Source organism: Brassica napus, chromosome C1, assembly GCF_020379485.1.
Source record: "Brassica napus cultivar Da-Ae chromosome C1, Da-Ae, whole genome shotgun sequence".
Classification (NCBI taxonomy): domain Eukaryota; kingdom Viridiplantae; phylum Streptophyta; class Magnoliopsida; order Brassicales; family Brassicaceae; genus Brassica; species Brassica napus.
Window position 1 is genome coordinate 50693931 of NC_063444.1, and position 122068 is coordinate 50815998.

Consider the following 122068-nt stretch of genomic DNA (forward strand, 5'->3'; position numbering starts at 1 on the left):
TTAAAACTAACCATTTGTCATATTTTAAATGTTTAAATGAAATTTTCCCTCAAATCCATTTGTTAACTAACAAACCCCTTCGAAAATATTAAAAAAGTTTTTTTTGGTAAATCTTTATTATATTGAAGCTTAATAATCTTTTAGTGTTGTTAAAAAATTTATAAACCACATGTCTTCACATTAGTAATAAATTTTTTTGTAAAACGAAAAAACAAAACCTTTAAAATAAAGCTTTTTTTTTTCATGGTATATGGGAATCGTTATAAATTTGTTTATTATTAATTTTTAAAAAAACTTTCATAATACTTTAATATTACTATACTCCCAAAAAAATCGATGGAATAATTAACCACTATAAAATAAACTATTTTTTCCCTTTTTTTTTCTTGAAAAAAACGGAGGACAAACAAACAAAGCCTCCATCTCTTTTGAACATCATCATAGGTAGTTGCAGGAATGAAACTACGCATTTAAACCATTGTGTCATATTTTATATGAAATTTTTTGCTAAAATCAAAATCCATGTGTTAACCACTTTGAAAATATCTGAGTTTTTGGTAAATACTTTATATACTTAAGCCTATAATCTTTAGTGTTGCTTTAAAATTTCTAACCACTTTTTCTACATTTATATTAAATGTATTTTAAGCTTTTTTCATGTTTATTTGGGAATCATTATAAATTTTTATCAATTAATTTAGTAAAAACTTAATAATACTCCTTAAATCGATGAAATAACCACTGTAAAATAACTATTTTCTTGAAAACCGGAGACAACAAAGGCTCCAAATCTCTTTGAACATCATCATAGGTTAGTGCAGGATGAAACTATGCATTAAAACAATATTGTCATATTTTATGAAATTTTTTCTTCTCAAAATCCATGTGTTAACCCTTTTCGAAAATATTGAGTTTTTGGTTAATACTTTATATACTGATGAAGCCTATAATCTTTAGTGTGTTTTTAAAAATTTCTAACCACATTTCTACACATTTGTATTTGTATTATGTATTTTAAGCTCTTTTTTCATAGTATATAGGAATCTTTATAAATTTTTAATCAATTAATTTAATAAAACTTCATAATACTCCACTAAATCGATGGAATAACCACCAATAAATTCAATATTTTTTTGAAAAACGGAGACAACAAAAGCTCCAAACCTCTTTGAACATTATCATAGGCTAGTGCAGGATGCAACTGCATTAAAACAATATTGTTATATTTTTTGAAATTTTCTCAAAATCCATTGTGTAACCCTTCGAAAATATTTAGTTTTCGGTAAATACTTTATATACTGAAGCCTATAATCTTTAGTGTTGTTTAAAAATTTCTAACTACATTCTACATTTGTATTTATGTATTTAAGCTCATTTTCATCGTATATGGGAATATTTATAATTTGTTTATCAATTAATTTTAGTAAAATTTCATAATTCTCCCTAAATCGATGAAACAACTACTATAAAATAACTATTTTCTTCTGAAAATCGGAGACAACAAAAGCTCCAAACCTCTTTGAACATAATCATAGTGAGTGCAGGATGCAACTATGCATTAAAAAAAATATTGTCTATTTTTGGAATTTTCTCAAAATCCATGTGTTAACCCCCTTTTGAAAATACTGAGTTTTTGGTAAATACTTTATATACTTAAGCCTATAATCTTTAGTGTTGTTTTAAAATTTCTAACCAATTTCTTACATTTTTTTTAATGTATTTTAAGCTCTTTTTCATGGTATAGGGAAATCATTATTATTTTTTCATTATTTTAGTAAAAACTTATAAACTTAATACTCCCTAAATCGATGGAATAACTACTATAAAATAACTATTTTCTTGAAAAACGGAGACACACAGGCTCCAAATCTCTTTGAACATCATCATAGGTTTAGTGCAGGATGAAACTATGCATTAAAAACCATAGTGTCATATTTTATGAAATTTTCTCAAATCCATTTGTTAACTAACCCCTTCGAAAATATTGAGTTTTTTTGGTAAATTCTTTATATATTGAAGCTTATAATCTTTAGTGTTGTTTAAAAAATTTATAACCACATTCTACATTAGTATTAATGTATTTTAAGCTTTTTTCATGGTATATGGGAATCGTTATAATTTGTTTATCAATTAGTTTAGTAAAACTTCATAATTCTCCCTAAATCGATGGAATAACCTCTATAAAGTCACTATTTTCTTGAAAAAAGGAGACAACAAAGGCTCAAATCTCATTGAACATCATCATAGGTTAGTGCAGGATGCAACTATGCATTAAAAAATATTGTCATATTGTTTTGAAATTTTCTCAAAATCCATGTGCAACCCCTTTCGAAAATATTGAGTTTTTTTTGAAAATATTTTATATACTGAAGCCTATAATCTTTAGTGTTGTTTTAAAATTTCTAACTACATTATACATTTGTATTTATGTATTTTAAGCTCTTTTTCATGGTATGTGTTAATCGTTATAATTTTTGTTTATCAATTAATTTTTATAAAACTTCATAATACTTTATAAATCGATGGAATAACCACTATAATATAACTCCTTTCTTGAAAAACAATGGCCTCCAAATCTCTTTGAACATCATCATAGATTAGTGCAAGATGAAACTATGCATTAAAATAATATTATCATATATTTTTGAAATTTTCTCAAAGTCCATGTGTTAACCCCTTCGAAAATATTGAGTTTTTGGTAAATACTTTATATACTGAAGTCTATAATCTTTAGTGTTGTTTTAAAATTTTTCTAACCACTTTCTACACTTGTATTAATGTATTTTAAGCTCTTTTTCAAGGTATATGGGAATCATTATTATTTTTTTTAATTAATTTAGTAAAACTTCATAATACTCCCCTAAATCGATGGAATAACCACTATAAAATACTATTTTCTTTTTCTTGAAAAACGGAGACAACCAAAGGCTCTAAATCTCTTTGAAGATCATCATATAGGCTAGTGCAGGATGTAACTATGCATTAAAACAATATTATCATATTTTTTTGAAATTTTCTCAAATCCATGTGTAACCCCTTCAACTTCAAAATATTTAGTTTTTGGTAAATACTTTATATACTGAACCCTATAATCTTTAGTGTGTGTTTAAAAATTTCTAACCATATTCTACATTTGTATTATGTATTTTAAGTTTAAGCTCTTTTTCATGGTATATGAGAATCGTTATAATTTTTTTAAATCATATTAATTTAGTAAAACTTAATAATACTCCCTAAAATCTATTGAATAACCACTATAAAAAATCAATATTTTTCTTGAAAAACAGAGACAAAAAAAAGGCTTCAAACCTCTTTGAACATTATAATAGGCTAGTGCAGGATGCAACTATGCATTAAAACAATATTGTCATATTTTTTGAAGTTTTCTCAAAATCAGGTGTAACCCCTTCGAAAATATTGAGTTTTTGGTAAATACTTTATATACTGAAGCCTATAATCTTTAGTGTTGTTTAAGTATTTCTAACCACATTCTACATTTGTATTAATGTATTTTAAGCTCTTTTCTCATCGTATATGGGAATCGTTAAATTTTTTTTATCACATTATATTAGTAAAACTTCATAATACTCCCTAAATCGAGGAAAATAATTACTATATAAAATAACTATTTTCTTGAAAACCGGAGACAAGAAAGGCTACAACCTCTTTGAACATCATCATAGATAAGTGCAGGATTCAACTATGCATTAAAAAATATTGTCATATTTTTTGAAATTTTCTCAAAATCCATATGTTAACCCCCCTTCGAAAATATTGAGTTTTTTGGTAAATACTTTATATACTTAAGCCTATAATATTTAGTGTTGTTTTTAAAAATTTCTAACCACTTTCTACATTTGTATTAATGTATTTTAAGCTTTTTTCATGGAATATGGGAATCATTATAATTCTTTTATCAATTAATTTAGTAAAACTTCATAATACTCTCTAAATCGACGACGAAATAACCACTATAACATAACTATTTTTTCTTGAAAAGGGAGACAACAGAGGCTCCAAATCTCTTTGAACATCATCATAAGTTAGTGCATGATGAAACTATGCATTAAAAAAATATTGTCATATTTTATGAAATTTTCTCAAAATTCATGTGTTAACCCCTTCGAAAATATTGAGTTTTTGGTTAATACTTTATATATTGAAGTCTCTAATCTTTAGTGTTGTTTTAAAATTTCTAACCACATTCTACATTTGTATTAATGTATTTTAAGCTCTTTTTCATGACAAATAGGAATCATTATAATTTTTTAATCAATTAATTTAATAAAACTTCATAATACTCCCTAAATCGATGGAATAACCACTATAAAATCAATATTTTCTTGAAAAACAGAGACAACAAAGGCTCCAAACCTCTTTGAACATTATCATATGCTAGTTCAGGATGCAACTATGCATTAAAAAATATTGTCATATTTTTAAAAAATTTCTCAAAATCCATGTGTAACCCCTTCGAAAATATTGAATTTTTAGTATTACTTTATATACTGAAGCCTATAATATTTAGTGTTGTTTAAAAATTTCTAACCAAATTCTATATTTGTATTAATGTATTTTAAGTTCTTTTCATGGTATATGGGGAATATAATAATTTTTGTTTATCATTAATTTAGTAAAACTTCATAATTCTCCCTAAATTGATAAAATAACTACTATAAAATAACTATTTTCTAGAAAACCGGAGACAACAAAGGCTCCAAACATCTTTTGAACATCATCATAGGTAAGTGCAGGATGCAACTATGCATTAAAAAAAATTGTCATATTTTTTGAATTTTCTCAAAATCCATGTGTTAACCCCTTCGAAAATATTGAGTTTTTGGTAAATACTTTATATACTTAACCCTATAATCTTAGTGTTGTTTTAAAATTTCTAACCACTTTCTACATTTGTATTAATGTATTTTAATTTCTCTTTTTTCATGGTATATGGGAATCATTATTATTTTTTTATCAATTAATTAAGTAAAACTTCATAATACTCCCTAAATCGATGGAATAACCACTATAAAATAACTATTTTCTAGAAAACGGAGACAACAAAGGCTCCAAATCTCTTTGAACATCATCATAGGTTAGTGCAGGATGAAACTATGCATTAAAACCATATTTTATAAAAATTTTCTCAAAATCCATCTGTTAACCCCTTCGAAAATATTGAGTTTTTGGTAAATACTTTATATATTTGAAGCCTATAATCTTTAAGTGTTGTTTTAAAAATTATAACCACATTCTAAATTTGTATTAATGTATTAAGCTTGTTTTTCATCATGGTATATGGAAATCGTTATAATTTTTTTATCAATTTTAGTTAGTAAAAATTCATAATACTTTCTAAATCGATAGAATAACCATTATAAAATCACTATTTTCTTGGAAAAACGAGACAACAAAGGCTCCAAATCTCATTGAACATCATCATAGGTTAGTGCAGGATGCAACTATGCATTAAAAAAATATTTTCATATAGTTTTGAAATTTTCTCAAATCCATGTGCAACCCTTCGAAAATATTGAGTTTTTGGAAAATATTTTATATACTGAAGCCTATAATCTTTAGTGTTGTTTTCAAATTTCTAACTACATTCTACATTTGTATTTATGTATTTAAGCTCTTTTCATGGTATGTGTTAATCGTTATAATATTTTTATCAATTAATTTATATAAAACTTCATATATACTTTTCTAAATTGACTGAATAACCACTATAATATAACTCTTTTATTGAAAAAAACAAAGGCTTCAAATCTCTTTGAACATCATCATAGGTTAGTGCAAGATGAAACTATGCATTAAAATAATATTATCATATTTTTGAAATTTTCTCAAAGTCCAGGTGTTAACCCCTTCGAAAATATTGAGTTTTTGGTAAATACTTTATATATTGAAGCCTATAATGTTTAGTGTTGTTTTAAAATTTCTAACCACATTCTACATTTGTACTAATGTATTTTAAGCTCTTTTTCATGGTATATGAGAATCGTTATAATTTGTTTCTCAATTAATTTAGTAAAACTTCATAATACTCCCTAAATCAATGATATAACAACTACTATAAAATAACTATTTTCTTGAAAAACAGAGACAACAAAGGCTCCAAATCTCATTGAACTTCATCATAGGTTAGTACATGATGCAAATATGCATTAAAAAATATTTTCATATTTTATAAAATTTTCTCAAAATCCATGTGTTAACCCCTTCAAAAATATTGATGTTTTGATAAATATTTTATATACTGAAGCCTATAATCTTTAGTGTTGTTTTAAAATTTCTAACCACATTCTACATTTGTATTTATCTATTTAAACTCTTTTTCATGGTATGTGTTAATCGTTATAATTTGTTTATCAATTAATTTAATAAAACTTCATAATACTCCTTATATCGATGGAATAAACACTATAAAATCACTATTTTTTTGAAAAACGTAGACAACAAATGCTCCAAATATATTTGAACATCATCATAGGTTAGTGCAAGATGAAACTATGCATTAAAACAACATTATCATATTTTTTGAAATTTTCTCAAAATCCATGTGTTAACCCCTTCGAAAATATTGAGTTTTTGGTAAATACTTTATATACTGAAGCCTATAATCTTTAGTGTTGTTTTAAAGTTTCTAACCACATTCTACATTTGTACTAATGTATTTTAAGCTCTTTTTCATGGTATATGAGAATCGTTATAATTTGTTTATCAATTAATTTAGTAAAACTTCATAATACTCACTAAATCGATGAAACAACTACTATAAAATAACTATTTTCTTGAAAAACGGAGACAACAAAGGCTCCAAATCTCATTGAACATCATCATAGGTTAGTGCGGGATGCAACTATGCATTAAAAAAAATATTATCATATTTTATGAAATTTTCTCAAAATTCATGTGCAACCCCTTCGAAAATATTGAGTTTTTGGTAAATACTTTATATAGTGAAACCTATAATCTTTAGTGTTGTTTAAAATTTCTAACTACATTCCAAATTTGTATTATGTATTTAAGCTCTTTTTATGGTATGTGTTAATCGTTATAATTTGTTTATCAATTAATTTAGTAAAACTTCATAATACTTTCTAAATCGATGGAATAACCACTATAAAATAACTATTTTCTTGAAAAAAGGAGACAACAAAGGCTCCAAATCTCTTTGTGCATCATCAAAGGTTAGTGCAGGATGCAACTATGCATTAAAATGATATTGTCATATTTTATGAAATTTTCTCAAAATCCATGTGTTAACCCCTTCGAAAATATTGAGTTTTTGGTAAATACTTTAGATATTGAAGCCTATAATCTTTAGTGTTGTTTTAAAATTTCTAACTACATTCTACATTTGTATTAATGTATTTTAAGCTATTTTTCATGGTATATGGGAATCTTTATAATTTTTTAATCAATTAATTTAATAAAACTTCATAATACTCCATAAATCGATGGAATAACCACTGCACAATCAATATTTTCTTGAAAAACGGAGACAACAAAGGCTCCAAATCTCATTGAACATCATCATAGGTTAGTGTATGATTATACTATGCATTAAAACCTTATATTCATATTTTTTGAAATTTTCTCAAAATCCGTGTGTTAACCCCTTCGAATATATTGAGTTTTGGTAAATACTTTATATACCAAAGCTTATATAATCTTTAGTGTCGTTTAAAAATTTCTAACCACATTCTACATTTGTATTAATATATTTTAAGCTCTTTTTCATGGTATATGGGAATCGTTATAATTTGCTTATCAATTAATTTAGTAAATTTTATAATACTCCATAAATCAATGAAACAACTACTATAAAATAACTATTTTCTTGAAAAACGGAGATAACAAAGGCTCCAAACCTCTTTGAACATTATCATAGGTTAGTGCAGGATGCAACTATGCATTAAAACAATATTTTCATTTTTTGAAATTTTCCCAAAGTCCATGTGTTAACCCCTTCGAAAATATTGAGTTTTTGGTAAATACTTTATATACTGAAGCCTATAATCTTTAGTGTTGTTTTAAAATTTATAACCACATTCTATATTTGTATTAATGTATTTTAAGCTCTTTTCATGGTATATGAGAATCGTTATAATTTTTTATCAATTAATTTAGTAAAACTTCATAATAGTCCCTAAATCGATGAAACAACTACTATAAAATAATTATTTTCTTGAAAATTGGAGACAACAAAGGCTCTAAATCTCTTTGAACATAATCATATGTTAGTGCAGGATGCAATTAGGCATTAAAAAAATATTGTCGTATTTTTTGAAATTTTGTCAAAATCTATTTGTTTACCCCTAAGAAAATACTGAGTTTTTGGTAAATACTTTATATACTGAACCCTATAATCTTTAGTGTTTTTTTTTAATTTCTAACTATATTCTAAATTTTTCTTAATGTATGCTAAACTCTTTTTCATGGTAAATAAGCACCGTTTAATTATTTTTATAAATTAATTTAGTAAAACTTCATAATACTCTTTTTTTTTAATGCATAGTTGCATCAAAACGCGTTATCTTGGATAAATTCTCTAAAGTTAAAATTTATTTTTTGGGAGTTTCAAACTCTCACACTGGTGGACAAGCATAAAGTAAATATTTGAATTAATAATAATAATTTAAACTTATAAAATAATAATTTTTAAAGGTAAATTTAAAATCATAAGTAATTATAGATTTATTTGATAAAAATATATATAAGTTAATGTTTACACAATTTATACAAGAAAGTTATTTTGGTTTATAGATGTTATCCAAAATGACGTTGTTTTGATAAATTAATGGGTGACTAACACCTTTGACATACAATATATATAGAAACACAATTTTAAGAGTTCATGTAATATTTTTGAATTTTTGTTTACTTCAGTATATAATATTCATTACTAAAAGTTCGGGAATGAAAAAGCACGATGCATTAAAGTTTATATAGTATATTTGGACTTTTACTTAGTTGAGTATGAAATATGCAGTACTACAAAGTTCGGAAAGAAATAGGCACGAAAGGCAAATTTCATGTTCTTTTTTTTTTTTGAACACAGGCAAATTTCATGTTCAAATAGGCCTTTTTCGTGTTTTAACTTTTAAGTTGTGGTAAGTATGGTGGTTATTCATTCAAAGTAACTAACTCAAAAGACTTTCTAAACAATGTTGGATCCTTTGTTTTTTGGTTTAGTAAATTTAACATTTACTTAGAAAGAACAATTTATAAAACTCCCCAGAATTTTAGTATTTACCCCAATTCAGATGGCATTCACGAACAGGCCCCAGATCCTATGATATTTATTAAACCACCCCAACTTCTTTTGTATATACACCAAAGTGTCCACAACTGCTATTATTTACTAAACCATTCTAACTTATTCAGTATTTAATCATGCTGTCCCATACTGCTGTTATTTGCCGAATTAACCCATATCTTATTATGTTCATAAAAGCGTCCTAGATCTTTTTGTATTTTCAAAAGTTCCCAAATCTCTTGTGTATAGTACCATAGAATACAGTAAAGTTCGGCTTGAGCTAATTTAAGATTAAAACTGAAAATTACGAAACGATCATAAGAGTCTAAATACTTATAATTTATACATTCTCACACAATTCAGAAGACTGAAGCTCGAGGAAACATCATCCCAAACGAAACCCGGTTCTATTCCGGTTTAGATAAACAAATAAACTAAAAGCTTCCCGGTTCAGGTTCGAGTGAGCAAAGCCGATATGTGAGCCGCCGAAAGCGTCTGAGCTCTCGGAGGCAGTCTGTTACCGGAAAGTCTCGGCTGCCTATCGTTTCCGGCGAAGAAAGCGTCGTGGCCAGCTAGATTTTGCTGCGATGCACCGCCGCAACCGGATAATCGTCGACAGTGAGAGCTCTCCCGTCGCTGCTTCAGCTTTGCGTTGAGAGGATTCTCGGGTTTCGCGAGATCTTCTACTGTCAGCGCTTCCGACAACGACGTGAAGGACTGTGACTTGCCTCTGTAATGTTTTGACAATCCTCTCCTGTCGTGAACATTTTCAAAAATATAAAAATTACAAATACACAACAATTTTGAACAAAATTTAAAGCTTTTCGTATTATATCCCTAAACTATAGGATTATAAGAAAATACCCTAAAATTTACAAATACACAACAATTTTGAACAAAATTAAATCTTCTCGTACTATGTCCCTTAATTTACAGAAAAACTATAGGACTATAAGAAAATACCCTAAAATTTACAAATAGACACTAAATGTTGGGGCTTAATCTAACAAGATCTAAACTCAGGGGCAAATAAACGAAAAACTCTAAACACCGGGGTAAATAAACGAAAACTCTTTGATTGTTCTTACCTTGAAGAAGAAGAACTGCGACGGTCTGATTCGTCAGGAGAGTTTGGAAAAGAAGAGGGAGAGTTAAAACCTTCATCTGTGTCCGCGTCTGCGTCTCTAACGCAGTTTTCGCGTCTGCGTTCTTCACCCAACATAAGAGACTCCATCTGTTCTTGATAATGCATTTTTTTTTCTCTTCCTTCTAATTTATCAAGACTTGAGCATAGAAACAGTGCCCTTTTTATATACAAACAATTTTATTACAATGATGACGAGCGTCTATATATAGTCAGGTCCATAATTACAATTAATTGATACTTTATTGGTAGATTTTTGTCTTTAAAATGTTTTAAAAATTGCATATTTGTATCTAACTTTGGAGAAGGTACGTAATGAATATTCGAATATAAAACATTATCTTGTGAAATCTGTTTCTCAAAGTAACATGTTCACGCCCATGAACATGGGTTCTGGTTTTGCGGTCGTTTATATAATAAAGTTTTTTCTGGTCGGAGATAAGATATTTTGGGAATGTGTTGTACCCGATCATGACACGTGAAAAGAGCTGAGAAATGGACGGAGATTGAGATGCATGTTACGTGGTGGGTGGAAACAGATGGCACAGAGAACAAGGTCATCGAGAATCTCTGTGTGACGAATCTAACGATACGTGTCGAAGTATGTTGAACAGATTCAGTGACTTTTTGAGCCATGATTGATAACATAAACTTTATTTTATGTATATGGACCGTTCCTACGGGCCCTTCGCACATGATTAGATTCTTTGGGCCCTGCAAACAAACTGTATAATGTCCTGAACAGCCTTCCAAGTTCTGAAACGATTTGGTGAAATTCATCTTAAACAAAACCCAAAGTCAACCAAACAGTGCTGAAGTCCAGCCCTTCATAAAACCAAAAGCTGCGCTTGGTTATAGATTTTGAGAAGTTTCTTTCGGTCTACAAAACTAAATCAAACCTTTACCAAATTTTATTTCATCCGTTCCATAATCAATCATGAGCCTAAAATTAAATCTATTCTGGAAAAACATAAATAAATAAGGAGAATTCGACCAAAAAAAACCTTAACTTTTTACAAATTGCCAAAAGAAACATGAACTTTTAGGCTGACCAAAAAAACACCAAACTTTCATTGACTTTAGAATTAATTAACAATGTTTTCGCTGACTTGCCAATTTAGCACGCCGTCAATAAATTTAACAGAAATATTTGACGTCGTTTATTGTTGGCGTTAAGTGAAACGACGTCGTTTTCAAATGAGATGAAACGACGTCGTTTTACATGATTTGAAATTAAAAATATGTAAATCCCTGGATTCGAACCCAGGTTGGTTGATCAAACAACAAAGTATTTTACCACTGGACTACTGGCACTTTCAATGTATTTACTAACATGTTTACTTTTATTTGGTACATATTAAATATAAAATTTTTTCTAAGATCTGTAAAATTCCAAAAAAAAATAAAAAAACAAAGAAGACTTTTATAAAATTAATTTAGAAATTAAAATTAAAAATAATATTTTATTTTTCTTTTTAAAAATAAAAACTCTTCCAAAATTTTCAAAAAACTTAAAAAGATCTTTAAAATTCCAAAAAATTGAAAAATATAGAAATTTTTTATAAAATTAATTTTAAAATTAAAATAGAAAATAAAATTTTATTTTTTCTTTTCAAAAAATAAAAAACTTCCAAAATTTTCAATTTTTTTAATACATTTGCTAAAAGTTGAAATTAATTATACACACATAAAAAGTTGATAATTGTAACTTTAATTTTTTGCATTTTATTATAATTTTTAAAAAAACTAGAACTTTTTTTTTAAATGAAAATTTTGGAAATTTTTTGATTTTTTTAAAGAAAAAAAATATATTTTAATTTTAATTCAAAATTGATTTTATGAAAATTTTGGAAGATTTTTTTTATTTTTTTTAAGAGAAGTAAAATTTTATATTTTTAAAAGAAAAAATTTATTTTATTTTCAATTTTAATTTCAAAATTAATTTTATAAAAAATTTCTTTATTTTTTTCAATTTTTGGAATTTGAAGATCGTTTTAATTTTTTAGAAAATTTTGGAAGAGTTTTTATTATTTAAAAAGAAAAATAAAATTTATTTTCAATTTTAATTTCAAAATTAATTTTATAAAAAATTTCTTATTTTTCAATTTTTTGGAATTTTAAAGATCTTTTTAAGTTTTTAGAGAATATTTTTATATTCAATCAGTACCAAATAAAAGTAAACATGTTAGTAAGTACATTGAAAGTTTCACTAGCCCAATGGTAAAAGACCTTGACAATTGAACCAACCAATCCGAGTTCGAATCCAGGGGTTTACATGATTGTTTTTTCAAATCATGTAAAACGACGTCGTTTTCAAATGAGATGAAACGACGTCGTTTCACTTAACGCCAACATTTAGTGTCTAGTTAACACTGTGTTAACTGTGAGTTCACGGCGTGCTAAATTGGCAAGTCAATCTTAAGTTTATTAATAAACTAAAAAAGTCAATAAAAGTAAATGATTTTTTTGGCTAAGCTCGTGTACAGGTTTTCTTTGGCAATTCGTGAAAAGTTCGTGTTTTTTTTGGCCGAATTCTCAATAAATAAGTCTAAACCGGTTGATCCACCCTTTGACCAAACAACAGACCATAAAATGATCTCTGAAGAACAAAAATTGATAATGTGTAAATTAATTAGCCAGCAAAGATACAGCAAGTGAAAAACCATCTAAGACTATAAATCTAAAGCTGGAACTAAATCAAAGAGACAAAGCTTTCTTCTCGAGAGAATGAAAAATATACAAAACGAACCAGTGGTATCAATGTTCTAAACTCTTCACCTGATCTGTACGAGGAAGTAACCAGAGTCTCTCTACGTAAATTCTTCTCCCTACTACTATCTTTCCCTCAAGAGTCATCACATAATCAAAAGCCTGATGAACGTGATTCACAGTCCACAAAAAAACCAAATGGTTATACTTTTGGTAGCTGTAAATCTCGTTTTGGCTCGAGTAGAGAACTCTTGTTATTGATCGCTTCTCTCGTTGAAGCCTTTCACAGTTGGTTTTGACGATGGTCTATTTATCTTCTCCAGTAATCTGCTAAATACTAGTTTGACCGGTATGCAGGCCACGGTTGGTGGTCCCGGTAACACCCGTCTGTTAGAGAGCTCGTGAGTTCGATCCCCCGACGCCTTTACCCCGTGTAGTGCTTGTTCGCTGCTGAACGAAGATAGTGCCCTTGTCTTTTGACTAGGGGTTGCGTTTGTGTTCTTCAGCAACTTCTTTCTTTCTCCAGGTGGTCGTGGAATCCCCATTAGATTGCCTCTCCTCACCGAGTCACCATCATTACTAAAGTTTCCCGAACCAAGCTTCCTAAGCAGTGGTTTTCGTCCCTGATCTGTCGGAGAATGATCCTCAGGATCGGCTTCAAGCGATGATGATAACCGATGCAGCCGTGGAACCCGTGAACTACTCCTCCTTGCAGTCTTCCAAGCAGGGGGAAGTAACAAGGGTTTGTCATGGTAACTTGTTTCATTACCAAAGTACTCATATGACTCAGAGGAACCATCTGCTAAGACTTGGACTTCAACCGGATGCCCAATGATTGCTCTGCCGTTTAACTTACTCATAAGTGAGACAAATGGGACAGGACCTTTCCGATAGCTTCCTTGTACTTCTAAATCAACATCCATCAATGGAGGATACGTTTTTCTTCTTCCAAGATGTCGATGAGAAGCATCTGAACCTTCGTGTTTCTTCAAACCAATCTGGCCTTCCCAAGGATCATCATCCCAGTCCAGCATGTCACGGCTATAGATGTTCTTACATCCAGATGCAAACATAGTCGACAGCCGATAATCATCATCATCATCCCCAAACTGTCTTTCGTTGGGATCAGTGTCATCAGTTCCATCACTAGAATCTAACCCATAGCCCATAGGCTTTTGGCCGAATCCCCTTCTCTTATACTCAGAATATCTTCTTCCATCTTCCAGATGATTACGATGCATTTCCCTCTTGCGTGCAGACCTTCTTGGAAGATTGCGCATGTTTCTTTTCCCCTTGAGCTGCCACTTGGAAACCGTACCAACTCCATTATCAGGATCTTGGGAATAAAGGTGATAAGAGTCGCCAGAAATAGATGACTCGTAACAATCTTCCTCGCCACTGGTGCTTTCATCTTCTGCTGACATATGTCTATTAAAAGTATTGTGTTGCCCTGAATGACGTCCAGCTCCTGAGAAGATAGAATCAATACTAGTTAAATAACTGTGGTCTTAGTAATCAAAAAGGTTATTTGGTTTCTAAACTTCAAAGGCTTGAACCAATGCCTGAAAGAACTAGAATCATTTATATGATAAGAAACTAGCTTTTAGTCGTTCAGAAAAGACTTTACCTGACAGCAAGTGAATGTCATCATCAGTATCCTCCTCCATATCAGAAGAATCAGTTTCGGACTCAGAAGAAACATATTCAGTATCTTGCAAAAAATCAGGATGGTCATAATAACGAGAGCCGCCACCAGGAAAGGAAGAATGCATTGCCTCCCTGTGGCTTGGCAAACCCTCATGCCGATCTAAAACATCATTAGATTCGTTTGGTGCAAACATATACTTAGTCCTTTTCGCCTCCATCGAACTCCTAGTCTTCTCCTTCCCTGCAACAATAGAGCCAAACTCGCATAACAAAAGAGCCAGAAGTGTCTAATCTCCAGCCATCTTGAAAAACTACACACTTAGGGAAGTTTGCAGAATCATCTTACCGAGGGTATAAGTAGGCCTCTCCATGCTATGATCTCCACTAGAAGAAGCTGAAGAGTTGCTTCTCGCCAGAGACTTGAAGGAAGCATCAGGACCATTGGAAGATGAAAACTTCCGCTTAGAAGAACTGGTTCTCAGCCCAAACTCCACCAAACCTCTCATTCTAGGACGCACCTCGTCCTCACAACTTGGCTGATGATCTTCCACTTTACCTTTCTCCAAATGCATAACATCATCACCAACATGGTTACAAGTCCCATTAGAAATATCATGAGCGTTATCCCTAGGCTTGCTAGTCTCAACTTTCACTTCCTTCTTCAGAATCTCCTTCTCAAGCTCAAGAGCGTGGAGAATAGCATCTTCTCTACGAGCATACTTCTCTCTCTTTCTCACCGTCAGACCTTGCGAAGTCTCCACCTTCTCAATGCAGTCATCAAAGTCCCCACACCTAAACGGCTTCACCCTCTTGGACTTCTCTAAGTTATACCAATCCCTAAAACAATGAACAAAAAAAAATCAATCCAGAGTTTTTATTTTATTTTTAATTATTATAGAGATTCAAGAAGAGACTTACACACTTGCATCCTCTCTCCCAAGAAGCTTCACAGGAGTACCAGATCGTGGAGAGGTGATAGTATTAGAGTCAAGATCATCTTGTCCCAGGATCCTCCCTGGCCACCACGAGCCGTTCCTCCTCCTCACCCACACAATCGACCCCACCTTCCAATCCACCGCACCTGATCCTGAGCTTCCCATCACTCTCTACACTCAAGATCACACTTTCTTCTAAGTCACTAAACCTCAAAAGTCTACCATTCTCCAGAGAAAAACCAAAAAAACAGTTTCTTCTACCGTCAAGTAACGATCTACCTGAAAACCAGCTCAGCCGCCGTTACTACAAGCGAATCGCGGCGGAAAGGAAGAAAGCGAATCCGGCGAGGAGGGAGCTTTGCATTCAGATTTGTAAAAGTTGCTATAACCTCACGCTTTCTTCAAGGTTAGGTTTAAAAAAAACTTTCTTCTCTGCTCTCTCCGCCGTCTGTTTATATATAAGTTAGTTAGTATCTCTCTCTCTCTCTCTTTCTCTCTGAAACCTCCCGCTCCTCTTGTGGCTCTCTCTCCTCTCCGTGACTCGGTCTCTCTCTCTCTCTTTCTCTCCTCCGGATGGTGATGGTTGCGAGCCGCGTATTTTTCTTGAATTAACACGCGCTCTCGAAACGCGTGCTTACTACGTTACCTAGTTACAGGCCCATTGACCCAAAGGCATGAGCTTTTTATTTTTAGGCCCATGTTAAGGCCCATTAAAATTTCAAAATCGACGCCTTAACGGTCACTTAGGTAGGGCTTCTCTTTCGAGTAATGTGTGTATATATACCCTTCAGACCGTTTCAGACAATCAGACAATAAACTTCTCGTTTTGCAGCTGTCATCATTTCCTCTTCAAATCAAAATCACTCTATCTCCATATTTTAGCAATGGATTTTGACAGTCTTACCAGAAGAGATCTTCAGTTCTTCTGTAAGAAGAACAAGATCCCAGCCAACATGACCAATATCGCCATGGCCGATGCTCTCAAAGCTCTTGAGATTGTAAGTATTCACTTCTTCAATATTCAATGGCAAAAGCTAGTAACTTTATTTGCATCTTGATCGTTCTTAGTTAAAATGATATTGAGATCTGTATCTTGTAACTAAGATTTGATAAATTATTTTGTTTGAAATTAAGCTCGAGTCAGATGTGTTTGATATTGACATTTTTTTATAATATTTATTTGATATTAACATCTATTTAATGTTTAACAGGTTGAAGGTATTGAGGAGTTCATGAACCAATCTGAGTCCACGCGTGACCTGTCTCCAACAAGCGTAGCCAAGAATATGCCAAGCGCTGCACGCACTGCAGCTAGAACGACTCGGAGAAAGACCAAAGATGAAACTCAACCATCGGAGCTTGTGACCCGTTCTTGCCTTGTTACTAGCAAGTCCCTAGCTGGAGAGCTGGAGCAAGAAAACAGAAACGCCAACGTGGATCCATCACTACCTCAGAGCCGTAGAAGAGTTGCTGCCACAGTTGCTATGAATCTGGAGGAGAGCAAAACTCCAGCGGCGAGAAGCACAACGAGGGCTCAGCCAGCTGCAGCATCTGAGTCGGTTCAGAGGGTGTACAGCACGAGAAGATCGGTCAAGTTGCTTGAGGAATCCATGGCTGACCTGAGTTTGAAGACTAATGTGCCTTCAAAGAAGAAGGAAGATGCTGAAAGTGAAGGTTTGCAAAATAAAAAAAAAAACATAATCCGTTTTTTTCTTATTAGCAGTGTTAACTTTTGATCAGTGTGTAATCAAGTTTAATTGTTATATATGCAGGCTCCAAGCTTCAGGTTAAATCAGAGGACAACGCTGAAGCTATCTCAGTGAGAGATCTAAATGATTCGTGGGATGATTCGAAGAATGATCCGGATCTTGATGTTTTATATGGTGATCTTGGTGATATCACTTTCGTTGATGCCACAACCTGTAAGGAACAGAAGAATGGGACAGGTATACACACACACACACACACAATCATTACCTATCAATATTGTTTTTCTTCAGTGTTTGAATTTCTTCATTATTCTCTTCTTTGCAGAGTCCAACACCGTTCCAGCTTCAGAGTCTGAAGAAATGAAGAATGGTTCTGAAACTGAATCAGAGGAGGATGATGATGATTCTGGTGGTGTTGCTGACACAAACCAAGAGGGATTTGAGTCTAATGTCTCTGCTAGTGATAATGTGGCTAAGGTAGACACTGTCCCAACAGTTCTGGTGGCTGAAGAATCAGAAGAAAGTTGCGAGGCTGATGAACTGATGGATGCTGAATCAGAGATGGCTATAGTTTCAGACAAGAAGACTCAAGAATCAGATAGTGATGAATGGTCTGATTATGAGATAAGCGAGATAGATGAGAAGAGTTTGAGAACTGGAGAAATGATAGATTCTGAATCGGAAGAGTCTTCTGTTGCAGACAACAACACGAAGAACAAGGAGAATGTTGAGGAGGAGATGGTTCTTGACAACAATGGAGAAAAAGAAGCAGGGGTCGAGACTAAGAAGAAGAAGAACATGATCGATGAAGAGAGTCTTAAAGGCGTTAGCGTGAGGCAACTAACTAAGCTGCTGAAAAAACTTGCTATCAAGAACAAGCAACAACACAAGAGCTTAGAGTAGTAGAGAACAAACTGTTTTAGCCTTTTGAAATCATTTCCTTCTCTACTCAAAAAAACTGTTGCTTCTTTTGTTTTCTTAGGTTGCTCTGTTTTTCTTTTTTGAAGAAAACCTAAACAAAATTTCAAATCAAATCTATTTTTCTTTAGTTTCCATTCGTAATTTTTCTCTTCTATTTTATTTGAATTGCAATAGAGCTCTCTGTTCAATCATCTCTTCTCAAAAGAAAAAAAAGATTATTAAAACAAGATTATCAAAAGAGCTACCAGGTGAGAAGCAAAAAGATCATTATCATATTAAAGCTTAAAGGGACAATAAGAATCCCATATACTTTTCCATCACAATATACAATGAAGTTCCAATGTCATATCATGCAAATAGAAGCCTACTTGATACTAACATTAGCTTTCAGAATCAGAATCAGAGCAATGTGGAGAGTGGAGACCAAAAGAGAGAGAAAAAAACACTTCCATTACAAAAGTCTTAAAGAGTTTTTGACTGTGTGACATGACCATATCAGAGGCCAAAAGTATATAAATGGTGAAGAGACTGAGACACCATGAGCTAGCTGGCTTTTGGAGGACAAAGTAAAGTTAAAATGAGGGACCAACCGATGAGTAACCAGCGGCTCTAACCTCTGTGAGCGTAGAGGATAACCAGTCTAAGCCTTCATAGAGACCATCTCCCTGAAGAGCACATGTGCCTTGTATATGCCATTTCCTGTTCTTGAGATCTAACAAGCCAAGCCCTTCACATACTTCTCGTGGAGACATGGCTCCTCTCTGAGGTTCACACAGAGTTAGGATGAATACTGGTAAATGATAAATAACAAAAATTTCAAATAAAGGAAAACTAAAGCTACCATGTCTTGTTTGTTTGCAAACACTAGAATGACACTGTTGAGCATGAATGGGTCTTTTATGATCTCCTGATACAAAATCAATTAGCAGAGGTTAGAGACTCTTCAGAGACTAGCTTTACCAAAACCCTTGTTCAGTTTTATCTATAAGGTACTGTACTATAACCTGAAACTCTTGCTTAGCTTTGCCAATTCTCTCTCGGTCCAAGGAGTCCACCACGTATATCTGCAAGCACACCAAGCAATTAAAAATCAGATAAGATTCCAAAACAACATATCTGTTTGGAAACTCTCATCTGAAGAATCAGAGCCAAGGAAAATGAGAATAACAAGTAAATAAGGAGAGAAGAGTGTAGACATACAAGTCCATCGGTATTGTTGAAGTAATGCCTCCACAAGGGCCTGAGCTTTTCTTGGCCACCAACATCCCAAACTGTAAACATCACATTCTTGTACTGTACTTTCTCCACATTGAAACCTGTGTTAAGAAACCTCAAACCCCTCAGTAAATGCCATGGCACAGAGACCAAAATCTAAATGCTGCTTCCTTCAAGCAAAATCAAACTCACCGATTGTGGGAACAGTGGACATAACCTCTCCTATGTGCAGCTTGTAGAGTATCGTTGTTTTGCCAGCTGCATCCAGACCCAGCATAACGACCTGAAGTAGCTCCAAACAAATACAAATCAAAGAAGAACAGTAAAGATCATAACTTTTTGTATATGCTGAAACAAGATCAAACTTGTGATTAGCTATTGTTCACTTCTATATCAATTTTGTAACAATCTCTATACATTCCAGAATCGATCAGTAAGTTACCCTCATCTCCTGATTGCCGAAGAAGGTATCGAACAGCTTGCGAAATGTTTGACCCATTGTCAACCTGAGGGAATGAATCTGAAGGAAACAGCTGGAAGAATCAAACGAAGAGGAATCTTTCTTCCGAGAGACGGAGAATAAAGCGGAGGAGCGTTTTCATTTGTTATACAAGGGATCTCTCAAGATTCCGCTTGGTTTGCTCTTTCCAATTCAATTGTCACTCTCGGTTTGCAAAACCCAAACCGAATGACAATTGAATTCATCCCGGAGGGAGACTGTTTTTTTTTTTTTTTATATAATTCAATTTATATGTTAATCATATGCTTTAATTGTTTGTAAATTGTATTAGTTGATGGTATCGATTATAGATGTTGGTATATTAGATTCATTTTTCATATACAAAACTATCAAAAAAAAATTCAAATGTGTTATGTATATAAAACATACCATTTAATATGATTGTGTATATTAGTACATTTATTCTAATAAAATACACATTTTGCATAGCTTAGGATATATTTTTAATTTTATATATATTATAGTTTATTTATGCCCTGTTAATTATAACACTTGCAACACTTTATATAAAAATATGAAATAATTAAAGACAAAATAATATTATTATGTATTTTAGACAAAACTAAATAGAATACTTGTATTAGTAAACAAAATATTTAAAAAATTAGATTTGACATATTATTATTAGAATACTAATTTTTTTTTGTTATTTGCAACATTTTATAATTGATGTACATACATCCAATATTAGTGATGAGTGAATCTCATAGTGGCCTCTAGAACGTCTCGGTTTTTATAGAGCTAGAATAAACAAGTGCTTTGGATCTCAAACTCTTTGTAACAATATGCTTACTTTTTAACTAAATAACTTTACCTTGATAGATATGAAAATCATGGTACTCTTCTCTTGCTCTGCATATACATATTCCCTCAAGCCTCGATCAACCATGTCATCCACCTTTGTTCTGGCTTAGGAAAGGAAACTGTTAGAAAATGACCAAAACTTGTACTTGCGACTAGATTCTCAAAAGTTGCATATGTATCATCTTGTCCACAATCTATACATATTCCTTTGTGATCTAAAATACTTGCTTTTCAACCGTGAGATTGGTATGTATTACGGGAGACTATTTAGTCAAAACACAACTAAATGTTAACATTACATATTTAAGGAAAACTTGTAGAGATCATTGACGTGATCGGTCTCTCGGTATGACCGTCATACATCCTCTCACATCCCTCTCTGGTAGGAGTGTCTACTATGAAGCATTTTACTAATGTTATCAACCTACAAAAACATTTTAATTATCAGTATTTCAATATCAGTGTGGGATGATGATAATGTCGGGAGTGATGTCTTCCACTGTCCATGGCATATCTTTTTGAGAAGTGGTCATCCCTATAAATCATTTTAGGGAGTGGCGGCTGCTGAACTTATGATATGTGGAGTTCCAACCATTCTCGTTTCACTTTCACCAACCGAGACCCACTTGGAGTATGTGTAGTCAACAACATCTAAAAACAAAATCAAAGTAAGTAAATCCATCAAATAACACAAAGCGACACACATTTTACTAATAGACAAGATTATCATCCTCATTTAACCCTATGATTACCTTGGGTTCCAAATATCTTGTTCCCTAAACAAAAGAATTAAAGAGAAATCGTATGATTAACAATAAAGTTCACATCAAGTCACCAAACACAAAAAAAAAAAAAAAAAAAAAAACTGAAACTCACAAGGAGTGGAAGACCATCATCGTCCAAATGCATCATGCGTCTTTTTGTGGCTTCTTAAACAGTATTCCTTTCATTTTCTGGCATCTTGATTACGAAGAAAATGCAAGTGAGATCAAAGGAGTGTATAAGGGAAAATCATTCTCAATTTTCAGAACACAGGAAAACAACACAAGATCAAACGCAGATTATTGACTTGTATGTGCGATAAGACACAGAGCGGAAAAAATCCTTTGTCAATTGAATATTTGTTCATGACTGTAGCATCTCTGTCGTTGTAGCCATCATGGCATGAAATAGCAACAATCCCGTTCTACAATGAAATATGAAACGTTTGTGAAATAACAACAAAGAATTGCAAGCAGAGGCAATTTTCTAAGGATGAAAAATTGTGTTTTCTTATAAGGAATTATTCAAATGGTTTTAGATTCGACTTGGGATGCTCTCTCGAATTCAATTATATGTAGTTTTTAAAAATAAATAAACACTCATAGAAAATATATCATATTTATTGACTAGTGATTTTTTACTTTTTTTTTTGCTCAATTGTTTTTTTACTCCTTTCTAATATTTTTAGAGATAAGATGTTTTACCTTAACATAGATAGCTCAAAATATATACATTTACCATTGTAGAATATTTAATATATATAGCCCAATCAATCATGAATACCTAATAAATTAATTGTTGTGTTTTTGTTACAAGGGATTATTCCAGTTGTTTTAGATACGGCTTAGTTTGTTCTCTTTGGAATTCAATTTTTACTCGGTTTAGAAAAATCAAATCAAATGAGAATGATAAAGAAAATATTCCATCTTTATTGATTAATGGGGTTTTACCTTTATTTTTTTGGTTCAAAAAAGAATTTTTAATTTTCTCGTTTTCTAAAATATTTATATTTAATAAATATATATATATAGTTCAACCAATCATGAATACTTAATAAATTAAATTGGTTAGATATTTTATCAATAAACTTAGTTGATTTAAAAATGTAAAACGCCTCTAAAACATTATATTTCGAGAAAGAAAGTGTATTACTTTGGGGCCATTAAACTCAATTTTATATTTTCTAACTTATGAAATATTCGATTTAGCTTAATAAAATATGAAACGTTTGATGTTAAAAAACAAGATTCATTGAATAAATTCATCCTACGAAATAGTTTATGAATCGGCCATGTCGTCTTGAATCTCGTTTGGAGCACTAAGACCAGGAATCAAAAGCATATTCTGTATATCTCTCTCAATTGAGCAGCAGCTTCTTCGACAGATAGATCTTTGTTATCCTGAAAACAAAAACAAATCCATTCAATACAGTTTAAACGAAATGTAGTGTTTATTGAAGAGAAACCAATCTTTGTAGTTATAAACTATTATTATTATACCTGAGGAGAGAATTCTTTGGATTGTACAAGGAAGTCTCATATGTTATCCTTAAATCTCGCAATGTCACTTCTCGACTCGTAAAGTCCATTCACAAATTGCGTCACCTGTTTGTTTTTATCTCAAAAGATTAAGTTGGCAATGAAAGAGTAAATCATATGGTTGATGATAGTTAAGTATCTCTGATGTAGTCATGTTTGGGAATGATGAGCTTAGAAGCTTGATGGTGTATTCAAGAACAAAGGCAGCATTGTTTGGGTATTGCTGAAGTACCATTGAAGCATCCCACAAAGTTTCTGTCAAAGATTTTCAGATCATCAGCTAAAAACTCTTGGATTATCCATATGAAATCCAATCTAGTCTCCATTGATGAAAACTTTTGTCGTAACACATCAAATCGAGTTCTTTCTCGCCATGGGTATGACGAGGGTGGTACCAAAATACATGTCTTCCATGCAAGCAGAGATGATCTTTCTAAGATTTTGGCGGAGAAGTTTAAAATGTGTGTCAAATATTATCGAGAGAGAGAGAGAGAGAAAATTGCATTTTCTTATAAGGAATTATTCAAGTTGTTTTATATTCGACTTGGTTTGCTCTCTCGAATTCAATTGTGTCTTGGTTTAAAAAAAAAATAAATGATTGAAATTTATAGAAAATATTCCATATTTATTAATTATTGATTTATTTACTTTTCTTTTTTTTTTTTGCTTAAAAAGTTTTTTCTTTATTCAAGTTGTTTTATATTCGACTTGGTTTGCTCTCTCGAATTCCATTGTGTCTTGGTTTAAAAAAAATTAACTGACTGAAATTTATAGAAAATATTCCATATTTATTAATTATTGATTTATTTACTTTTTTTTTTTTTTGCTTAAAAAGTTTTTTCTTTTTTCTTTTTAAATATTTTTAGAGATAAGATGTTTTACCTAAACATAGATAGCTTAAAATATATATACATTTACTATTGTAAAATATTCAATATATATATATATATATATCAATCATGAATACTTAATAAATTAAATTGGTTAGACATTATCAAATGTTGCGTTTTAGTTACAAGGGATTGTTACAGTTGTTTTAGATACGGCTTAGTTTGTTCTCTTGAATTTAATTTTAACTTGGTTTAGAAAATTTAAATCAATTGAGACTGATTAAAAATATTCCATTTTTATTGACTAGTGGAGTTTTTACCTTTCTTTTTTTTGTTCAAAAAGTTTTTTTTTTACTTTTCTCTTTTCTAATATTATGAGAGAAAATATGTTTCAGCTAGTGTTACAAAAAAATATGTTTCAGTCAAACTGGCATAGCTAAAGAATATATAATTTTACCTTTTAAAATATTTAATATATATTTATAGTTCAACCAAATCATGAATACTTAATAAATTAATTGGGTTAGACTTTTACAGAGGTTATGTTTATGTTGCAAGGGATTATTCCAGTATTTCGATAAGGCTTGGTTTGCTCTATTGAATTCAATTGTAACTCGCATTAGAAAAATCTAATCGACTGAAACCGATTAAGAAAATATTGTTGTAAATAATAAGGGAGGAACTGATTTATATATATATATATATGTAATTGGCGATGGAGACAAGTGAGAGATATGAGATGGGACCACTTTCTCTTTTGTTATTTTATGTGTGGGTGTGTTTTTACGAAAGAGAAAGAGAGAAAGAGTAAAAGTTGTTGTCTTTTATTTCTTTTTTTTTTTGGATGATCTCATTACAAAAGGGTTCACCCATATTTATAGTATACAAAAAACTATAAAATAATATGAAGAGATAAAGTACTTTAGCCCCAAGGTACTTTCATCCCAAGTTACTTTAACTTCAAGGAAAAGTACTTTAGCCCCAAGGTACTTTCATCCCAAGTTACTTTAACTTCAAGGAAAAGTTATATAATAAAATATTATAAGTGGATAATTATCTATATCCAATACTCCCCCTTGATTATCCACTTTGTTTTACGTAGTGCCTCGTTAAAAACCTAGTCATGGAAAAACCCATTGGGATAAAAACCATGACAAGGGAAAAAGAGTACACTGCCCGTAATCTCCCCCTGAGAATAGTGGATCTAGCTTTCTTGTCACAGGTCATGAAAATGCCGCATTCCGATACTATAGACGTGTTTTCGGAACGTTGTAGTTGGAAGGGCTTTTGTGAACAAGTCAGCTGGATTGTCGCATGACCGTACATATTTAATGTCCACTTCTTTATTTTTCTCGAGCTCCCTTATGTACGAGAAAAATCTTGGAGGGATGTGCTTTGTCCTGTCGCTTTTGATGTAGCCTTCTTTGAGTTGAGCGACACAAGCCGAGTTATCTTCAAATAATTTCGTCGGCTCTTTCACGCTGACTATTCCGCTTGATTCTTGTATGTGGTGACTCATTGATCGAAGCCACACACATTCTCGACATGCTTCGTGAAGTGCAATAGTTTCAGCATGATTCGAAGATGTCGCAACCAGAGTTTGTTTCTGAGACCGCCAAGAGATCGCAGTTCCACCAATTGTAAAAACATAGCCGGTTTGCGATCGAGCTTTATGAGGATCTGATAAGTATCCTGCATCTGCAAAACCAACCATACCAAACTCGGGTTTTCTTAAATACATTAACCCTAAATCAACTGTACCTTGAAGGTAACGGAATAAGTGCTTTATTCCGTCCCAATGTCTGCGAGTAGGAGCAGAACTATATCTCGCAAGTAGATTAGTAGCAAAAGCTATATCTGGTCTGGTACAGTTTGCAAGATATAACAGCCCACCGATAGCACTCATATAAGGTACTTCTGGACCTAATATCTTCTCGATATCTTCGTAGGGCCTAAAAGGATCACTCTCAATATTGAGAGTTCTACCAATCATTGGAGTACTCAAAGGAGTCGCTTTGTCCATACGAAAGCGTTTCAATAACCTTTTCGTATAGTTTGATTGATGCACAAATATTCCTTCTCGGAGATGCTCTATCTGGAGCCCAAGACAAAACTTTGTCTTGCCGAGATCTTTCATTTCGAACTCCTCTTTCATATGAGTTCGAGCATCATCAACCTCCTTTTGATTTCCAATTATGTTCAGGTCATCAACGTATACAGCAATGATCACAAAGCCAGATGACAATTTCTTTATAAAAACGCATGGACATATCGCATTATTAACATATCCTTTACTCAAAAGATATTCACTTAAGCGATTGTACCACATGCGTCCGGATTGCTTTAATCCGTATAGTGATCGCTGTAACTTGACCGAACAAATCTCCCTGGATTTTTCTTTCAATGCTTCAGGCATTTTCAATCCCTCAGGGAGCTTCATATATATATCGCTATCCAACGATCCATACAAATATGCAGTCACAACGTCCATGAGATGCATTTCAAGATTTTTAGACGCCGTTAGGCTCATCAAAAATCTAAATGTAATTGCATCCATTACCGGGGAATACGTTTCCTCAAAATCAATTCCCGGTCTCTGAGAAAAACCTTGGGCAACTAATCGGGCTTTATATCGTGTTACTTCATTTTTCTCATTTACTTTTCTCACGAATACCCACTTATACCCAACAGGATTTATATTCTCAGGCGTTATGACTATAGGTCCAAAGACATTTCTTTTATTCAGGGAGAATAATTCAATTTGAATGGCCTTCTTCCACTCCTCCCAATCATGTCTTTTTTGACATTCTAAAATGGACCTTGGATCGGGATCATCATTTTCATGATCGATCTCTTTGGACACAGAAAAGGAGAACATTCCATCAACATCTTTTATCTTATTTCTGATCCATATCTTTTCATCTCGGGCGTAGTTGATGGAAATCTCATACTTTTCTGTTCCCTTCTCGTCATCTGGACCATCTTTATTTATGTCTTCTTTCAGACATTTTTCAGTATCAGGTTCTTCTAGAACCTTACTTTGTTCATCCAATTTCTTTTTCTTTCGGGGATTTTTATCTTTAGAACCCGCTGGCCTCCCCCTCTTTAACTGAACCCTAGGTTCATTCATTCTGTTACCATCAGTTTGTTCTTTAGGAATATCAACTCTTGATGGAACATTTTCAGCGGGTATACATGACTTCGTCACCCTTCTTGTATCTGTGAATGCATCTGGTAACTGGTTTGCCAAATTATGCAAATGCACAATTTTCTGAACTTCCAGTTCTCTTTGATTCGTAGGGGGATCAAGGTGTAACAACGACGGTGTACACCAAGTAATCTCTTTAGGAATTTCTCTAATTCCTCCCCCTAATGCTGGAAATTCATCCTCATTAAAGCGGCAATCGGCAAACCTTGCCGTAAACATATCACCAGTTACTGGTTCCAGATATCTTATTATACTTGGTGACGTATAACCCATATATTTCCCAATCTCCTTTGTGGGCCCATTTTTGTTCTTTGTGGCGGAGCTATCGGAACATAGACCGCACACCCAAAGATACGGAGATGGGATACATCTGGCTCTTGTCCAGATGCCAATTGTAAAGGGGAGTACTTATGATATGCACTCGGTCTTAGCCGAACCAGTGCAGCCGCATGCAATATAGCATGACCCCATACAGAAATTGGGAGCTTTGTTCTCAAGACTAACGGTCTTGCAATCAACTGCAACCGTTTTATCAATGACTCAGCCATGCCATTTTGTGTATGCACATGGGGGACTGGATGCTCCACATCAATCCCCATTGACATACAATAATCATCAAAGGCTTGCGATGTAAATTCACCAGCATTATCAAGCCTTACTTTCTTAATGGCATATTCTGAGAACTGCGTTCTCAGCTTTATTATCTGGGCAATGAACTTTGCGAAAGCCGTATTTCGTGTCGTCAAAAGAGACACACTTGACCATCTAGTAGATGCGTCAATCAATACCATGAAATACTTAAATGGCCCGCATGGTGGGTGGATCGGCCCACATATATCACCATGTATTCTTTCTAAAAATATTGGTGATTCATTGCCTACTTTTGCTGGTGATGGCCGAGTTATAAGCTTTCCTTGGGAACATGCATTACATGTAAACTCGCCCGTTTGCAAAATTTTTCCGTTTTTCAACGGATGGCCATTCAAATTTTGCACTATCTTTCTCATCATGACTGAACCAGAATGTCCTAGCCTTTCATGCCATATTTTAAATGTATCAGTAAACTTCATGTTTACCACGGCATAGGACTCAGTCATGGTTATTTTTGTACAATATAGTCCAGAGGATAACATTCTTAACTCTTCAAGTATATGTTTTTTCTCGGACTTAATGCAAAGAAATTCAATGCCATCTTTACTCATAGTCTCAATATGATATCCATTTCTTCGGATATCCTTAAAACTTAACAAGTTTCTATGAGACTTGGGGGAATACAATGCATAACTTATTTCAAATATCGTTCCCCCTGGCATTGAAAATTTCGCTCTTCCAGAGCCCATAATAATCTTTGCATTACCAGATATTGTACTTACGCTTCCAGCGTAATTTCTTATTTTGAGACTGGAGAAATATTTCTTATCTTTGATTATTGTGTGCGTTGACGCACTATCTGCCAAACACAAATCTCCATCCATAGTCTCAAAGTTTGGCATTCTTTTTGAATTTAAAATATTCATAAAACATATATTATTAAACATTAAACATAACAAACATAACATATATCTTACAACAAAATATATAGATACTATAATACAGTCTACTTATATCACATCTATTTATATTACTCATCGATACTCTCTGGTTCAACCAGAAAGTCTGATACGTCGAGATGAGTATCATCGTTTAAACCATGAAAGGATGGCCCAGGTTCATCAGAGATGAAGTTAGTTTCACCTCTTCCTTTCTCTTTTCCCTTTTGGGATTCTCTATACAGATCGGCTAAATGTTTTGGTGTACGACAGGTACGTACCCAATGACCTTTCATGCCGCATCTGTAGCAAACCGTTCCCGTTTGCCTTTTATCATCCTGGCCCTTTTCATTCCTTTCATTTTCGTGGAAGTCTTTATTATTTCTTTCATCATAGGGACGGAATCTTCTTCCTCGTCCTCTTCCACGACCATGATAACGGTTTCCACCACGTCCACGACCTCGTCCTCTCCTATTATCATAACTGGATGATGCAACATTCGCTTCAGGGAATGGAGCAGATCCAGTGGGACGAGCTTGATGGTTTAAAGTCACGAGTTGATTATTCTGCTCCGCTACAAGGAGGACTTGCATCAACTCCGAGTAACGGGTATATCCACTCACTCGGTATTGTTGTTGCAGGATTACATTTTCAGGATGGAACGTGGAGAGAGTTTTCTCGATCATATCATAATCACTTATTTTCTCTCCACATAACATCATCCTCGAAGTAATTCCGAACATCGCGGAATTAAACTCACTAACACTTTTGTAATCCTGGAACCGGAGATGGATCCACTCGTGTTTAGCTTTCGGTAAGATCACATATTTCTGGTGATCGAACCTCTCTTTTAAAGATTTCCAGAGGTCACAAGGATCCTCTTTCGTAATATATTCATCCTTTAAACCATCATGGATGTGGTGTCGTAAAAATATCATGGCTTTAGCCTTTTTCTCATCCGACACCGTTTTTGAACTATCGATGGTTTCCAAAAGCCCGTTTCCTCTCAGGTGCATTTTTGCACCCACTGCCCAGGTCATATAATTATTTCCCATAATATCCAGGGCATTAATTTCGAGCTTTGTCAAATTCGACATGATAACTGTATTCATAGAATAATATATATAGTTATAGTAATTACAAGAATTTAAATGCGTAATTTAAATGCAGAAATTAAAGGCATAAAATAAAAGCATAAACTTAAATTGCAGAAATTTAAATTGCAGAAATTTAAATTGCAAGAATTTAAATAGCATAAATAAAATCGGGAGGCTCAGCCTACCACATGATTCGAGGAGTCATAGACTACCATATTGATCATTTTTCAAAGTCCGAGGAGACTTAGTCTACTATTTTTGACCTTTTTATTCACGGAGGCAAAGCCTACCACGTGTTTCTCTGATCGTGAAGGCATAGCCTACCATAACGATCAGTCGGGGAAGGCAGCGCCTATCATCCCGAACGGAGAAGGTCCAGCCTCTCACTCCGAAGCAATAATAAAATTTAAATAAAATAAGTATATTAAAAATACATAAATTTAAACATTACCTCGGCTGGTTTAAGAACTTTTTGGATTAATAAACTTCAGTTGGTCAGAGCCTCGTGCTGATAACGTGTTGTAAATAATAAGGGAGGAACTGATTTATATATATATATATATATATGTAATTGGCGATGGAGACAAGTGAGAGATATGAGATGGGACCACTTTCTCTTTTGTTATTTTATGTGTGGGTGTGTTTTTACGAAAGAGAAAGAGAGAAAGAGTAAAAGTTGTTGTCTTTTATTTCTTTTTTTTTTTTGGATGATCTCATTACAAAAGGGTTCACCCATATTTATAGTATACAAAAAACTATAAAATAATATAAAGAGATAAAGTACTTTAGCCCCAAGGTACTTTCATCCCAAGTTACTTTAACTTCAAGGAAAAATACTTTAGCCCCAAGATACTTTCATCCCAAGTTACTTTAACTTCAATGAAAAGTTATATAATAAAATATTATAAGTGGATAATTATCTATATCCAATAAATATTTCATTTTTATTGATTAATGTTTTCTTACTTTTCTTTATGAGCAATCAACCTTTTACTCTAATAGATATTCAGTCTAAGAAATATTTATATTAGCATTTCTTTTACTATGTTTATTCAAAAAAAATTTTACCTTTCTCATTTTTTAAACATTTTTTGAGATAAAATGTTTTAGCCAAGCAGCTTAAATATATATATATATATATATATATATACCATTTTAAAATATTTATATTTAATTAATAAATATATAGCTCAACCAATCATGAATACTTTAAATTAAATTGATTAGACATTTATCAATAAACTTGGTTGATTTAAAAATGTAAAACGCCTCTACAACATTACAAAAGGAAAGTGTATTAATTTGTGGCCATTAAACCCAAATTCATATTTTTTAACTTATGAATGATTCGATCTAGCTTAATAAAATACGAAATATTCGATGTAAAAGGAAAAAATAAAAAAACAAGATTCACTGAATAAATTCATCCTAAGAAATAGTTTATGAATCAGCCATGTCGTCTTGAATCTCGTTTGGAGCAATAAGACCAGGAATCAAAAGCATCTTTTGTATATCTCTCTCAATTTGAGCAGCAGCTTCTTCAGCATATAGATCTTTGTTATCCTGAAAATAAAAAACAAATACATTCAATACAGTTTCAACGAAATGTAGTGTTTATTGGTGAGAAACCAATCTTTGTAGTTAAAACTATTATTATACCTGAGCAGAGAATTCCTTGGACTGTACAAGGAAGTCTCGTATGTTATTCTTGAATCTCGCAATGTCACTTCTCGACTCGTAAAGTCCATTCACAAATTGCGTCACCTGTTTTGTTGCAATGTCAAAAAGATTAAGCAATGAAACAGCAAATCAATCGTCTGGTTAATGTTAGTTTGGTTAAGTTACCTCTGATGTAGTCATGTTTGGGAATGATGAGCTTAGAAGCTTGATGGTGTATTCAAGAACAAAGGCAGCATTGTTTGGGTATTGCTGAAGCACCGTTGAAGCATCCCACAAAGGTTCCGTCAAAGACTTGCTCTCAACCTGAAACGTTTTACAACATGAAACTCTCTCAAAATCAGCAGAAACTAGCAAACGGTAGATTTTAAGTGTGTGTGTATATGTATTTTTATTACCAGGGAAAATAGATGCTGTAGCACCAAGACATGAAACTTGAACCCAGGCTTGTGGAAGGTATCGGTCAAGACAGCAAATATCTCTTGCTCAATTTGCATGAAGTATGTCCGGTAGAATTGGTTAGAGAAGTCAGATTTCTGTCACAATTAGAGATAATAACATGTTATAGATCACGCACTTAATGGCACAAACCAATGAAGATTATAAGTGAGACGGGGAAGTTCCATAACCTGAAACTTTTTCAGCAGCTCCAGCAAGAGATTAAGCCCTGTTTCTGCGATGTTTCTTTCGGTATGCCTAAACGCCCAGATAACTGAATCCATCACTAGTTTCAGTTGCTGATAAGAGGCACAAAAAAAAGGAAAAGCTCAGGGATCACTAAACCAATTAGTATAGTAAGAGCTAAGAAAACTATATGCAAGACCATAAACACCAACCTCACTTGACAACTGTACCAAGGCAGGGAAACAGAACGTCGCAATAGCACGAAGTAACGAGAAAAACTTGAGGCGGTGCTCTGGATAATCTTCGAAATTCTTCGTGATCATCTGCATACAAAAATGAGCAAACGAATCGGCCCTCACTAGCAGTTCCTTGTATGCATAGTTACTGGATCAAGAATAAAAATAAAAGACGAGTTAAACCATATATGGACCATAGAATCTGTTACCTCCAAAGTGCACTGGAAAACAGCTTCAAAAATGCGAGGCACTTCATCTTGCATATTAACCTTGTACCTAAAAACAAACACATTTCCATGTTACATTTTGCTGTAAGACTTCTCTTATGATGAGGCATGCATCAACAGAGACAAGAGACGTACTTGTTTATTATTGTCGCAAAGAGTGATAAGACTTCTGATTCCCTTGCGTCTGGAACGTTTCTTGCATAGTCACCAAGAACTGGATCCATCATTGGTGGAACAAACTGTTTGCCAATGTGTGGCTGGTATTCCGCTTTCTCTAGAAACGTTTCTATCAACCTAAGGATTTCTCTCTTAACAGATCTGTTCCATGAAAGCATAAAAGATGTAGATAAAATTCAAGTTTGTAATATATATCTGTGATTTTTTTAATTTGGTATAGAAAGCGATATTACCTTAAAAGTTTAACAACAGATGTCCTCGAAGCATACGGGCCACCCTCAGCAATGTTGCTCGACACGAGTTCACTGTACATTCTGGTGCAGAAGAGGAAGAATAAAGTCAATGCTTACTAAATAGAGAGATAAAAAAGTACGTAAACATTTGTATAAGAAGTATAAAAATTTACCTATAAACATTCAGCATATCCAAGAAGATCAACGAGATTTGAGGTAAGAAATGTGTTCCTAGCGAAGTTGCAACTCTCGTATTTGTCTGCATACAAATATAAGTCAAAAAACGGTCCAACTAGCTCTAGAAGATGAATAAAAAGTGTATACCAATGTAATACGAGATCAGACCTGTAGGATACTTAGCACAGTACGTATCATATCTGGGTCTTTAAGGATATCTGCATTCTGACGTGCTTGTCCTATAATTTCTGTCCATTTCTACATTGTAGAGGAAAAAGAAAACGTTTAGCGACTCTGGAAAACAGAAGCTGAACAGTACGTTTTTGCTTAATAACAAACCTGATTAGGGAGATCCATCAACCTCTGGATATATTCACTCCTCTTCTGAGGATCTGTTTCCGCCTGGATCATACTACCAACCTGAAGAGAGACAGAGAGTGAGATCAAGCAAGTAATAGCTTTCCATCTCCATAAACCAGACATGATTAAAAACACGTACAGATTCATAAAAGGTGTGAATCTGATGAGGTTCAAGATCTCCAACAATAGTAACAAGTCCTGACAAAAGTTCAGATACAAATGGCTCCTTCTCTCCAACCTAAAAAAGACAAAGATGACCTCATTTTAGATGATAAAGTAAAGGATTAAAATGTGCATTAAACGAACTAGTACATACCTGAAGAATAACGAATTTGCGCTTGCATTTTTGAACAATTTTCAAGAATGTATCACACGCCATGTCCTGAAAGGAAAATGTAGGATATTAGCTTGAGCAGATTTTTGATAAACCAGACCGCATAGAAAGTAACAATAACTTCTATAAATACTGAGATGTAATAATTGTTGGTACATGGACAATGAAATCAAATTTCCCAATCGGTCATACTTCATTATGAAAGATTCAGCCAAGAAACTGTAACTTCTGCACGAATTCTAAAGTCTTCAACTTTAAAACGAGAAGAATTACCTGAACACCAGGATGTGTCTCATGCATGAATTCAAACAACTTATGAACAACTGTTTTCAGAAACTTCCAGTGAGCCCTTAAGAACCTCGAGTACTGTCCAACAACATACCTGAAACGAAAGAACAAGAAGACAAAGATCAAATACTCAAACGAATCATGCATGGAACAAGTTCAATTTTTAGGATAATATCATGCTACCAAGGAACATGTGATCCATTTATAGTAAAAATCTAACACTACGTAAGTATCAAGCAGGTTTCCATATTAGCATTTATAATGTACAAACAAACTCACATGATGTTGCTTGCAATAACAGCTTTATTGTCTTTTCCCTTGATGATTTCACATAAACTTAACAAATCACGAATAACCATCACCAGAAATCTGTTTTCCTGAAATAAAGACACGACAATGAGAGCACTAGAAACATTAGAAAGATGCTACCAAATAGCTAGAGCCAAAAATGTATTTGTTACTGCATTACAAACAAAATTCTCAATTGTTGTTAGTTGAAGATGCAAGTAGACGACAATGAGAGCTGAGAACTTACTTGGTCAACATCCATGGAACCAGAAATAGATCCAATAGCCCAGCATAAAGTGTTCAGATTGTTCCATGCCCATTCCTCCCCGCTTAACTGTTTGCTTAGCTTACTCAACATCTTTGCAGGAACAACAAAAAGTTGATATCAACACAACAGGGTCAGCCAAGCCTGTAGATAATTCACAAAATAAGGACAGCCTGACATCTCTAATAACAAGTACCTGTCTTTCGGTATCATCATGACCAAGGTGCGAGAGATAGATTAATGTCTCCCGCATTATCTGCAACAGTGTAAAATATAAAATGAGAATACCGTATGATTGAAACCTAGGGTAGAGTCTATATAATAAATACTATTTAGAACTTCTTTCCAATATAGCATCATAATTGTGATTCAAGTAGAGATATAATTTATTTAATAATTATGTATAAATCCATGCCTTCTCTGAGGATCTAGTATATATCTTATGTAACAGAAGATACCTTATATTGGACAAGAACATCATTATCCTTCATAGTTTCACGGACTATATTTCCATTTTCATCTTCAACAATTATCACTTCTTCAGGCTTAGCCATACGACTAATCATGAGCCCCCTTAGTTTTGACAATGGATCAGCATAAAGTTTTTGTCGCTCTGTGACTTCCGGTTTGATGCTACCAGCCGTACGAGGAAGGCAAGCCATCTGACAATAGGCAAATCAAGACAAAACGTAAGTAGCGCAATATACAATCCTAATCTCATCTTGTGAAAGAATCTAAAGAAGCCATACTTGCAATCCAAACAGACTTGGAGTTAGACCAGGGTGGCCGACATGATGATGCAACGTAAATAACTCCGAAACTAGTGAATTCCAATAGTCCAAACAAACCTGTTCACTCATAAGCAAGCAAAAGCTATCAACTTCCAAAGCATTGACAAATAACATGAGATAAAAATTCTTATTATAGTATTATTAATAAACATCAAAAAGTATAAAGATAATTCACATTACCTTGAATACTTCAATGTCATCAACATATGAAATGCTAATGAGATATTCCAGACCCACAAGTAGTAAAGAAATAATCTCCGGTGCAGATTCTAGGACTTTTATATGTGACTGCAAATGAAGGACAGAGAGCAATATTTACTATTTTTGAAATGCATATAAATATGAAAGAAAAAGGACTAGAAAAAAAATGCAAACCCTCATCCCTCGTTTACACACATATAAAGCCTAAAATTCAAGGAAAACCCACACATCTTACTCCACAAAGAAAGAAAATTACCTTGAAAAATGAAGTGAAGAACAGTGCCAAGTTCTGGATAAAAGCCTAGAGGTAAAGACAAATATACAGTCATCATCGCGAAATTTTACACTAAGATATGGGATGGTCGGAACCTAATGCTCGTAAAAGACTTGCCTGTTCTTCGTCACTTCCATTTGAATATGCCTCTGGGATATTGATATTTAAAGGAAGCATTGCCTGCAGACATGAAAAAAGCGTTAGCCAATGTAACATGAAAGTAAACATAATAACGTAAATACCATAAACGACCAGATAAGGTGCATAACCAACTAAAACTGAAAGTGTTGAAACAATGAACAAAACCAATAAAAAGAAGGAGCATTACCTGCAACTGTCCCATGAAAATGCCGTACATCTTGACATATTGCCCATTGTAGAAGTCCCCACAATTAAGAGCTGCAACCTGCCAGAGAAACACAAGCCATTAGACAGTGACAGTAAAATAGTGACACCCATAACACCCGGACTATAAACAGGCATACCTCTGACAGACATTGAAGGGTGAGATTCCTATATGCCGGCTCAGGGAAGAATTTAAGGAGGGTCTCCAGCTGCGAACAATGAGATCAGTAATAAGGATATCGATAATGTGAGACTTGTTAACCTCTCTTAGTCCACTTATATTCCAAATATATTACCAAGGGTGACTCGAATATATAGCCAAGCGGAATCCAAGAAAGATAGGCATGCAATGCAGAGAGCGTTGAGCGAATAAGCTCTGGTCTTTTGGAAGCTGAGAGAACATATAGGCATAACTCGTGAATGAGTAGAAACTCGCTGCACATTACAAAACAGAACAAGTCAGTAGAATATGGAACAATCATCAGTTGAAATTATGGCAAGATATTTGAAGTTTTGAGCATAGTTTGCTCTTGATTTTACTCTAATTGTAACAAAGTAAACTTCCAGAAAAGTCTAACTTGCCTGTTTAGGGACTCTTTCATCTCCTTTATCTTCTGCTGAGTCATCTCTCCTTTTGAGAAATCAAATACCTCTTCGCTCAGGAGCTAAAGAAAAAAAAAGGAATATTATTTAAAAGTCCATCATGAACTCAATGCAAAAGTAGTTAGACAATACTTACCTTCAAAATAGCCATGCAATTCTCACATAAAGTCTCGCTAGTTTTGGCAGCTTTAACTAGATCAGGAATAAAACTCCTCCACTTTGCAGGCCACTCATGTTTCACGATCTGTATTACACACCACAAATAAATAGATAGTAAACACACAACAAAGACTCAAAGCATGAAACCCTGAAGATATATACATACCTGAACCAGAATGACATTTAACTTGTTGACATAAAGCCTTTCCGCTCTGAAAGATCCTTCATCCCCTGAGAGCTACACGATAACAAAAAAAAAACATTTAAGTTCATTCTAACTAACAACCTCTCAAATATACTATACCTGCACGATGACTTCAGAGATGTAATTCTTCATTCCATCACGCTGTTCAACAGGTAAAGCATTCCACCTATATTTAATAACACCTTCCAGCACCTGAAAGATCAATCCATCAGAACTTTTTCCCCCAATAGCAAAAAAAGTTGAATAAGCCAAAACTTCACCTGAAGAGCAAAGTACTTGGTATGTGTACTCCTCGTGCTTTGCAAAATGTGAACCACTTGAAGCCAGGTGTCAGGGTTCGCTTTCAATTCACGAAGAATATTATCCGCCGCAGCTCTCTGAAAACAAATCAACACACAAACGCTAATCGAATACGCAATCAACAGTATAAGAACACACAAGACGCGATTGAATTGATTCGTTTCGTTCGTTCGTTCATCGATTAGGAGCTTATAAGCAAATTGACTTACTTCATCCTTCGATCCCGTCGCGTAGAAGGATTCAACGGTAGCGTCGAGCAAGGTGACGTCGATAGGCTGACTCAAGTCGCGTAACTTCTCGGCAGCCATGGTTGGTGGGAAGGTGAGAATCAATGGAGGTCGATTAGAAGCGATTGTGTATTATTGGACTATAGAGAGAGAGCGAGAGGTTTCGATGAGCGTAAGGGCGAGAGGGAGATTATTATATATATATTATCGAGAGAGAGAGAGGTTTATGAAGGAAGCCTGAGATTGACGCAGGGAGGGAGAAGGAAAAATAAGGAAGGAAGGACTTGTACTTACGTTGACCGTCGAAGGGTTTTGACTAGTTTAAATATAATGAAAGGTTATGTAATTAAATTAAATATAAGGAAAGGTTTATTATATAAAAATTGAATATTCATGTCAATACGCTGTTTCTGGAGGTGTAGGATATATACAAAAAGATTATTTAACTATTTTTAAATATTTTTGTCTATATATAGATGATTTATGATATCTTTTTTTTATCTTAGCATAGGGTGGAGGATCTGTTGTAATGAAATTTTGATTTGGATGTTTAAGTAAAATTTCATATGACAAAAAAAAAAAGATGGTTTATGATATAAAAAATTATGTTTTTTTTATTAATAACAATGGTATTGTTTTGTTTATATCTGTTTAATGGTGAATGCTTATGATTTTGACTGGATTTTATATTTAGAGTAAATAATAAAGAAGAAAAATTTTATTTACTCTGAAAGTTTATCATTCAGCTAGAAAGCTATTTTCCTGTTATTTCTTCTAGATACTGTGTTACAAGAAGAAAGTAAAATACACAAAAGAAATTTCTTCTAGTTCAAACAAGAGCAAATATTTACTATACTCTCTCTATCTCTCTCCCATTTTTACTTCTTTCTCATTTTCACTTTTTTTTTTTATTTTCTTCTCACTAACTCCAAATTTTCCTACCACAACCTATATGTAAGTGAAAAGATTTATACAGTTTGTTATGCACTTTCAACCAAAAAAAAAAGTTTGTTATGCACATGAAAAATGATTCATTGGTAATTAATTATGTTTCAGTTTACTATTATTTTTACCAAAGCATCAAGATTTGGCCCATCTCGAGCCCATCTAGGCGAACCATGTAAAACACAAAGCCCAACAAATCAAAACTGCGTTTTTGAAAATGTCTATTGTATCTGTCGCTTGTTGTGTGTTCGACGTCGAAATCGAATCCCAGACTAGACTCCGAGCAAGAGAGGTGAAGAGGAACAGCGATGGCACTGACGGTGGCGAAGAGTGCGTTGGAGACGATTAGAGAGAAAGGTCTGGGCGGTTTCCTCAGGATGATCCGTGAAGAAGGCTTCCTGTAAGCTCTTCTTCCTCTTTCTCAGCTTATTTCATTTTGCGATCTCCTGGATTTGATTGAATCCCGTAAACCCTAGCAATTGGGTTCTTAAGACAATCTCTCATATGTTCTAATTGGAATCGTTTCAATTTTGTTTACCTGATTACAGGAGATGCCTACCAGATGGGAACCTCTTGTAAGCATCTATCTCTTATATTTAGTTCTTTAGAGATTATTTTAAAAAATATGATTCAATTGATTGTTCAAGAATCACAATAGAGTTGAAAGGTAGTGTAGTTTAGTTTAAGTTGAATATGTTTTTCTAATAGGCTCTCTACATAATTGGTGAATTTGGCCGCATTAACATCAACCTTGCTTAAAGATCATTTCTTTTATGCATGCTTTGAATATATGGAGCTTGAATTAACGTTTTTTAGATTTTTAATACAGGGATGTTGTGCATATGAATGTTAGATTTTGCAAAATATAACATCATTGGATTCAAGTATTTGCTTAGTAGTGTCATTGGTTCTGCCATTACTGATAACTATGATTATATACTACTTTGCTTTTGCTTAACATCATGACATCCGTCTTTTGTTCGCTTGCTGATTCCGATTGTTAGTGTATCACATAATATACTTGAATATTGTGTTTTATTTCCACCTTCTTTTTGTTTGGCCTTGCTGTTGAGTCATAGTTTCTGATCAGTATAAGTTTTGGTGTCTCTTGTTTGATCATTCAAGGCAAACTAAAATACACAACATTGGAGCAACTCTTGTTGGTGTGGACAAGTTCGGTAACAAATACTACCAGAAGCTCGGTGATACTCAATACGGTACGCATTTCTTTCTAATAACTTTTTTTTTTTCTAATAACTTGATGCGTTGTTGCCTGTTTAAAACCATGCTTTTGCTAAATATAAAACCATGCTTTTGCTAAATACTGATGCCACTATAGGATTCATGATACCTGATATCTCTCTTCCAATAAACTTTATATAGTTGACTTCAGATGTCTTGTCTACTTTTGAATTGTAGCATTTGGTTTAACCATGGAACCTTTTTATCCAAATAGCTTCCGTTATTTGCTAGATCACAGCATAATCTGATGTCTCAGTAAATTCGGAGTAAGATTAGTTGAGCCTTTTAACCTAATCCACCAGAGATTTGTATAGCCTTGTTTAGAAATGCCTAAGTTGTTATCGAAGTAAAATCAAATCCAGTCTATGTGATAGTTTTGAGGATATACGTGCTCAACTTCTCCCTTAAATGATCTTTTATCTGTTGAAGACATTGTGGTGAAACTATGAATGTGTATATAAAGAGTGTTTAGCCAATTTGATTTTACATTGAGTCACTTCACTAACAGGTAGACACAGATGGGTAGAGTACGCATCCAAGGATCGTTACAACGCATCTCAAGTACCAGCGGAATGGCACGGATGGCTTCATTTCATCACTGATCACACTGGAGATGAGGTATGAATAAAGCCAATTCCAAATCCGCTATCTCGGGTAGTAAATAAGTTGCTTACTAACTTGAAAACAAACAATGTCTCTCTTTCTTTCTGTTTGAAGCTGTTGAGTCAGAAACCGAAGAGGTATGGGATTGAGCATAGAGAGAACTTCTCAGGAGAAGGTGATGCATACATTTACCATTCTAAAGGACATACCTTGAACCCGGGGCAAAAGAACTGGACTCGTTACCAACCTTGGGTCCCCACCAAGACCAAGTAAGAACGTGAGAGCTCTGGTTGATGCGCTCTGAAAATCTCTCTGAGTGATTTGTTGTCCTGTTTCTGTCTCTTGAATAGATTTGTTGTTCTGTTTCTGTCTCTTGAATAAAAGCAAACTTTTTTGGATCTAAAGCTGAACAATTGGTATTTATGTGAATTGTATAATTGTTGTTATGCTGTTTCATCTAATATTTGCTTGCTTAAGCTTTACTTCATCACCTCTAGAGAGGAGTGTAGAGGACTAAATAAAATATTATTTTGAAAAACAATTTTGTCAATTATAATTTACAACCTTGTAGATTAGTTAAAGATTTGTATATTAATCAACGTAAATTACAGAAATAAATTATGCAGACATAAGTAAATTACAATGGCCCTAGTGGTACAAACATGAGAATATGCTCCATATGATAAAAAACCCCAAATTAGAATTTATGGCTGAAAACGAAGAAAAATATCTTGCACCAAGATATTAAAACGAAGGTAGATATTTTTTTTGAAAACGGGATATTCTAATTGTCGGCTTTACAAAAAAAAAATTGAATAGCACATAAAATATGTTTTGTAAAAAAATTAATCTGGTTAAGACATAAGACAAAAAAAAAACAATTAGATTCTGACCACAGAAAACAATGTATTAAAGGAAACTAATCGGGTGAGAGTAAACAGTGATCCTCCTCCTAATTTGAAATGTCCGTTGACAGTTATTATAACACTGGCACAAATGGTCGTCTTCTCTCTTCCTCACAATTCTCACCTCTGCAAAAACAAACCTCGTTGAGCTCAAAAAGACAAAAGTCCTCTGTACAAACCCAGAGAGCGAGTTCCTCTATCTCTGTCTCCCTGCCGCAGCCATGGTGTTTGATTCCGAGAAGCAATCGATCGCTTCTCTTGGACAGGTCTCAAACTTCTCTTTCACACATCTTCGTTTGATATTCTCTCTAGTTTTCTCCGTTCACCGACAAAAAAAATTATACTAGATTTTTCTTCTTTGAGTTTTGAAAATTAGTTTGAATCTCCATGTAATAAGTGCAACTTGGCTTAACTGGGATGTAAATTTGTAAGCATGAGATTAGACCTTAGCCTTATTGATTTTGAATAAAAATGAATATTATTAAATCATGTATCTGAAACTGGTGTTCTTGTCTAGGTTGGTGATTCATCTTCAGGTGGGATTAGCTCGGTCAAAGAGCCTCTGATTAAGGAGAATCACCACAGCCCAGAAGACTACTCTGTTCTTGCAGCCATTCCTCCGTGAGTTCTTTTTTGTCCTTTTCCTTTGTTAATGTTAGGTAGTCATTAATACAGTGGTCCCTGAAAGATTGTGGTTGCTATTCACAGATTATTGCCAATGTTTCTGCTAAAAAAGCAAGTGTTTGGTTTGCACATGATCTATGTCTGAAAGCATACTAAGTAAACATTTATTGCACAGGTTTCTCTTTCCAGCTCTTGGAGCTTTGCTTTTTGGTTACGAGATTGGTGCTACTTCTTGTGCTATTATTTCTATTAAGGTAATGCCTTAACCTTGGCCTAAAATGACTGTGTACTCTTGAATTTCTACTGCATATGTATTTGAATAACTTGTCTAAGCCGTTCACAGTTCTGTTAATTACTCTGTTTTTTTTTGCCTAACTGTACAGTCTCCTACGCTAAGTGGGATCTCATGGTACACCTTGTCTCCAGTGGATGTTGGTATCATTGTGAGTTTTGACCTTTCTTGGTTCTTCCACATGTTGGCTATTGCATTAAATTTTTGTTATTGTTTCTCTCCTTATAGGAGCTGTGGTCCAAATACATTTTGCTTACAATATTATTAAACGTTTGTGCAGACTAGTGGCTCACTGTACGGTGCCTTAATTGGATCCATTGTGGCATTTAGTATTGCCGACACTATAGGTTTGCTTTCTATCTAATTTACTTATCTTGTGACATAGCAGCATCTCCATCTGAATGAAATTGAATTAATGTTTCCAAGGAAGAAGAAAGGAGCTGATCTTGGCTGCATTCTTGTATCTTGTTGGAGCCATTGTGACTTCACTAGCACCTGTCTTCTCTGTCCTGATAATTGGACGCCTTATGTATGGCGTTGGGATTGGACTGGTAATGTTTGATTCAGTCGTTTAATTTTATATATATATTGGCTCTTTGTTTGATTCAGATTAAGATGTTTTTTTCTATGAGATCCATGCAGCTTTAGAGTACACTCCTTAGGCCTTTTCGTTAACTTTGAAAGCTGATATGTTCTTATATATTGTAGACAATGCACGCAGCTCCAATGTACATTGCGGAGACTTCACCAAGTCAGATACGTGGAAGGATGATATCACTAAAGGAGTTCTCAACCGTCATTGGTATGGTTGTAAGTTCTCAAAGGCTCTTTGGATATCAAAAATTTATTGCTCAGTTTTGAAGTTACAGAATGAAACTGACACATGGTAATTTTTGAAGGGAGGTTATGGGATCGGTAGCCTCTGGGTTACTGTTATATCTGGGTGGCGTTACATGTACGCAACGATCATCCCTGTGCCAGTTATCATGGGGATTGGAATGTGTTGGCTACCAGCTTCCCCTAGGTGGCTTTTACTGCGCTCTCTCCAGGGGAAAGGGAACGTGGAGAGCCTTCAACAGGCTGCGATCAGGTCTCTTCGCCGCCTTAGAGGGTCTGTTGTTGTTGACTCAGCTGTTGAACAAGTGGACGAGATCTTGGCTGAGCTTTCCTCTGTGGGCGAGGGTAAAGAAGCTACGCTTGGTGAAATATTTCAAGGAAAGTGCTTGAAGGCTCTCACTATAGCAGGAGGTTTAGTCTTGTTACAACAGGTTGGTGGAGTCGATTCATTAAATGTCCTTAGGAGAAAGAGTGATAGCTAATATATGTTTTTTTTCAAATGGTTACAGATCACTGGGCAACCAAGTGTACTTTACTATGCACCATCAATACTACAGGTTCTCTTTTCATTCTCTATACTATATGTTCTCTTTTTATTTTTAAGTAAGATAACTTATTGATTTGTACCACTAACATTACATGTTTTAGACTGCTGGCTTCTCTGCTGCAACTGATGCAACTAGGATCTCAATTCTACTCGGTCTATTGAAGGTATTGATATGCTTTGTAGTACATTCTCTGGTTAAAACTGGTTTATTCTTGTGAACTAGTTTTTCTGCAGCAAAGGTGTTTTATATGTTTCCTTTTGAAGACTTTAACGTGGTACTTTACTGTTTGCAGTTGGTTATGACTGGAGTTGCTGTTATAGTGATTGACAAACTTGGAAGGAGGCCTTTACTTTTTGGTGGTGTTAGTGGCATGGTTTGTCCTCTGGCCTCTTCACTCTTTCCTCTCTTTTCTTTGTCGTATCTATTACATGAGACATGAAACGTAATTGTTTGTGTAACAGGTGATCTCCTTGTTCCTCCTGGGGTCCTACTACATCTTTTATAATACTGTACCAGCTGTTGCGGTTGTTGCATTGCTACTATATGTAGGCTGCTATCAGGTTAAACTTTTTCACATTTTTTTCTGATCAAAGTTCCATTTCTAGCAACGTTTAAGTTGTTGATAACTTTATATTCTTAAAAAAAATTGTGATCTCATAAGATTTGTCCTCATTCTTGCACAGCTATCCTTTGGGCCTATTGGTTGGTTGATGATTTCAGAGATATTTCCTTTAAAATTAAGAGGTAGAGGAATCAGCATAGCAGTGCTTGTGAATTTCGGCACAAACGCACTTGTCACATTCGCTTTCTCACCTTTAAAGGTAAACATTCCAGAACCAAGAAACTCCTCAGTATATATATTCTTGCAGTACAACGTAGCTGTAACTTTGGAATAACATTTTTCACTAGAGGTTCCCCATTTAGCTCCTAGCTAACCAACTCAAAGATTGTTCCTGAGGTACAATCCTTTATGCTAACTAGAGGTTTTTGTTTTATGCAGGAGCTGTTTGGAGCAGGAGTATTGTTCTTTGGATTTGGAGTGATATGTGTACTGTCTCTTTTCTTCATATACTTCATTGTGCCTGAGACAAAGGGTCTCACTCTTGAAGAGATTGAAGCCAAATGTCTCTAAAAAAAGGTCTTCCTCATCTTAGCTCCGTTTTCACTGATGATGCTTCATTTCTTGAGGCTCTGAATGGCAAACGCAGCAAACTCAAGTGGGCGTAGCCATTTTACCGCGGAATTGGTGAGTGCAGCCTCGCGCGGTAAACGTTTTGGTGCGTTGTTGACCAACTTTTAAAATTTAAATATGTTCTTAATATGTTATCTATAATGCAAAAAGCCACCCATCTATTTTTTGTTCTGTTGCACCTTGTTCTTTTTGTGTATTTTTGTTGTGATTGTCCATAGAAACAACAATATTTTTCTTTAGTAAGATATGAGATATGAAATTGAAAATAAACCAACTCTTAAATATTTCCTTTGACATTGAGAACATTTGATAGAAAATCAAACAAAAATTGGTTACCAAAGAAAACCGGCTAAACCAGAACTCTTATATAACCAAGTTCACTGAAAGATATACAATATCTGGACTTAAATAAATGTAAATGGGCCTTTATAAAATTTATGGGCCATAGTGTATAACTAAAGCCCAATTCGTTGTTGCTGGTTCCGCTTTGAAACGAATCACTCTCTCTCTCTCTCTCCCCCTTTGCAAGGAGACTTCTTCCTCTGATTTTCTTTTTTTTGGTAGAGAAGCGAGAAAAAAAGATGGCGTCGAAGCTCGTGAAAGCCCTAATCCGATCGCAGATTCTTCCATCGACGAGGAGGCACTTCAGTGCACCGGTTACCACCCAGCTCGGCGAGCCAACAGACGATCTAGTCGGAAACCACACCAAAAAATGGATGCAGGTACGTACATCTTCCTTTCTCTCCCTAACCGCCTCATTTGTGTGAATCGTTGATATCACCGATGAAGATTAGATCGCGATTTGCTCATCTCATAGAGTAATCGATTCGTTTTTGCTTCAAGGTTTCTGGATTCGTGGAACTGTGTTTACTGGATTGTAATTGGATTGTAGAGATCACAGGGTAGCTATCATTTTTCGCTAATTGTCTTTAGTGAGTTTGAGAATTCACTGAGGCATAACATCTTCGTTGAATCTGCTCAGATGATTTTTAATTTTTTTTTTGAATATTGAGAATATGTTCTTGAGGGAATTAAAAATACTATGTGCAAGTTCTTCTTTTGTGCCTTTTAATAGACCAATAAATAAATTAGCCAATAGGGCTGAGGGCAGAGAATAAGAGTAGGCACTTTAGATAGGTTTAGTATGAAGTAGGTGAATGTTCTCATGCTTCTTTGTTCATCTTCTTGGTGTACTTACTATCTTTGATGGCTTATTGTTGTGGGCATCAGCTTATAATATATGTATTTGCTATTGTGAATTGATTCTGCATCTCCCGAGGCTAATGAGTGAAAAAAATAATTGAATGATTGCATTGCATATTTGCATGGCGTAACCAATCATCACAATCGTTAGCTTAATATAGCGCCTACTGATGGATCCCGTGAGCTTGAAGATTTTACCCATGTTAGTTTACAGTTTAGCTCTGTGTTTGATAGTCAATAGCTTAGTTTGAGTTCTCTCCTTTAGCTGTGTGTCACTTCTCTTTGTTAGTTAACAGTTTTGTATTGGTTCATGCTTCTTTAGTATGAAGTAGATAAATGTTCTCATGCTTCTTTGATCATCTTCATGGTGTACTATCTTTGATGGCTTATTGTTGTGGGCATCAGCTTATAATATATGTATTTGCTATTGCAATCTGACCCCGGGTGTAATAAGTGAAAATTCAATGATTGCATTGCATGGCATAACCAATCATCACAACCATTAGCTTAATAATAGCCTACTGAATACTGATGAATCCTGTGATCTTGAATTTTTTTACCCATGTTAGTTTACAGTTTAGCTCTGTGTTTGGTAGTCAATAGTTTCGTTTGAATTATCTCCTTTAGCGGTGTGTCACTTCTCTTTGTTAGTTAACAGTTTTGTATTGGTTCTTTAGTTTGTTACTTAATCACTTCCTTGGTGGTTTTGCAATAACGTGGCTGAAGAAGTTAATCTGTAACAGGATTTAAGCAAGAAGTCACCAATGGAACTGATCAACGAGGTCCCACCTATCAAAGTCAAAGGAAGGACTGCTGCTTGTGAAGGAGGTTTGTTTCCTCTTCACATCAGTGGCCTAAAGATATTTTGATTTTGTGATTATACCAAACTGGAAGTTGATTTAATTAACATTGCAGACACCAATCCAGCACTAGGTCATCCAATTGAGTTCATTTGCCTCGACCTACACGAGCCTGCCGTCTGCAAGTACTGTGGCCTTCGCTATGTTCAAGATCATCATCACTAAGAGCAACATTCTGAAAATCAAGAAAAATCCCCAGTCTCTATTTCTTCTCCTTTTTATTGCATTGTCAAGTTTGTGTGATGCTCCGACATCTTCAGATATTCATATCTAATAAAGGATTCGATCAATCTTTGATTATGTCTGACCTCACTGTCTTTTACATGTCACCGAGAATTTGCTATATAACCAGTGTCGAGCTTGTTTCCTCTTGGAAAAAAAAATATTAGTGTCGACAAAATCTCGATTTTTATTAGTACAATAATTTAAGCTATGCTAAAAGCAAATTAACTTAAACTGTAACACAAGGGTACAACAAGACCTCTCTCCTTGACCAAAAAGGAGTAACAATAGTGTTGAAATCTCTTTTCGTTTTGCTTCTTTTAAAAAGTGTGAAGGTGAGACCAACTTGATTAACTTACACATCAAAAATCTCATTTGGCATCGGTTCCAGCCAATTTTCTTCTCTGCTGATGCTCTGCAACTTTGTAATCCACAACCTCTCTGAACAGCACAGAGTCCAACACACAGTCTTCACTACCATAAACAGCTGCCTGAACACTCGCCATCAGCTTCGCAATCTCTCTCCCTGAAAACCCTTCAGTTTTCGCAGCAGCTTCCTTTAAGAGCTCTTCGGTGACGCTCTTTATCTCGATCTTCTGCTGCTCTTTCTTGAAGAGACGGTCGAACAAACCCGGCTTTCTTGGACCAGCCTGAGCTATGTACTTTTCAAGATACAAGCTTAGAAGCTTGAACCGCTCTTCTTCTCCTGGTAAGGGGAATTCGAGAACCTCGTCCACACGGTCAGCCACGGCTGAGTCTAAGTCACCAGGTCGGTTCGTGGCGAGTGCTAAGACAATGTCTTTGGACTGATCACCCGTGCGGAAGAGAAGAGCGTTTAGTGCACTTCTTTGAGCTTCACTCATGTATGTTTTGTTCCTCCTGTTAAATTGCCATAAACACACATCAAAACAATGAACAGAGCATGTGATATGATCTGAGCAACAACACTTACTCGCACAAAAATGCATCAGCTTCATCAATGAAGAGCAATAAGCCTCTCTTAGACTTCTTCCCCCAATCAAACAGCTGGTGAATCTTTGTAACAGCCTGAGATCCAAGTGGAGCAACATCTCCACCAGTCATCAATGCATAATCCAAACCCTACATATATTATATATCCATTTAGCTATCTTATATACCAATTTTTTTCAATAAATTAAAACAAACATAAATAGAATACATACAGATTTACGAGCAAGCTCCCTGGCGGCCATTGTTTTGCCTGTTCCTGGAGGACCATAGAAAAGCATGTTTCGGAAAGGAGCTTGGTGTGATTTTGTGTTGGCGGTTGCATTAGCTAAGTGTTCGATTCTCTTCTGCAGGGAAGGATGCAGAATAACATCACCAAACCCTTTTCCATTACTGGCAGCTGACCCCTTTCCACGCAATGTGGACATTACACGAGAAACCGAACCAGACCAAGGGTACTTGCCCCTTGACGATTCTCGGATCAAGGATGGTTGTCCTAATATTCTGTCCACATAGCTCCATATAACCTTTGCTCCTTCTCTACAACAAGCAGTCGTCTAAGATCAAATTCTCAATATTGTATAACTAATGACTGACATGGCAAATATTATTTCTCAATGTACGGACAAAATATCTAGTCTTTACCTCGTTGTGTATATTCCAGCTGCAAGAGCGGTTGCACCCCCAACAGCAACAACCAGTTTATTCTGATCGGTTAGAATTGCACGCAACCCACCTAGGAAGAAAGAGTAAAGTGTTCAAACAATAACAACTTCCACATGCTAATGAATGTACAGATTATATCTATTTCAACCACTACTTCATGTACTACTATTGCATCAAGGTCTACTAACTCTTGTCTAGACAAGAGAGACATCATGTATGGAACTAAATCTCGCACCTCCGATATGGTCGAATGTGGTGTTAATGGCAGCAACCCATTTCTCCCTCTCTGCATTTGCACGATCAACAAGCATTCTCCTGTTTACATCTTCAGCGAGCCTTGCCTCATGGGCTCTTCCTTCAGCTTCAGCTATAGCTTTGACCTTGATCGTCTCGCGTTCAATCTCAGCCTTCTCCCTCTCGGTCTGTCGCCTCTGCGCCTGGATCTGCTCCTCGGTAGCTCGTCGAGCTTGCTCCTGCCTGATTGCCGAGTCTTCTTGCATTTTCACAAGCTCCTGGTTTCTTGTTCTGTGATACTCATTCTCAGCCTGTAAAAACAGCTGTTAGAATGAAGAAAAGAAGCTCCAAATGTTGTAAAAAGTGTGATTGAAATTACATGCCTGCATCCTCTTTCTTGCTAAATCGTCTTCGTAACGAGCCATCTGAGATTTAGTCTGCGCTTGGTGCTGAGCAAGTTTTTTGTGTTCATCGTATATCACCTTTTGTCTCTCCTGTAAAATTGAAATGATGCAGACAAAAGTGTTCACAGTGATCACTAAGGGCTATAATGTTGAAAATGTCAGGCACACAACTATGCTGTTCAGAAACATCTAAGCCGATGATGCAGACAACGTGTTAAGTGTTCACAGAGATCACTAAGGGCTATAATGTTAGAAGCAGGGTTTTTCAAACTTTAATATAATAAAAGTATAATCTTTATATAACATCACTAACTCATTCCCATTAGGTAGACATAGTTGTAAATTGTAACACAACACAAATACATATAAACATACTAAATATTAAAACACGGGATAATAATTATTAAAGAGAGTATATCTTACGGTTTCAGCTTGGGCTTGCATAGCTTTATACTCTTGCGCCTTGGCTGCAAACTCAGTTTGCTTTGTCTCTTCTTGCTGCTTAATACTCTCAAACACCTGAAATAAAATAAAAACAGACACACACACACACACAACAACGGTCAGAGCCTGAAAGAGACCAATGCTGAGATCCGACAAAGAGATCTTATCTGGTAATAATAACTCAATTGTTTTAGAAAGAAAAAAAAATTACATTTTTGGCGTAAGAGGAGTTGTTGATCTCCTTCAATGCCTTAGCTCCACGCTCCAGCGCCTCCGGATCGAAACCACCTGAACTCGTCCTCGGATTATCATTCCGAGCTCTCGGAGGAGGAGGAGGAGCTGAAGACTCTTCACCAGCCGTCGACGGCGGAGAAGAAGCAGCCTGCTGCTGGGGATTCGCAGGAGGGAAAGTGAAAGGGCCATCAGCAGCAGCGACTTTCGATTGCGAAAGAGAAACGGAAGCTGCGACGGCTGAAATCAAACCAATCGCACATTTCTGAGCCATGCTATTTCGGGATTTGAGAATTGGTGTAATGTAGGAAGAGATTGGCTTGGAGAAGACGATCTTGGAGAAGGTTCTCAAGGTTTTTCGTAGGGTTTCGGCGGTTAACCGATAACCCGATCCGTTTAGGTTACGACGGGTTGGTTTCTGGATACTTGACCTGGTAACCCGGCCCATTTAAAATGTATTGGGTTTATTTTGTCTTGATGGTTGCCTTTGGGCTTTTATAAAAGACCACTATCATGTATTTCAATAAGTTTTAAATTATATTATAATAAATATCAACATAATATAAATTTAGTATAAAATTTGAGGAAGCATAAGCTAAAAGTATCTCAAATGATTGACTGAATTTTTACAAATCATGTGTAATTATTATCTTTGAATTATCAAATATAATCCTTCAGTTCAAAAAATACATAATCATGTTTTAATTATTAGTTCTATTATATTAACAGGGGTATTAGGGTGGTTAAGGGGTACAAGAGATTACGGTGTATTGGATTAGTGGTATATTGGATTAGGGATATTAGGGGTTAAGGGGTATAAGAGATTAGGGTGTATTGGATTAGGGGTATATGAGATTAAAAATCAAGAAACAATCATATGATGAATTTCATTTCATTTCATATAATATTCCAGTAGCAACGTAAACGATTCCACCAACAAATCAAATATTACAAAAATTTGAAAAGACAAATTAAAAAATGTCCTTTTCCAGCAAGAAAAAAGAAAATAGACAATGAGACAAGTTCTTAGTTTTTGACTTGCTTTACGTGACAACTATACTTTATGTCCTTGAGGACCTTGACCAATCTCCTTCTTGTAAGACTCTGCATCATTTGAACATAAGAAAGACTCTTACAAAGAGATTTCAACAAATACATATTTCAAAACAAAGAGAGTTTGAGAAAACCAAACCTATTCATCACGGAAACGTGAACGATCCTCCAATTTGAGTAGAACCAGCAGGTGGGTTAACAGCAACCCAAAGCAGCGAAATAGTGATAGCAACAAGTCCCGACCAAACATAAACAATGGTCGGAGTCTTTCCTCTTCTCCCCATAAGCCCTTTAGCAAAAGGATAAAGATGAGCCAACACCCAGAAGCTGAAAAACACTCCTCCTATCAACTTACTCCACTGAGGAATCACACTATATATCGTCCTGCTAAACCCGACCGCGATAGCGATTAGATTCACCATCATGATCGTGATCGGTGGGATCATCAGAGACGTCCATTTCACTACGTAAAGATCCGCAAACTCGTCGTCCACGTCGTCTCCTCCTGATTTAGACGTCAACGTGAAAGAGATTTCGATTCCAGCCACCACTTTGAGCAGTCCTTGGATAACCGCAGCTAAATGAGCGCTTGTTCCTCCAATAAGCCAGAACTGCTCGTTTCTCCACCATTCTTCCAATGAGATTCCTGACCATTTGATCTCGAGGAGAGCGAGCAAGCAGAGAGTAATCGAAATAATCAAAAGGTAGATGAGGAAAGTGACGTTGAGTGTTTGGACTATGAACTGTCCTGAGAAGAGCGAGAGCGCGGGGAGGAAGCAGTAGACGATGAGGAAGATCGAAGTGAAAGGATAGATTCCGACGTTAAGGTAAGCGATTCTCTGGAGGATCTTCATCCTCGGGGAAGCGAGGAAGGCGTTGTTCCTCGAGAAGAAGATCTCCACCGAGCCAGTAGCCCAGCGGAGAACCTGGTGAAGCCTATCCGTCAAGTTTATAGGAGCCGTGCCGCGGAATGCATCCCTTTTCGTCACGCAGTAAACTGACTTCCAGCCACGGTTATGCATCCTATAACCGGTGACAACGTCTTCAGTGACTGACCCGTAGATCCAACCGATCCTCGACCCCCACTCGGTTTTATCTTCGTACCAGCATGAGATGACTGCTATAGCTTCCGCCACCGTCGACGCATCGAGAAGCTCGCGAGGGATGGTGAGAGCTCCAGGAGGCCGTCCGTTCTGCACGGCCGGGTGGTCGGCGAGCGGACGGCCTTGGAACTCGGCGACAGGGATCGAATCTATAAGGAACGTCGAGTTTCCGAACTTTTTAGGAACCAAAGAAAGACTCATCTCTTCATCATCATCCGAGTCACCACCACCGCCACTCATTCTCAATGATCTGTTTTCTTCAGCGACACGGCTCTTCTTTTTCTTGCGACGGAAGCAACAGCTACAGAATCCAGGACTGTGTTCTTTAGACCGCGGCGGGTCGAATCCATACAAAGCGATTCTTCTGAAGAGACAACCCGTTCCAACGTAAACCGGACCCATCAAACCGTCGAGAGCCCTCATGTTGACATCGAAGAAGACAGTGTTGTGATTAGCGTACCGATCAGATGGGTCAATACCTTCAAAACGTTGCGGGAACTGAACGTAGCAAAGGCGGTCGCCGCCACGGTCCATCATGAAACACATTCCTTCTCTCAAAGCCTGAGAGTTGTATATGTAATGATCACAGTCGAGATTTAGTATGAATGGACCGTTGGACATGATTGCGGAAGCTCGGACTAATGCATTCATGGCTCCTGCTTTCTTGTTGTGGTCATAACCTGGTCGTTTCTCACGCGAGACATAGACCAGAAGAGGAAGACGAATGTCGACATCTGTAAGATCTAAGAACCCTTCAGAGTCTCCATGTAGTGGTTCATCACTAGGAGGCTTCAACATCACCTGCATTTATCAAAAATTTGAAAAATCATTGATCTTAGAGATGACATAGAAAATGAACTGAAACAAATCAACATTCTTGTTCAATGGAACCAAACTCCGGTTCAATTCAGTTATGAGTGAACTGAATGTTCCAGACCAATGTTTTTAAAACCGTAAGCTTAACCGAATAATTATTTGGATAACGGTTCAATATGGTTTTACTGGGTCAATCTGGTTCAATAACCTTATTTAATATATTTTTAATATATATATTTTTTAAATTTTAGTAAACATGATACATAATTAAAATATAAAAATATTATATATAAAACGTTATAAATATAAATTATGTATTTTTATAGTTTCAATAGTTTTTATCTGATTCAATAACTTTGAGATCTGATCCCTCTACCGGTCACAACCAGTTATTAGATCCAATCCAGCTGCATGACCGGTTCATGGTTGAATATGGTATAACCATCGGGTCGGGTTTTAAATACAGTTGTTCCAAACCAAAGAAACATGATATAACTGAACTGGACCGAAATATTGTACCTGAATGATACCAGCATGGTCACTACGAGAATGATCAGGAGCAGAGTTAATCCAAGTTCCAGGCCAATGAGTACCATCAGCCATCCAAGTAGCTTTAGGAATCTTAACCGGCTCCACAATCTCATCCTCTCTGTTCTGTCTCTGCTCCTTCATGGCCTTAATCTCTTCCCTCGCGTGATAAGCATCAGAACGTCGCCTGATAGAGTCAGGCAAGCCGTTGATCCTAACCTTAAACTCATCATACTCACGCTTCACCCTCCTCCTATCCTTCACGAAATCAGCCTTCACCTTGTTCTTGTAAGGATCTCTCTTCAGACTAAAATAAGAATCCGGATTCCTCGGCTCGATGTTGTGTTTACGACAGAAAGGAACCCATATGTTTGCGAAACTAGCTGCTTCAGCCATGGCTTCAAACGTCAGAAGCGCTCCTCCGTCGTCTGAGACATAGCAGGCAAGCTTTTCCACAGGGTAGTCGGCAGCTAGGATGGATAAAATGGTGTTGGAAGTGACGAGAGGAGGCTCTTTCTCCGGATCTGCTGTTGATACAAACATGTCTAGTCCAGGGAGATCAGACTTCCCTGTCGGGTTGCTCGTTGTGGGAGTTTCGAATTTCTCTTTGAGAACGTTGAGATCAGTAGCTCGGTTGATGGGACACAGCTTCGGAAGCTGATCAAGAAGCCAAGAGAAGGCGAACCAAAGCTCACAAACCACAGACATCCCCCATAGCCATATTGCATCTTGGTTCTGGTGCTTAATCCTCCACATCAAGAACAGTGCAAGAACAACAATCCTTATAAATATCAAAAGCCTGCACAAGAAAAATAAAATGTATCAATAAAAGTTTGAAATGTTCAAGAAATCCTTATATGGAATTATTGATTAGGCGGAGGCTTAGACCGTTTTTTTTAACACCTTAACCGGTTTTTTTTTTTTTAAATCCTTCTACAAAAGTTTCTTTGTTTAGGTCCGATTTGCCGACTAGGCGGACGCCTAAGCACCACATTTTTAGCTAAATTATAATGATATACTGGATACATTAGAACAAACATTTTTTCACCTGTAAGGACTAATAACCGCTGCAGGAATCTGGAGCTTCCGAGTAAGCGGTCTCCACGGTCTGCTCATCAGATCCTGAGGCCCCATACCGTGACTACCATCCTTCTCACTACCTAAGTTCCCATCTTTCGTCCAAAAAGCATTACCGTAACCATAAGTCCCACTAGTCTCAAACAACCACCGGTTATGATCAAAATCCCCGGTTTGACTCCTCATCAAACCGGACTTAGTTGACTTCATCAACGACAGTCTCCTCTCCATCTTGGACCCACCACCAGAAGAAGGTGGAGGAAGCATAGGCCTTTGCTGCTGCCCCTTGTTATTGTTCTCAGCCAAGTCTGTTAGATCCGTGTTCCTGTAAGGCTCCTTACACCCGGGACAGATCCCACCTCCTGTCTTCACAGCGTCCACAAAGCAATCTCTACAAATCTTGAAATCACACTCACAAGGCAAAAGATCTTGGCCCCTCTCGTCACTCATCACCTTCACATCACAACCAGGGATAGCGCAAGAGGACCCTTTAGCCCCCGCCATCTGCGGATGATTCGTCTCGGAGTCGATCACTTTGTCCATGAGATGAGCGCGCGTCAAGCTGTTGAAACCTCCCGTGAACAAGGAGCTTGACACGTACTGCTCCTCGACCTTTTGGGAGATGGAAGGGTCCATGGGCTGGTTGTCTGGAGTCGGTGGGATGTGGACCGTGTAGTTTGTGAAATCGACGCTTCCGAGTTCGCTGTCGAGATCATCTCTCGAGTAGTTGACGTAGCGTCCGGAGGAAGTTCTCCGAGCGAATGTCACGCCGGGCGGCTGCTGGTGGTTTCTTGCGGCTTCGGCGGCGTCGGAGTTTGTTGAGAGGTTGGATCGACTGTTGGTGAAATGGTTATTAGACGCCATGATCGTCGTCTAGTGATTATATTAAATATCCACCGGACTTTTGTAGCCGGCAGATCCCTGAGAGAGATTAAAAGGACAAATCATCAAGTCATTGTCATAGATCAGATAAAGATCATCAATAGATCTAGACAAGAAGAAGATCTTATCATAAATTATATAATAAATACAACGAAAAAGACAATGATCATTGTCTTTTTACCCCCAACAAAAAAAGGAAGAGAATCTTTAAATCTGAAGCAGCTAAAGAGGGAAAAATCTATAACATCACTAAGCTTAAATTTCAAACTTTTGACATTACAATGAACCGTGGACGATGTTATGTTGTTACCTGAGAGACCGTAACAGAGGAAAGTTGAGCTTCAGATCTTCCGCAGATGTTTGGAAGAAGTAAAACGCTTTTTAATTAAAGAGATTTTTTTCTGACAGACGAAGTCACATGTGGTCGTGTTGCGCAAATTGGTTACGGAAGGAGGAGGAGAAGAAGAGGAAGGGGTCGTGAGACCAAATACATCGGCACTACTACTGATACACGTTATGATGGCAACCATTGCCTCATTTTTTTATTCGGGGAGATCTTACATAAATTAAAATATTATTTGTGTAAAATAATTGGAGAAAGGAGAAGAAGAGATGAGAATGAAAGAAGATACAAAGATCTCTCTGCTCTTTGAACTTTTTAATTGAAGTAGTATTGTTTCAAGACGGTAACAGTGACGACGACTGTCAAAACGCCGGCGGGAGAAAAAAAGCCGTTTTTTTAATAACCTTTTGGTATTCTCTTTTTGAGTTTGAGGTTTTCGGACAAGGTGGAGAGAATTAAGACATTCTATTTATTCTTTTAATTTTTAACTAGATTTTGACCCGCCCTTTAAAGGGCGGGTATATCTTTTGTTTCAATTTTTCCGTATTATTTCAAGAAATTTAGTTTTAGATACAACCGAAAAACTATAATCATAATTTAAAATAAGGTTGTGGCTCCAGAGTTTTGTACACAAACCCATTAAAGCGGCAACGGTAATCCAAAATGCTTAAAATACTGTAGATATTTGAAATATTTATTGGGGTTTTAACCAAAGATTTAAACATAAGTAATTTTATGTTAAATTTAAGTATTTGTTCATGTATTATAAAATTTATATGTCATTTGTTGTTTTTATTTTTGAATCCGGTTTGTGTTTCAAAAAATATCCATCAATTAAGAACTTGATAACCCACAAAAACTGCTAAAACCAGAGCATGCATGTTGAACTTATGGGAGAGCTTATGGGTGATTGATATATAATCTAATTTTGTTTAAATTATCATTTTTAAAATTTAAAATTTAATTTGTTATAAAATTTGTTTAAATTATATTTTTATGTGAAATAAAAAAGAAATAATTTGAAAATTAAAAATTTACTATGTTTTTAAACATGGGATTTTCTTTTATTTTTAATATTAATATATTTATAATTATATTTTAAAATAAATTAAAAACTGACATAGTCATCTACAGTGAGGGTATGACTGGTTTCCCCGCTACCACCCGCAAACGCAACTTTTGCAGTTGGTAACGGTTGTTGGCGTTTTACAACAATCACTCAAACCGCTTTAAATTGCTTTGAACCGCTCCAAACCTCATAAATTCAAAAGCTGGTTCCAGGTAGCGTTTGCGGTTGCGGACAGTTGCAGGAGGATACTTATTTTTTTTCTTTTTCTTAAAACAATATAAATACAAAAATTAAATTATTCAATAAAAAATTAAATTGGAATTATAAAAATACTAAAATATATCTATTATATTTGAATTAATATTATAAAATTTTTAAATAAAAATATTTTCTTTTATTTAAAAAAAATTATACCATAACTTTCTAAATATAGTTTGTATATCTATTATAATATTATGATTTTTGATATTTTTATAATTTTATAAAATATAAATATTGTTAATTTATTATTTAACTGCTGTTGCATTTGACAGTTAACCAGTCTTAAGTATCCCGCAAACGCACCAATTTCTAACCGCATAACCAGTTGTACAAATCTCTTAAACCCGCTAGTAACCGTAACCACCCGCATCCGCAAACTCTCGCAACCGTAACGCTGCGTTTGAACCAGTTATGCCCTCAATCTAATAACTCAATGACCGGAAAATAATTAGATTCAACATCTAGACTGTGTTTAAAACATTAATTAAACCTTAGTTCATTCCCATTAATTTGTGTGGTGAAAATAATATTTATTAAAGTATAGTATCAATATTACTGTTTCCAAATGACATAATATTTATTTATTGGACTTCATCGTCGACAATTTGTAATATTGAAAGTAGTGGATCACTCTGATCTGAGAAGTAGTTACAAAATTATTCTATTAGTAACATTCGTATATGACATAATTGGATCCAAAAATTTTGGAATGAAAGTAGAAGTTATAAATTATTTTATCAAGGTGGTTATATCATATATTTAGATAATCAATTAGATGCAGTTATATTTTAAGTTGGACTAAACATATATCAATAGGTCATGTTCCTAATTTAATAGTATTGATATAAGTAACGCGTTCGACGGGATTATGTAATTTGTGAAATTTAATAAAGTAACGCGGAAGCTGAGGGTGTTTTGGGTATTACGCAAGTGAAATGATGGTCGCATAAGAAATGTTGGGTTGGTTTTAACGTGTGTGCTTTGTTATACACACCGTCCATCAAAAACGTCAATCACGCATGTTGTAACGGGCGCAAGTAAACACCTTTAATTATTGTTCTTAAGAATACTTAAAAAAAAACAAAACCATATAATAAACGAAAATATGCTTATGGCACGCGTACACACGTATATTCCGAATGTTTTTTATTTCATTTTATAATCCGATTATGAAATCTTGAACCGAGCAAATCAAACCATTAAACGTCTTGGTCGAACCAAAATGCAGACAAACCAAGTTTTAAAACATCATCACGCAGTTTCTGTCGACATTAAACTAAGCAAGCATAAGGAAAAACTAAATAAACGTCCCTAGAGCTAGCAGTGTGCTGCAAGATCCATCCTCTCTGCACGAAACAAAATGAAGTATATTAATCACAAAAAAAAACCTCAAAACAGTTTCCACTGTGCATGAAGATGTTTGGTCTTAAAAGAAGAAATAAATGAGTAAACCGGGAAGCTAAACCGGTAAAACAGTTGATATGGGAACAAAGACGTTACCAAAGAGGTAGGAATCATCCCAAAGGAAACTTTAAGCAATAAGAAAACTTCCAAGAAGAGACTAGAGTCACTAGAAGCACAAGAGATTTGAGTAAACTTTGTTAGGCATCTACCTTGGTGATCATCTCAGAGTCTTCGTTGTGCAGTCCACTTCACTCATAAAGGAGCTGAACACTGCAATTGTACGAGTAGTCGAACTCTTCTATCATCTCCAAGACACGTTCAGTAAATCGACGGTCGTACTTAAGCGGCGTAGGAACATCTTCTTCGACATAGATATTCATCTCCTTCAAACAAGGAAAATAATCCAAGAAATGCTCTATCATGTTAATCTCTTTCATCGTCCCCGTAAACCCTCTGATCACAAACATTTTCACCGGACACGATTTAAGCGAACGTCCTTTGTGCTTCTTGTGGATGCAGTCACAAGCGTCACCGCATTGGTTTGTCACATGGTGCACCAGACCCTACAAATACAAGAAGATAATAAGGTTTATATTGTTAAGTAATTCAACACATTTTTCATGGTTTTTTTAAAAATATAATTTCACCTTAATGAGTAGAAACTCTAGCTGAGGACAGTTCCTTAGGAGAGCTGGCATTGCTTGCCATCCTCTATCCTCGTCACTTGTAATGATTAACATCTTGAGGTTGTTGAACACAGGCATTGATTCACAGCATTGAGAAAGCACCTGAAAACATGAAAGAAAAAACATAACTAGACATTTTGCAATTACTGTTTAAGCAACTAGACCAGATAGAAGAGAACAAACCTCAAGAGTATCAGGATGCAAGTGAAGCTCCTTAACATTTTGTAAGCCATTCATGAGCTTGACCGCATTACCAAACTGTAGAACAACATCACCTTCTGACAAATCCTTACGTGGCGCTCTCATTCTCCTGGTTTGATCTTCAGTCAACGAAAGCGCGATTCTAGCCACTGCTACGTTGTTCAGTTTAACTAGTGGATAGTCCTCTGCAGCATAATCAGAGTAAGCTAAGAAGAGCAGGCTTGGAGTGTCGAAAGAGATGCTCTTTGGGTTCTGAATGGTTTTCATGCCCGTGGTGTGAACCGTTAGCTTCTTGAGAGTTGGACTAAACACAGTATCAACCGGATCGATCCAGTCCATGCTTGTCATCTCTGCTTCCTCAAGCACAGGGAAGCAAGCCAGAAACTTCTCCATCTTGACATCACAATCCATGTTTATCATCTCCGAGGCAATGTGAAGAGTCTTAAGCATTGGTAAGAAAGTGGCGTCAGGTCCAGTACACCAATGAAGACCAAACTCGCTCGTTAGCTTCAGCTTCACGAGCGATTTACTCACAAACATCTCTCGAGGGAGAAGATAGTCTTCGTCCTCGAAGTTAATGGAGAGATCAAGCTCCGAGACGCCACGTCGCAGCGCGTTGCATATCCAACCGTTAACACGTTCCGGATCAACACCGTCTTCGCACTTCAAGGTGAATCTCTCGATGGGAGAGTCACCCTGGAGAGACAACACGCGGTCCACAAAGGCCATGAAGATCCACGGATGGAGAAAGTCAGAGTCGTCGACGTCGAGCACGGGGACACGTGTGAACATGTAACGCCATTTCTTGGAGAGGACAGAGGTCAGAGCGGCTTCCTTTGTGGTGAGGAAAGATAGTATGTGAGAACGGACATCGTCTGGTAGAGCGCTCAAGAGATCCATTTTTCACTGCAGTAAACTCACACAAAACGTTCCTAATTAAAAATCAATTTTACCAAACAGCTCAAAGACAACAACACCGGTTAAGAAACCAGACAGAGCAAGTTGATTCTGAAACACGACCAAAAGGTTTGAGTTTTAACTTGGACACTTACCTAGGTAGCAGAGACTGAGACCAAGACAGAGACTGAAAATGTAAGACCTTTGCAGCACTATCGACACTATAAATTAGGGCAACTTTCATCCCCTTTGAGAAGGGGAGAGAATGAGTGCGGGAAGTTAAGGGTAGTTTCGGATGTTCTGTCGGTAAAAATCAATGTTTTGACCGGACCGGACATTTACTGGGTCAATGGTCGGCCCGACCGACTAATTTAACCAGATTTTAATATTTAATCTAAGTTTAAATTAAATAATTATATATATGTAAAAATATTTTTATAAGACTTTATATCATTTTATATGAAAAGTAAAAAGGAGAACTTCAAAAATATTATAATTAAAACTATTTTATTTAAATAGATATTTAAGATAATATAATTTTAATGGAATTTTATTAAAGTTTGCAATTTTTAATTTTTTTAACTTAAATTTGAAAAACCCGGTTCGATTTTTGTTCTTTAATGTTAATTTCTGTTCTTTTCTTTTTTCTCAATATATTGGTCGAACCGGATAATATATATAAGGAAGGACAGAGATATTCCCGTTCCCAAACAGAGGACTATCTTCGCCTTTAATTGTTAAAACAGTTCAGAGAAAAAAGAAGGCTGTTAAACTGCTGTCGAACTCGAGCAATCCAAGTAGCTTTATCGATTGTTTTTTTTTTCAATTCAATTTGTATTAATTGAGTATATACTTACTATTTTCACTATAAATTTCTAGAGTTTTGGTAAGTGTTCTTCTCTAGTAATCACCTAGTATAGTTTTTTTTTCCCTCCCCACACTGATTCAACTTTGTTTTTTAGTTAAATTCAAATCTTGTTCTTGTTTTTTTTTCTCCTTGAAGGATGATGGATTTGATGTGGCTAACTGCCTTATTTCTTGGAGCTGTACTTGGATATTACATCAGCACTCTACGACGCCGTATCTTCGTCCCCTCCTCCAAATCTGTGGCCGAGTCTAGTGGGAATAAGAAGATTAAGTCCAAGGAACCCCTAGAGATTGAGGAACTCACTGTTTCCCGCAAAAGATTCAAAATGGTTTTTAGCCTTACTACTCTTAACCTATTTCTATATGTATTGACACTAAGCTGATATGAATTTGCTTCTTTGTCTTTTTGTATGTGTAGGTTTTGGTAGCGAGGAATGATCTTAAAATGGGTAAAGGAAAGATTGCAGCTCAATGCAGGTAGTTTCTTCTCTCTTTTAGTGTTTCAATCATCCTCAAGCATATCTGCAACTCTGTTAGTAATTTCTTTTAGGGGTCTGCATTGTGTGTAGTCATGCAACTTTGGGTTTATACAAGAAACTCCTTCGACGGGCGCCAAAAGCCTTGAATAGGTAAACTAATAGTCTACCTCATATCCTTTTTAGGCTTTCTCTTTTAAAAATTTATTGCTGCTGCAGATGGGAGAATTGTGCACAGCCAAAAGTTGTGGTCAAAATCGAGAGTGAGGAAGAGATGTTAGCTTTGCGAGTAAGTTTTTTTTGTTGTATTGATGAAGAAATCTTCTTGCCTCGTTACAAAATTGCAGGATTGTTTAGTTCTTTGATACTTGGCGGCTGACTGTTTAGATGATTTCAAGTTCAGTCTTAACAATGTTGTCCATGTTGACAGGAGAGAGCAAAGTCTCTTAAGCTGCCAACCCATATCACCATTGATGCAGGAAAAACACAGATCGCTCCAGGTGAGTTTTGTAGTTATTGTCATTTGAATTCAAGCTGCTCTCAAGTAGTCTGAAAGAAAAATAAGAGTCTAATGTGTACGCATTTGTATTGTTCTTCTTCCAGATTCAAGGACAGTAATGGCTATTCTTGGTAAGTTATCTATGATCTGTCAATATGTTTAAAAGATTTATAAAAGGAGAAGAGTTATATAGTAGTTAGTACAAATGCATTAGTTTAATAGTTGCAACCTCTTTTAACCACTCTGTGTTAGTTGGAATCTAAATTCAGTTTTTCCTCTAGTCATGAATTATTCACCATAAAAGTGTTTACTTGTGCAGGACCTGTGGACGTTGTTGATGATGTAACAGGTGGACTAAAGCTTATGTAACAACTCTTACATTCAGTATTCAGACAATCCAGCACAAGGGAGAGAATGTTACTGACTCCAAGTTTTCCTTCTTGCTTGATTTTACATGACCTTACTAGAAGATAGATGATCATATGATGATAAATTTTTGTTTATCCCACCAAACATTAGAAGATAAAAAGACAGTTGTTTTGTTTTTATCTATATAAGACCTTTGTCGCTTATAGGTAAAGCGATTGGTTGATTCAGACTCAAACTGCAAAGCTAATAAATAGTATTTTGCCCTAAACAATGATGTAGCTTTCTCTCCAAGCTATCAAATTTTCATCACAGAGAACATATGAAACAGTATCTTCACAAACTACTACACAAACACTTTCAAATCAAAATATGCAAGAAGAAGTTGATGAAAGATTACAAAGAAACAATCTCAAAAAAAAAAAAATCCAAATTATTAAACCTTTCTTCATCCCCAAGCATTATCAAACGCTGCAGAAGTAATCGCCTGAACGAACTCTTGGAAATCGATGCAACCGTCACCGTCTCGATCCGCTTCCCTGATCATCCCCGTCAACTCCTCCGCCGTCAACGCGTGGCCTAGCTTCGCCATCGAGTGCGCCAGCTCCGCCGCCGTTATGTAGCCGTTCCCGTCGCGGTCGAACATCTTGAAGATGGCTTTGAGCTGGTCCTCCGTGTAAGGGCACTTGACGAGATCCGGCTCGACGAGGGCGACGAACTCGGAGAACTCGATGATTCCGTTGTTGTTCCGGTCCGCTTTGTGGATGAGAGTGTCGAGCTGGTCTTGGCTCGGCTTCAGACCGAGGGATCTGAGAAGCGCGGCTAACTCTAGCTCCGTCAAACTCCCGTCGTTGTTCTGGTCGTATGATCGGAATATCTCTCGGAGCTCTGCTAGCTGCTCGTCGCCTAGCTTCTTCCCTGGTGCCGGAGAAGGCTTGTCTCCGTCGTCGCGGCTCATTTCGAACTCGGTCAAGCTTTGGTTTCGATGAACAACATTGTTTTTTTTATTCTCTCGGGGGACTTTAGATTGATATGTTTCTCTTTTTGACAAGTCAACGACAGGTATGTGATTATTGGATTGATTTGTAATTATGAGCAAAGGGAATAAATTTAAATTTATTTATTAAAAAATCAAATAATTAATGATTTCGGATGTAATAATAAGAAACAGAACCAGTCAACGCGTGTTCGGTGGAGAGAAAACGGTCGTGTTGTCGTGCTAAGCTGTATTTATCCGGAGAAGGCATTTTCCTCGACGAGCCCGCCACGTAAGGCTTAGACCATCCGCAACGGCAGTCCAAGACGAATCCTTAGCCCAAATCCTTAGCCCTAATGGAATATAATATTAATAATTGGACTAAGATTATGACGGATCAGTCCGTAAATAAGAGATAGAAGGATCAAGTCCTTGTGCACGTGGCGTCTAATGGTTGGCTCGGTGAACTATTGTGTTTGGTTTTGTTAAAAAAAAATATTTGCGATCGAAGGGGAGAAAAAAAAAATCAGAGCTTGAGACGAAAAGGCAAATCATTCGCCAAATTCTCCTTGACTGTCCCCGTCGTCTCCGCTCATCTCTGCCGCGACTCCGTCACCGGCAAATCACTGCGTTACGCTTACGTCAACTTCGATTCCGCCATCACCGGTACAAAAAACAAATTCAATCTCTGTATTGATTCGATCATCTCTAGTTTAGGTTTTCTTGCGATTGATGATGAATCGCTTTTCTTACAAGTTTTTTTTGATCGTGAAACTCAACCTTAAGAGACCAGAGAGAACATTAGCCTAGAGAGAGCTCGCTCGTGTCTGAAAGAACATCAAACCTCGTATCAAAAAAGGAAAATGGCATTGAAGCTTAACCCTTTGGCATCTCAGCCTTACAAACTCGCTTCCTCGGCTCGTCTGCCAATCTCTACTTTCAGATCTCCCAAGTTCCTCTGCCTCGCTTCCTCTTCTTCCCCTGCTCTCAGCTCCAGCACTAAGTCTGTCTCTTTCTCTCTCTATCCTCTTGTTTCATTTGCAAAGTATCTGCTTTTACCGATTGTGTTTCTGGGTTTAGTTTGTTTGTTCGGTTATGGATCTATGTTCTGTCGATGTTAGCTCAATCAAAGGATTTGCCTTAATCTGGGGTCTAGTGATTACTGATGGGGGCCATCCTCTGTTATTCTCTGTCTCATGCCAATGCTTCTTTCTTGAATCTGATTACACGATTCAGATGACAACATCGTAACATTCTAGATTCATTCACGTTTACAGTTTCTCTGAGATTGATTGCTCCAATGTATATAGAGTCTTTTGCCTTTAGTATCATAACTATTCTGCATCATAACACTTTCTATTATCTTCTTATGTTTTTATTTTATAGTTTTTTTTGTTATATAAAATTCAGTCTTTTGATGTTTATTTTACAGTTCTTTTCTGGTTTATATTTCACGATGAAGTGAATGTTCACTTGTTACTTATTCATTTGATAAGTTTTTTTTCTTTTTCTTTTGAGCATTGAGAGGAGCGTTCTTGAACATATCAGTTTTATGTTTGTTTTCTTTCTTGAAAGACATTACGTTGGATGTTATAGAGAGAAGACATGCATGCGTACTTCGTGGCCTCTCTCTAATAGTTCCGTCCAAAACTTTCACTCTTTTTATCTTGTCTCTATCTGATTTTGTCTCTCTAGCACCTTTCACTCCCTGCAAGTTTTTGTTTGTTTGTTTGCGTCACATTGCCAAGTGAACATTGAACTGCATAACATCTCGCGTCTTACATTTAAGGAGTTCTAGATGTTTATTGGTCCACTAATTATCGAATTGTTTCTCCATTCTTTTGGTAATTAGGATCGAAGAAGTTGTTTGTTGGAAGGGCTTTGAGAAAAGCTGAAAGGATGGAGATGCTGAAACAGAAGCACAAAGACAATTTTGTTGTCAAGTTTAATGTTGGTTGGTTTAATCTGTACGTGAAGAACTTGAGTGAAGCAATCAACGAAACAAGGCTGCTAGAGATATTTGGAAGTTATGGGAAGATAGTCTCAGCAAAAGTGATGCATGATAAAAATGGCAAAAGTAAAGGATTCAATTTCAATTTTAAAAAAAAATTAATATTTTTTTTTAAGGACTCCATCTTCAAAAACACCATTGGACAACCTGTTTTGATTTAAATCCTTAACTATTCAAACAAAAACCAAAAAAAAAAAAATATTACTAAAATATTCCTAAGGATTCATTGGTGAACCTCACCATTGCATATGCTCTTAGCAGGCGATGTAGAGAATACAGTTCGGAGGTTGAGTGCGCGCTACGGCAACGACGGATCTTAGATAGTGCATGATCGTCAGTTAGGGGGCTCAACCAGTTACTGGCAGAAGATAAAAATAATTAATAATGTATTTTGTTTGGGCTGATGATAGCCCATTACCAAAAACTAGTAGTATATAAGAAATTTGTTTAAATAATTTGATCGTAGCCAAAAAGATAAGAAAGATTATCTTTCTAAGGAAATTAAACTAAAATCATAAATATTATATATCTATATATGATTTTTAGCAGTTCCTATTAAATCATTTATATAATATATATATCATCCAACAAAATCAAATATCTATATACAAAGATCTATCATATCTTTTATAAAAGGAAAAAATATATTATTATTACTTGCAACAATACATAATCTGAGCATATTTACTATCGAGAATCTCATGCATTAATGTGATCTATTGATTTGAAATTGCTATAAATCAAATAACTATATACAAACATCTATTATGTCTTCTTACAAAAAAAACATCTATTATGTCTTTTAAAAATGAAACAAAATATATTACAATATTTGCAAAAAATACACAATCTAAGCATATCTACTATCACCAATCTCATGCGTTAATGATCTATTGATTTGAAATGGCTATAAATCTGAGCACTATAAGCTTCATACCCTATAAATATCCTAAACATAACGAGAAGTGGTTAGAATTATCTTCCATTGAAATTAATGGAGCGTCAAGAGAGGTTTGAGAATATACCAAAATGGGAAAAATTGGATAAAGACATGCTTGCCAACATTTTCAAGAAGCTAGACATGGTGGACGTCATCATGGGAGCATCACGAGTGTGCATCACTTGGTTCCTTGCCTCTCACAACAAAACTATATGGAACACCATCAAACTCAACGATTTTGATTCGATTGTTTTAGATAACCCCTCTAACCCACATCTGCAGGATCTGGATAATAATAATGGAGGAAAACATCTATACAGCCTTAGGGAGATCTTGACTGAAATCAACAAATTCAGCCGTGCAGCCCCGGTTGAATTTTTCTTCAATGCTAATACCAATGTACTAGAACAGGATCTAGCGATCATTTCCAACGGGTAAAACTATGTCCATTAATTATTAATTTTAAGCAAACAGTGGTAGCGTGGTAGTACGGGTAGTGCGGGTTAACTCATAAACATTTGAATACTCGAGACTCGTCTATATTGTTTCACTGGAGAATTTGTTTTTATCAGTTCGATTTTATTTTTGAAGGTTGCCAAACATCAGAAAACTTGCGTTACGAATGCAGAAGACTCAAAATCTGAATTCATTTACATCATCTTTTAGTAAATGGAAGAATCTCCAAACTTTGATCATTGCCAAATTTACAAGAGATGACGACGACCTGAAGCATGAGTTCAAAGCCATTGCAGAAAACTGTAGGAATCTTACCACCATAAAAATCACTTGTACATTGGACCAAGAATTAGCCAATATAATTGTTGGTAAGCTTCCGAACCTGAAGAGTCTGAGCTTCCGCTGCACTTATGTCTCCGTAGAAGCAGTTAAGTCGCTCATCTTCGGCCTTTATAACCTCAAGAGTCTTAACCTCTCACATTGTATATTCTTAAAACGACACAACAATGGTATGATGTTAGCAGAATTAGGACTGTCACCTGAGGATAAATCCATAATACTTAGCATTCAAAAGCTTGAAACTTTAAGTTGTGTTGTCCGGAGTGCCCAATTTGTCTAGATGTGGGGAATCATCCGCTACATCCTCAGTATTATATCAACTTTGGGTATAAGCAGTGGGGAACTGATGAGATGAAGGAGTTTGAGTTTTAGACCTACCTTTATCTAAAAATGGTGATTTTGTTTTTATCTATTTATTGTAAACTTCAGTTGTTATAAACTTTTTCATATTTGTATATCGCAATGCTTTTATTCTGTTACTTCTGTAAATGATAACTACCCTATCAATGTACTAAATATATAGTATGATTCATGCTCAAGTTGAGAAGTACATATTAGTAGAGACTTCTCTCAGAATATAGGCCAAAATCTTAAGTCGATTAATTCCCTTATTATCTATATTATTAAAACTGAAGTACACTTTAGTAATGTTTGGAAACATGAATAGTACTATAACTGAAAATTGTTTGGAAACGAAGATAGCAGTACTACATTAATTGTATTTCCATATTTCACTCATATTAATTATATTGTCTTAACAATATTTCACATCATTAATTATATTACCATAATAATAATAGTGTAGATTTTATTTAGTAGTTAATCAATATTAGTTTTGTGTCAATTATAAAATCAAAAAAGTAAAATAACTGAGTTTTGCATAAGGTTAAGCGTTTGTTTTAATTTGATTTACTATAACATTTTTTTTTCAATCAGTGGAAAATTACGTAGCCAAAAACATAATTCAAAAACATGTTTAGTGAATAAAATCATAACTTAAATCAAAATAATAAAAATGAATTACATTCATTGTCACTTAATTTTTCACTCAATATAATTGCTTACTAAATAAAAAAAACTCTTTCAGTTTCACTTAATTTAGCAAAACACATAAAAATATCATTTATATTAGTTTATAAAATCAGTTAGGCATGAACACTAAATATCCACTTAGGTACGAGTCGTTCCTTTCGGGTATCGTTTTATTTTGTTTTAAAATTACTCACTCCTTGAATATTATAAATTTATGTGTAGGTTTTGAGTTGAATCCTTTTGAGTCTGGATGAGTTTGGTTCTGATGTATATGACCCTAAAATATCTAAATAACCAATGTATTTGAAACGGGTTTGGATATTTGTACCAAAAATAACCATATTATCTGATTCGATCCGGATCTTTTGAATACAATTAGTTATATTACGACATATATAAAATATAAAACACTAATTATGAAAAACAAATATTAATGTATAAAAATATAAGTATAGTTTTATTTTAGTAATTTCATTAATTATATTACTTTAACAATATATCACATCATTAATTATATTTACCGTAAAAGTAATAATGTAGATTTTTATTTATTAGTTAATCAATATTAACTTTGTGCAATTATAAAAAAAATAAAAATGTAAGATAACCGAGTTTTGCATATGGTTAATAGTTTGGTTTAATATGTTTTACTAAAACTTTCTTTTGTCTTAGTTCCAATTGGTGAAAAATTACATAGCAAAACACATAATTCAAAGGCATAGTTTATATGAACAAGATAATAATTTAAATCAAAATAATTAAAAAGTATTACATTTATTATCACTTAATGTTTCACTTTATATAACTATTTTATTAAATAAAAAATTCTTTCTATTTTTCTTATTTTTGCCAAATATATAGAAAGAGTTTCCTTTTTAATCTATTTGCAAAATCAGTTAAGTATGGACATTCGGATACTCATTGAGGTACAAGTTGTTTCTTTCGGGATTAATTTTTTTGGATTTTTAAATTAGGCGCTACTTGGATATTATAAATTTATGTATGATGCTTGAGTTGGATCCTCTCGGGTCTGAATGATTTTGATTTTGATGTGTAGAAATATAAAAATATTTAATTTACCAATGTATCTGAAAAGAGTGTATATTTGTACCAAAAATAATCTTATTACCCGATTCAATCCAAATATTTTGAATACAATTAATTATACGACGACACATCTTAAATATATAACACTAATGATAAAATAACAAATAATTTATAAAACCGTAAAAATTAACACCCGCACGGGCGTGCGGGTCAATCTCTAGTATTACATTACACAATGACGAGAATGAGAGGAAAACAAGTTTGATACATAGATACATTAACACCACTTTCCTTTGGCCATTATATATCCTTTTTGTTGCTGCGACTCCACAAAATCTTAACTCATCTTCTACATCTGCAAGAACAAGTCGATTTTTTTTTTTGCACATTCTGAAAAGTGAGTTGATATTATAAAGATGGATTTACCTCTTGAGTAAAGATGGATTCCCATCTTGTACAACTCGGCACTCAGAAGCTTGAAAACTTTAATGTGTGTTTTTGGGACTGCACAATTTTGTCTAGATGTGTGGAAAGATTCGTCATATAGCAACTATGAGTATAAGCAGTGGGAAACTGATGAGATAGAGGAGTTTGAGTTTTAAGCCTACATTTATCTAAAAATGTTTTGAAAAGAAAAGAGTTGATTGATTTATCTATTATTGTAAACTTTCAGTTGTTATGAACTTTTTATTTTTGTATATCTCCAATTAACTAGCCCTATCAATGTACTATATAGCATGATTCATGTTCATGGTGAATGAAGGTAGTTGATTTGAGACAAAGAAAAGTACTGTACGAGTAGAAACTTATTTCTAAATACAGTAAAAACTTTATAAATTAATAATGTTAGAATTGTAATGTTTTATTAATTTATTTAGAAAAACAATATTTTTTTAAAATTTGATGTATATTTTTATAAAATAAAATAAAATAATATTTTTACGGTATATGTATCAATTAAATTTTATAAATATATATTTTTTGTTATTTTTATTCGATTATTTGGTATACAAACAATAATTACCGTAAGTGTAACTACTATATTTTTTTACTTCACTCTGTGAATTATATAATATATTATTTATATCTATATAAATTTTATAATTATTAATTATAATATATGTTTACATCTGAACTATATACTTTCATAAAAAAAAATATTATTGAATATTAATTTATAGAATTTATACTATATAACGCAAAAAATCATTAAGGCCATTATTTCTCTTTTCTCTTATTATATTACACAACGTCAAGAATGAGAGTAACACAAGTTTTGATACATAGATACATAACAACACCACTTCCTTTTGCCATTATCCCTTTGTTGCTGCAATCTCAACCCATCTTCTACATCTGCGAGAAAAAGTCAAGTTTTTTGCACAAAGATTCTGAAAAGTGTGTGTTGATATTATAAACTCATCAATGACGAAAGATTGGGCTTATTACCTCTTGAGTAAAGATTATGGCGAATTCATTTCCTGAGAGCATCTGATGTGAGAAGTCCCATCTGTTCAGTAAGATGGTTCATTTGTTGATTGTTGCTCAACACATTCCTCAGGTTGGGTTGTAACTCCAGCTGCTCCATTATCAACTCATTATCCACCGACCCTGAGACTAGTTCGTCCGAGTCCCCAATCCCTGAGCTCTCACCAAAGAACTGTTCCCACAATGAGTCTTGTACTCCAGGAAGCAACTCATTGGTTTCCAACATCATTGAGCCATCCAAAACAGCCATTATTGGATCCAGACACTCTCCATTATCCCTCTCGCCTCCAACTAGATCCGGACTTGGACTCCCAGAACCTCCTTCTGCTCCTTGCTTTGGAGCTAACAGATCAGCTTGAGGTTGAGGATAAGGCAAATTGGTCTCCAAGACTTGGTTTGTTGTATTAGATGAAACATCAGTGAATGCAACAACTCCGGATGGTCCGTTTGAGGAGCTTCCGTTGTCTGAAAGGTTAGGATTCGGAACATCTCCCAAAAGAAAGCTACCGTGATTGTTGGTATGCGTGTTACTCATATTGTGTATCTGCTGAAGCATACTGTTTGATGATTCGTTCATCGATGACTGGTACCTCACAATCTGGCGGCTAAGACCGTTAAGCCCCTGGCTACTACCACCTCTATTCTTCTGATCCTCAACAGGTAGCCTCCTCTTCTTGTTGCTCTCAGAGATGTGTTGGTTCCCCTCGTTATTACTCTGCTGTGAGAACTGGTTTAAGAAGCCTGGACTCTGAACAGCCTTTGCTAAGAACGACATCATCTGCTGCTGCCTCTGCTCCATCACGTGAACCTTCTGCCCCACGTGCTGGAGATGATGTTCTGTGACTTGCTGTTGTTGCCTTAACCGAACGAGTTCTTGCATGAGGACGTTCTTGTCACGCTGGAGTCTTTCGACTTCTTCTTCGAGTCCGAACTTGCCCACTTCGACGCAGGCGCCGACGGATGAGTGTTGGACTTGAGGCTGCTGTGGAGGCTGCACCTGAGTGGGTTTGCGACGGATAATGCTCTTTAGTAATTGTTTTTGGCCTTTTAAAAATCCCTCGTTTGCGAATTCCCAGCGGTCTGGATCAACTTTTCTGAAACCCTGAAAGAAAATAATGGAACATTGATTAACCACAAGAAGTTACTTGGATTCCATTGAGATAGGAAGGCAGCAAAGAACAAAGTATAAACATAAAGACCATCAAATACTTAAATAATATGTTCATTAAAAAAAAAAATACTTAAATAATATGAAAAAAAAAACTATCCACTGTGTCTAACTACAGTACCATGGCTCAAGGAAACCAATAGTTCTTAAGTATATTGGCATGTACCTGGAAGGTAAAAATACAAATGAATGGAAAGCTAACGTGAGACAACTGATTAGAAATTTTGTTTTGTGACTTAAGAACAGAAATGGAACTGCTGAGGCAACCAAATCTTCAGATAAAATATATGAGCACATGTCCGAATAAGCCTGCAAAGTTCGTGTGATCCTTTTGGTAAGTAAGGGAGAAAAGAAGAACAAGAAAGAAAGCTATGTAAGAGTAGTATCTTCAACTTTTTACTGGACTTAACACAATTTATTTGTAAAACGGAATGATAAATTTTTATTCCAGCCTCACAGGACACAGATGCAGCTCAGAGACTATTAGAAAACAAAACTAAATATATGTCTGCACTAAACTAGTGAAGGATATCTCCAAAACAAGGACAAACCATACATGTAGAATATGGTATCTACTCCTTAACAAAGTCACACAGTTAGTGAAACTAAATAGAAACATAGCATAACCAACTAAAGGTGAATAATTAGCATCAAAAGCTATTTAGGAACAAGAATCAGCATATTATTCTAAACAATCATAGGAGTTGACTTCTCAAACTATATTCTTCCTGTTCCGAAGAAAGCTAAGAATAACATTGCTTACACTTCCTAAAACCCAGAGATGAGAGACTACAATCACTTATTCATACACCAAAATCAAAACAAGTGAGAAAATGAAGCACAAAAACAAACTTAAAAAAAAAAAAAAACTGGTCAATAATCAGATAATTAAATTCAAAAAAAAAAAAGACAATGGATAGAAGCTTACATAAGTGTTGAGCTGTCTGACAAAGCTGGAGAAGTTGTTGTGCTTGAAGTACTTCGGTAGAAACTGCTTAGAGAACTCAGGCACGTTCCAGACAACGAAGCTGTTGCTCCCGCTGCTCCAAGACACCACCTCATCAGTCGATGGATCGTCAACCATGTCGTAAGTCTTGCTCAGAAACGGCGGAATAGAGCTCATCACCACCGTCGTTGAAGAGTTCGCCGTAGGTGCAGATTCGCTAATCGATCCCATTTCAAAAGATGATGTTATCTTTATCGAGTAAGAGAGAGAGAGAGAGGTTCTTCTTCTTGTACACTTTTAATTTATTTTTTATGTCTGCAAAAAGCTATTCCTCTGCTTCTTTTATTTATAAACTTTCTTATTCCAGAAAGCGGTGGAGTTTCTCAGTGAGTCGCGTTTTAAACCGTTGATTTGATTCTCTCCGAACCGTCCGATTTGTATTTTTTTTATTAAAGGAATTAGTTTTAGATAAGAAATACACGTGGGCCACTGAGATAAACGTACTTGGGCCTTTTTATATTCATTAAGACCACCCGCAACGGGGGATGAAGAGGAATCCTTAGCTCTTAATCCTAGGAGATTAATAATATAATAACAATATAAACACTTAGTGATCTAAGGATTGATCCCTAAATAAAGATTTTAAGGATCAAATCCTTATAGACGTGGCAGCTTGGCCTTTTCTAACACCAACTTAGCCTTTTTCATTCAGTCACTATATGTTCATACTATTAGTACGTTTAGGTCTATCTCTGATATAACTAAAGTTCTCTACTTTAAGCATTCATTAGCCTTCTCAAAGTCTCAACATTGAGGATGTCAAGAATCAGAAAATTCAAGAGTTGTGTTTTATTTCTAAGAACTCCAAATTGGAGAACACCATTGGAGATAGAATTTTGATTAGGGTCCTTAGCTATTCAAAAGAAAAAAAAAATTAGTTTAATAATGCTAAGGACTCCAATGGTGGTAACACCATTGGAGATGCTCTAACGTACCTGGTCCTTTTTTTCCTAAGAAGGTATCTGGCCCTAAGCTTTTTCTTACATGGCATTTTAGACTTCGCGTTGAATTATTGGAATCTTGTCGCGGTTATATTCGCGTTTTGCTCTGCCAGTGCTTACCGCTCTGAAAGGCCAATACTACTATTTTTACAAAAAATATTTAGATATTTTTAGATATTTAAATACTACTATAATTTAGGAAGAAGAAAAAAGTCTGTGTAATATTGTACTTGACTAACTAAACTGAATTAACAGTAAATAAAATAGAAAACAAGAAATGAGAATTATCATCTCATCAAATATTGGTACATCATTATGACTTTAATTAGTCCAATTTATTAGTATTTGAGTGAGCAAAGGACTTTTCAGTTGATGTGTATAAGAAAGATCGGTAACAAATAACCACAAAAATCGTATAATTTCCTAAGACTTGATTTATAGTATTATATAATCGTATAGTTGTCTCCTATCGAATGTTTTCATTACATAACATAGCTTCTTGTAAAAGAGGCATGTGTGTTTGTCTGCTACAAACAGGCACGTGAGCAGAGATGCTTCGCTTCAATCGAGAGAGGCCCTAGAGGCAGAGGAGGGGGCAAAGTTACCTTTTTCACTTTGCTGGAAACTCGAAACTCGTTCCCGGATTCCTTCTCGCGAAGCAAATTTACCCAATCAAAACTCAAACCCACGCAGATCTAGGTTGGCAAGATCTACCAGGATCCGATTAAGTCAACGGGCCGGATCCAGTTATCTCGTTCGGTTGTATATGCTCATCAAGTCATCATCATTACGTGTTATTAGAGTATTGGAGAGGTTCCTAGATTTTTTTACCACCCATCTTAAAATAGTTAGATTTATTGAAAAATAGCTAGTTTGCTTCATATGCGATTATACAGAAGAAAAAATCTACCCACCCTTTTGATGTAAAAAAAATAGCTTGAAGAATAAATATTGTATACTTTCTCCCAAAAAAAACCATGCAAGGCCAAAAGAAAGAAATTTTTCTCAATGTGGTGGCAATGACGTCGTCTTGTCCGTCATTACATTCCTCCTCTTCGTGCCTCTCTCTTAATTTATCTCGTGAGTCCTCTCCGCAAATCCCAAAACGGAACCTTAAATCTCTCTTTACTCTGGTATGGACAATTCACACCGGTCCAGAAAGAGAGGGCTCACGGATTAGGGATTTGTAACGAAACTTACGCCCTTACCATCAATGGTAGTATTAAAGGTTTGAGTTTCTCCTTGTTAATCGCATTATATTGGAAAATTGATCTGTTTTCAGAGATTATTATTTTACCAAAAAGATTATTATCTAAAAAAAATAATAAAACAATTTGACGTGGTAACGTAAATGCCATGCAGGTCAAAGGAAACAACAACCGTACGTAGTAGTGAGCTACCCGGAGTTGCAATGTCCCGGAGAGTGCTGAGTGCGCTTGGCCTTTCCACATTGCCAACAAAGGTCTACATGGCATGACCTATCAACCACCAAGTGGTGAAATAGGAGCGGATGCATTGGTTATTAAGCTAGCCACCGGTTTACCCGACGTCACCGCCAATCCAGCTTTAACCGAATCCTTGTTCAAATCTGAGCCACCTTATAACGTCGAAGGAAACCACAGCTCTTCAGTGTATATAGAGGACCCTGCAACCAAGTGGGGTTTTCGGATCGGGAGCTTTTCTAGGTTTTACTGGAAAAAATCGGGTTGACCCGGTTACTGGCGGAGCATTCAATTCACATGGAATCAACCACTTCTTGATTCCTTCTGTTAGATACATGGGATGATTTGGCCAAAAGAAAAACAGCATACATGGGATGTTTTAAACGGTTAAACCGGTCAATGGATAAGAGGTTAGAAAGTCTATTTTGAAAAAAAAAAGGTGGTGATAAACCATTCCGCGGAAGAGAAAATGTCAAAATCTATTTTGAACTTACATTAAATAAGGGATCATTTCAGACATAGTTATCTCATTGTTATCTTATATATTAAAACAGAAGTCACAACCTTGATTCATGTGTGATTTTTAAAAAAATGGACCTAATGGACCTATTCATAGAAATTTATACTGTATTTTAATTCAGACTAATAATAAATATAATTTTGAAAATATTTTAATCATAGTATTTTTTGATATCTTTTCATTTTAAATATAATATATTTATTTTAAAATTCTAACAAATCTGTTTAAAAAGATTTTTACAAGATCTTCATTTTTAAAATTATATTTAAATATTTTCACTAATTTCAAAATTAGTTTAAAATATTATTATACATTAATATATTCAGTTATATAAAATGAAAAATAAAAAAATCTATAATATTTTAGTTATTATATAATTATAATCAATCATATTAAATTAAAATTATTATATAGCGCTAAATATAATAAAATTGTATTAAATTTATATATTTATATATTTTATTTTCGTAATTATAAAATATTTATGTTCAAAAATAAAATCTAATATGTTGGTAAGATGGGTTAACATTATCAAACTATATAATACATGTATAAAAATTAACATGAATTTCTTTAAAGTTAATAATATAAAATCTTTGTAACTACTTTAATCATAATATATTTTTATTTTAAATATAATATATATTTATATATTATATTTAAAAAATTCTAATAAATCTGTGTAATATTTAAACAATAACTTAATGTATTTAAAGTTATCTTTTAGAAATGAAAATAAATAAATTAGATCCTATTTTATCTATTTTTATAGTCATGATCATGTTAAAATATAATTATTATACTAAAATAAATATGATAAAATTATATTCAATTGATAAATTTATAAATTTTATTTTCATAAATATAAACTATTTATTTAAAATATAATATGATGATAGAACGACTTAAAACTAACAAACTATATAATACATGTCTAAAAATTAACATATCTTACACTTTTATATATACAATAATAAATTATCTAAAATGAATAAACATAAAAATATTGGTAAAAAGAAATCCAATTTTGAAATACGGGTCAGAATTTAGCATAATTTAAATACAAAAATATATTTTCTCATGAATATATTAATTTGCTTAATAACTAGATGCAAATACAATAAGATAAATATATAATAAGAAGTGGCAAATACATAAGGTTTAAACAATTAATTAATTATAACATGTATAAAATTATTGTATTTGAAATAATTATATAAATATTTAAGTATATGATTAACATTAAAAATATATACCACTTATGTTCTAAAACAATAATTTATGTATAGAAAAGTGAAAACAAACACCCGTGCGGTTGCACGGGTCAAAATCTAGTTTTATAATTAAATCATATGAGATTTCGAGATTTCTGGCTCATTGTTAATATTATTTTATATCAGACATAGTTATCTCATTAACTGTCTTAAAAAAAGTTTCCCAGATTTCTGGCTGATAAGAGCCATCATCTCGATGAGGGGTATTAAGGGATATGTATCCCACATTGGAAAATCAATGGGACATTAAGTAATATATAAAGGGTTAGGGCCAATCCACTAATTGCCAATTGGTTTTGAGTTGCAAGCCCATAATAAACCCGAATCTAACATGGTATCAGAGCCCAGATCCTAATAAGTTAAACCCCTAATTAATATTAACCCTACCCGACCGGGTATATATGTCGTAATTGACTCGCTCGACCGAGTATAATTGTCTTAAAGTTCTGAGATTTCTGGCCGATAGGAGCCATCATCTCGAGGAGGGGTATTAAGGGATATGTATCACACATTAGAAAATCAATGGGACATTAAGTAATATATAAAAGGTTAGGGTCAATCCACTAATTGCCAATTGGTTTTGAGTTGGAAGCCCATAATAAACCCGAATCTAACATAATATATTATGATTTTAGTACAGAAATGATATAATATTTATATCTCAATAAATCTAGTTCAAATTCAATTTTAAATAACATTTTATGGACGTAAATGGTGTCTCAGCAACTATATTATTAGACATATATTCATTGTATTTGTAAGAGAATACTGAGCTCGAAGCAGAGAGCACTGCAAGCTGGAGGTTTGCTTTAGCTAAGGAATAACCAAGCCTGCGGTATTCATCAAAGTGATATATTCGTTTGAAACTTTAGGAGTTTGTGATGGTGAACATTTGTTTTACGCACATAACACAATGCAAGATGAGCAGAGGAGTTTAGTGGATGAAACTCGGACAGTGAAACATAACCGAGGCTATGTTTTCTTCTTTTGATTGTTTTAAAATGTCTGCTTTGTCAAATTATAATAAGATTAAACTATTTTTTTATTGCCTTGGTTCGAAAGGTTTCGGTTGCTCGATCTCACTTATGGTGTGTGTGGGTGTTTCAGATGTAGTCTACTTTTGTTGGTGCGGTTTCTATTTTTGTCCCCGACAATGTTTCTTACGAGTGTGATTGAATATTTCATATTTCTCGAAATCGTTATCCACAAGCAAAATCTTAGTGCCGATTTTTGGAAATAATTAATTATTAAAAAAAGAATAACGCGACCGACTAGCCAAATAGGCTAGTGTTAGTATATTACTACACGTTTCTCCGTTTATGACTCTCCTGTCACAATCTTTATCAAAGAATAACCTTGGTGTTTAATTTGAACTATGTATTGTAATGTCAACTTTTGCTTTGATTATAAAGTTTTTTACTTAAACTAAACATTTGTTCTTGCAAATATATATCCCAAAATATTCCACCCTACCCAATAAAAAGCAGAGGCAGCTATATCGGAAATGTGATACATTGGTTGATGCAAATCATATTTTCTTAACTGAACCAGACTCAAAATAAACGTGTGTAATTATATAAATTCTGCTTAATTATATAAATAAAAACCAAAATGAATTTATTTATTTTTAAACCAAAAAGAAATTAACCTTGATTGTCTCTGTTAAACGAAAAGAGCCCCTCAGTGCTAAAAAATCTATATGTAAATACTAAATACGATAGATTTCAAATTTTCAGATATGATGACTATATGCAAATTAGTTTAATTCATTGTGATTTTTGTGTTATCAATATAATTCATTTCCTTCGATTAGTTTCGCAGTATCCTCATTGAACGCGCTAATAGTATTTGTATTTGTGTGTCGCGCCTAATTACTCGAGAATTGAAATGAAATATGTTTTGTATATACGTACATTTTTGAAATTCATGATGTGGCCACGATGTGAGATGTACAATGATGTTTATATGTTACCATCTATTTATAATACTTGTACATCTCCTTTGTCTCCTCTTAAAGTCAAATAAAACTAGGTTGGTGTCACTTTCAAGGCTTTATTAGTTCACTTCTTCTTAACCATCCCCAACTAAATTTGAAACTGAGAGAAATAAAAGAAAAATTGATCTCTAATTTAAATCAACAAACATTATCTTGATTGCCATTTCAATCATGAATTAATTTATCTAATTTAGAGGTGTAAGCTCGTATACATTGTGAATTAGTACTATACATATTTCCCAAAAAAATTACAGAAAATAATACAAACGTATGATAATCAGTTTTGTACAGTATCAATGTTATGTATACATGGTCGAAAAAATAAGAAAGAAAATTTAAGACATGTCTGAAAGTTAATTAACAAACAACAATATATTATGTAAATATATATCCACAGAAATTAATATGCTAGTGTGTTTCTCTCGTTTCTATTCACGGAATGGCCAAGGCTCTGAACAAGTTTGCCTGCAAAAAAAAAACACTGTTAATAACTCCTCGACATTCAGTAATTATATCAAATATATGTGTGTGCAAATGTTTAGGTTATCTAACTTACTCTATGATTTCTTTCCAAAAAGAATCACTTGCTTCATCATCAATTATGTCACACCATGGCTGATGGTCTTGTGTGAACGTTGAGGTCGATGAAGGGTTTGAAGTTTGATCACTATGCTTTAAAATCTCCTTGTTCTTGATCATCATTTGGGTTTGCTTAGACTCATCAGAAGAGGCCGAAATCATTGGAGGAATCATATCTTGATCATTTTGATGAGGAAATAATCCAGGCAGCCTAGAAAACGAATCTAAAGGCTGGTGGTCAATGTGAGAGAGGCTTTGGGCTGGATCATAGAGATTTTCACTTATATTTGGTCTTTTCTCTAAGAAAGAAGATTGACTAAAGATGTTATTGTTGGTGTGATGAATGTTAAAGGAAGAAGAAGGGGTAGTGTTGTTGTTGTTGTTGAGGACTTGAATCATACTATGTAACAATTGGGCTTTTGCAACACTTGTTGCATCCAATTGTATGTTTTGATTTAGAGTCAAGAGGTTATTGAAATTTGCGGCGGCTAGAAGTTGCGGTAAAGCGGCTAGAACGTTTAGATGGTCGGTTCTTGGCCTGTGGGTCACCGGATCGATTCCCATCTGAAGAAGTTTCTTTCTAATATGCGTGTTCCAATAATTTTTTATTTCGTTATCTGTTCTTCCTGGAAGATGACCAGCTATGGACGACCACCTTCAAGACATGTGTAAAAAATAAATTAGTTTTTTGGTAAAATAAAAATATAAATTAGTTTAGTCATGATATAATTATTTGGTGGGTTAGTTAAGCCTTATACGTATGCATGCACCTACAAAAACCCAGTGTAGTAGGTTTACAAATGTATGATTTTATACCGCAACTAACCAAAACAGTGTACTAGCGCATATATACGTATATAAAACATACACCTTTACACTATATAGTATGGACAAATAGATTAAGATTTTTTAAAGCATTAAAATATTAAAATTAGTTAATTATTTAGCAAAACATATATTAAATTCTATTTTATTATAATTCATATATAATAAAAGAGACGTTAGAAGAATATATAGTATCCACACTACCATATTAAAGTTCTTCTTTCTTTCTTTTCATTTATTTTCATATGAACTTGCAAAACATAATAAGTTTAGCCAAAATAAAAAATACTCATAATTAAACAAACAAAAAACGTATTAACACACAAATTTCTCGAAGAAAAACGTATACAACACATTTGGTAAAATTCGTTTCGTATAGAAATCTTCTAACTTGTTTGGTATAGAAATTTTGATATATTTCTGTCATTTTTGCTCTTCATCTCATATATGATAATTAAATCAATTAAAATATGAACTTAAAAAAATCACTTGTCTTTCTTTTTGAGAAAATTAAATATAGTTACTTGTTTCCAAGAAGAGAATGAAGGTTGATGATGGTTTGGTCTTCCTCAGCAGTGAAGTTTCCTCTTTTGATGTCTGGTCTCAAGTAGTTAGTCCATCTCAATCTGCAACTCTTCCCACACCGGTTTAAACCGGCTTGCTTTGGAAGAGCTCTCCAGCTTCCATGACCGTGCTTTCGTATGTGATTTATCAGTTTGTGATCTTCTTCTGGCGTCCATGGCCCTTTCTTTAGCCCACTCTCATCGCAACACGGTGATCTTCCCATTTTACTATAGCTTGTATTATATGTAAAATGAAAAGCATTTTGACATCAATTAGATAACCAACGAGTAGACTTAATATACATTAAAATTATAATGTTGTTAACAAATAAATTTTCTTTAAAAAATATAATCTCCTTTGTAGTATATCAAGTTAGTAAACACACTTTTTATAATTAAAAAAATAGGATTTATGATTACATAGGAGACCTTCAAGTAAGTATTAGTATGTATATATATGTGTATGTAAAATACCTGTAAGAATGAAAGAAATTTGAAAAAAGGGAGAAGAATGGGGAAGGCTTGGTTAATGAGGGTAACTGCTTTGTTCTTTGATTTATATATAGAAACATGGAAGAGGCTTTCGTCTTTGTCTTGTGTCTTGTCGGAACAAAGAGATCTTACATAGCTTTCATGACATGTCCTTTTGACTTTAATGATTTAATCCTATCAAAGAACAATATAACGAAAATGCCCTTGGTAAAAGCTAGAAGAAAGAACGAGGAGGAGGAGAAGAAGATGTTTAAGTTTGTGAAGCAATGTGTGGGATAAAAGTTGCTGCAACTAATTCATGTTGACAATGTAAAGCATCCAAAAGAATAATTCAGGATAAAAGCTAAATATTCAAATAGGGAATAGACTATAACTCTCAGATAAATGTCATTGACGCATATTTTCTATTTACATTTCACTCTGATTTTTACAATCTTACTATAGTTCTCGACTTCTCGTTGTTGGTTTTGAATTTTGGTATAAAAAAGGAATTATATATGATCAGGAGTTAACTATTTTTGTTTTTTTTGTTATTCTACTATTTTCATATAAAGTTTTGCATCGCTGTTTGATCGAACTTCCGTGGAACGCAGTTCGAACCACTATCTTGAGTAGGTTTCCGCAAGCAAACATGTCCTTATTTGTCATGGAATAACTTATGTTGAGTAACACATTATATGGGACTTGTGAATCGTGTATGTTTATGCGCTATTAGTATAATTATTTAAATTTTTAAAATATAATTTGTAAAATATAATTTATAATGTTACGTTGACCCAACTATATATGATCGGGCAGACAGTTCTATATACAATAGTATGGATTACTGGTGACTAATGACACATCTGAACTATTAGGTATTTAGGTACACAACTAAATTTAACCAAGTCTCGATATGGTTGTTCATTATTGGTATAAATCTAGTTCTAAGCACACCAGGACACGCAAACTATTTTGTTTGAGATCACAAGCCCACGAGACCCTCCAAACCCTAACCTTCTCTAGCTATTAATTTTTCTTGATATTTGTACGTAAAGTTTTGTACGTGGCTTAATGGTATATAAGATTTTGCTGACATCAGAGTTCAGAAGATGTACTTAAAACATATATATAGCATCCTGAAATTTAATCAAACGTTTAGCATCCCGAAAGTAAATATTTATTTTGTTAAACGAATAAATAAACTGTACTTACAAAAAACGTGTTTTAACAGAAGAGCCCCATCATACATATATACCGCTTTTGATCATGGAGGTTAATCTAGTTTTAACATAAGAGGACCGTTACAAGTACAATCCAACTATTTTCATTTTTCACTATGTATTCGACTAAGACTTGTATATATATATATGTGCTGAAATAAATTAATAAGCTTTAAATTTGGATCCAAAAATAGTAAGCTTTGAAGTTTGAAGCTACATATACCTTTCATCACAAGAATGTATCTTTTGTAATTCACAAAGAAAGAGGTTTCCAAAATAATTAATGCTAAAATTAAGATGACCTCAATTTTTTTCTTCCTCAGAATAATAAAATGACAAAGTAAATTATCCTAATCTCTATAGTAATTTTCTCTCTAATGCGCAAACGAACACCAGAAATTATAAATACGGACGTTAGCTCTTTTATATGCTTTAAAATACGTACATGTACACGGCACATATATATATAATCCAGTATAATTTGTGTATTATTATATACGTACACACATAATTGGACCTTCAATATTTGCTAAAAGACAAAAGAGAAAAGAAATTATACGCTCACGCAAGCTAAAACCTGACTGTATTTTGCTACAATGCTCGTATTTCCCAAAGCATAACACAACATAACTTAAATAGTAGCTAGTAAACTTTTTTTGGGTGCAAATAGTAACTAATAAACGTAATTATCATAAAAAATTTAATTATCTCTTACGAGCAATGCAATGTAACGTCACGTTAAGGATTTAGAGAACGTTTTCTTTCATGCACTGTCACTAGACGAAACCAGACTGAACTTATGACGCTTACATGCTTGTTCATTGAAATGAATTCAAAGCAATAGATTCTTAAGCCACTATATGAATTCATTTAACCCACACTTATAAGTTTAAATTAAGATGATTTTGGCTCAAAAACCCAAAAGGTAATCTCTAATCTCCATAAGAACAGAAGCAGTAGCTTTAAAATTTATAGGACAATGTATACATCCATTACTTCTGTTCCTATGGAGAAGTACAAATTTTGGCGTACGTAATACTGTCTGGAGGTTACCTTTTTGTTCAGAGTAACTTAACCAGGACCAAGGACGTACCTTATTAGTTAGCGTATTCAGTATTGTTTTCTGGTCGATCTCATGATGATCTCATCATTATAATCAAATGAGATTTCTATTTTTTTATATATATTTTTTTTTTGGTTGATCAATAAGTTATAACTAACTAAAAAATAAAGTGAACAAAATTCATGTACTTAGTAACCAAATACATTCTTATGTATCTGATTTGATTACGCAACATTAAGAATAATGAGTTATGAGTCGGTCCAGTTTTATTGTTTTTTTCTTTTTTTTTTTATATTAGTGGGGATTCCAGACGGTAAGTTCAGACTAATCCCCACGAGACCTTTCATCCGAGCACACACGGTTATAGGCGGCAAAATGACCAAAGCAACTCGAACCCAGGACGGACACTCCACTGGAGTTCCATTACCACTAGACCAAGAGATTAGAACAGTTTTATTGTTAAATTACAAAAAACAGATTACTAACGATTCCCTCTAATTCTATAGGTAGATTCAAGACGAATGGAACAGATGAACAATCATATATATTTTTACCTTTTACGTATACTTTAGTTAGTAACAAAGGTTTCGTTAAACTAGATCGACTTCCCCTATTTTGAAGCAAAACTACTTTTACCCTTCTCCACTTTGTTATCCGTTTGAAAGTCAAAAGATTATGAAACATATAACTTTAAGACCACATTCAAAGTTACATCAATTTTGCTAACCTTGAGCAACTGTAAGTTTTGTTCAGTCAAAAAGGAGTCATAAACTCTTATCAAAAAGTTACTTAACGTGAGAAACTTGCATTTCAAGGTACCTACCAGGTTTCAAAAAACAAAGAAAGTTAAGCTCTTTGTAATTATAAGTTCTCAAGGTCAAAGAAACAGGGACTCGTCTAGAAGAATTCTAAACAAAGGGACAACGTTGGTTTCGGGTTACTAACTTCAGTTTTGCAATTATAATACAAACAAACAAGGCAAGTGAACACTCCCATGACTGCTTTTGATAATGCTGAGCAATGGTCTATATGCTCAACATTGTAAACAATAATACCAAAAGTTGGATATTTTTTAGCAAGAAAAAAAAAACAGAAACCTTAACATAAACATAGATTTTGTTCCAGAGTTTGTTGATGAGGCAAGAACAAAGAAAACAGTAAAGGCCAAAATAATCGAAAAAAGAAAACAATCATATTAGTCCAACTAAACAAAAACCTATTTCAAAAGCCATAAAAAAAAGAAAAGACAGAACACTTATGGAGTCAAAAACGATAAAGAGTGATGTGTGTGCCTCTGTATATGTAATAAGTCAGATTCCACAACACCACCAAAAAAAAACTGCAAGTAACCTTAGAGACGTTTTATTTCCCCTTGTGGAAAGCTTCTTTCTTCCCAGTATGATAACTTTCCCACATACTATATTCAACTTCAACTGCATCATCATCATCATCATCATCATTACCATCTGAAGAATCTTCCTTCTCTTCTCTCTTCTCCTCAAGTTTCACGTTCATTCCATCAAGGTTTTCTACTAAATCATAGTCTTGTTCGCTCTCACTGAGCTCACTATCTTTCTTGGCCAATGCTTCCTCTAACTCCTTGATCTTCTTCACGAGTAAATCATTCTCATGAACAACGCTTTGAAACTCAGTTTCTTTATCCAACATCTTCGCATTTAGCTTCAAGCTTTCACCCCTCGCTTCCCTTAGAGCTTCCTGAAGATAAATCACCTCATCTTCCACTTCTTTAAGATCATCTCTCATCTCAGATTCTTTCTTCAACGCTCCATCAGCTTCTTCCTTTGTCCTCTTAACCAAACCACCCAACCTATTAATCTCTTTCCCCATCGAACAAACCTCTTCCTCAAACTTCTTCACGTGATTCACCAAACCAGCTTCTCTCATCTTGGTCTGCTCCAAGGCACTGACGAGTACATCAATCTCAAGCCTCGCCTCGTCAAGCATCTTCTTGTAATGCTCTAGTTGCGTCTCGTAATCTCGACCACCTAGACTCAACAACTTCTCTTTAGTCCTCTCCAGCTCTGACGAGATTCTACTTTTCTCCTCATTCACAGTTTCAACCTCACTCTTCAGTTTCACTGCCTCTTCTTCCGCAGCCTCTAGCATCTGTCCTGATCTCTCGAGATCCTGGCTTTGCCTAAGCCCCATCTTCGCCATCAACTTGGCCTTATCCTTGAGATCAGTCACCTCAGACTCCACAGCGCGCAATTTTTTATTGCTTCCTTCAAGCTGTTTCGTCAGGGATGCAAGAGACGCCGAGGCGGTTCTCTTCATCGTGTTGGCTTCCTCCAGCTGTCTCTCCAATACTATGGTTTTGTTGCACCACTGGTCAGCAGACCCGTCCGCGTAAGACTTGTCCATCTTCAAAACTTCTATCTCACCATCAAGCTTCTCGATGATCTTATCTCGTTTTTTAACCTCAGCTTTAAAACCTCTCGCATTCTCAAGCTCGCTTTTCAAAATAGCAGCCCTCTTGCTAGCATCATCTGCTTGATGCATAAGCATGTTCTTGGCATCGTCAGCTTTAGCCAATTCTAAGCTAACTTTATCTAGCTCCCGGGTTACTAAAAGAAGAACGGCCGAGTCTGAAGCGTGCTGGTTCTTGACGATCTCGAGTTCTTTCTTTAGTTCTTCTTCTTTTAAATGAGCTGCCTCTACTCCTGCTTCAACGGCCTTGAATTTTTCAATCTCGAAACTCTCCTTAGCCGTTTTTTGAGCTTCTAAAGCCTCGTAGAGTTTCTCGAGTGACTCTTCCCGCACTTGTTCAAGTTCATTCTCGAGGGATGCTATCAGCTCATTAGCTTTCCTCAGATCTTCCTTAAGTTGGATCGACCGAGGTTGTGATGATTCTGATGATCCATTCACACTCCGTGTACGAGTTTTCTGCAAACAGTCATTAGACAATGAACAATGGATATCAAACAATTCTTCTTGAAAATTCAAGATATTGAGAAGATGATAGATACCATTGAGAAACTTACTTCTGGTGGGGTTGGAGCCTTACGAGACCTGTTAGCAGGAGAGCGGTCAAGTGAAAGACGGGTCGGTGAAGAAGAATTAGGTTCAGATTTTGTCATTATCAGACTCAGTTTAGGCACTCCTAAAGATCCTGGAGATGATTTGCGCAGAGCGCGCAGAGTGGTTTCGGATAGACCAGTTTTGCTTCAGAAAACAAACCAAAAGTATCATCAGGCAAGCAAGAGAAGAGACAGCTGAGAATGAACTAAACTTGCAAAAAAAAATCTCAATAAACACACTAACAGAAACCTCAACAGTACAATTAACAATGAGTCCATTAAATTAATATAGAATGCTACTATGGAACTACTGCATACCGGAAACATATAGCAATAACTATACAAGCATCACCAATTAAACCAGTGATTGTAGCTAAAATAGAATATATTCCGCTTTTGAACCAAATTAAAAAAAAAAAGTCTATAACCAAAACACACTGATTAAAAAGAAACACAATTAAAAGTGTTAAAATACTGTCTACTTTTGTATATCTGGATTGAAACAAGAACTAGTGTTCATGTCTCTCTATCACACACACACACACACTCTAGTAAAGCCTTATGTTAAAGCAGCTGAATCAATGGAGGCAACAACTAACAACTCAACATACAATCGTGATTAAAAATATAGATGAAGCAGCAGAGAGTTAGAACAATCAGACGAATATCGGAAACGCTTACTTAGTCTTAATCGTAGGATCCATTGCCACGGTCAAAGATTGGTGCTGTTGCTGCTGCTAAGGATCAGTGATCAACCTGAAAAAAATAAAATCAAACTTGCTCAAAGTTAGGTTTGAGTAGAGAGATCAAGAGATAAAGACATATAAAGGAAACAATTGATGAACCACAACAGACAGAATGATAGAAAGCTTTGCTTAGGTTTTGTCTAGCCACAGATAATGCTAAGATCATCATGCCTATATATACTCACATAAAATTTAACCAAATCCCGATTGGGACTCATATGCTCCGATAAATACGCAGAGGATAACGACCAAACAAATTAATTATATATCATTAAGTTATCGATAATCAATACTATTAAAACTAAAGTTTTAAAGTTTAAACATTACTTACATAATTCTAATTGATTTCTTACATCGGATTCATTTTTAAAATCAATTTTAACTATTTCGTTTATTGTCTTTTCCAAAAATTTGACATTATTTATTACATAAATAAAAACACAATTCATCTATTATGAATATTTTATTATATCTTTTATATTTCTTTCACTATTTCGAACTATTTTATTAATTGTATTTACCATAATAATTCGACGTCATTGATTTTATCTGTTTATCACAATAATTTTTACATGTTTAAATCAAATTATTCCGTTATTGACAAGAATTCAAACCCGTTAACAAAAAAAATTTGTTGTTTGCATAATCATTTAGAATGGACATGTACACGTTTAGATACAAATCCATTTTTCAAACAGGATTTGAGTAAGATTTTTCATTGTCTGACGAGGTTCCTAGAACCTAAAAATATCAAAATAACCTAAATATATGTTTAAAAATATCATTCAACAATTTATAAAAAGAAATTGAAAACCAATTTAACAATTTTACAAAAAAAATTAAATAGATATATTATCAATTCAACAAACATTAGAATAATTAATTAAATATTAATTTTTATATACGATAAAATAATTTATCTAAAAAAGATAATTTTATATATACGTAAAACTACAGACATAGATTTATATTTATTTTCAAAATATTGTGATGTGAAATATTTTTGGATAGCATATTATAGAATATTTTTAGATAATACATCAAATTAATGAAATTTGTTTTTAATTTATAGGTAATATATATCAATAAATCTAATTTAGTTATCTCATCCTCCGATGTATACGTAATCGATGACAACCAAACAAATTAACGTATAAATCAAATCATTAAATCATCTATAGTTACAATTTATAAAACTATAAACATTGGATTAGGGATTAAAGATAATACTCAGTTCTAACTAAGTTTTATCAAAAGAAATAAATAAAACAGTGAAGCAACAAAAAAAGATATCGTTTAATAAAAAAACAATATAGCTCAAACTTTTTTGATCAAATCTAATTATTTAAAAAAAAAATCTTATAAATATTTAAATCCGCTTTCTACCGTCTAAAATAATGCTCAAACTCTGTTGTATATTGTCAATTTGAACATATTATCACAAGTGATTAGTAACCACAAAAATTAATTAACCCACAAAATATAATTTATTATGTTTAAACTTCAGACTACACTTACCACTCGGACACAAAACATGTATATTTTTCAAATGTACGTATTTTATATATAAATGACTTTTAAGTAAATTGAAAATAATAACATTCAGATTACTATACAAATATGTTTTTCAACAAAAAAAAAAGAAACACTTGGGAAAAAAATTCAAAACCATCGCGGGAAAATGGGAATTTATTTGGCGGGAACAATACACACAATTATCCATTAATTAGTTGATATAATATAATTATTTAAAGACTTAAATACGCACAGAATTTTTCCAGAATCTTCAAGCGCTGTTTCGAATTATTTCCACCGAAGCGACGAGGCGTTCCATTAGGGCTTCGAGAGAGAGAATCTAAAACCATGTACGGAGGCGAGTTCGACGGTAACGCCGCATTCGCCGGCGGCGGTTTCATGCCTTCTCAGGCCACTACGCAAGCGCCTGAATCCTCATCTGCTTCCAGGGTCCCGCATCTCTAAATCTTCTTCGCCATAGATTAGTTTGATCAATCGTTTCCTCGCTTACGATTATTATCATGCCGTTTCGATACTCGTTTGATGCATCCGATCCTTTCGGTTTCCAGTGGTTTCTCGGGAAAATTAGCTGCGATGTATTGAGTTTTCATTTGTTTTTTGCAGAATCGAGATGCGCGTACCTTGCTTCCACTGACGTTGAAGCAATTGAACAGTGTTTCAACCAATGGTGAATCGAATTTCTCCATAGACGGCGTTGATATCAACACTGTAAGCTCTTTTTTTTTTCTTCTTCAGCACTTAGACTAATGTATTATGCTCTCTTGCTGTGTTTTTTCTGCGTATTTGGCTATTAACGGTTAAGTTTGGAGTCTATCGAGTCAAGTTATCAGTCAAGAATGTTGAACAGCTGTAGATTCTTTACTTTGGTGATCTTGAGCTTGGTGTCAAACTTGTTTCTGCTATAGGTTTTATGTCTATTGAGTTAAGTGTTAACGGTTATGAAGATTGATATCAATAGGCAATTTCATTTACATTTTCTGAGATATTATGCCGTCTTGTTGTTGTTGCTGCATATTTGGCTATTAACGGTTAAGTTTGGAGTCTACTGAGTCAAGTTCAGTCAAGTATGTTTTACATCTATAGATTATTTACTTTGGTGATCTTGAGCTTGCTGGTGTGTTTATGCTATAGATTTGATGTCTACTGAGTTAAGTATTTTCGAGCCTTGTGTTGTCTTTGTTTAGGTTGCAATTGTTGGACGAGTTTCTAGGATTGAGAACAGAATCACCCAGGTCGATTTTGTTGTAGATGATGGTACTGGCTGCGTTGAGTGCATCAGATGGTATGTACTTCATATATTTTTCTTGTTTGAATAAAACTTCAACTTGAAAATGCTCTCATAAGGCCTCTAAGATGTCTTGCTAATTCACAGTGAACAATGATCTGCAGGTGTCATGAACGTCAAGAAACTGAAGAAATGGAAGCAGTCAGGTATATTTCTGCAGAACATTTGTAGATTCTTTGATTTGGTATAGTTTTTGATTCTGATAGTCTACATTTTCTGCAGGCTGGGAATGTATGTTCGCCTACATGGTCACCTGAAAAGTTTCCAGGGGAAGCGATCTATGAATGTTTTCTCAGTCAGGTATCTTTGTTTCCTTGACATAATCGAGCAGTCTATGATACTTTGGTTTAACAAACCATATCACATTGGCTTTCTAGCTTTGAGATTTATATTTATATCTATATGATATTTCTTTGTGGTTTAAAATGTTACATGCTCTATATTTCTTTGTCTTTAAGTAAATGAACTTCCTGAATCTGAATTTTGAGTCTAATTATATGCTTCCAGGCCTATCACTGACTTCAACGAGATTGTACACCACTTTACCGAGTGTATGTATGTTCACATGTACAACACCAAGCCACGGGTATTAGCCTATCCCTTACCATTGTTTAAAGCTTTGTTCCAGAGCCTAAAACTTGTTATATACTAACCTCAACTACTTCAGGGTGGTTCTATTACTCAGGCTACTGAAACTCCTAGGCCTCAGCCATATTCATCAATGCCAACGCCTGCAAGGCCATTCCAAACCGGTCCATCTAATCAGGTATAATATAGACAGATCCAATCTTGAAGTCAAAAATTTATATGCTCTAGTGGCTCTCTTTAATCATCGAAGAATATTTTTTCAGTTCTCGAACCAGTTCAATGATCCAATGCATGGCGTAAGGCAGACAGTCTTAAATTACCTGAATCGACCTATGCACCTGTAAGTTCATCTAATCTTCCCAAGAGTAATCATCCATTCAACTTTCAATACTCATGATTGGACTTTGGTTAATAAATGAGAGCATATCAACCACTAAAGTCCTATGAGCCATCCGTAGTTAAGTGTTTTAAGTAAAACTCATTTAACATACCACAGTTATATAAGCCTTGTTGCCGATGTTTGAAACCGAGTTGTTGCAGAAGATGAATGTTTTTGTACTAGTGTTAATTATATTACTATTTGAAACTCAACTTCTTTCGTTTGATTTTATCTTTCCCTCGATCACTCTTCTATAAGCATGACTTGAGTTTGATATTTGGTTATATATATTTTGAATACACCAGGAGATCTGAAGCTGGAGTCCACTGCGACGTGATTGCACGGGAGTTGAGGATTCCGCTGCAACAAGTCAAGTATATCTCTCCATTCTTTCTCACTGACAAAGTTGCAACATAAATAATGTAATCTTTCTTGACATCAACTGCTTGGTCTCTGTAAATATGTAATGGCAGGGACGCATTGGAACAGCTCTCGAACGATGGCTGCGTTTACTCTACCAGCGATGAGACTTGCTTCAAATCAACCGCAAACGCATGATCAAAATGGAGTTATCTACGTGCGGAAAAAGCCTTTTTGTATAGGCCCTATGGTACGACAACCTTTGTGGCTTTAGACATCTATCTAATAGCTTTTGGATTTATTAAAACCAACTCAAAAGGTTCAATCAAAATACTCTCGCCATACGATACTTCTTTTGTCTACTTGCTATAAACCTGTCTGTCTTTAGGAGGTGTCGTAGCTGGGTCGGACCGGATTTTAAGTCCTAATTCGATCCGAATTTTGGGCTGGGCCGTTTATTTTCAGTAGCTATTACTCATTCACTGGTTACTAACAATTAGAAAAACTTATTTATATCTGGCACATCTCTTAATAGAGACATTTTGATTAGAAAAAACAAATATAATTAAACAGCATTTGAGGTTGATAATATTCTACTTTGCATCATGAACTAGTCTCGGTATTGGTATACTGTTCAAGTAACTGGAGTTGGTGAAGAGTTTGAAAAGGATCTAAATTGACTAAAATCTTTGTATTTAGTCAAACAAAATTGTTCAGTTTTTCTTCTTTTTGCAATTTCGTATTGTCAAACAAAATTGTTCAGTTTTTCCTTCTTTTTTTTGCAATATAGTGACGTGACCAAGGTTAGTTGTTTCTTGATGTATCTGAAATCTTTGGAATATGTTATGTTTTAGTCCATATGAAAAGGCAAATGGTAGTTTAGTATTAAAAGGTCTTAAATTCAAATAATTGGGCTCTTCATATATTATTAACATTGCCATTGTCGTCTTGTCACGAGTCACGCAGAGACTTTACACACCTACGTACGTTAGTTGTTTAATTTAAAATAAATATTTATTTTCTCATTTGCAAGTTGGTTTCTTGCCTAGTGAGTGACATCAAAATTTACATCGCGTAGTAGTTTAAATTCCAATCTATAATTCTATAGACGTTAAAAAAACTGTTATCAGAGAAATTGATTACATAATGTTGAGTTTTGTGACGGAGAACAATTTATCTCTGATAAGTGATTACAAACAGAGATTCGATTCGGGTACAAAACGATCACAAGTAGCAAGAGCGACCAAAAGCTTATTAAGACAGAAGACTTATATTGTTTTACATCCGAACAGAAATCACAGAACCTAATCCAAGGACAACCGTAGTACGGATACGAAGGACCGATGGGACCCTTACAACATGTAATAGTAACTAGTGTTTTTTTTCTTTTTCCATTTTTTTCCCGAGAGAGAGAGGGAAAATTAAAATCAGTCACATGGAGAAGAAACGAAAATACGGATATGATCCAAGAAGCTAAGATGCTGCGGCCTATCGTTCCTCTTCACATACCCACGCGCTTCCTTCTCCGTGTACGCGCCGAACGATCTCCTCCTATTCCTCTCCCAGAGCTCCTCCTCGTAGCTCTTGTGCGCGTAATACGCCTCCACCAAGCACGACGATAACGCACGCTCTGTTTCAAGATCTCCTCCTTCTTCCTTCGCGGCGAGACGGATCGGTTGTCTGACGTAATGGCCCCGGCTGATCCCTTCGAGCTCGTCGAGACGCGAGAGGCCGCGGGGAGAGACCGAGTAAAGCTCTCCCGTGACGCGTTGACCCGATCCAGGCTTGTTGAGGAGGAAAGGGACTCGGTATGGTCCGCAGACGAGGGGGTACTTCTCTAAGGTTTGGTAGACTCCTTTGAAAGAAGCGTCGCCGGATCGGATCAGATCTTGCATCAGGACGTGGTTCGAGAATCCTCTCTTCAGAGTTCCGTACGAGAACACGAGGGTGGTGGTGGTCTCCGTCGGCGCCTTTGTTTCGTGGCCCATTGGTTGAGAAAAAATAGAATCAGAATCGTATTAACAGAGAGAGAGAAGTTATTGGAATCTCTGATTTTTAGGGCGTGAAATTTGGCTAAGCCGATGACGCGTTTATATAGTAGTGGAGTTTTCCTGCTGAGGCTGATTGTATTTATTTATTCCTCCAATTTTGTTTTTTAATATACATATATTTTCCTTCAATTATAAAACTGATGGTTAAACTTACAAGTAAGCATATGATTTCTATTTTCTGTGGTTGAAATTATAATAATAGTGTAATCCCAAATAAGTATGTTTTTACTACATTAAAAATGCCTAATCATAGTTATAATTTTGGTTTATAAATATCAATAATTCATAGATATTAATTTAAATACATTTTCTATAAATATATACATGCTAAAATGGCTAATTAGAGCGTTTCATCATTTATCTTGTTTTATAAATATCCAATAAGGAAGAAAAAAAGTATGTAAAGAAGGGGCCCTTTGACACCAAATTCTTACTCAAATATTTTGGTTATGATGGAACTTGAATAAAGAGTTGTGTTTAGCTGGTTACCATATGTGAATGGATGATAAAGTAATCAGAGGAGACCCACTCGGCTCACTAATGGACCAGTACAGCACCCGTCGTATCATATACATCATACAACATATCATATGTCAGAGACAAAGAAAAATCTTTTTTTTTTAAATGTAATATTTTTGCTTTAACCATTTCACTTCTTGGGATATAAAACCAAAAATATAGCAATAATTGGCGTGAGAGGTTGGTGTGTTTGGGATTACGTGTGGATGCAGAACGTAGCATCACCATACATTACAGCCAAGTTGCCAATCTTTATTTCACCTTTATTATTTGTAAAGTTTTTAAGAGGTTCCATATTTTAATAGTATCATTTAAAAAAAAATTATTAGTGTATAGGGTGGACAATAATAGCTCAATCAGAAAGATGTACAAATACTTTTTTTTTTTTTTTTTTGGTAAAAATATACAAACACATTTGTCTGGGTTATCTTGATTTTAGAAATCCATAGATGATTATTTGAATGTTGGATATAAAACTTGTATACTCAGATAATGAAAGAAGAAAAGGCACGTAAATACTTCGTTTGATTGACAAAGCAAAGACGAAGAGATGAAAATGATTAAACAGTGGAGTAATGGACAACACACTTAACACAACAAAAGCTTTTGATCAAAAAAGAAAACACAACAAAAGCTAAGGTAATTTGGACTTTTGTTCCGTGGCTGCAGTACGATTGCACCGTACCTCTTTTTACCTGAAACCTGAGATATTTTGTTTTTAACTTTATATTATTTTATACAGAGGAAAAAAAAAGCATCAAAAGTGCCTTTCCTAGCTACTTTTTAAACAGAACGCAGCCTGTTCCATTAAACCTGACAGCATCTGATTCATCTACCATTTAATCAAGAAAGAATATAATAATACGATATTTCTTAATAATATGGTTAGACGTTTGCAATTTTCTTTTGAGCGATTAACAATTTTTAAATGTAAAACTGTATTTTCCATGTTTAACTAAAGAATTATTTTGTGAAAGATAAAGGTTTATTGCATGTAATAAAACCACAGTGGAAAAAACAAGAAAGAAAAGAAAAACAACACTGTGAGTGGTGAACAGCGAAGCACATTCAACGGTGGACACAAAGCATGACTCACTGAAAACTTTAGTGCACATTCAATGGACGAAATGACAATGAACACTAAAAGTTGCTTTAGAAACCTTTTAACCTTTTGTTTATTGATTAGATAATTTCACTCTGCTATTCTTTTTCTGAAACCATTCATTATACTATACTCTTTTCATTTTATGATGATAAAATGATGTTTCATAATACATATTTTAATCTTAATTTCCATTAGTTTAGTTTATTCATTAGAGTAAGGGGGTGACTGGTTTTCTCGCTACCACCCGCAAACGCAGCTTTTGCGGTTGGTAGCGGTTGTCGGCGGTTTGCAACAATCACTCAAATCGCTCTAAACCGCTTTAAACCGCTCCGAATCTCATAAATTCAAAAGCTAACTCCAGCTAGCGTTTGCGGTTGCGGGCGGTTGCGGAAGTGTAAAATTTTTTTTTTAAAACAATATATATACAAAAGTAAAAATATTTAATAAAAAATTTAAAATTGAAATTATGAAAATATTAAAATATATCTATTATATTTTAATTAATATTATAAAATTTTATAATAAAAACAATTTCAATAAAATTTTAAAAATTAAAATTATAACTTTCTAAATATAAATTTTATATTTATTATAATTTTATGATTTTTGATATTTTTATAATTATATTAAATATAAATATTATTAATTCATTATTTGACTGTTACCGCATTTGGTAGTTAACCAGTCATAGGTCACCCGCAAACGCACCAATTTTTAACCGCAGTACCAGTCGTACAAATATCTTAAAACTGCTAGAAACCGCAACCGTCCACATCCACAAACTCCCGCAACCGCAACCGCTGCATTTGAACCAGTCAGACCCTTATCCAAAAGCTTATTAATTGGTTCACTTTTAAACGTTTACAAATGGTTCACAGTGTTAGCGTTTGACGTTTGCTGACGGCTGTAAAAATGTTTACTAGGTTCATTTGAATCCCAACTGACTCAGCAAAAAAACCAATCATCTCGAACCCAATCCGTAGTCAAACAAGAACAGACAACTATTATATTTGAGATTCAACACAAGAAGCAGATCCAAGTTGTTTGAATACATTTATCACTTAAAAACATGTTTTGGATACATTGTGTCTAGTCCCTTTGTATTTGTCCCCGGGATTGTCCAATCCCAAAAACAGCCATGGATGAACAGAAGAACTGCAGTAGCAACGCCGTGGTACTTAGCATTACTTCATGGATACATTTAGTAAAATCTTTATTATCTCTCTCTCTCTATATATATATATATATTAAGAATTAGTTGATTATAAATAATTAGTAGTTTGTGTTTTAAAAAAATCAGTTAATAATTCATATGTATTTTTCTTTACCATACAATAGTTTGACTGTTTCTGTAAACAATTAAGTAAGGAAAAAAATAAATACTAATATAATCACCACAAAACAAGTCAAACAAATCTACCCATTTTTATGGATCGCCATGCAAGGCGAGCAACACTTCGATCTATAAATTAATCAATCTTAAAAGGAGCTTTCAACCATCAAACCAGTAAGTTTAAATTCAAAAGAATTAATCATAAACGTTATCATAAACAATATGTTGTCATCACAGTTCGCTATCTTTTGCATCATCTTGATTGCTTTATCTCCTCTTCAAGAATGTATGCATTTATAATAGTTTTCATTTGTTCATCATCTATCTTTTTCACCATTGTAATTCCATCATCATATCCTCGATAGTTGTTTTTCCTCCAAATGATATTGTTGTTACTTTTTTGTTTATATAGTTGTCGATGCAGCTAAAGGAACATGCAGCCAAAAAGTATGCCCAAAACTCAAAACCAAAGATAAGACTTGCTTTTGTTGTTCCTCCACTGGGGGTTGCTCCGGGACCAGACAAAATTGTGAAGGTTGGTGTAAATAAATTATCTCGAGAAGCTGCATCAAGGATTTAAGAAAACCTGAATAATCATTTTATTTAATTCTTCCTAATATCTACTTTTGTTTTATGTGAATAAAGCATGCTCATCTAGAGCCCATCAAATACAATGCATGCCTATTGTATTTGTGTCCAGAGACTTTCATATTCTATTATATGCAATGCGCATCATTTAAACTTATTTTGTCCCCTTTTGTTTTAATTTGCTATTAATTTCTTAAATATTTCTTTGGGTTAATATCTAGCAATAAGTTTTTTAAAATTCATAGTTTTTATGGTAAATGATATGTTTTTTAATCTATTTTCTTCTACACCGTATCACTAGCAATGTGAGCAAGAGAAAGAAGCTACCAAAAAGAAAATTTAGAGATTTTTATACCTTCCTCACTTTTCTTAATTACATTGATTTTTTTTCTTCTATCCAATCACATCGAAAACGGTAGTCCAACTGGAATTGAAGTTTCAAAAAAAAAAATATAGATAAAAATGGTAAATCTTATACCTTCTTTACTTTTCTTAATTACATTGATCTTTTTTCTACCCAATCACATCTAAAATCTTAGTCCAACTGGAATTAAAATTTTAAAAGGCAAAATATAGATGAAATGGTAAATCTCATAACCTCCTTATTTTTCTTAATAAATTTAATCTAACCTTTATGACAACTTAGGAAAAACACTTTTATGACAAGTGTTATTTCCAATTTTTTAATGATAAACCTTTGCCACAAAGTATGTAGTTTTCATATTTTTGTTCACCCTATAAAAACATAGAACGCTAATATATTTATTCCAATGTGGGAAATAAGATGATTGCCCTCAGTCTCAATTTTAGGACATGATAGTCTTAAACACAACTACTATTGATTTTTTGAATAGCTATAGACTCAAGTGTTAATAAGTACTAGGTTAAGACCGGCGCCTTGCGTGGGATAAATATTATATAAATTAGTTTTATGTATTATATGTTCTTTTACATATTATTAAATAATACATATATATCGATAATTAAAAACTCAGTAAATATTACGTATATGATTAAAATGATGCAAACACATAAATAAAATTTATTAATCCAAACAAACATTTTTTCTATTTTATATGATATAAAATAATTGATTGATAAAAACAATTTAACGATTCTCATTTATAATGAAAAAGAGTTTAGCATACAATAATACAAATGTAGAATATGGTTAGAAATTTTAAAACAACACTAAAGATTATAGGCTTCACTATATAAAGTATTTACGAAAAACTCAATATTTTTGTACGGGTTAATACATAGACTTTGAGAAAATTTTAAAAAATACAACAATATTGTTTTAATGTATAATTTCATCATGCACTAACATATAATAATGTTCAAAGGGGTTTGGAGCCTTTGTTTTCTCCATTTTTCAAGAAAAAATGATTTTATAGTGGTTATTCCTTCGATTTAGGTAGTATTATGAAGTCTTAATAAATTAATTGACAAAAAAAATTTATCAATTCCCATATACAATGAAAAAGAGCTTAAAATACATTAATAAAAATGTAGAATGTGGTTAAAATTTTTAAAACAACACTAAAGAGTATAGGCTTCAGTATATAAAACATTTACCAAAAACTCAATATTTTCGTATGAGATTTTGAGTAAATTTCAAAAAATATGACAATACTGTTTTAATGCACAGTTTCATCCTGCACTAATATATGTTGATGTTCAAAGAGATTTGAAGCCCTTGTTGTCTCTATTTTTTTTAAAAAAAGCGATTTTATAATGGTTATTCCTCTAATATAGGGAGTATATGAAGTTCTACTAAATTAATTTCTAAAAACAATTGAACGATGATCATTCATAATGAAAAAGAGTTTAGCATACATTAATACAAATGTATAAAATGATTAGAAATTTTAAAACAACACTAAAGATTATAGGCTTCACTATATAAAGTATTTACCAAAAACTCAATATTTTTGTAGGAGTTAATACATAGATTTTGAGAAAATTTCAAAAAATACAACAATATTGTTTTAATACATAGTTTCAACATGCACTAACATATAATAATGTTCAAAGAGGTTTGGAGCCTTTGTTGTCTCCATTTTTCAAGAAAAAAGTGATTTTATAGTGGTTATTTCTTTGATTTAGGGACTTTTATGAAGTTTTACTAAATTAATTGATAAAAAATATATCGATTCTCATATACAATGAAAAAAGCTTAAAATACATTAATATAAATGTAGAATATGATTAGAAATTTTAAAACAACACTAAAGATTATAGGCTTCAGTATATAAAACATTTACCAAAAACTCAATATTTTCGTAGGGGTAACACATGGATTTTGAGAAAATTTCAAAAAATATGACAATATTGTTTTAATGCATAGTTGCATCCTGCACTAATATATGTTGATGGTCAAAGAGGTTTGGAGCCTTTGTTGTCTCTATTTTTCAAAGCAAAATAGCAATTTTATAATTGTTATTCCTCTAATTTAGGAAGTATATGAAGTTCTACTAAATTAATTTCTAAAAACAATTGAATGATGATCATTTATAATGTAAAAGAGTTTAGCATACATTAACACAAATGTAGAATATGGTTAGAAATTTTAAAACAACACTAAAGATTATAGGCTTCACTATATAAAGTATTTAACAAAAACTCAATATTTTTGTAGGGGTTAATACATAGATTTTGAGAAAATTTCAAAAAATACGACAATATTGTTTTAATGCATAGTTTCATCATGCATTAACATATAATAATGTTCAAAGGGGTTTGGAGCCTTTGTTGTCTCCATTTTTCAAGAAAAAAGGATTTTATAGTGGTTATTTCTTTGATTTAGGGAGTATTATGAAGTTTTACTAGATTGATTGATAAAAAATATATCGATTCTCATATACAATGAAAAAGAGCTTAAAATACATTAATAAAAATGTAGAATGTGGTTACAAATTTTAAAACAACACTAAAGATTATAGTCTTCAGTATATAAAACATTTACCAAAAACTCAATATTTTCGTAGGGGTTAGTTAAAACATGGATTTTGAGAAAATTTCAAAAAATATGACAATATTTTTAATGCATAGTTGCATCCTCCACTAATATATGTTGATGTTCAAATAGGTTTGGAGACTTTGTTGTCTCTATTTTTCAAAAAATAGCAATTTTATAATGGTTATTCCTCTAATTTAGGGAGTATATGAAGTTCTACTAAATTAATTTCTAAAAACAATTGAACGATGATCATTTATAATGAAAAAGAGATTAGCATACATTAATACAAATGTAGAATATGGTTAGAAATTTTAAAACAACACTAAAGATTATAGGCTTCACTATATAAAGTATTACTAAAAAACATAATATTTTTGTAGGGGTTAATACATAGATTTTGAGAAAATTTCAAAAAATACAACAATATTGTTTTAATGCATAGTTTCATCATGCACTAACATATAATAATGTTCAAAAGGGGAGCCTTTGTTGTCTCCATTTTTCAAGAAAAAAGTGATTTTATAGTGGTTATTCCTTCGATTTAGGGAGTATTATGAAGTTTTACTAAATTACTTGATAAAATATATATTGATTCCCATATACAATGAAAAAGAGCTTAAAATACATTAATAAAAATGTAGAATATGGTTAGAAATTTTAAAACAACACTTAAGATTATTGGCTTCAGTATATAAAACATTTACCAAAAACTCTATATTTTCGTAGGGGACACATGAAATTTGAGAAAATTTCAAAAAATATGACAATATTGTGTTAATGGATAGTTGCATCCTGCACTAATATATGATGATGTTCAAAGAGGTTTGAAGCCTTTGTTGTCTCTTTTTTTCAAAAATATAGCGACTTTATAATGGCTATTCCTCTAATTTAGGGACTATATGAAGTTCTACTAAATTAATTTCTAAAAACAATTGAACGATGATCATTTATAATGAAAAAAAGTTTTGCATACATTAATACAAAAGTAGAAAATGATTAGAAATTTTAAAACAACACTAAAGATTATAGGTTTCACTATATAAAGTTTTTACTAAAAACTCAATATTTTTGTAGGGGTTAATACATAGATTTTGAGAAAATTTCAAACAATACAACAATATTTTTTATGTATAGTTTCATCATGCACTAATATATTATATTGTTCAAAAGGGTTTGGAGCCTTTGTTGTCTCCATTTTTCAAGAAAAACGTGATTTTATAGTGGTTATTCCTTCGATTTAGGAAGTATTATGAAGTTTTACTAAATTAATTGATAAAAAATATATCGATTCCCATATACAATGAAAAAGAGCTTAAAATACAATAATAAAAAAGTAGAATGTGGTTAGAAATTTTAAAACAACACTAAAGATTATAGGCTTCAGTATATAAAACATTTAACAAAAACTCAATATTTTCGTAGGGGTTAACACGTGGATTTTGAGAAACATTTCAAAAAATATGACAATATTGTTTTAATGCATAGTTGCATCCTGCACTAATATATGTTGATGGGCAAAGAGGTTTGGAACCTTTGTTGTCTCTATTTTCCAAAACAAAATAGCAATTTTATAATGGTTATTTCTCTAATTTAGGGAGTATATGAAGTTCTACTAAATTAATTTCTAAAAACAATTGAACGATGATCATTTATAATTAAAAAGAGTTTAGAATACATTAACACAAATGTAGAATATGGTTAAATATTTTTAAAACAACACTAAAGATTATAGGCTTCACTATATAAAGTATTTAACAAAAACTCAATATTTTTGTAGGGGTTAATACATAGATTTTGAGAAAATTTCAAAAAATATAACAATATTGTTTTAATGCATAGTGTCATCATGCACTAACATATAATAATGTTCAAAGGGGTTTGGAGCCTTTGTTGTCTCCATTTTTCAAGAAAAAAAATGATTTTATAGTGGTTATTTCTTTGATTTAGGGAGTATTATGAAGTTTTACTAAATTAATTGATAAAAAATATATCGATTCTCATATACAATGAAAAAGAGCTTAAAATACATTAATAAAAATGTAGAATGTGGTTACAAATTTTAAAACAACATTAAAGATTATAGTCTTCAGTATATAAAACATTTACCATAACTAAGTATTTTCGTAGGGGTTAGTAAACACATGGATTTTGAGAAAATTTCAAAAAATATGACAATATTGTTTTAATGCATAGTTGCATCCTCCACTAATATATGTTGATGTTCAAAGAGATTTGAAGCCTTTGTTGTCTCAATTTTTCAAAAAAATAGCAATTTTATAATGGTTATTCCTCTAATTTAGGGAGTATATGAAGTTCTACTAAATTAATTTCTAAAAATAATTGAACGATGATCATTTATAATGAAAATGAGTTTAGCATACATTAATACAAATGTAGAAAATGATTAGAAATTTTAAAACAACACTAAAGATTATAGGTTTCACTATATAAAGTATTTACCTAAAACTCAATATTTTTGTAGGGGTTAGCCCATAGATTTTGAGAAAATTTCAAAAAATATGACAATATTGTTTTAATGCCTAGTTTCATCATGCACTAACATATGATGATGTTCAAAGAGGTTTGGAGCCTTTGTCGTCTCCGTTTATCAAGAAAATAATAATTTTATAGTGGTTATTCCATCGATTTAGGGAGTATTATGAAGTTTTACTAAATTAATTGATAAAAACAATTAAATGATGCTCATTTACCATGAAAAGGAGTTTAGCATACATTAATACAAATGTAGAATATGGTAGAAATTTTAAAACAACACTAAAGATTATAGGCTTCAGTATATAAAGTATTTACCAAAAACTCAATATATTTGTAGGGGTTAGCCCATAGATTTTGAAAAATTTCAAAAAATATGACAATATTGTTTTAATGCCTAGTTGCATCCTGCACTAACATATGATGATGTTCAAAGAGGTTGGAGCCTTTGTCGTCTCCGTTTATCAAGAAAATAATAATTTTATAGTGGTTATTCCATCGATTTAGGGAGTATTATGAAGTTTTACTAAATTAATTGATAAAAACAATTGAACGATGCTCATTTACCATGAAAAAGAGTTTAAATACATTAATACAAATGTAGAATATGGTAGAAATTTTAAAACAACACTAAAGATTATAGGCTTCAGTATATAAAGTATTTACCAAAAACTCAATATTTTTGTAGGGGTTAGCCCATAGATTTTGAGAAAATTTCAAAAAATATGACAATATTGTTTTAATGCCTAGTTTCATCCTGCACTAACATATGATGATGTTCAAAGAGGTTTGGAGCCTTTGTCGTCTCCGTTTATCAAGAAAATAATAATTTTATAGTGGTTATTCCATCGATTTAGGGAGTATTATGAAGTTTTACTAAATTAATTGATAAAAAAAATTGAACGATGCTCATTTACCATGAAAAAGAGTTTAGCATACATTAATACAAATGTAGAATATGGTAAAAATTTTAAAACAACACTAAAGATTATAGGCTTCAGTATATAAAGTATTTACCAAAAACTCAATATTTTGTAGGGGTTAGCCCATAGATTTTGAGAAAATTTCAAAAAATATGACAATATTGTTTTAATGCCTAGTTGCATCCTGCACTAACATATGATGATGTTCAAAGAGGTTTGGAGCCTTTGTCGTCTCCGTTTATCAAGAAAATAATAATTTTATAGTGGTTATTCCATCGATTTAGGGAGTATTATGAAGTTTTACTAAATTAATTGATAAAAACAATTAAACGATGCTCATTTACCATGAAAAGAGTTTAGCATACATTAATACAAATGTAGAATATGGTAGAAATTTTAAAACAACACTAAAGATTATAGGCTTCAGTATATAAAGTATTTACCAAAAACTCAATATTTTTGTAGGGGTTAGCCCATAGATTTTGAGAAAATTTCAAAAAATATGACAATATTGTTTTAATGCCTAGTTGCATCCTGCACTAACATATGATGATGTTCAAAGAGGTTTGGAGCCTTTGTCGTCTCCGTTTATCAAGAAAATAATAATTTTATAGTGGTTATTCCATCGATTTAGGGAGTATTATGAAGTTTTACTAAATTAATTGATAAAAAAAATTGAACGATGCTCATTTACCATGAAAAAGAGTTTAGCATACATTAATACAAATGTAGAATATGGTAGAAATTTTAAAACAACACTAAAGATTATAGGCTTCAGTATATAAAGTATTTACCAAAAACTCAATATTTTTGTAGGGGTTAGCCCATAGATTTTGAGAAAATTTCAAAAAATATGACAATATTGTTTTAATGCCTAGTTGCATCCTGCACTAACATATGATGATGTTCAAAGAGGTTGGAGCCTTTGTCGTCTCCGTTTATCAAGAAAATAATAATTTTATAGTGGTTATTCCATCGATTTAGGGAGTATTATGAAGTTTTACTAAATTAATTGATAAAAACAATTAAACGATGCTCATTTACCATGAAAAAGAGTTTAGCATACATTAATACAAATGTAGAATATGGTAGAAATTTTAAAACAACACTAAAGATTATAGGCTTCAGTATATAAAGTATTTACCAAAAACTCAATATTTTTGTAGGGGTTAGCCCATAGATTTTGAGAAAATTTCAAAAAATATGACAATATTGTTTTAATGCCTAGTTGCATCCTGCACTAACATATGATGATGTTCAAAGAGGTTTGGAGCCTTTGTTGTCTCCGTTTATCAAGAAAATAATATTTTATAGTGGTTATTCCATCGATTTAGGGAGTTTATGAAGTTTTACTAAATTAATTGATAAAAACAATTGAACGATGCTCATTTACCATGAAAAAGAGTTTAGCATACATTAATACAAATGTAGAATATGGTAGAAATTTTAAAACAACACTAAAGATTATAGGCTTCAGTATATAAAGTATTTACCAAAAACTCAATATTTTTGTAGGGGTTAGCCCATAGATTTGAGAAAATTTCAAAAAATATGACAATATTGTTTTAATGCCTAGTTGCATCCTGCACTAACATATGATGATGTTCAAAGAGGTTTGGAGCCTTTGTCGTCTCCGTTTATCAAGAAAATAATAATTTTATAGTGGTTATTCCATCGATTTAGGGAGTATTATGAAGTTTTACTAAATTAATTGATAAAAACAATTAAACGATGCTCATTTACCATGAAAAAGAGTTTAGCATACATTAATACAAATGTAGAATATGGTAGAAATTTTAAAACAACACTAAAGATTATAGGCTTCAGTATATAAAGTATTTACCAAAAACTCAATATTTTTGTAGGGGTTAGCCCATAGATTTTGAGAAAATTTCAAAAAATATGACAATATTGTTTTAATGCCTAGTTGCATCCTGCACTAACATATGATGATGTTCAAAGAGGTTTGGAGCCTTTGTCGTCTCCGTTTATCAAGAAAATAATAATTTTATAGTGGTTATTCCATCGATTTAGGGAGTATTATGAAGTTTTACTAAATTAATTGATAAAAACAATTAAACGATGCTCATTTACCATGAAAAAGAGCTTAAAATACATTAATACAAATGTAGAATATGGTAGAAATTTTAAAACAACACTAAAGATTATAGGCTTCAGTATATAAAGTATTTACCAAAAACTCAATATTTTTGTAGGGGTTAGCCCATAGATTTTGAGAAAATTTCAAAAAATACGACAATATTGTTTTAATGCCTAGTTGCATCCTGCACTAAAATATGATGATGTTCAAAGAGGTTTGGAGCCTTTGTCGTCTCCGTTTATCAAGAAAATAATAATTTTATAGTGGTTATTCCATCGATTTAGGGAGTATTATGAAGTTTTACTAAATTAATTGATAAAAAAAATTGAACGATGCTCATTTACCATGAAAAAGAGTTTAGCATACATTAATACAAATGTAGAATATGGTAGAAATTTTAAAACAACACTAAAGATTATAGGCTTCAGTATATAAAGTATTTACCAAAAACTCAATATATTTGTAGGGGTTAGCCCATAGATTTTGAGAAAATTTCAAAAAATATGACAATATTGTTTTAATGCCTAGTTGCATCATGCACTAACATATGATGATGTTCAAAGAGGTTTGGAGCCTTTGTCGTCTCCGTTTATCAAGAAAATAATAATTTTATAGTGGTTATTCCATCGATTTAGGGAGTATTATGAAGTTTTACTAAATTAATTGATAAAAAATTGAACGATGCTCATTTACCATGAAAAAGAGTTTAGCATACATTAATACAAATGTAGAATATGGTAGAAATTTTAAAACAACACTAAAGATTATAGGCTTCAGTATATAAAGTATTTACCAAAAACTCAATATTTTGTAGGGGTTAGCCCATAGATTTTGAGAAAATTTCAAAAAATATGACAATATTGTTTTAATGCCTAGTTGCATCCTGCACTAACATATGATGATGTTCAAAGAGGTTTGGAGCCTTTGTCGTCTCCGTTTATCAAGAAAATAATAATTTTATAGTGGTTATTCCATCGATTTAGGGAGTATTATGAATTTTACTAAATTAATTGATAAAAACAATTAAACGATGCTCATTTACCATGAAAAAGAGTTTAGCATACATTAATACAAATGTAGAATATGGTAGAAATTTTAAAACAACACTAAAGATTATAGGCTTCAGTATATAAAGTATTTACCAAAAACTCAATATTTTGTAGGGGTTAGCCCATAGATTTTGAGAAAATTTCAAAAAATATGACAATATTGTTTTAATGCCTAGTTGCATCCTGCACTAACATATGATGATGTTCAAAGAGGTTTGGAGCCTTTGTCGTCTCCGTTTATCAAGAAAATAATAATTTTATAGTGGTTATTCCATCGATTTAGGGAGTATTATGAAGTTTTACTAAATTAATTGATAAAAAAAATTGAACGATGCTCATTTACCATGAAAAAGAGTTTAGCATACATTAATACAAATGTAGAATATGGTAAAAATTTTAAAACAACACTAAAGATTATAGGCTTCAGTATATAAAGTATTTACCAAAAACTCAATATTTTGTAGGGGTTAGCCCATAGATTTTGAGAAAATTTCAAAAATATGACAATATTGTTTTAATGCCTAGTTGCATCCTGCACTAACATATGATGATGTTCAAAGAGGTTTGGAGCCTTTGTCGTCTCCGTTTATCAAGAAAATAATAATTTTATAGTGGTTATTCCATCGATTTAGGGAGTATTATGAAGTTTTACTAAATTAATTGATAAAAAAAATTGAACGATGCTCATTTACCATGAAAAAGAGTTTAGCATACATTAATACAAATGTAGAATATGGTAGAAATTTTAAAACAACACTAAAGATTATAGGCTTCAGTATATAAAGTATTTACCAAAAACTCAATATTTTTGTAGGGGTTAGCCCATAGATTTTGAGAAAATTTCAAAAAATATGACAATATTTTTTAATGCCTAGTTGCATCCTGCACTAACATATGATGATGTTCAAAGAGGTTTGGAGCCTTTGTCGTCTCCGTTTATCAAGAAAATCATAATTTTATAGTGGTTATTCCATCGATTTAGGGAGTATTAGGAAGTTTTACTAAATTAATTGATAAAACAAATGAACGATGCTCATTTACCATGAAAAAGAGTTTAGCATACATTAATACAAATGTAGAATATGGTAGAAATTTTAAAACAACACTAAAGATTATAGGCTTCAGTATATAAAGTATTTACCAAAAACTCAATATTTTTTTAGGGGTTAGCCCATAGATTTTGAGAAAATTTCAAAAAATATGACAATATTGTTTTAATGCCTAGTTGCATCCTGCACTAACATATGATGATGTTCAAAGAGGTTTGGAGCCTTTGTCGTCTCCGTTTATCAAGAAAATAATAATTTTATAGTGGTTATTCCATCGATTTAGGGAGTATTATGAAGTTTTACTAAATTAATTGATAAAAACAATTGAACGATGCTCATTTACCATGAAAAAGAGTTTAGCATACATTAATACAAATGTAGAATATGGTAGAAATTTTAAAACAACACTAAAGATTATAGGCTTCAGTATATAAAGTATTTACCAAAAACTCATATATTTTGTAGGGGTTAGCCCATAGATTTTGAGAAAATTTCAAAAATATGACAATATTGTTTTAATGCCTAGTTGCATCCTGCACTAACATATGATGATGTTCAAAGAGGTTTGGAGCCTTTGTCGTCTCCGTTTATCAAGAAAATAATAATTTTATAGTGGTTATTCCATCGATTTAGGGAGTATTATGAAGTTTTACAAATTAATTTATAAAAAAATGAACGATGCTCATTTACCATGAAAAGAGTTTAGCATACATTAATACAAATGTAGAATATGGTAGAAATTTTAAAACAACACTAAAGATTATAGGCTTCAGTATATAAAGTATTTACCAAAAACTCAATATTTTTGTAGGGGTTAGCCCATAGATTTTGAGAAAATTTCAAAAAATATGACAATATTGTTTTAATGCCTAGTTGCATCCTGCACTAACATATGATGATGTTCAAAGAGGTTTGGAGCCTTTGTCGTCTCCGTTTATCAAGAAAATAATAATTTTATAGTGGTTATTCCATCGATTTAGGGAGTATTATGAAGTTTTACTAAATTAATTGATAAAAAAATTGAACGATGCTCATTTACCATGAAAAAGAGTTTAGCATACATTAATACAAATGTAGAATATGGTAGAAATTTTAAAACAACACTAAAGATTATAGGCTTCAGTATATAAAGTATTTACCAAAAACTCAATATTTTTGTAGGGGTTAGCCCATAGATTTTGAGAAAATTTCAAAAAATATGACAATATTGTTTTAATGCCTAGTTGCATCCTGCACTAACATATGATGATGTTCAAAGAGGTTTGGAGCCTTTGTCGTCTCCGTTTATCAAGAAAATAATAATTTTATAGTGGTTATTCCATCGATTTAGGGAGTATTATGAAGTTTTACAAATTAATTAATAAAAAAAATGAACGATGCTCATTTACCATGAAAAAGAGTTTAGCATACATTAATACAAATGTAGAATATGGTAAAAATTTTAAAACAACACTAAAGATTATAGGCTTCAGTATATAAAGTATTTACCAAAAACTCAATATTTTTGTAGGGGTTAGCCCATAGATTTTGAGAAAATTTCAAAAAATATGACAATATTGTTTTAATGCCTAGTTGCATCCTGCACTAACATATGATGATGTTCAAAGAGGTTTGGAGCCTTTGTCGTCTCCGTTTATCAAGAAAATAATAATTTATAGTGGTTATTCCATCGATTTAGGGAGTATTATGAAGTTTTACTAAATTAATTGATAAAAAAATTGAACGATGCTCATTTACCATGAAAAAGAGTTTAGCATACATTAATACAAATGTAGAATATGGTAGAAATTTTAAAACAACACTAAAGATTATAGGCTTCAGTATATAAAGTATTTACCAAAAACTCAATATTTTTGTAGGGGTTAGCCCATAGATTTTGAGAAAATTTCAAAAAATATGACAATATTGTTTTAATGCCTAGTTGCATCCTGCACTAACATATGATGATGTTCAAAGAATTTTGGAGCCTTTGTCGTCTCCGTTTATCAAGAAAATAATAATTTTATAGTGGTTATTCCATCGATTTAGGGAGTATTATGAAGTTTTACTAAATTAATTGATAAAAAAATTGAACGATGCTCATTTACCATGAAAAAGAGTTTAGCATACATTAATACAAATGTAGAATATGGTAAAAAATTTTAAACAACACTAAAGATTATAGGCTTCAGTATATAAAGTATTTACCAAAAACTCAATATTTTGTAGGGGTTAGCCCATAGATTTTGAGAAAATTTCAAAAAATATGACAATATTGTTTTAATGCCTAGTTGCATCCTGCACTAACATATGATGATGTTCAAAGAGGTTTGGAGCCTTTGTCGTCTCCGTTTATCAAGAAAATAATAATTTTATAGTGGTTATTCCATCGATTTAGGGAGTATTATGAAGTTTTACTAAATTAATTGATAAAAAAATTGAACGATGCTCATTTACCATGAAAAAGAGTTTAGCATACATTAATACAAATGTAGAATATGGTAGAAATTTTAAAACAACACTAAAGATTATAGGCTTCAGTATATAAAGTATTTACCAAAAACTCAATATTTTTGTAGGGGTTAGCCCATAGATTTTGAGAAAATTCAAAAAATATGACAATATTGTTTTAATGCCTAGTTGCATCCTGCACTAACATATGATGATGTTCAAAGAGGTTTGGAGCCTTTGTCGTCTCCGTTTATCAAGAAAATAATAATTTTATAGTGGTTATTCCATCGATTTAGGGAGTATTATGAAGTTTTACTAAATTAATTGATAAAAACAATTGAACGATGCTCATTTACCATGAAAAAGAGTTTAGCATACATTAATACAAATGTAGAATATGGTAGAAATTTTAAAACAACACTAAAGATTATAGGCTTCAGTATATAAAGTATTTACCAAAAACTCAATATTTGTAGGGGTTAGCCCATAGATTTTGAGAAAATTTCAAAAAATATGACAATATTGTTTTAATGCCTAGTTGCATCCTGCACTAACATATGATGATGTTCAAAGAGGTTTGGAGCCTTTGTCGTCTCCGTTTATCAAGAAAATCATAATTTTATAGTGGTTATTCCATCGATTTAGGGAGTATTATTAAGTTTTACTAAATTAATTGATAAAAACAATTGAACGATGCTCATTTACCATGAAAGAGTTTAGCATACATTAATACAAATGTACAATATGGTAGAAATTTTAAAACAACACTAAAGATTATAGGCTTCAGTATATAAAGTATTTACCAAAAACTCAATATTTTTGTAGGGGTTAGCCCATAGATTTTGAGAAAATTTCAAAAAATATGACAATATTGTTTTAATGCCTAGTTGCATCTTTCACTAACATATGATGATGTTCAAAGAGGTTTGGAGCCTTTGTCGTCTCCGTTGCATCTATCAAGAAAATATAATTTTATAGTGGTTATTCCATCGATTTAGGGAGTATTATGAAGTTTTACTAAATTAATTGATAAAAACAATTGAACGATGCTCATTTACCATGAAAAAGAGTTTAGCATACATTAATACAAATGTAGAATATGGTAGAAATTTTAAAACAACACTAAAGATTATAGGCTTAGTATATAAAGTATTTACCAAAAACTCAATATTTTTGTAGGGGTTAGCCCATAGATTTTGAGAAAATTTCAAAAAATATGACAATATTGTTTTAATGCCTAGTTGCATCCTGCACTAACATATGATGATGTTCAAAGAGGTTTGGAGCCTTTGTCGTCTCCGTTTATCAAGAAATAATAATTTTATAGTGGTTATTCCATCGATTTAGGGAGTATTATGAAGTTTTACTAAATTAATTGATAAAAAAAATTGAACGATGCTCATTTACCATGAAAAAGAGTTTAGCATACATTAATACAAATGTAGAATATGGTAGAAATTTTAAACAACACTAAAGATTATAGGCTTCAGTATATAAAGTATTTACCAAAAACTCAATATTTTTGTAGGGGTTAGCCCATAGATTTTGAGAAAATTTCAAAAAATATGACAATATTGTTTTAATGCCTAGTTGCATCCTGCACTAACATATGATGATGTTCAAAGAGGTTTGGAGCCTTTGTCGTCTCCGTTTATCAAGAAAATAAATTTTTTATAGTGGTTATTCCATCGATTTAGGGAGTATTATGAAGTTTTACTAAATTAATTGATAAAAAAAATTGAACGATGCTCATTTACCATGAAAAAGAGTTTAGCATACATTAATACAAATGTAGAATATGGTAGAAATTTTAAAACAACACTAAAGATTATAGGCTTCAGTATATAAAGTATTTACCAAAAACTCAATATTTTTGTAGGGGTTAGCCCATAGATTTTGAGAAAATTTCAAAAAATATGACAATATTGTTTTAATGCCTAGTTGCATCCTGCACTAACATATGATGATGTTCAAAGAGGTTTGGAGCCTTTGTCGTCTCCGTTTATCAAGAAAATAATAATTTTATAGTGGTTATTCCATCGATTTAGGGAGTATTATGAAGTTTTACTAAATTAATTGATAAAAAAATTGAACGATGCTCATTTACCATGAAAAAGAGTTTAGCATACATTAATACAAATGTAGAATATGGTAGAAATTTTAAAACAACACTAAAGATTATAGGCTTCAGTATATAAAGTATTTACCAAAAACTCAATATTTTTGTAGGGGTTAGCCCATAGATTTTGAGAAAATTTCAAAAATATGACAATATTGTTTTAATGCCTAGTTGCATCCTGCACTAACATGATGATGTTCAAAGAGGTTTGGAGCCTTTGTCGTCTCCGTTTATCAAGAAATAATAATTTTATAGTGGTTATTCCATCGATTTAGGGAGTATTATGAAGTTTTACTAAATTAATTGATAAAAAAAATTGAACGATGCTCATTTACCATGAAAAGAGTTTAGCATACATTAATACAAATGTAGAATATGGTAAAAATTTTAAAACAACACTAAAGATTATAGGCTTCAGTATATAAAGTATTTACCAAAAACTCAATATTTTTGTAGGGGTTAGCCCATAGATTTTGAGAAAATTTCAAAAAATACGACAATATTGTTTTAATGCCTAATTTCATCCTTCACTAACATATGATGATGTTCAAAGAGGTTTGGAGCCTTTGTCGTCTCCGTTTATCAAGAAATAATAATTTTATAGTGGTTATTCCATCGATTTAGGGAGTATTATGAAGTTTTACAAATTAATTAATAAAAAAAATTGAACGATGCTCATTTACCATGAAAAAGAGTTTAGCATACATTAATACAAATGTAGAATATGGTAGAAATTTTAAAACAACACTAAAGATTATAGGCTTCAGTATATAAAGTATTTACCAAAAACTCAATATTTTTGTAGGGGTTAGCCCATAGATTTTGAGAAAATTTCAAAAAATACGACAATATTGTTTTAATGCCTAGTTGCATCCTGCACTAACATATGATGATGTTCAAAGAGGTTTGGAGCCTTGTCGTCTCCGTTTATCAAGAAAATAATAATTTTATAGTGGTTATTCCATCGATTTAGGGAGTATTATGAAGTTTTACAAATTAATTAATAAAAAAAATTGAACGATGCTCATTTACCATGAAAAAGAGTTTAGCATACATTAAAACAAATGTAGAATATGGTAGAAATTTTAAAACAACACTAAAGAATATAGGCTTCAGTATATAAAGTATTTACCAAAAACTCAATATTTTTGTAGGGGTTAGCCCATAGATTTTGAGAAAATTTCAAAAAATATGACAATATTGTTTTAATGCCTAGTTGCATCCTGCACTAACATATGATGATGTTCAAAGAGGTTTGGAGCTTTGTCGTCTCCGTTTATCAAGAAATAATAATTTTATAGTGGTTATTCCATCGATTTAGGGAGTATTATGAAGTTTTACTAAATTAATTGATAAAAAAAATGAACGATGCTCATTTACCATGAAAAAAAAGTTTAGCATACATTAATACAAATGTAGAATATGGTAGAAATTTTAAAACAACACTAAAGATTATAGGCTTCAGTATATAAAGTATTTACCAAAAACTCAATATTTTTGTAGGGGTTAGCCCATAGATTTTGAGAAAATTTCAAAAAATACGACAATATTGTTTTAATGCCTAGTTGCATCCTGCACTAACATATGATGATGTTCAAAGAGGTTTGGAGCCTTTGTCGTCTCCGTTTATCAAGAAAATAATAATTTTATAGTGGTTATTCCATCGATTTAGGGAGTATTATGAAGTTTTATTAAATTAATTGATAAAAAAAATGAACGATGCTCATTTACCATGAAAAAGAGTTTTGCATACATTAATACAAATGTAGAATATGGTAGCAATTTAAAACAACACTAAAGATTATAGGCTTCAGTATATAAAGTATTTACCAAAAACTCAATATTTTTGTAGGGGTTAGCCCATAGATTTTGAGAAAATTTCAAAAAATATGACATATTGTTTTAATGCCTAGTTGCATCCTGCACTAACATATGATGATGTTCAAAGAGGTTTGGAGCCTTTGTCGTCTCCGTTTATCAAGAAATAATAATTTTATAGTGGTTATTCCATCGATTTAGGGTATTATGAAGTTTTACTAAATTAATTGATAAAAAAAATGAACGATGCTCATTTACCATGAAAAAGAGTTTAGCATACATTAATACAAATGTAGAATATGGTAGAAATTTAAAACAACACTAAAGATTATAGGCTTCAGTATATAAAGTATTTACCAAAACTCAATATTTTTGTAGGGGTTAGCCCATAGATTTTGAGAAAATTTCAAAAAATATGACAATATTGTTTTAATAATGCCTATGTTCATCCTGCACTAACATATGATGATGTTCAAAGAGGTTTGGAGCCTTTGTCGTCTCCGTTTTCAAGAAATAATAATTTTATAGTGGTTATTCCATCGATTTAGGGAGTATTATGAAGTTTTACTAAATTAATTGATAAAAAAAATGAACGATGCTCATTTACCATGAAAAATTTAGCATACATTAATACAAATGTAGAATATGGTAAAAATTAAAACAACACTAAAGATTATAGGCTTCAGTATATAAAGTATTTACCAAAAACTCAATATTTTGTAGGGGTTAGCCCATAGATTTTGAGAAAATTTCAAAAATATGACAATATTGTTTTAATGCCTAGTTGCATCCTGCACTAACATATGATGATGTTCAAAGAGGTTTGGAGCCTTTGTCGTCTCCGTTTATCAAGAAAATAATAATTTTATAGTGGTTATTCCATCGATTTAGGGAGTATTATGAAGTTTACTAAATTAATTGATAAAAAAAATGAACGATGCTCATTTACCATGAAAAAGAGTTTAGCATACATTAATACAAATGTAGAATATGGTAGAAATTTTAAAACAACACTAAAGATTATAGGCTTCAGTATATAAAGTATTTACCAAAAACTCAATATTTTTTAGGGGTTTAGCCCATAGATTTTGAGAAAATTTCAAAAAATATGACAATATTGTTTTAATGCCTAGTTGTGCATCCTGCACTAACATATGATGATGTTCAAAGAGGTTTGGAGCCTTTGTCGTCTCCGTTTATCAAGAAATAATAATTTTATAGTGGTTATTCCATCGATTTAGGGAGTATTATGAAGTTTTACTAAATTATTTGATAAAAACAATTGAACGATGCTCATTTACCATGAAAAAGAGTTTAGCATACATTAATACAAATGTAGAATATGGTAGAAATTTTAAAACAACACTAAAGATTATAGGCTTCAGTATATAAAGTATTTACCAAAAACTCAATATTTTTGTAGGGGTTAGCCATAGATTTTGAGAAAATTTCAAAAAATATGACAATATTGTTTTAATGCCTAGTTGCATCCTGCACTAACATATGATGATGTTCAAAGAGGTTTGGAGCCTTTGTCGTCTCCGTTTTTCAAGAAAATAATAATTTTATAGTGGTTATTCCATCGATTTAGGGAGTATTATGAAGTTTTACTAATTAATTGATAAAAAAAATGAACGATGCTCATTTACCATGAAAAAGAGTTTCATACATTAATACAAATGTAGAATATGGTAGAATTTTAAAACAACACTAAAGATTATAGGCTTCAGTATATAAAGTATTTACCAAAACTCAATATTTTTGTAGGGGTTATCCCATAGATTTTGAGAAAATTTCAAAAAATATGACAATATAGTTTTCATACCTAGTTGCATCCTCCACTAACATATGATGATGTTCAAAGAGGTTTGGAGCCTTGTCGTCTCCGTTTATCAAGAAAATAATAATTTTATAGTGGTTATTCCATCGATTTAGGGAGTATTATGAAGTTTTTTACAAATTAATTGATAAAAAAATGAACGATGCTCATTTACCATGAAAAAGAGTTTAGCATACATTAATACAAATGTAGAATATGGTAGAAATTTTAAAACAACACTAAAGATTATAGGCTTCAGTATATAAAGTATTTACCAAAACTCAATATTTTGTAGGGGTTAGCCCATAGATTTTGAGAAAATTTCAAAAAATATGACACTATTGTTTTAATGCCTAGTTGCATCCTGCACTAACATATGATGATGTTCAAAGAGGTTTGGAGCCTTTGTCGTCTCTGTTTATCAAGAAAATAATAATTTTATAGTGGTTATTCCATCGATTTAGGGTATTATGAAGTTTTACTAAATTAATTGATAAAAAAAATTGAACGATGCTCATTTACCATGAAAAGAGTTTAGCATACATTAATACAAATGTAGAATATGGTAAAAATTTTAAAACAACACTAAAGATTATAGGCTTCATTATATAAAGTATTTACCAAAAACTCAATATTTTTGTAGGGGTTCCCATAGATTTTGAGAAAATTTCAAAAATATGACAATATTGTTTTAATGCCTAGTTGCATCATCCTGCACTACATATGATGATGTTCAAAGAGGTTTGGAGCCTTTGTGTCTCCGTTTATCAAGAAATAATAATTTTATAGTGGTTATTCCATCGATTTAGGGAGTATTATGAAGTTTTACTAAATTAATTGATAAAAAAAATGAACGATGCTCATTTACCATGAAAAGAGTTTAGCATACATTAATACAAATGTAGAATATGGTAGAAAATTTAAAACAACACTAAAGATTATAGGCTTCAGTATATAAAGTATTTACCAAAAACTCAATATTTTTGTAGGGGTTAGCCCATAGATTTTGAGAAAATTTCAAAAAAATGACAATATTGTTTTAATGCCTAGTTGCATCCTGCACTAACATATGATGATGTTCAAAGAGGTTTGGAGCCTTTGTCGTCTCCGTTTATCAAGAAAATAATAATTTTATAGTGGTTATTCCATCGATTTAGGGAGTATTATATGAAGTTTTACTAAATTAATTGATAAAAAAATGAACGATGCTCATTTACCATGAAAAAGAGTTTAGCATACATTAATACAATGTAGAATATGGTAGAAATTTTAAAACAACACTAAAGATTATAGGCTTCAGTATATAAAGTATTTACCAAAACTCAATATTTTTGTAGGGTTAGCCCATAGATTTTGAGAAAATTTCAAAAAATATGACAATATTGTTTTAATGCCTAGTTGCATCCTGCACTAACATATGATGATGTTAAAAGAGGTTTGGAGCCTTTGTCGTCTCCGTTTATCAAGAAAATAATAATTTTATAGTGGTTATTCCATCGATTTAGGGAGTATTATGAAGTTTTACTAAATTAATTGATAAAAAAATTGAACGATGCTCATTTACCATGAAAAAGAGTTTAGCATACATTAATACAAATGTAGAATATGGTAGAAATTTTAAACAACACTAAAGATTATAGGCTTCAGTATATAAAGTATTTACCAAAAACTCAATATTTTGTAGGGGTTAGCCCATAGATTTTGAGAAAATTTCAAAAAATATGACAATATTGTTTTAATGCCTAGTTGCATCCTGCACTAACATATGATGATGTTCAAAGAGGTTTGGAGCCTTTGTCGTCTCCGTTTATCAAGAAAATAATAATTTTATAGTGGTTATTCCATCGATTTAGGGAGTATTATGAAGTTTTACTAAATTATTGATAAAAACAATTGAACGATGCTCATTTACCATGAAAAAGAGTTTAGCATACATTAATACAAATGTAGAATATGGTATAAAATTTTAAAACAACACTAAAGATTATAGGCTTCAGTATATAAAGTATTTACCAAAACTCAATATTTTTGTAGGGGTTAGCCCATAGATTTTGAGAAAATTTCAAAAAATATGACAATATTGTTTTAATGCCTAGTTGCACATCCTGCACTAACATATGATGTTCAAAGAGGTTTGGAGCCTTGTCGTCTCCGTTTATCAAGAAAATAATATTTTATAGTGGTTATTCCATCGATTTAGGGAGTATTATGAAGTTTTACTAAATTAATTGATAAAACAATAATTGAACGATGCTCATTTACCATGAAAAAGAGTTTAGCATACATTAATACAAATGTAGAATATGGTAGAAATTTTAAAACAACACTAAAGATTATAGGCTTCAGTATATAAAGTATTTACCAAAAACTCAATATTTTTGTAGGGGTTAGCCCATAGATTTTGAGAAAATTTCAAAAAATATGACAATATTGTTTAATGCCTAGTTGCATCCTGCACTAACATATGATGATGTTCAAAGAGGTTGGAGCCTTTGTCGTCTCCGTTTATCAAGAAATTAATAATTTTACAGTGGTTATTCCATCGATTTAGGGAGTATTATGAAGTTTTACTAAATAATTGATAAAAAACAATTAAACGATGCTCATTTACCATGAAAAAGAGTTTAGCATACATTAATACAAATGTAGAATATGGTAGAAATTTTAAAACAACACTAAAGATTATAGGCTTCAGTATATAAAGTATTTACCAAAAACTCAATATTTTTGTAGGGGTTAGCCCATAGATTTTGAGAAAATTTCAAAAAATATGACAATATTGTTTTAATGCCTAGTTGCATCCTGCACTAACATATGATGATGTTCAAAGAGGTTTGGATCCTTTGTCGTCTCCGTTTATCAAGAAAATAATAATTTTATAGTGGTTATTCCATCGATTTAGGGAGTATTATGAAGTTTTACTATTAATTGATAAAAACAATTGAACGATGATGTCATTTACCATGAAAAAGAGTTTAGCATACATTAATACAAATGTAGAATATGGTAGAAATTTTAAACAACACTAAAGATTATAGGCTTCAGTATATAAAGTATTTACCAAAAACTCAATATTTGTAGGGGTTAGCCCATAGATTTTGAGAAATTTCAAAATATGACAATATTGTTTTAATGCCTAGTTGCATCCTGCACTAACATATGATGATGTTCAAAGAGGTTTGGAGCCTTTGTCGTCTCCGTTTATCAAGAAAATAATAATTTTATAGTGGTTATTCCATCGATTTAGGGAGTATTATGAAGTTTACAAATTAATTTTAAAAAAGAAACGATGCTCATTTACCATGAAAAAGAGTTTAGCATACATTAATACAAATGTAGAATATGGTAGAAATTTTAAAACAACACTAAAGATTATAGGCTTAGTATATAAAGTATTTACCAAAAACTCAATATTTTTGTAGGGGTTAGCCCATAGATTTGAGAAAATTTCAAAAATATGACATATTGTTTTAATGCCTAGTTGCATCCTGCACTAACATATGATGATGTTCAAAGAGGTTTGGAGCCTTTGTCGTCTCTCGTTTATCAAGAAAATAATAATTTTATAGTGGTTATTCCATCGATTTAGGGAGTATTATGAAGTTTTACTAAATTAATTGATAAAAAAAATAACGATGCTCATTTACCATGAAAAAGAGTTTAGCATACATTAATACAAATGTAGAATATGGTAGAAATTTTAAAACAACACTAAAGATTATAGGCTTCAGTATATAAAGTATTTACCAAAAACTCAATATTTTTGTAGGGGTTAGCCCATAGATTTTGAGAAAATTTCAAAAATATGACAATATTGTTTTAATGCCTAGTTGCATCCTGCACTAACATATGATGATGTTCAAAGAGGTTTGGAGCCTTTGTCGTCTCCGTTTATCAAGAAAATAATAATTTTATAGTGGTTATTCCATCGATTTAGGGAGTATTATGAGTTTTACTAAATAATTAATAAAAAAAATGAACGATGCTCATTTACCATGAAAAAGAGTTTAGCATACATTAATACAAATGTAGAATATGGTAGAAATTTTAAAACAACACTAAAGAATATAGGCTTCAGTATATAAAGTATTTACCAAAACTCAATATTTTTGTAGGGGTTAGCCCATAGATTTTGAGAAAATTTCAAAAAATATGACAATATTGTTTTAATGCCAAGTTGCATCCTGCACTAAAATATGATGATGTTCAAAGAGGTCTGGAGCCTTTGTCGTCTCCGTTTATCAAGAAAATAATAATTTTATAGTGGTTATTCCATCGATTTAGGCAGTATTATGAAGTTTTACTAAATTAATTGATAAAAAAATTGAACGATGCTCATTTACCATGAAAAAGAGTTTAGCATACATTAATACAAATGTAGAATATGGTAGAAATTTTAAAACAACACTAAAGATTATAGGCTTCAGTATATAAGTATTTACCAAAAACTCAATATTTTGTAGGGGTTAGCCATAGATTTTGAGAAAATTTCAAAAATATGACAATATTGTTTTAATGCCTAGTTGCATCCTACACTAACATATGATGATGTTCAAAGAGGTTTGGAGCCTTTGTCGTCTCCGTTTATCAAGAAAATAATAATTTTATAGTGGTTATTCCATCGATTTAGGGAGTATATGAAGTTTTACTAATTAATTGATAAAAAAATTGAACGATGCTCATTTACCATGAAAAGAGTTTAGCATACATTAATACAAATGTAGAATATGGTAGAAATTTTAAAACAACACTAAAGATTATAGGCTTCAGTATAAAGTATTTACCAAAACTCAATATTTTTGTAGGGGTTAGCCCATAGATTTTGAGAAAATTTCAAAAAATATGACAATATTGTTTTAATGCCTAGTTGTCATCCTGCACTAACATATGATGATGTTCAAAGAGGTTTGGAGCCTTTGTCGTCTCCGTTTATCAAGAAATATAATTTTATAGTGGTTATTCCATCGATTTAGGGAGTATTATGAAGTTTTACTAAATTAATTGATAAAAAAAATGAACGATGCTCATTTACCATGAAAAAGAGTTTAGCATACATTAATACAAATGTAGAATATGGTAGAAATTTTAAAACAACACTAAAGATTATAGGCTTCAGTATATAAAGTATTTACCAAAAACTCAATATTTTTGTAGGGGTTAGCCCATAGATTTTGAGAAATTTCAAAAAATATGACAATATTGTTTTAATGCCTAGTTGCATCTGCACTAACATATGATGATGTTCAAAGAGGTTTGGAGCCTTTGTCGTCTCCGTTTATCAAGAAAATAATAATTTTATAGTGGTTATTCCATCGATTTAGGGATATTATGAAGTTTTTACAAATTAATTGATAAAAAAAAATGAACGATGCTCATTTACCATGAAAAAGAGTTTAGCATACATTAATACAAATGTAGAATATGGTAGAAATTTTAAACACACTAAAGATTATAGGCTGCAGTATATAAAGTATTTACCAAAAACTCAATATTTGTAGGGGTTAGCCCCTAGATTTTGAGAAAATTTCAAAAATATGACAATATTGTTTTAATGCCTAGATTTGCATCCTGCACTACAGATATGATGTTTCAAAGAGGTTTGAGCCTTTTCGTCTCCGTTATTCAAGAAAATGATAAGTTTTTA

The 122068-nt window shown here is 33.2% G+C and overlaps 20 protein-coding genes and 1 long non-coding RNA gene across 27 annotated transcripts; 7 read left to right on the forward strand and 14 right to left on the reverse strand.

Annotated features, from left to right (window-relative positions):
- Nucleotides 1-9569: 9569 nt before the first annotated feature.
- LOC106435798 lies at nt 9570-10796 on the reverse strand. The gene is made up of 2 exons (XM_013876726.3): nt 10354-10796; nt 9570-10019 (listed from the first exon to the last, which is right to left on the reverse strand). Exons 1-2 carry the CDS (start codon nt 10515-10517, stop codon nt 9716-9718), a joined length of 468 nt encoding a protein of 155 aa, XP_013732180.2. The 5' UTR covers nt 10518-10796; the 3' UTR covers nt 9570-9715.
- A 2218-nt stretch (nt 10797-13014) lies between these two features.
- On the reverse strand, nt 13015-16285 carry BNACNNG18390D (uncharacterized protein At1g51745). The gene is made up of 5 exons (XM_048744883.1): nt 15980-16285; nt 15684-15871; nt 15112-15602; nt 14746-15006; nt 13015-14586 (listed from the first exon to the last, which is right to left on the reverse strand). Exons 2-5 carry the CDS (start codon nt 15863-15865, stop codon nt 13373-13375), a joined length of 2148 nt encoding a protein of 715 aa, XP_048600840.1. The 5' UTR covers nt 15866-15871; nt 15980-16285; the 3' UTR covers nt 13015-13372.
- Nucleotides 16286-16499: 214 nt separating this feature from the next.
- On the forward strand, nt 16500-18464 carry LOC106435793 (nucleolin-like). Its single transcript, XM_048744884.1, has 4 exons — nt 16500-16698; nt 16912-17374; nt 17473-17646; nt 17735-18464. Exons 1-4 carry the CDS (start codon nt 16585-16587, stop codon nt 18310-18312), a joined length of 1329 nt encoding a protein of 442 aa, XP_048600841.1. The 5' UTR covers nt 16500-16584; the 3' UTR covers nt 18313-18464.
- A 141-nt stretch (nt 18465-18605) lies between these two features.
- On the reverse strand, nt 18606-20166 carry LOC106435797 (ADP-ribosylation factor 1-like 2). Its single transcript, XM_013876725.3, has 6 exons — nt 19988-20166; nt 19738-19828; nt 19531-19646; nt 19335-19394; nt 19172-19237; nt 18606-19091 (listed from the first exon to the last, which is right to left on the reverse strand). Exons 1-6 carry the CDS (start codon nt 20042-20044, stop codon nt 18903-18905), a joined length of 579 nt encoding a protein of 192 aa, XP_013732179.1. The 5' UTR covers nt 20045-20166; the 3' UTR covers nt 18606-18902.
- A 2653-nt stretch (nt 20167-22819) lies between these two features.
- LOC106435801 lies at nt 22820-23231 on the reverse strand. Its single transcript, XR_007318157.1, has 2 exons — nt 23131-23231; nt 22820-23031 (listed from the first exon to the last, which is right to left on the reverse strand). It is a non-coding gene; the product is annotated as an uncharacterized LOC106435801 (long non-coding RNA).
- A 5021-nt stretch (nt 23232-28252) lies between these two features.
- On the reverse strand, nt 28253-30861 carry LOC106435794. The gene is made up of 2 exons (XM_048746005.1): nt 30285-30861; nt 28253-29838 (listed from the first exon to the last, which is right to left on the reverse strand). The coding sequence occupies exon 2, from the start codon at nt 29831-29833 to the stop codon at nt 28829-28831; it is 1005 nt and encodes a 334-aa protein (XP_048601962.1). The 5' UTR covers nt 29834-29838; nt 30285-30861; the 3' UTR covers nt 28253-28828.
- A 202-nt stretch (nt 30862-31063) lies between these two features.
- On the reverse strand, nt 31064-38130 carry LOC106435806 (protein EXPORTIN 1B). The gene is made up of 32 exons (XM_048746003.1): nt 37807-38130; nt 37558-37674; nt 37397-37489; nt 37259-37330; nt 37070-37177; nt 36913-36995; nt 36627-36765; nt 36471-36539; nt 36314-36391; nt 36103-36165; nt 35968-36012; nt 35691-35798; nt 35469-35567; nt 35178-35381; nt 34916-34975; nt 34702-34812; nt 34446-34543; nt 34152-34260; nt 33861-33926; nt 33684-33782; nt 33524-33604; nt 33353-33442; nt 33181-33266; nt 33008-33088; nt 32733-32915; nt 32580-32646; nt 32347-32457; nt 32140-32247; nt 31909-32046; nt 31679-31816; nt 31493-31597; nt 31064-31396 (listed from the first exon to the last, which is right to left on the reverse strand). Exons 1-32 carry the CDS (start codon nt 37903-37905, stop codon nt 31274-31276), a joined length of 3231 nt encoding a protein of 1076 aa, XP_048601960.1. The 5' UTR covers nt 37906-38130; the 3' UTR covers nt 31064-31273.
- An 839-nt stretch (nt 38131-38969) lies between these two features.
- LOC106435805 (probable NADH dehydrogenase [ubiquinone] 1 alpha subcomplex subunit 12) lies at nt 38970-41060 on the forward strand. Its single transcript, XM_048746006.1, has 5 exons — nt 38970-39169; nt 39318-39344; nt 39895-39986; nt 40520-40629; nt 40729-41060. Exons 1-5 carry the CDS (start codon nt 39078-39080, stop codon nt 40885-40887), a joined length of 480 nt encoding a protein of 159 aa, XP_048601963.1. The 5' UTR covers nt 38970-39077; the 3' UTR covers nt 40888-41060.
- Nucleotides 41061-41524: 464 nt separating this feature from the next.
- LOC106432894 (D-xylose-proton symporter-like 1) lies at nt 41525-45282 on the forward strand. The gene is made up of 14 exons (XM_048746004.1): nt 41525-41785; nt 42037-42140; nt 42319-42397; nt 42527-42586; nt 42716-42782; nt 42862-42986; nt 43144-43245; nt 43335-43703; nt 43782-43829; nt 43921-43983; nt 44113-44193; nt 44282-44380; nt 44504-44641; nt 44821-45282. The coding sequence occupies exons 1-14, from the start codon at nt 41741-41743 to the stop codon at nt 44950-44952; spliced, it is 1512 nt and encodes a 503-aa protein (XP_048601961.1). The 5' UTR covers nt 41525-41740; the 3' UTR covers nt 44953-45282.
- A 202-nt stretch (nt 45283-45484) lies between these two features.
- On the forward strand, nt 45485-47375 carry LOC106432843 (NADH dehydrogenase [ubiquinone] iron-sulfur protein 6, mitochondrial). Its single transcript, XM_048746007.1, has 3 exons — nt 45485-45734; nt 46959-47043; nt 47131-47375. Exons 1-3 carry the CDS (start codon nt 45594-45596, stop codon nt 47238-47240), a joined length of 336 nt encoding a protein of 111 aa, XP_048601964.1. The 5' UTR covers nt 45485-45593; the 3' UTR covers nt 47241-47375.
- Nucleotides 47376-47460: 85 nt separating this feature from the next.
- Nucleotides 47461-50708, reverse strand: LOC106435808 (ATPase family AAA domain-containing protein 3-like). The gene is made up of 8 exons (XM_013876734.3): nt 50226-50708; nt 49994-50089; nt 49550-49660; nt 49168-49477; nt 48912-49002; nt 48482-48806; nt 48250-48398; nt 47461-48176 (listed from the first exon to the last, which is right to left on the reverse strand). The coding sequence occupies exons 1-8, from the start codon at nt 50691-50693 to the stop codon at nt 47669-47671; spliced, it is 2058 nt and encodes a 685-aa protein (XP_013732188.2). The 5' UTR covers nt 50694-50708; the 3' UTR covers nt 47461-47668.
- A 415-nt stretch (nt 50709-51123) lies between these two features.
- On the reverse strand, nt 51124-56522 carry LOC106432842 (cellulose synthase-like protein D3). Its single transcript, XM_048746002.1, has 5 exons — nt 56015-56522; nt 54794-55743; nt 53737-54544; nt 51438-53202; nt 51124-51349 (listed from the first exon to the last, which is right to left on the reverse strand). Exons 2-4 carry the CDS (start codon nt 55684-55686, stop codon nt 51445-51447), a joined length of 3459 nt encoding a protein of 1152 aa, XP_048601959.1. The 5' UTR covers nt 55687-55743; nt 56015-56522; the 3' UTR covers nt 51124-51349; nt 51438-51444.
- A 1988-nt stretch (nt 56523-58510) lies between these two features.
- LOC106432887 (F-box/LRR-repeat protein At3g03030-like) lies at nt 58511-60876 on the reverse strand. The gene is made up of 5 exons (XM_013873736.3): nt 60721-60876; nt 59651-60574; nt 59429-59569; nt 58991-59344; nt 58511-58723 (listed from the first exon to the last, which is right to left on the reverse strand). Exons 2-4 carry the CDS (start codon nt 60566-60568, stop codon nt 59030-59032), a joined length of 1374 nt encoding a protein of 457 aa, XP_013729190.1. The 5' UTR covers nt 60569-60574; nt 60721-60876; the 3' UTR covers nt 58511-58723; nt 58991-59029.
- Nucleotides 60877-61265: 389 nt separating this feature from the next.
- On the forward strand, nt 61266-63003 carry LOC106435788 (peptidyl-tRNA hydrolase 2, mitochondrial). 2 transcript variants are annotated; one of them, XM_013876716.3, is made up of 8 exons: nt 61266-61451; nt 61569-61761; nt 61851-61909; nt 62002-62061; nt 62128-62197; nt 62339-62408; nt 62512-62538; nt 62727-63003. In XM_013876716.3, the coding sequence occupies exons 2-8, from the start codon at nt 61570-61572 to the stop codon at nt 62774-62776; spliced, it is 528 nt and encodes a 175-aa protein (XP_013732170.1). In that variant the 5' UTR covers nt 61266-61451; nt 61569; the 3' UTR covers nt 62777-63003. The 2 variants fall into 2 exon arrangements, with proteins under 2 accessions (XP_013732170.1, XP_013732171.1); XM_013876717.3 differs by having other exon boundaries at nt 61276-61362.
- Nucleotides 63004-63009: 6 nt separating this feature from the next.
- Nucleotides 63010-63860, reverse strand: LOC106435789 (probable calcium-binding protein CML18). Its single transcript, XM_013876718.3, has one exon. The coding sequence runs from the start codon at nt 63729-63731 to the stop codon at nt 63222-63224; it is 510 nt and encodes a 169-aa protein (XP_013732172.1). The 5' UTR covers nt 63732-63860; the 3' UTR covers nt 63010-63221.
- Nucleotides 63861-64073: 213 nt separating this feature from the next.
- On the forward strand, nt 64074-68115 carry LOC125580816 (putative F-box protein At4g11580). Of its 4 annotated transcripts, none has more exons than XM_048746011.1 (4): nt 64074-64415; nt 64506-64752; nt 65602-67134; nt 67292-68115. In XM_048746011.1, exons 3-4 carry the CDS (start codon nt 66755-66757, stop codon nt 67773-67775), a joined length of 864 nt encoding a protein of 287 aa, XP_048601968.1. In that variant the 5' UTR covers nt 64074-64415; nt 64506-64752; nt 65602-66754; the 3' UTR covers nt 67776-68115. The 4 variants fall into 4 exon arrangements, with proteins under 4 accessions (XP_048601968.1, XP_048601966.1, XP_048601967.1 ...); XM_048746009.1 differs by having other exon boundaries at nt 64536-64752; XM_048746010.1 differs by having other exon boundaries at nt 64543-64752.
- Nucleotides 68116-70768: 2653 nt separating this feature from the next.
- On the reverse strand, nt 70769-73507 carry LOC106435812 (heat stress transcription factor A-1e). The gene is made up of 3 exons (XM_013876738.3): nt 73159-73507; nt 71024-72164; nt 70769-70930 (listed from the first exon to the last, which is right to left on the reverse strand). The coding sequence occupies exons 1-2, from the start codon at nt 73405-73407 to the stop codon at nt 71049-71051; spliced, it is 1365 nt and encodes a 454-aa protein (XP_013732192.2). The 5' UTR covers nt 73408-73507; the 3' UTR covers nt 70769-70930; nt 71024-71048.
- A 5999-nt stretch (nt 73508-79506) lies between these two features.
- LOC106432882 (transcription factor MYB41-like) lies at nt 79507-83155 on the reverse strand. Of its 2 annotated transcripts, XM_048746008.1 has the most exons (4): nt 81851-83155; nt 81338-81610; nt 79966-80643; nt 79507-79874 (listed from the first exon to the last, which is right to left on the reverse strand). In XM_048746008.1, exons 1-4 carry the CDS (start codon nt 81946-81948, stop codon nt 79838-79840), a joined length of 1086 nt encoding a protein of 361 aa, XP_048601965.1. In that variant the 5' UTR covers nt 81949-83155; the 3' UTR covers nt 79507-79837. The 2 variants fall into 2 exon arrangements, with proteins under 2 accessions (XP_048601965.1, XP_013729182.2); XM_013873728.3 differs by lacking the exon at nt 81851-83155 and having other exon boundaries at nt 81338-81802.
- A 2076-nt stretch (nt 83156-85231) lies between these two features.
- On the reverse strand, nt 85232-87964 carry LOC106435799 (WEB family protein At3g02930, chloroplastic). Its single transcript, XM_022688591.2, has 3 exons — nt 87853-87964; nt 87136-87316; nt 85232-87037 (listed from the first exon to the last, which is right to left on the reverse strand). The coding sequence occupies exons 1-3, from the start codon at nt 87873-87875 to the stop codon at nt 85496-85498; spliced, it is 1746 nt and encodes a 581-aa protein (XP_022544312.2). The 5' UTR covers nt 87876-87964; the 3' UTR covers nt 85232-85495.
- Nucleotides 87965-89649: 1685 nt separating this feature from the next.
- On the forward strand, nt 89650-92407 carry LOC106432868 (replication protein A 32 kDa subunit B). Of its 2 annotated transcripts, none has more exons than XM_048746013.1 (10): nt 89650-89882; nt 90057-90161; nt 90638-90735; nt 90843-90884; nt 90961-91038; nt 91246-91324; nt 91406-91504; nt 91590-91666; nt 92011-92079; nt 92179-92407. In XM_048746013.1, exons 1-10 carry the CDS (start codon nt 89781-89783, stop codon nt 92261-92263), a joined length of 834 nt encoding a protein of 277 aa, XP_048601970.1. In that variant the 5' UTR covers nt 89650-89780; the 3' UTR covers nt 92264-92407. The 2 variants fall into 2 exon arrangements, with proteins under 2 accessions (XP_048601970.1, XP_048601971.1); XM_048746014.1 differs by having other exon boundaries at nt 91424-91504.
- An 889-nt stretch (nt 92408-93296) lies between these two features.
- LOC125580817 (putative gamma-glutamylcyclotransferase At3g02910) lies at nt 93297-94287 on the reverse strand. The gene has a single exon (XM_048746015.1). The coding sequence runs from the start codon at nt 94051-94053 to the stop codon at nt 93493-93495; it is 561 nt and encodes a 186-aa protein (XP_048601972.1). The 5' UTR covers nt 94054-94287; the 3' UTR covers nt 93297-93492.
- Nucleotides 94288-122068: the final 27781 nt, after the last annotated feature.

What these genes read in the sequence shown, in the direction of transcription:
- LOC125580816 (XM_048746011.1), top strand. Translation starts at nt 66,755, where the DNA reads ATGGAGCGTCAAGAGAGGTTTGAGAATATACCAAAATGGGAAAAATTG. An exon ending in CTAGCGATCATTTCCAACGG is followed by an intron (nt 67,135 to 67,291) that starts GTAAAACTATGT and finishes TTATTTTTGAAG; the next exon opens with GTTGCCAAACATCAGAAAAC.
- LOC106432887 (XM_013873736.3), bottom strand. Translation starts at nt 60,568, where the DNA reads ATGGATCTCTTGAGCGCTCTACCAGACGATGTCCGTTCTCACATACTA. An exon ending in TGCATCCTGATACTCTTGAG is followed by an intron (nt 59,570 to 59,650) that starts GTTTGTTCTCTT and finishes TCATGTTTTCAG; the next exon opens with GTGCTTTCTCAATGCTGTGA. An exon ending in TAGAGTTTCTACTCATTAAG is followed by an intron (nt 59,345 to 59,428) that starts GTGAAATTATAT and finishes TTGTATTTGTAG; the next exon opens with GGTCTGGTGCACCATGTGAC.
- LOC106435805 (XM_048746006.1), top strand. Translation starts at nt 39,078, where the DNA reads ATGGCACTGACGGTGGCGAAGAGTGCGTTGGAGACGATTAGAGAGAAA. An exon ending in CTACCAGATGGGAACCTCTT is followed by an intron (nt 39,345 to 39,894) that starts GTAAGCATCTAT and finishes TGATCATTCAAG; the next exon opens with GCAAACTAAAATACACAACA. An exon ending in CTGATCACACTGGAGATGAG is followed by an intron (nt 40,630 to 40,728) that starts GTATGAATAAAG and finishes TTCTGTTTGAAG; the next exon opens with CTGTTGAGTCAGAAACCGAA.
- LOC106435789 (XM_013876718.3), bottom strand. Translation starts at nt 63,731, where the DNA reads ATGAGCCGCGACGACGGAGACAAGCCTTCTCCGGCACCAGGGAAGAAG.
- LOC106435798 (XM_013876726.3), bottom strand. Translation starts at nt 10,517, where the DNA reads ATGCATTATCAAGAACAGATGGAGTCTCTTATGTTGGGTGAAGAACGC. An exon ending in CGCAGTTCTTCTTCTTCAAG is followed by an intron (nt 10,020 to 10,353) that starts GTAAGAACAATC and finishes TGTTCACGACAG; the next exon opens with GAGAGGATTGTCAAAACATT.
- LOC106432842 (XM_048746002.1), bottom strand. Translation starts at nt 55,686, where the DNA reads ATGGCGTCTAATAACCATTTCACCAACAGTCGATCCAACCTCTCAACA. An exon ending in GCGGTTATTAGTCCTTACAG is followed by an intron (nt 54,545 to 54,793) that starts GTGAAAAAATGT and finishes TTTCTTGTGCAG; the next exon opens with GCTTTTGATATTTATAAGGA. An exon ending in ACCATGCTGGTATCATTCAG is followed by an intron (nt 53,203 to 53,736) that starts GTACAATATTTC and finishes TGATAAATGCAG; the next exon opens with GTGATGTTGAAGCCTCCTAG.
- LOC106435812 (XM_013876738.3), bottom strand. Translation starts at nt 73,407, where the DNA reads ATGGGATCGATTAGCGAATCTGCACCTACGGCGAACTCTTCAACGACG. An exon ending in TCAGACAGCTCAACACTTAT is followed by an intron (nt 72,165 to 73,158) that starts GTAAGCTTCTAT and finishes ATTTTCTTTCAG; the next exon opens with GGTTTCAGAAAAGTTGATCC.
- LOC106432843 (XM_048746007.1), top strand. Translation starts at nt 45,594, where the DNA reads ATGGCGTCGAAGCTCGTGAAAGCCCTAATCCGATCGCAGATTCTTCCA. An exon ending in ACACCAAAAAATGGATGCAG is followed by an intron (nt 45,735 to 46,958) that starts GTACGTACATCT and finishes AATCTGTAACAG; the next exon opens with GATTTAAGCAAGAAGTCACC. An exon ending in GACTGCTGCTTGTGAAGGAG is followed by an intron (nt 47,044 to 47,130) that starts GTTTGTTTCCTC and finishes TTAACATTGCAG; the next exon opens with ACACCAATCCAGCACTAGGT.
- LOC106435793 (XM_048744884.1), top strand. Translation starts at nt 16,585, where the DNA reads ATGGATTTTGACAGTCTTACCAGAAGAGATCTTCAGTTCTTCTGTAAG. An exon ending in CTCTCAAAGCTCTTGAGATT is followed by an intron (nt 16,699 to 16,911) that starts GTAAGTATTCAC and finishes AATGTTTAACAG; the next exon opens with GTTGAAGGTATTGAGGAGTT. An exon ending in GGAACAGAAGAATGGGACAG is followed by an intron (nt 17,647 to 17,734) that starts GTATACACACAC and finishes TCTTCTTTGCAG; the next exon opens with AGTCCAACACCGTTCCAGCT.
- LOC106435806 (XM_048746003.1), bottom strand. Translation starts at nt 37,905, where the DNA reads ATGGCTGCCGAGAAGTTACGCGACTTGAGTCAGCCTATCGACGTCACC. An exon ending in ATTGCATGGCTATTTTGAAG is followed by an intron (nt 36,996 to 37,069) that starts GTAAGTATTGTC and finishes TTTTTTCTTTAG; the next exon opens with CTCCTGAGCGAAGAGGTATT. An exon ending in CAAGTCTGTTTGGATTGCAA is followed by an intron (nt 35,382 to 35,468) that starts GTATGGCTTCTT and finishes GCCTATTGTCAG; the next exon opens with ATGGCTTGCCTTCCTCGTAC.
- LOC106435799 (XM_022688591.2), bottom strand. Translation starts at nt 87,875, where the DNA reads ATGGATCCTACGATTAAGACTAA. An exon ending in GATCCTACGATTAAGACTAA is followed by an intron (nt 87,317 to 87,852) that starts GTAAGCGTTTCC and finishes TGTTTTCTGAAG; the next exon opens with CAAAACTGGTCTATCCGAAA. An exon ending in AGGCTCCAACCCCACCAGAA is followed by an intron (nt 87,038 to 87,135) that starts GTAAGTTTCTCA and finishes GACTGTTTGCAG; the next exon opens with AAAACTCGTACACGGAGTGT.
- LOC106432894 (XM_048746004.1), top strand. Translation starts at nt 41,741, where the DNA reads ATGGTGTTTGATTCCGAGAAGCAATCGATCGCTTCTCTTGGACAG. An exon ending in CAGTGGATGTTGGTATCATT is followed by an intron (nt 42,587 to 42,715) that starts GTGAGTTTTGAC and finishes ACGTTTGTGCAG; the next exon opens with ACTAGTGGCTCACTGTACGG. An exon ending in GTTTAGTCTTGTTACAACAG is followed by an intron (nt 43,704 to 43,781) that starts GTTGGTGGAGTC and finishes AAATGGTTACAG; the next exon opens with ATCACTGGGCAACCAAGTGT.
- LOC106435808 (XM_013876734.3), bottom strand. Translation starts at nt 50,693, where the DNA reads ATGGGCCGGGTTACCAGGTCAAGTATCCAGAAACCAACCCGTCGTAAC. An exon ending in TAGCAAGAAAGAGGATGCAG is followed by an intron (nt 49,478 to 49,549) that starts GCATGTAATTTC and finishes CTGTTTTTACAG; the next exon opens with GCTGAGAATGAGTATCACAG. An exon ending in GGGAGCTTGCTCGTAAATCT is followed by an intron (nt 48,399 to 48,481) that starts GTATGTATTCTA and finishes TAATATATGTAG; the next exon opens with GGTTTGGATTATGCATTGAT.
- LOC106435794 (XM_048746005.1), bottom strand. Translation starts at nt 29,833, where the DNA reads ATGTCGAATTTGACAAAGCTCGAAATTAATGCCCTGGATATTATGGGA.
- BNACNNG18390D (XM_048744883.1), bottom strand. Translation starts at nt 15,865, where the DNA reads ATGGGAAGCTCAGGATCAGGTGCGGTGGATTGGAAGGTGGGGTCGATT. An exon ending in GGGAGAGAGGATGCAAGTGT is followed by an intron (nt 15,603 to 15,683) that starts GTAAGTCTCTTC and finishes TCATTGTTTTAG; the next exon opens with GGATTGGTATAACTTAGAGA. An exon ending in GAGGCCTACTTATACCCTCG is followed by an intron (nt 15,007 to 15,111) that starts GTAAGATGATTC and finishes CTATTGTTGCAG; the next exon opens with GGAAGGAGAAGACTAGGAGT.
- LOC106435797 (XM_013876725.3), bottom strand. Translation starts at nt 20,044, where the DNA reads ATGGGTCAAACATTTCGCAAGCTGTTCGATACCTTCTTCGGCAATCAG. An exon ending in GTCCACTGTTCCCACAATCG is followed by an intron (nt 19,647 to 19,737) that starts GTGAGTTTGATT and finishes TTCTTAACACAG; the next exon opens with GTTTCAATGTGGAGAAAGTA. An exon ending in TCAACAATACCGATGGACTT is followed by an intron (nt 19,395 to 19,530) that starts GTATGTCTACAC and finishes GTGTGCTTGCAG; the next exon opens with ATATACGTGGTGGACTCCTT.
- LOC106432868 (XM_048746013.1), top strand. Translation starts at nt 89,781, where the DNA reads ATGTACGGAGGCGAGTTCGACGGTAACGCCGCATTCGCCGGCGGCGGT. An exon ending in TGTACAACACCAAGCCACGG is followed by an intron (nt 91,325 to 91,405) that starts GTATTAGCCTAT and finishes CAACTACTTCAG; the next exon opens with GGTGGTTCTATTACTCAGGC. An exon ending in ATTCCGCTGCAACAAGTCAA is followed by an intron (nt 92,080 to 92,178) that starts GTATATCTCTCC and finishes ATGTAATGGCAG; the next exon opens with GGACGCATTGGAACAGCTCT.
- LOC106432882 (XM_048746008.1), bottom strand. Translation starts at nt 81,948, where the DNA reads ATGTTTCTATATATAAATCAAAGAACAAAGCAGTTACCCTCATTAACC. An exon ending in AATTTCTTTCATTCTTACAG is followed by an intron (nt 81,611 to 81,850) that starts GTATTTTACATA and finishes ATATAATACAAG; the next exon opens with CTATAGTAAAATGGGAAGAT. An exon ending in CATTCTCTTCTTGGAAACAA is followed by an intron (nt 80,644 to 81,337) that starts GTAACTATATTT and finishes CATGTCTTGAAG; the next exon opens with GTGGTCGTCCATAGCTGGTC.
- LOC106435788 (XM_013876716.3), top strand. Translation starts at nt 61,570, where the DNA reads ATGATGGATTTGATGTGGCTAACTGCCTTATTTCTTGGAGCTGTACTT. An exon ending in CCCGCAAAAGATTCAAAATG is followed by an intron (nt 61,762 to 61,850) that starts GTTTTTAGCCTT and finishes TTGTATGTGTAG; the next exon opens with GTTTTGGTAGCGAGGAATGA. An exon ending in AAGAGATGTTAGCTTTGCGA is followed by an intron (nt 62,198 to 62,338) that starts GTAAGTTTTTTT and finishes CCATGTTGACAG; the next exon opens with GAGAGAGCAAAGTCTCTTAA.
- LOC125580817 (XM_048746015.1), bottom strand. Translation starts at nt 94,053, where the DNA reads ATGGGCCACGAAACAAAGGCGCCGACGGAGACCACCACCACCCTCGTG.